The sequence below is a fragment of the Neltuma alba genome, unplaced genomic scaffold, assembly GCF_004799145.2.
Source record: "Neltuma alba isolate B1F8T4 unplaced genomic scaffold, ASM479914v2 tig00012206_pilon, whole genome shotgun sequence".
Taxonomy (NCBI): domain Eukaryota; kingdom Viridiplantae; phylum Streptophyta; class Magnoliopsida; order Fabales; family Fabaceae; genus Neltuma; species Neltuma alba.
In genome coordinates, this window is record NW_021636742.1 from 231,681 (window position 1) to 348,645 (window position 116,965).

At 32.7% G+C, this 116,965-nt stretch overlaps 11 protein-coding genes across 13 annotated transcripts; 4 read left to right on the forward strand and 7 right to left on the reverse strand.

Moving 5' to 3' along the window:
- Positions 1 to 243: 243 nt before the first annotated feature.
- Positions 244 to 3,856, forward strand: LOC114724947 (amino acid permease 6-like). Its single transcript, XM_028911415.1, has 7 exons — positions 244 to 337; positions 477 to 701; positions 1,086 to 1,179; positions 1,442 to 1,656; positions 2,722 to 2,864; positions 2,986 to 3,213; positions 3,431 to 3,856. Exons 1-7 carry the CDS (start codon positions 244 to 246, stop codon positions 3,854 to 3,856), a joined length of 1,425 nt encoding a protein of 474 aa, XP_028767248.1.
- Positions 3,857 to 4,491: 635 nt separating this feature from the next.
- LOC114724939 (uncharacterized) lies at positions 4,492 to 9,054 on the reverse strand. The gene is made up of 4 exons (XM_028911408.1): positions 8,955 to 9,054; positions 5,919 to 6,148; positions 5,693 to 5,800; positions 4,492 to 4,775 (listed from the first exon to the last, which is right to left on the reverse strand). The coding sequence occupies exons 1-4, from the start codon at positions 9,043 to 9,045 to the stop codon at positions 4,653 to 4,655; spliced, it is 552 nt and encodes a 183-aa protein (XP_028767241.1). The 5' UTR covers positions 9,046 to 9,054; the 3' UTR covers positions 4,492 to 4,652.
- A 21,581-nt stretch (positions 9,055 to 30,635) lies between these two features.
- Positions 30,636 to 37,682, forward strand: LOC114724975 (inositol-tetrakisphosphate 1-kinase 3-like). Of its 3 annotated transcripts, none has more exons than XM_028911442.1 (11): positions 31,097 to 31,177; positions 31,352 to 31,453; positions 31,899 to 31,980; positions 32,178 to 32,210; positions 34,286 to 34,406; positions 34,651 to 34,743; positions 35,103 to 35,222; positions 35,310 to 35,486; positions 35,781 to 35,836; positions 35,928 to 36,012; positions 37,349 to 37,682. In XM_028911442.1, the coding sequence occupies exons 5-11, from the start codon at positions 34,364 to 34,366 to the stop codon at positions 37,444 to 37,446; spliced, it is 672 nt and encodes a 223-aa protein (XP_028767275.1). In that variant the 5' UTR covers positions 31,097 to 31,177; positions 31,352 to 31,453; positions 31,899 to 31,980; positions 32,178 to 32,210; positions 34,286 to 34,363; the 3' UTR covers positions 37,447 to 37,682. The 3 variants fall into 3 exon arrangements, with proteins under 3 accessions (XP_028767274.1, XP_028767275.1, XP_028767276.1); XM_028911443.1 differs by having other exon boundaries at positions 31,163 to 31,177; positions 31,368 to 31,453; XM_028911441.1 differs by lacking the exon at positions 31,352 to 31,453 and having other exon boundaries at positions 30,636 to 31,177.
- Positions 37,683 to 41,277: 3,595 nt separating this feature from the next.
- LOC114724948 (agamous-like MADS-box protein AGL62) lies at positions 41,278 to 42,114 on the forward strand. Its single transcript, XM_028911416.1, has one exon. The coding sequence runs from the start codon at positions 41,278 to 41,280 to the stop codon at positions 42,112 to 42,114; it is 837 nt and encodes a 278-aa protein (XP_028767249.1).
- A 2,953-nt stretch (positions 42,115 to 45,067) lies between these two features.
- Positions 45,068 to 45,692, reverse strand: LOC114724950 (cysteine-rich repeat secretory protein 29-like). Its single transcript, XM_028911417.1, has 2 exons — positions 45,498 to 45,692; positions 45,068 to 45,412 (listed from the first exon to the last, which is right to left on the reverse strand). Exons 1-2 carry the CDS (start codon positions 45,690 to 45,692, stop codon positions 45,068 to 45,070), a joined length of 540 nt encoding a protein of 179 aa, XP_028767250.1.
- Positions 45,693 to 49,474: 3,782 nt separating this feature from the next.
- Positions 49,475 to 50,047, reverse strand: LOC114724951 (cysteine-rich receptor-like protein kinase 26). Its single transcript, XM_028911418.1, has one exon. It carries the CDS (start codon positions 50,045 to 50,047, stop codon positions 49,475 to 49,477), a length of 573 nt encoding a protein of 190 aa, XP_028767251.1.
- Positions 50,048 to 52,381: 2,334 nt separating this feature from the next.
- LOC114724952 (cysteine-rich repeat secretory protein 38-like) lies at positions 52,382 to 53,134 on the reverse strand. Its single transcript, XM_028911419.1, has one exon. It carries the CDS (start codon positions 53,132 to 53,134, stop codon positions 52,382 to 52,384), a length of 753 nt encoding a protein of 250 aa, XP_028767252.1.
- Positions 53,135 to 61,662: 8,528 nt separating this feature from the next.
- LOC114724953 (agamous-like MADS-box protein AGL62) lies at positions 61,663 to 76,217 on the forward strand. The gene is made up of 2 exons (XM_028911421.1): positions 61,663 to 61,677; positions 75,777 to 76,217. Exons 1-2 carry the CDS (start codon positions 61,663 to 61,665, stop codon positions 76,215 to 76,217), a joined length of 456 nt encoding a protein of 151 aa, XP_028767254.1.
- A 1,174-nt stretch (positions 76,218 to 77,391) lies between these two features.
- Positions 77,392 to 81,809, reverse strand: LOC114724954 (cysteine-rich repeat secretory protein 38-like). Its single transcript, XM_028911422.1, has 2 exons — positions 81,567 to 81,809; positions 77,392 to 78,021 (listed from the first exon to the last, which is right to left on the reverse strand). The coding sequence occupies exons 1-2, from the start codon at positions 81,807 to 81,809 to the stop codon at positions 77,392 to 77,394; spliced, it is 873 nt and encodes a 290-aa protein (XP_028767255.1).
- Positions 81,810 to 81,962: 153 nt separating this feature from the next.
- On the reverse strand, positions 81,963 to 82,298 carry LOC114724955 (cysteine-rich repeat secretory protein 38-like). The gene has a single exon (XM_028911423.1). It carries the CDS (start codon positions 82,296 to 82,298, stop codon positions 81,963 to 81,965), a length of 336 nt encoding a protein of 111 aa, XP_028767256.1.
- A 13,428-nt stretch (positions 82,299 to 95,726) lies between these two features.
- On the reverse strand, positions 95,727 to 96,272 carry LOC114724956 (cysteine-rich repeat secretory protein 58-like). The gene has a single exon (XM_028911424.1). It carries the CDS (start codon positions 96,270 to 96,272, stop codon positions 95,727 to 95,729), a length of 546 nt encoding a protein of 181 aa, XP_028767257.1.
- Between the last annotated feature and the right edge of the window lie 20,693 nt (positions 96,273 to 116,965).

Consider the following 116,965-nt stretch of genomic DNA (forward strand, 5'->3'; position numbering starts at 1 on the left):
AGTCCCAACGCATCATTGGTAAAATATCCATGCTTCCCATGCCAGTCATTTTGACAGCATAATTTTTATTCATAGCGTCACTAATAAATTTTGGATTTCTGGGTTTGAAATATTTCCATAACTAGACCTTCAAATTTCTCTCCTCTTTCCCTATATAAGTACTTACTGCTATACCCGCCTTGCTTCCCTAACCATCTTCACCATCTTCTTCTTCTTCTTCTTCTTCTTAGGCTTGCCTCTGAGATGGCTATGGAGTTGCAGAGAAACCTAAGCTTCTCGATACAGAATGGAGGGTTTGACTCTGAATTTGATGATGACGGTAAACTGAAACGAACAGGTATGAATCTTCTTAGTTTCTCTGAACTTGAAATATATGATCTCCATCACTCCTAAGACTCTTCTCTTTTTCTTTTTTTTTCAAGTCACTAACAAGATTTTGACTGTATTATTGGATGGTATGATGGTGGTGGGTTCAGGAACTTGGTTCACTGCAAGTGCACACATAGTGACGGCTGTGATTGGGTCGGGCGTCCTATCATTGGGTTGGGCCATGGCCCAATTGGGTTGGGTTGCTGGGCCCATTGCCCTCTCCATCTTCTCCCTTGTCACTCTCTTCACTTCCTGCTTGCTCACTGAATGCTACAGATCCCCTGATGGGACCAGAAACTACACCTACACTCAGATCGTCAAGGCCAATCTTGGTGCTCACAAATACATATAAACCTAAATTTTATGGCATGTTTTATTTATATGGTCGGTGTATATTTACTTATTATTACCTTTTATATACACACACACCCATTACCTCCCATTCTCGATATAAGCCCTTAAGGAAATTACTAAATTACTTTAAAGTATTTATATTTATCATTTTTTTTCCAACTAATTTGTCTCACTTATCAATTGATATTATATAATCTAATAATACATATAAGCATTTTAGAGAGATTATATAACAAATTATATAAATAAATAATTTGATAACTTTCTTAAGTTTTCCAAATTTGTCAACTAGGTTTTATATCAAGGACCGGAAGTAGTATATAATATAAATGATGTAATGTTCAATGTGTATTTGTTGGCAGGGGGAATGAAATACTTGCTGTGTGGGGTGGCACAGTATGTAAATCTTGTGGGGATAACAATCGGATATACTATTACTGCATCCATTAGCATGGCGTAAGATTTCTAGCCTCTTTGATTATCCCTTTTCACACATTAACTACGGGGACAGAATTGCCAAATAAGTATTAATTACTCTCTAAACGACTTATTCTGAACCAAGCTATTTTTCTAGAAGTGACTTGGATATGAAGTACTACTTCTGGTCCTAATTATAAGACATTGTTTGTAGTTTACAAACGAGATCTTATAATAAGGATCGAAGATGGTATGTGTTTTTTGTGGTTATGAGTGAATATTGATTGGGTATGTGAAACAGGGCGGTAAGAAGATCAAGTTGCTTCCATAAGGAGGGACATGAAGTGGGGTGTCATTCGTCAAACAACGGATATATGATAATATTTGGGATTGTGGAGATCATATTAAGCCAAATCCCAAATTTTCATAAACTTTCGTGGCTCTCTCTTCTCGCTGCTCTCATGTCTGTTGGTTATGCCTTCATTGCTGTTGGTCTTTCCATTGCCAAGGTTGCAGGTTAGTTTTGCATTTACTTCACTTTTAACTTAGAATTCAAATTCAGTGAGAGACTATCTAGTTTATTTATTTGGTATAGGATTGAATCGTGTAGCAGTCGGCATGATATGACTCCATGATGGGTTGGAGTATTTGGTTTGGGAATAAAGAATTTCTCCAGTCAAATGTTTCCCACTAAATCAGCATTAATTCTTAACCAAAGAATTAGAGAATTAAAAAAGTAACTAAATAGAAAAATTAGTCGACATTAATTTCCTGATTATTAATTGAAGAGCAAGCAAAGAATCCTCCTGCACTAAATGGGAAAGATAACACCTTCCTAAATGTGGTCACCTGATCTTATAATAGAAATCTCCCTCATCGCCCCAGTAGAGTTTTTCAGTTATCCCTCTCTTTTTTTTTTTTTCCTCGTTTTTCTTTTTGGGGCATCGGATTTGCCAATATCCTTTAAGCTCTTATAGTCTAAATCTAATCTTGCATATGCAATTGGTCGACCTTGATTTGACCCTGTACCTATTCTTACTCATATATTCAATTTTCCTTCACTGGCGTTAGAGGTGTGATGTTCCTGTAGCTGTAACATGTGTATTGCTCATCAAGCACATGAAGAAAAATTAAATGTAAGAGTAAGAATACGTACCATGTCAGATTAGGGCCGAAGCTCTGATTGCACACACTGGATTTAGACAACAAGTGCCTAAATGGGAGTGGCACAATAGATACATCAGGAAGAAAAATGAGAGAAAAAAAGAGTGATAATTGGAAAACTCCATGGTTTGGGTGATGAGCAAGTTATTGCAGGAGGATTTTTTGCTTGCCTGCAATGAGGATTCTTGTTCCCTAATTCTCTCATAGAAATTAATATTGATTTCATACCGTGTTTGACTGGGAAACATTTGGCAAGGAAGATTCTCTACTCCCTAATCAAATAGTCTAGCCCATCAAGAACGGATCAAAGTCCATAGTTCAACAATCTCAAATCCTTCGCTGAATATTACTGCTATTTCGAAATATAAAAAGATTATATGATTACTTAATTTACTGCTCCAATTTTGGAACTTGAAGGAGGAAAGCATGTGAAGACAGGCTTGTCTGGGACAGTAATTGGTGTGGATGTCACCAGTAGTGGGAAGATATGGAACACATTTCAAGCACTTGGAAACATTGCTTTTGCTTATGCCTTCTCCGTTGTCATTGTTGAGATACAGGCAAGCTAATTAAGTTCATTCACGCATTGCATTCTAACCCAGAAATTTCTTACATGAGAGAGAGAGAGAGACGCGCGCGAAGTTTAATTTCAGTATTTATTTTGTATTTTTGCTTGAGCAGGACACGTTAAAATCAAGCCCACCAGAAAATCAAGAGATGAAGAAGGCAGTATCAGTTGGAGTTTCAATCACCAGCCTGTTTTATCTGTCTTGTGGGATATTGGGATATGCAGCATTTGGGAACAGTGCACCTGGAAACATTCTCACTGGATTTGGCTTTTATGAGCCGTTTTGGATGGTCGACATTGGAAACATCTTTGTTGTTGTTCATCTCGTGGGTGCTTACCAGGTCACTATTACTGGATTAAATTTGATGATTGTTCGGTCAAATTGAGACTAACTCTCGAAACATAATTTTCTTATTCATTCATCAAATTCGAATCATTAACCTCACTAGAAAGAATTGCGTTCTTCCCATTGGACCCAACTACCATTAGTTCAATCATCTTGCTTTCTCCTCAGCTGCTAACAAAACAGAGAACCTTAACAGTATAATTTGTGCGCAGGTGTTCTGCCAACCTGTTTTCAGTATTGTGGAAGATTGGTGCAGCAATAGATGGCCAGAAAGCGATTTTGCCACAAAAGAATACTCAATTGGCATTCCAATGTGTGGACTTTACAGAGTGAATCAGTTTCGGGTGATATGGAGGACCCTGTACGTGATATTTACAACTGTGATCGCCATGATGCTGCCTTTCTTCAACAGCATATTGGGTCTACTTGGAGCATTTTCTTTCTGGCCCTTGACTGTGTATTTTCCTGTAGAAATGTACATTTCACAGAGAAAAATGCCCAAGTTTTCTGCACCATGGATGGTGCTTAAAGTGCTAAGTGTGGTCTGTCTTATTGTCACTATAGTTGCAGCAGCTGGATCCATTGAAGGTATTATAAAAGACCTGAAAGCTTATAAGCCTTTTCAGTCCATTTCCTAGTGCTATTGGGTTTTCATAGAGCACAGAAATGAACTAACTTCACAGTCTAAAAACACAGACAAAGGATTAGGAATTCTTCAGATAGCTTTTAAGCTGCAATGAAACCTTCGTGTGATAGTTTATTGGCCCTTTTGTAAGCAAGTGGGGTGAATCATATCCATAAACCGTCATCATCCTGAGTTAAGCTTTTTACTATGTAGATTGTTAAAGCCCCTCGTTGAGTTTGTTTTATTGTATATTATTTTTCATTTTATACCTACCAAATTTATTGGATATAATCATTTTGCCAACGCATATGATTGGAAATCAAATCAGACACCAGAAAACTTTTGAACTCGAGCTTAAATTTATGAAACGAATTTTTACTTGGGCTTGGAATTGTAAGGATGAGGGAAAACCCCCAATCTACGTGTTCAAACTGTAATTTTACAAATTCTTATACAGTTGCCGTACATCAACAATTTCTTCGGAAGGAAAAAAGGTGTTATAACAGTCAATTTCAAAAAGTTAAGTCCCTATAACCACATGGAATTACGGATTAAGCTTAGAACTTCTAGATCGATTTGCAATTATTCTGGTCATTCTTATTATGCCTTAAAGATTTAAATAAAAAAACTTTATGTAAGCCCACAAGCTTGGAGAGACAGTGAGATTTGAAGTGAATAAAAATGAGCATCAAACCAATAACTACACAAGTTCTTCCAGGGTGATATTTTACAAAGGAGACATACAGATGGAAAGAGAGCTGAAATGAGACATATGTAACTACAATCTTACGTATGTAAATTCTTGCCTTTCAATTGAGACTAGGCGCCATCTGAGATATTCTTTCATCTTCCAGAAGGGCATAAGGATCCACATATTGCGGAGGTGAGGGAGGCATCTTGGAAGCATCATGTACAAAACTCGGTCCAAAGTACTGCCACATAAAAACAATAGAATCAAATCCAGCTCTTTGAACATCAAAGGTTACAATAGTTCAAAATAAATTACACGAAGAACTGATTTAATCATTTGATCACCTCCTTTAGCATTATGATAGATACTGAAATCTAAAGAGCAATCAAATAGAAATTCAAGTGAAGAAAACAATGCCAGAATCTGGAAACATTAATTTCTTCAACAGGTTAGGGGAGAACATCCAGTACATAGATAATTCAAAATATAAGACACCAACTGCATCTTTAGTCCTTCTAATTATAATAGTAGATAGATCACTGACTCTAAAACTGCTATATAACCACTAAAAGTGAAAGGAACAGAACAGGATAAAAGCTACTCCATAACTAATCCTATCCACATGGTCATGGGCTACGAGTTGACTTCCCTACCCTGACACCTTCCCATGACCGGTTTCCCACTCTCCCACTGCTCTCCTCTATCCTTGCTCTCTTCTTTCTACTGTAGATATAGAATCGAGGGTCCCTATCAAATTGCTGGCAGGATTTTCAAAAATAAACAAATAAAAAAAAATAAAATACGTGCATGGACACATGCGTGTGTGCAGTGGGGACAAGTTTTACATCTGAGCGTTATGATAACTGCACATTTGATATATTTCTTAGATGATAGTGAAGGTTGAGGAACTAAAAGTAATGGCCAGTCTATGAACATGTCACAAAAGAAGAACATATATTTCATTAGAGGTTTCCAGTTCTCGACAAGGCTGGAGAGTGCAAAATGCTTCACACTGTCACGTCATGTTTTGTCTACAATTAAATTAATGAAACCATTGGGAGGAAGAAACAATGCAGCATGGATCACAAACTTCAGCACTTCGATAATCCAAATAATTAAATGCATATAATTTGACAAAGGGACAGAAAGAGAGCTTACAAGGTAGAGAGCAGAAAAAGCCACGATGATTATGAGAATCAGTGGCCAAAATGCCAGGAAAAATGTCCCTCCAAGAGACAACAAAAGTTTAGCCCGAGGTATCAGCCCCTGTAATGGATAAAGATGTAAGTGACACAATCTACACTACAGGCACCAAAATCTTTGAAACAATATTACTGATATTTAATAAATATATTGTTGAAAAAATGTCAGATAATGCAACAACCTCAAGACCTTCGCTGTTCAGTGCCATAGATCGCTCCCTTTGATTGTCTAGGCTCCTCTCAACATTGGTAGAGACAGCATTTCTTTTAGGAAAACCTCTATCTTCTCCATTCATATTCATCTCCTCATCCATTTCATTGTCACCTTGCTTATAATCTTCAAGCAATGAAGTAGGAGTCATTCCTCTCTTCTTTAGTTCCTTCATAAATAATGACTCTGTGGGTTCTTCACCTGAAAATACATCAGAAGATAGCCAAAAAAGTAGTTAGTGTTAATCACTTGATGTTCTCTACGACTAGCAATTTGCTGAGGGATAAAAAAGAGGGCGGCCACTGTCTCCAGAATAGTTTTTCTGAAATGATATCTCAGATAGATGACATTGATCTACGGCTCCATGATTACTTAAAGGAAAACAATCACATAACCAAACCAGACTGTTGAATGCATGCAAAATAAAAATAAAAAAAAAATAAAAATCAGTTGGATTGACATTATGTAAAATTTAACTACAGCATTGACGTCAGCCTTGTCATAAGCATGCCTCACAGCCCAAGGGTCGCCTGGAAGTTTATCAAAGAAATTCCTCCGTTAAGTAAATTTCTCTCTTAAGAATGTTTTGTCTTCTTTCTGTAAGTCCTAATGGACTGAGGAATATATCTTCTCTGCATGAATTTTTTGTTTTTGAAAAAAAAAAATCTTGAGACTATTAAGGACCAAAATGGACCCAGTAAATGGCAAACATTGCAGCAAAATTTTAAAAAAAATATATGTATATATAATAACAAACACTGCCTAAGCAGGTACGCTAAAGAAATATATCTATATGTAAAGTGACATACCAAATAAAATATCTGAAATTGGTAACGGTATAGAAGCTTCTGTTGCTGACGCTTGTAAACATTATATTTCTAAATGGCACAAACAATATTTGTTCATCATCATCTTATTCATCACAAGGCCCAAAAGGGGGGGAAAAAGATGATTCATCTTATCTTATAATGCGATTTAAGAACTAGCAGAGCCTTTTTTTTTTGTGTGAAGTAAAATGAAAAAAAGTAGAAAGTATAAAGCCTCATGTTTCCTACCTAGGTCCTAGCATGACCTCAATATCTTTCGTTCTGACATGCAACAAACACAAAACATCCATGCAAAATTATGTCAGCAAGACTGAAAATGTATAAAGTTTTCTATTATGCTTGTATCTTCACATTTGTTGATCTTTTTGCATTTATGCTAAAAAAGTGTTGCTCTGTTATTAACCCAATAGAACTGCAAAGACCCAAGCAACTGAAAAACTTATGACAAATATAAACTATTATATTTTATTTGCTAGTTGCCAACCTCTCCACCTTGACACAGAAACAAGTGATCATAATTCATATGTGCAAATATAAATTCTTTTGACTTCTTATCCTTAGGTAAAGAAAGGGGTTCATGGATAAAATTTTAGTCAGTCAAACTGTATCAATATTGATTAGTAAACAAAAACGTAACCAAGTTCAACAATTATTATAGATAAAAGCTGGATCACGTCTTTCAGATTTAACATGACAAATATCAAATCATTTAGAAGACAAAAGCAAAGTCGTCATATATTCAGTTAAAAATAATATCAGTCTGAAAATTTTGCAGGTCACTCAAGTTTGCTCTGCTACTCTCTTTGGTAAACAATATCTTCTCAAGTCTCAACCACATTTCACATTAAACTAAAATCAGATAACCTCTTGAGTCAGTGCTGCACAGCTTCCAAAGACCAATTTATCAGCAGCATCGCATTGGATTATAAATGCATATTAGAAATGGCATCGAATGTATAAGGAGCTATAGAAGAAGGAAACGGAAATCAACTAACAACAATTTCTGCTCACTGCCAGCCACCCCTATCCCCAACAAAGGTAAGGAATTTACAAACTTCCAAGTTTTAAAAACTGTAATCCTCCTCAGACAGCTCCCACACAGAATTTACATGGAAATACCTAAATAAGGGAAGGGCAAAGCTGCTACACATTTAAAAGACCTTTTCTTAGGATGCGTTTGGATTAGCATAGGGTAAAATAGAGTTTGGATAAAATTCACTTATAAGCATGATTTTGGCGGAATTGGTTTAACCAAAACGCAAAAGCATGTGAGAGCTACTTCTGAGATAACATGGTTGAGGGTCTCATAGTCAATTAATCAAAATATGATTTTAGGTTGAGGGTCCCATAATTAATTCAATCAAAATAAGGGTGTTAGAATAAATTTTCAAGAAACCACATTTTGGGCTATCCAAACAGGCACTTAATGGTTGGCATGCACAATATCATACAAAAATATACAGAGAAGAAAATGATAAGGCCGCGTCTTTCCTTCAGCTTGCAGGTTGAAGCCCTGAATGGAGCATCAGAAAGTTTCATCTCATGTTTCATGAGACAGTCAAAATGCTTTTCTTGCCTAACTTCCTTTTTAAATCTTCAAGTAGTGAAGTTTCAAAGGCTACATCTTCTCATGAAAATGCTTAAATCATGAAATGTCCTCACAATGATCTACAATATCGGTTTCTTTTACCCCATATCTGCCCATCTAACCAATAAATAATAAAGTTTTCCGTACCAAGTAATATATAAATGGCCAAACAAGGAAATATCAATAATTATCCAACAATGGCCAATATTTTTGCTTTTAAAATACAAATAATAAGAAAATTCTAACATTATTTTCAAGGAAAAAGTATAAGGCATACTGTTTAAATGCAGAATTCTAGAATAATGAGTCAGTTGAATATGCGGCAAATAAAGTCAAAGCCACAGTCATCTCTACGGATTGTTAGGTCTGAAACAGAATGAATATGACAATTACGCTCAGAAAAACAGAAGTCAGAAGGACAGTAACTTCATTGCTATTTTTAGGAACGAACATCAACAACGGATTTTACTTGTGTAAACAAGGAACCATCAATTTTGCCTTAAAAGGAAACAAAACAGAGAAGAAGAGACCATAAATAAGATGCGGCGCACTTAAAAAGTAGATAAATAAAAAGAAGAAAACAAAATCTTGCCATTGCTTTGGTTGTCGGTATCTTGAGCTTTACAGCTGATCCTAAACCTTCTGCAAGAATTCGAACCGCCGAAAGTTCGCACCTTGATCATCTTCCCCGGAAATACGGCTCCCGGGAAGTCCATGTCGATTTTCTCGGACAATTCGATTGAGAAACGAAACCGAAGAGAGTGTGAGTTTCAGGATTTGTAACGACGCCATAGCAGGAAGCTACAAAGAGGACAATTTCATGGTCAGCAAAATTAACGACGAAAGAAGCGTAATAGGTTTGGTGAGAGAGAAAAGAGGGAGAGAGTAAGGCTTCTTCTAGAGGAACAAGCAAGTGGAAACAGAGACAGCAGGAGATGGATGAGCGTAGCTTAGCAGAGAGAACGAGTGGCGGCTAATGTGCACGGGAGCGGTTTGCGTTCTGTGGCTAGAACTTGCGGATTCGCGGCTAGAGGCTGACGTCTGGCTACGGAGGAAAAAAAAAAAAAAGATATTCTTTTTACAAAAAATAAATAAATTCAATAAATACATGATACTTTTCCGGTCCTTAATATAAGACTTATTTAACTAATTTAATTAAATTAAAAAATTAGGTAAACTAGTTAATTATAAAAAATATAATTTTTTTAAATACCATAATCATCTTACTTAATATCCCATCTCCCTCTTATACTTAATTATACTTAATATAGTTAAGAAAGTATTAATAGGGATAATTTAAAAAATTGATAAATATGATAAATAAGTTTTATATTTAGAACTAAAATCAAATCAATAATTAAGTTTTATATTAAGGACCGGATAAGTATAGAAAATTTTATTATGAACAAGATAATTATATAAAATTTTAAATGTCAATATTATGAACAAGAGTTAGTTATAAAATAAATAATACTCTATACAAAAAATTTATATGTCTTATTTTTGGTATTGAATATTCTTGATTTAATTGAAGTTTTTGTCAATAAATTGGTTCAAAATATAAGTATCAATAATTAATTAGACAAATTCAAAGTAATACTCTCTCTGATTTAAAATATACGCTAAACTTTATTGGAGGGGTTTGTTTTTTTTATAAGACAATATTCATTTTTATTTAAGCATTTAATAATTTTTTTCTAATTTTACTCATATATATTCTCTTTTCTCTTTGATTAATTTATTATATCTTTACTTATTCTCTTTATTAATAAAGGTATATTTGGAAAAAAAAAATATGCCTTATATATTATTATTTTAAACTAATTTAATTAGTTTTTTACTAACATAAACAGATAAAGTTTAGTTATATTTTGAAGTCGAGAGAATATTGATTAAAAAAACTAAATTTCTTTAAAAATTTGATACTTATATTTTGTAATATGAGTTGTATCTATATATGTATATATATATATAATATTAGGAAAAATCTATTTTGCCAATGATAGGTACAGCTCATGTTCGTTCCCTCAGAACACAGGTTCCAAGTATTCGGTTCCAGAATTTCGGGGAATCTTCATTTCAAAATTTTCATAAATTGAAGCACCTTCTCTAATTCGTCTTCTTTCGCCAATTTCAAAATTGAGTTGGTAGTTGGTTCATTGGTTGTTTATTTCGGATTGGAGTAGCTAATGGTTTATCACTTTATTTATGTTTCTAAGTTTAATTTTAAATAATTCTTGGTTGCAAATTTTTAAATAAATTATTTGTTTTTATTGATGTGATATTTTAATATTAAATTAAATCATGATAAGTTAGAGGGAAAATCAGCAGAAGTCTCCCATTACAAATTTTATTAGTGAGGAGAACCTAAATCAAGATACATATGTTCTATAGTTTGTGCGTATAAATATTTGTTAGGTCTCTCTTGCAAATTAAATTTTTAGTGAACAACTTTTCTCCAATTTTTCTTAATTTATAACAAACAATATAAGAAATTCCCTTTGTAAATTAATTAGATATAGGTCTTGCACATCGTATGAAACTTTTTAAAGAAAAAGAGTCGTATTATTTATAATTTATAAATCTTATAATTTTTTAAAATTCGTATATCTATTATTTATACGTCGTACGAAGATTCTAATAAAGCCCGCACTCTAAGTAAATTAAGAGGAATTGGGTTTAGAAGAAGATGTTAATCCCTCGTAACATAGTAAATTAATGTTCAGATTTTTTTTAAAAAAAGTATAAATTTGAAGATCAAAATAAAATTAAAATCTTATATTTGAAAACAGAATTTTTTTGGGGTCCAAGTTCTATATTAAAGAAGTGGTAGCATTTTTAATAAGTAGCGGTCCATCAAAATAGAAGTTAAGAGGGTATTTATTACTCGTCATGTCCCTTATGGTTGGGTTGATAGAAATCATTGAAAAATGAGGGATTGTGATTGGGATTTTTAAAATTAAAAAAAAATTTATTAAAAGAATGTTTAATATAAAAAGATTGCTTGTTATATAGGATTAGTAAACCCATGTATGTGTAATTAGAAAATACTATGGGGAAAGTGGTATTCCTCAATTCCAATCTATGAGTTTACCTAATACTCCCTCCGTTCCTTATTATAAAAGACGAATAACCGAATTACGTTGATAAAAAAAACAGTTAAAAAATTAGTTAAGAACAATCAATGTGTAAAAAGTATAATCTTTTTCTAAAATGCCCTCATTAATAAGGAGAGAGAGCATGAGAGAGAACAATTAAATTATTAAAAGAAAAAGAAGTGGGTGGGAGAGAGAGTATGAGTTAGAGACAATAAATATGGGTAAAATAGGAAATCAACACAAAAAAGTAGAGACAACTTTTAAGTGTCTCTTATATATAGGAACATGCCATAAGCATCAAATGTCTCTTATAATAAGGAACGGAGGGAGTACTATATAACAAATAATTATTCATGCTAAATACTATTTTAATAATTTTTTTCAATTGCAATCACAATTACAATCCCTCATTTTTAATGTTTGGTACTAAATGAGACCTATATGGAATCATTTCCTTGACTCATACTGATGAGAATTTGACTTCACAAGAAATTGTACAAAAAACGGCAGAATTGGCCTATTTCTAACATGTACCAATTGACGTATTTTGGGGGGAAAAATGAACTAAAAAATGAATGGGTGAATAAACAGCTAGCAAGCTATATAAATTAAGATATCAGAAATCATGAATGGGTGAATAAAAATATGACATTTTGTATGTATTATAAAAATGTCATTTTGTTAGCAAATGATTGAAAGACAAAAAATTTGTGATTTATAATTTGCGTGTAAGCTATCAGGAGCTTGTCATTCAAGTATCCTCTTGCTGCCCAAGGCAAGCAACTCCATTATGATGTGCATCATGTGTGTGTCTATCAAATGGGTCATTATTATTTCTTGAGTTAATGAATAAATAAATTTTCAGTTTAATTTTTAGTTTTTAAATCTAACTGTTTCTGTGATAATATATAAATTCAACCCCTGGAATTTTTTATTAAAAAAAAATACTATTTTGTACATGCTATATTCTATTTTTTTAAAAAAATAATTTCATTGCGCATGCTTTGTCAGCAAGATTGTATGAGAGTTGGCCAGTTTCAGTTTTTCTTTTTTCGTTTAATCAAATCCCACCTCCATTTTCTTTCTAAAAAAAAAAAAATTCATCCAACTGATCCTCACTTCACCGGTGTTCAGCGTCGAAACCCCGCCGGTGCTGGCGGCGAATCACCTACAGCGACCAGCTACGGACAAGGTTTCTGGCGACAATATATATTAGGAAAAATTTCACAAAAAATACCACCTGAATTTAAAATTTTAAATTAAAAATCCTTACAGAAAATATGTTATTATTTGTTTACCAAGCATAATCATTGACTACTAAAGTGTAAGTTGAATCATACAAAACTCTCATAAATTTTGGGTTGATTGCACCTAACCTCCATAACATTTCAAAATTTAAATTTAATCGTTTAAGTGGCCATTATTTTTTTTGACATAAATTGTTATGTCAAATCAATAAAAGACATGTGGCATCCTACATAGTATTTTATGTAAATTTTATAAAAACCGTACCCCTTAACTTTAGATTGGTTGTATATGGCTCTTTTGACATTACAAAATTTACATTTAATATTTTAAAGTTATGTGGGATTTTATGCAATTGACTTAAAATTGACGGGGGTTTTCTAAAATTATTAACTTCCAAAAGATGTTATGAATGATATCACATGTCTTCTATTGATTTGACGGCATATTTTCCGCCAAAAACATAACGGCCACCCAATAAGACAATAACAAGGGATTCGTGACCAAAAAAAAAAAGGTTAAAGGGCTAAATTTAAACTTTAAAATACTATGAAGAAAGTTAGGAGAGTTTTGTACAATTTAGCCTAAAGTGTACGAAATAAAACTTATTTGTAATTTTAAAATTCAAGTGATATTTTTATGAGATTTTGCTAATATATTATTATGTTAAATACAAAACTAAAAATTTGTATAAAGTTAGTCTACTAAAAATACATTTTTTGTAATTTTCCTCCTCCAAATCTCTTCCTTCACTTTCAAACCAAATTGAAATTTGGCTGCTCAAGCTCACGTTCTAAACGAGCCGAAAAGAGGTAAGATTGAAGGAATGGGAGGGTCTTCCTAGAAAATCAGCACTCAACGATTGCTTCTACAAAAGTAGCAACAGAGCCACAAATGGAAGCGCCTAACTTTTATATGTCTCAAATTTATATAGATCTCACACTAGGACAATTGGAAGAATTGTTATGAAATTTTAAGTAAAAACCATAATTATTAAAAGATTTAGTGATAATGAATAATGACAGGGCAGGATGTAATAACGAGGTTTAAAGTAATAAATGACAACTGATCACTTATCATTAGATTTATTGGTAATTATTTTCTTTTCTCATAATCTCATTGTAATTCTCCCTAAACAATTTGACTTATTTTTCTTTTTTGGATTCGCGTTTTATAAATGATTTTATTGAATACGAGGTAAATATATAAGATGAGTTTTATTTTGAATTGCATGCAAGTATTTTTTTAAATTGATTTCAAGAGGTATCCAATAATTATAAAAACCACAAAATAGATCTAATTGTTATAAATAAAGAAGAAATAGAGAAGAATAAAAAAAAAAAAGAGAGGATCAACAAGAAAGAGTATTTTTCATTCCCTTCATAGAGTTGCTTAATACATTATACACAACTTTGAGGCGGGATATGTTAGATTACAAAGTGCAGGCACTTGGGTAAAATTTAAGGGGTATTTGGTAAATACAAAAAACACTCTTAAAAAGTGTTTTTACTCAAGTCGAAACAAAATTCATCTCATATATTTATTTTATACACCATAAAATTTGATGTTGACCAAGGATGCTTATCCCCTAATCCCATTAATTGGCTACAAGAATATATTTTTATAAAAGCCCTTGTTGCTTTCTTGTAAATAATACTAATATATCAATATTATATTCATGCATATGAAATTTTGGATCATGTGAAATTGTTTTTGTTGGTTGAGTGAATTGGTTTTATCTTATTTATAAGATATTTTCACCAAATTTTATCAAAAACCTAAAAAAAAAACTGTAATTTTTATTACTTTTGTATTAAAATTTAATGATAATTCTTCAATTTTATTAGTTATCAAAATTAAAATACGTATATGCATTTAATAGTAGTTAATACTATGGATTTTGTGAAATATACAGAGGAAAATAAATTTTGCTCTATTGTCATTGTATTCTAGTGATTAAGGGTAAGTATTCGGGCTTCAGTTCGATTTTTAGTGAACACTGAAAAAAATAAAAAAAATGAATTGGATTAATTTTGTAACTGAGCCAAAACCAATTAATGGAGATTAATCGAACAAAATTAATCAAAATATTTCAGTTCGGTTTTTAGTTTTTTAATGGGTTTTGAGCTTCTTCTTTTTTGAACTTTTTAATCCAATTAGAATTTCTAAATTCTCAACAAGCAAAGCTAAATGCAAAATACAAACTAAACAATCTCAACAAGATCAAAAGAAGCATAATACACAATATAAACAACTTAAAAGAGTATAAACATAAAAAATTTATATCCCTTCATAGAACTTGCCACAAAATAAGAAAAATTAAAACCAAAAATAAAGAAGGAAGGCTCTATTTTACTGAAAGGAATGGGAACTGCCAACTCAAGGTAACAAATGCACAGAATTTGGATTCTATACTTCCATCAATAGCAGCTCGTCATCATCCGTCTAATAACAAAGATGAAAATCTGAGCACTAAAGATTTCAACACATAATTAAGAATATGTTATAACAAAAGTAGCTTCAAATACCCAACAGTGGGATCAAAACTTGAAAGGTTTCAGCGCCAAAATTCAACTATAGTGTGCTTGGTTCCAAACAAATGGAGAAAAACTTGAGTGGAATAAGAGGGATGGATGAGCAGAAGGAAGGGTACCTGAAGGTTGTGAAGATAGAGCATAGAGGTGATAATAATGTCGAGTGGACACAGGAGGGGGAGGACGGTGACGGTGACTGTGTTACCTTCACTTCGATCTACCACCATCCTACCTAAAATGTTCGTTCACCTATCTGTAAGAATAAGCGTAGATAGGCAGTTTGGGTTATTGGGCTTAAGCCCACATTCGTTGTTCACTTTGTATAAATATTGGATCACTCTTTGATCCTTCTTTTGTGTATGGACTATCTTTCATGTTCAATAATAGTTTTTCAATTCTCCTCAGCCTGGGTTTAAGCTTTATGAGCTTTCATGGCATTAGAGCCATCCACGATCAAGTTGTCCATCACCCAATGGTACAGGTCCACCATCAAGAGTGCCCTCAACGAGCCATCTGTTGAACAGAGGCCTACCACAAACGAGACTGGACAAACAACTCAGTCCCTTCTGGATTGTTTAACATCATGATGTTAGAAATCTTCCCCCTTCTGCCATAGCCGAATTCTGCACCCACAAGACTCTATCTTTTTTCATGTTCCCAAGCTTTCTTGTCTATCTTTCTTGTTCTTCTTGCCAAGATTGCAAGTTTTTCTTCTGTTCACCATGGTATAATTTCTATTTTACTTGTTCGAATTGCTACTCTCCATAATGACGGAGAAGATGACCTCTAAAGATGCCACCGATGCATCCGTTAACTTTCACCATCCTTTGTTCCTCTATCCTTTTGACACACAAGGTTCTACCATTATTCCCTATGTCTTGATCGGTTGTGAGAACTACCTAATTTGGAGTCGTGTTATGAAAATAGCACGGCGAGGCAAACATAAACTCGGTTTTATCGACAGATCCTACACCAAAACATCTCAAGATGAACGCTTCTGCGGGCAGTGGGAGTGTCACAATGCGGTGGTCTACTAGTCTTATCCTGGTTGTTGAACTCCATCTCCCCAGACATAGTGAGTGATCTTATTTTCTTTCAAGAGGCTCACTTGGTGTGGGCTGATTTACAAGAAAGGTTTGACAAGGTTACTAGCTCTGGAATCTTCTCTCTTCATCGAGAACCTACTTCTTTACATCAAGGGTCATTGTTTGTCTCTGTGTATTACTCCAAATTAAAGGAACTTTTGGAAGAACAAGAGATGTTTGGTTCCTATACCCTCTTGCAAGTGTCCAACATCAAAAGCCTACTCTGAGATACTTCAATAGCACAAATTGTTATAGTTCCTTACGGGCCTAAATGACTGTTACTCGTTGGCCAGAAGTCAAATCCTACTAATGCATCCCCTTCCCATAGTTAATCAGGCTTTTGCAATGATTTCTAAGATGAAGCCCAACATGTTATTGCCAACTCTTCTAAAAATTAGCCAGTAGATTAAATGGCTATGGCAGCCAGGGGGAGAGGATGCAGGAGAGGCAGAGGCAAAGGAGGCCCCATATTTGAATGCACATATTGCCACAAGAAAGGTCATACAAAGGACATCTGTTGACAATTGGTCAGATACCCTCCTAACTTCAAAGGGAACAAAGGAAAGTAGCCTTAAGATGCCAGCGCTAACTAGACAGGAATCAAAGCAGGAAAAGATAGTGATAAACTTCCTTCAAACACAGTCTCCCCTTCATTTACCCAGGAACAATATGAAAGACTCTTGGAGTTTCTAAAAAAGGACTCAGACACAATCGTGCATGCTCTTACTAGTACTGGTATAGGTTTGCCTATATCTTCTAATCATAAATATACATATACTACTAAATGGGTTGTTGACTCAGGGGCCACTACACATATGATAGGAGATTCTTTACTGTTTGATACATATACACTGAATGATGGCCCTATTAAAAACATTAAAATTCCTAATGGTGAATGAGTAGTTGTTACTCATGTTGGCACTGTCAAACTCTCTAATGAAACATATTCTAGAAAATGTGCTATACTCTAAATTGTTGCAATTCAATCTCATCTCTATTCCTAGACTTACTAGAGAACAAAACTGCATGGTTGCTTTCTTTCCTAATTATTGTATAATGCAAGACCTTCAGGATGGGAGATTGGAGGGGATTGGTAAACTAATGGAAGGACTATAAATTTTAGAAACTAATAGACATTCTACTATAATGCATTTTGCTCACAATTGTAACCTTCAATTTTGTTGACATTTGGTTGTTACACAATAGACTAGGACATGCTCCTATTTTTGTAATGAGACATCTGAACATTGTAAGGAACAAAAATGTTTCATTGAATAAAGAATGTGAAATTTGCATTTAGTCGAAATAGACTAAACTGCCTTTTTCTACTAGCTATATTAAAACTCACTCCTGTTTTGAACTAATACATATTGATGTATGGGGCCCATATAGGACGCCTACACATCAGGGGCATCAATATTTCCTTATGGTTGTTGATGATTATTCTTGTGCCACATAGATCTTCTTAATGAAACATAAGTTTGGCACCATAAGTTGCTTTTAGAATTTTTTTGCGTACATTAATAATCAATTTTTGGTTAATATAAAAAAGGTGAGGAGTGATAATGGTACAGAGTTTGTTAACCAAGACTTTAGACTTTTCCTAAGAGAAAAGGCCATTATACATGAAACTTCTTATCCTTACACCCCAGAGCAAAATAGAATTGTAGAAAGAAAACATAGAACTTTAATGCGAATCTCTAGAACTTTGATGTTGTAGTCGAGTGTCCCTATTAAATACTGGGGTGAATGTGTGAGAATGGCTACCTGCTTAGTTAATGGAGTTCCCTCTAGAGTTCTAGGTTTTGCCACGCCTTATGAGAAAGTTTATGGAAAAGAACCTGATTATAGTAACCTAAAGGTCTTTGGATGTTTAGCCTATGCAATTGAACTAAATGTGATAGATAAGTTCAAACCAAGGTCCTTTCCGTATGTCTTTCTAGGGTATCTAAATAATCAAAAAGGCTATGTCTTTCTTAATTTGAAAACTAAATAGACCTTTGTGAGCAGACATGTGACTTTCTTAGAAAACAGTTTTCCCTTCAAGCATAAAGAAATTAACAACTCAAGGGGAGTAAACCAAGAAATAAGATAAGTTTTCTTATTTGATGAACATGATGAGGCCTCTCCTATTAATATGGATAAAAGTATGAGTCAATACAATAACCCTGATGTAGTTGACAACATTGATCTTGAAATTGAATTAGGAGATGCCTTCCAATAGGCCTCATAGAGAAAGAAAACCCCCAAGGAACAAAAAGTTGGATCGGGAACTAAACTGGTCGAAACAGTGGGTCAAGGGTCACTTGTCGAACCGGGGTTAGACTGAACATATTAAAATAATGCAATTTAATTCACAACATTAAAATAAAATAGAGTTCATAAATAATAATCACTCAAAAAAAAGATAGAAAGTTCCAAAAGTAGTTTAAATGTTTGATTTTACCAAGTAAATATTAATAAAATACACATTTTTATGACTATGCAAAATCAAAATCATCATTAAAATCATCAGCAAGAGCATGGACTGAAATGTTAACAGTTGGACGGGAAAAAGTAGGAGTAACAATATCATTGTGCAAAGGTGAAAGATCAGCAATATCCATATCTTCATCACCTATATAAGACAATAAACAATATTAATGACTATGCAAATAATTATATATTCATCTAAGAATACTAATAAAGTCTTAATTATATATATAAACTTTCATTATCTCTATCAAGAGTTGTTGAATTTGCTGTGCCTTCATTATTAATGACACTTTCAAGTATAGCCACATCTCTATCATCAAACTCTGGGGGTGGGATATTCTTCAATCACCCAAAAGTCCACTATGTTAATGTTTTCATAGTCAATTGGATCATAACTTTTCTTCTTCTTTAATGTACTCCTTTAATGACAAATAAAAATTCAATTAAATATAAATCAATTAAAATAAAAGATTAAAAATATTCAATATTTCCAAGATTACCTATGCTTCAATCGCAAGTTATAGTTTGTGAAACCAAATCATTCAGTCATTTATGTTCCCATCTATTTCTTCTTTTCATACGAATTCTTTCAAACAAGCTCCAATTCCTCTCACAACTAGAAGAAGCAGAAGTTTGACTAAGAATACGCATTGCAACATACTGCACTTCTGGAACTGAACAACCATAATATGTCTACCACTCATCTACAGAATAAAATACTTTTAGTATACAACATTATAAAGAATTAGTGAATAAACCATGTATATAATATAAAGTATTAACACCTACAAGGGTCTTATTTTTGTGTAGCTTTTTGACATGAAGGTCTACTGAAAGATTCCTTGCCTTCACGATAAGTAGTCACTTGTTTTATTACCAGGAAGCCATCAACATCTTCATCTAAGTAAGACTCCACCACATCAATCAAAGCCATCATTAATTTTGACTTGCTAGGACAGTCTGGACCATATGTGATTGTAGGGTTCAACAAGTATGATGCTGCATGAAGATTGGTTTTCAAATGCCTATCCCATCAAGCTTGAATAATGCTTGTGTAAGGCTTATACATCTCCTTGTTCTTCTTAAACATCTCCTTAATTGCCATTTTTGCTCTTCGCATGCCTTTATAAACATAAGGCAATGAAGGCTTTTCATCTGAAACCACAATACGCAATAATTTTATAAGAGAATATACAATCTTTACAACTTCATAACAATTATTCCAAAACCAGTTATCTAATATGATCGCACTAAAATTTTTTCCTGCTTTAGTATTTGATAATTTATGGTCCACAAAGTGCTTATCAACAACTAGAGCTTGCAAGTTATTTTTGTGCATATATATGCTATGCAATGTAATAAATGTATTAACAAATCTTATGGCACCAAGACACACAATTTCTTTCCAACTTGGTCTTTTTCTCAGCCAGGATAAAAAAAAACCATATGATTGTATGCAAAGATGGTTGGTTATCTTCAATGCCTTTAATGCAAGGTTTGATACATGAGACATGTTGAAAAAGTCTTTCAATACAAGATTCAAACAATGAGCAGCACAAGGTAACCAATAAATACTTTTATACTTTTCCTTAATCATCTTGCCATATGCTACATAGTTAGATGTATTGTCAATCACTACATGAACGATATTTTTAGGACCAATCCACTCAATGACTTCACAGAATAGTGTAAATAAAGTTTTAGCATTTTTGACTAGATTTGATGCATCAACAGATTTCACAAATACCATACCGTGTGTAGAATACACTAAGAAATTTATCAAAGTGCATTGTCTAACACCAGTCTATCCATCAGCTATGAGTGTGCAACCATTGTTTTTCCATTTAACTCAATGGCAATCAATAAGTAATTGACATTCTTTTCTCCAATCACTCAATAAATTGGTTTTGAAATCATAAGCACTAGGGACTTTAAACCCAGGCCTAATTGAAGCAATTCTATCCACAGCTTTTTGAAATAAAGGGCAATCAAATGCCTTAAATGGAATGTAGTTCACAATGGCCCATTCAACAATCAACATCTTCACATTTTGTTTTGCCTCTTTAGTTGCTAATACACTTTTAACAGGAGTTGTCCTAAGAGCAAAATAATTATCTATACTCCTAGTAGCTTTCCTCTTCTTTGAAGTACTCATCATAATTTGTGAATCAACATGAGTTTCTTTAACATCCTCTCCTAAGTTTTCAACAACTTTTTTCTTTCAACATTCTTTCAAAGATTCTGACATTCTATGATGTACATCATATGAAACTTTCTTACAAGAAGCTATTTGACCAGTGATGCTAGCAAGATGTTGCTATATCCTATTTATCCCACCTCCTCTATAACTATTAGTACAAAAAAGGCAAGTATGTATATTTTGTGTCCCCTCTTTTTTGTATGCAACATGTGCCCATGCAGTATCCGTTTTGGTACGTAATGAAGAGGTGGGTGTGGGAGTGGAAGTTTTAGTATTAGGAGTGGAAGATCCTGTATTAGGAGTCACATTGTCATTTCTTAAACTCGGATTACTTGAAATATCCATCACTGTTACTAAATAACAAATAAATAAAAAAATCAAAGATCAAATATCACAATTGGGGGTGTTATTGCTGTGGGGTTAGCTCGGATAACATAACATCACAGATTAAAAATAAAATTCAAGATATATAAATGGCTATTTGACTATTGTGGGCATGATATTTCTTTAGATAAATATCATGAATCAAATCGAAAAATCTGCCTTTTAGTTGATTTAAGTATTATTGACAAGGTATTTGACTACAAGGTAGTGATTCCCCTTTGTCTCTGCACTAGATTGGATTCATGACATCTATTAAATTTATTCCTATTATTAGAATAAAAGAATTGCAAGTTCACAACCTATTTGACTATTCTTCAAGCTCAAAGATCAAATTCAGATTCAGATTTCATGTAGTAGTCTCATATGACTAGAACAAGAGCACATTGTTGACAAATTCAGCTACCTATTTCAGTGTTCAGATTCATTATTTACAAAAATCAAATTCAGTTTTTCAGTCGTGCCTCAGATGTGTGAAACACAGAAAAAAAAAACTCTGATATTAGAGGAAAAGAAAACAGCAAAGATCAACAAACTTTGATTATTTGAACATATCTCAGCCTCAGTCAATCAGTCTCAAAACTAGAACAATCGCACAAAGCAGGACCAATGAAGGAAAAAGAAGAGCACATTCAACTATCTAAGTCTAACTGAATGAAAATAACTAACAAGACAACAAGAGGAAAGAGCACAGAATTGATAGAAGCCACCACTTGCGATTGCGACTCTGATTTTGCTGCCGTGAAGAAGAAACGATGACAGGATGCGACCACTTGTGACTACGATGTGCAAATCTAATAAAACCACAACGACCTCCTGCTTCAACCTGGACGACGTGATGTGAAGACCCTGGACCTCTGATGGCGAAGAAAACTTCGGCACAATGAGGGTGGATTTAGCTAGGGATTTTTGACTTGGGGTAAGGAAGAAATATGGCTAAAAGCCAAAACTGAAGCTCGGGGTTGAGTAGGGAGCCTTGCCTTCGATTTTGATCTAGCTATCTGATTTCTTATTTTTTATTTTTCAATGCTAAACGACATCGTTTTGGGGGATTGAAGGTTAAAAAAAATAAAATATTGTAAACCAAGCAACCCATCCAACCGGCGGGTTGCTCGATTTTGACTGGTTGAACCGGTTTAAAAATGATTCAATCCCTCAGTGGTTTTTTTTATCAAACCAGACCGAACCAACCACCGGTTCATCAGTTTTTTGGTTGAACTGGCTGGTCCGGTCCTTTTTTGTCCCTTGAAAACCCCTTATTTTGTCTAAGGATTACATCTGTAATATTACCATTGCTAGCAATCAAAGCAAACTTTTGTATCCCATTAAGAACTATATGACATATAATAATATATCTTCCTCTCATATGTGTTTCTTGTGTACCATTGATGTTGTCTCTAAACCTGTTTCTTATGAAGAGGTAGCAAAACACAAAGAATGGGTCCAAGCTATGAACTAGAAATTGAGGCTTTGGAAAACAATAAAACCTAGGAAGTTGTTCCCCTTCCAAAAGGTAAGAAAGCCATTGGCTATAAATGGATCTATAAAATAAAATATAAGTATGATGGTAATATAGATACATATAAAGCAAGGCTAGTTGCAAAAGGATATAATCAAAGAGAGGGCATAGATTACCATGAAACTTTCTCTCTTGTAATAAAAATGGTAACTATAAGGGTCGTTTTGAAAATGGCTGCTGTAAACAATTGGAACTTGTACCATATAGATGTGCACAATGCTTTCTTGCAGGGAGACCTTGATGAAGAAGTATATATGTCTATTCCTCAAGGATTTGAAAGAAAAGGAGGAAACATGGTTTGTAGGCTTAAAAAGTCTCTTTATGGACTAAAATAGGCTCCTAGACAATGGACCAACAAATTGTATATGGCCCTGAAACAAGGAGGTTTCACACAAAGTAAGCATGATTACTCACTTTTTTTTAGAAATTTTAGTGATGGTATAGTTATGATTCTTGTTTATGTTGATGACCTTTTAATCACTGGAAGTTCTGAGAAAAGGATAAAAGAGGTCAAAGAATTTTTGCATCACAATTTTAAAATTAAAGATTTGGGTAATATGGAGTACTTTCTTGGGTTAGAGATTGCTAGGTCTTCTAAAGGAATTGTGTTATCACAAAGAAAATATGTGTTGGATTTTACTTGCTGACTCTAGAATGAGTGGATGTAAACCTATTGGCATGCCTATGGCTCGTGATTTAAAGTTACTAGCATTTGAGAAGGGTAAGCATAAGAAATTTGATCTGCTCAAGAATCCTGAAAGGTATAGGAGGTTGGTTGGCAGGCTGATTTATTTGACAATAACTAGGGCTGATATTTGTTCTTCTGTTCAGGTACTTAGTCAATTTATGCAACAGCTAATGAAAGCTCATATGGCAGCTACATTAAATGTGATCAAATACCTGAAACAAAGTCTAGGTCATGGAGTTTTAATCAGTTTAGCAAGGGATTTTCACTTGATTGTTTTTGTGATTCTGATTGGGCTGTGTGTGGGACCACTAGGAGATCTGTAACAGGGTACTTGTTGAAACCTAGAGGTTCTCTTCTCCTATGGAAGACCAAGAAGTAACACACAGTTTCGAGGTCTTCTGCAGAAGCTGAATATAAGGCCCTTGCTTCTGATGTTTCTGAGGTAGTGTGGTTGGTAGGGCTACTTAAAGAGTTAAACATTGCTCATTCACGTCCATTAAAAGTTCATTGCAATAGTAAGGCTGCTATACATATAGCAAACAACCTTGGCTTCTATGAGAGAATGAAGCATATTGAAATCGATTGTCATTTTGTAAGAGAAAGGTTACAGGATAAACTCATTAATTTGTAGCACACAAGTTCTTCGAATCAAGAGGTTGATTGCCTAACTAAAGCTGTAGGTCGTGAAATAAATTTCTTAACAAGTTAGGTGCTTTGGATGTGTTTAGCCCCCAATTTGAGGGGGAGTGTAAGAATAAGCGTAGATAGGCAGTTTGGGTTATTGGGCTTAAGCCTACATTCGCTGTTCACTCTGTATAAATATTGGATCACTCTTTGATCCCTCTTTTGTGTATGGACTATCTTTCATGTTCAATAATAGTTTTCAATTCCCTTGAGCCTAGGTTTAAGCTTTATGAGCTTTCACTATCAGGCAATATGCACTGGTTCTACAATGCATGTAAGAATGGAGATGGTAGAGACTTGGCTAGAGATTTATGCAGTGCTGACAAAGAGATTTTGGGGAACAGAGAACTCGACTATTTTGGATCTTGGTTAGGGTAGCACCGTAGCATTTTTTTAAAAAAATAATTTTGATATATTGGGCTTGAACTTTGGATTTGGGAAGAGACAAGGAAACATATAACATGAGGCGTATTTTTTCTTTTTTAATTTCGGTTGTTCGGTTAAAATGAATTCTTTTAATGCTAACCACGCCAAAAACTGAAAACTAAAATTTGTATAAATAGAATTGAATTAACCAAACTAAAAAAAATCAAATTGAGTTCAGTTTAGTTCGTTTCCAATCTACTCACCCCTACCAGTGATCCTTTTGCTGTTAGGCGAGAGATCAAGGGTCTTCTTTCTCTTGCTAATATTGCATTGGCCAAATTGGAATAATTTAAAAAATTATAAACTTTATTCAAAATTGTCAAAATTGCAATGACGTCCCACTCAAGAGAATTAAATACAAAAAGTTTTTTTAAAATTATTAAATTATTTTGAAATCCCAAGGGATCTCATTGTGAGAGATTTTATTTATTTAATTACCAAATTGCTTTTAATTTTTTAAAATATGCATTTACAATTGAAAAAGTAGTCATTAACAATTTAAGGTGTAATAATTAACAATTATCACGACAAGTACTAATAATATATTTTTTCAATGCATCACAAAAATATAATGTATGTATTACTAATACCTACTGCGATAGTTGTTAATCGTTATACTTGAAGTTGTTAACGACTATACTTTCAATTGTCAATATTTATTTTAAAAAAAATATAAGAGTAATTTGATAATTAAACAAATAGAATCTTTTGCAGTAAGTTTTTTGGGATTGCATATTAATTTAATAATTTTAAGAGATTTTTTTTATATTTAATTTTTTTATGTGACCTTTTGACTTTTTTTTTTTTTTAAATTAAAGCAAATCTAATGGAGGGAGTGATAAGGCTGTCCCTTCTTCACTCAAGAAAGTCAATAATGCGGTCTCTGGTGTCTGGTCCATATATCATCAGCGTAAAGATCGATAGCTTTTAAGCTGCTACACTTTATCGTTGACTCCACTTACCACATGACTTAGTTCACGTGAAAAATGCGTACGCTTCTTTTATGAACAAATGTGGATCCAACACGTGGTCTTTTTTATGTGTATTTATTATTTTGACACTTTAATCTTATTTTTAATATATACACCATTGTAATCTATAAGGTGCCGCATGCTGGCTGCAAATAAAAAAACAAAACATCTAGATACTTGATATACCAAGACAATAAGATTATGGTGTTGGGTAATACTACCTTCGGTCCTAATTATAAGAGCTAGTTGACTAATTTTAAGAAATTAAAAAAGTAAGTTGAGTTAGTTATTTGTCCTAAATAGGTGTTGTTTTTCCTAAAATATCATTGCTAATCAAGTGTATCGACTAGAATTATAATTATTAGAAGGACTATCTTGAAAAAAATTGAGTAAATATGAGAGACAAAATGGATTGAGATGTTATATTTAAGATTAAAATAAAAGTCAAACAGAGTCTTATATTAACGACCGGAGGTAGTAAATACACTATATAAAAAAATTAAAATACTAAATGTACCCTGTAAGATGAGGATGATGAATATATTTTTGCCCTCCTTCTATTTGTCGGGAAGTGTTTCCCAATCTAATTTAATAAAAGACAAATAATTTTAAAATTAGAAGAAAGTAAAACCGGGCTAAATTATCACATTGAACAATCAAATTCTTGTCGTTCTCAAGTCATCATACGCCTGAATAATCGTGATTTGCAATGTTAGGTGTTCGGTGGATTTATGATTATTACTGCATCGGCGCAACGTGAACAAATCCTATCCTTTAGTTTTAATTCTTGTTGTCTTCTGATAAAAAGAAAGAACATTCGTGTTGTCTTGAAAATTTAAATGATAAATAAGCATAAATAAAAAATTCAAGAAAAAAAAAGGAGTATTCTATAACACTTTGGTAAGTAAAAATTACTGCTCTAATTCTTATTATAAACGCTAACTAGACAACTAATTTAATAATATTAAAAAAATTAATTTAGTTATTTTCTAATAAAAATGTATTATCTTTTTTAAAATATCTTTGTCAACCATATGTATTGAATCAATTCTTGCAATTATCATAAGGATTATTTAGAAATAAGATAGATAAATATGAGAGATATAGTGAATTGAAGTTTTATATTTATGATTAAATTAAATATCTAATTATAACTCTTATATTAAGAACCAAAAATAGTATTACATAATGCAAAATCAGGACATGATAAATATCTAATTATAACTCTTATATTAAGAACTAAAAATAGTATTACATAATGCAAAATCAAGGCATATAATAATGTCCATTAGACTAATAACATTTGATCTAGTTGATAAAGAATTAATTCATAACCTACAATATTATAAGTTCATGTTCACAGATAATATGAGAATTTTGTTAGAAAAGAAATTTGTAAGTATATCTGAAGACGCTCTCTAAATTTGAAAGCGTACTCTAACTTTAATGAACTTTTAAAATCCAACTTACTGAAACTTTTATGTTCACATATATTTACTAACTATAATTTTTTTGACTTTTTTTTTGTTTTTTTTGTTTTTGATAAATGCAATGATGATTGATGTTATTGTTGGGTCAAAGGTGTCCTACTCCTCCTACCAACTCAAGACAAAATGTGCAGAAAGGATTATCTCAATAATATTGATTTGTAAGATTTGCCATGTCCATACCGCTATCTTGCTTGGAAAGATCATTTATTCTCATGCATCAACTTCAATTCCAAGGAACAAACTTTGACCCTTCAGAAGAGTTGACCAATTTGATGTAACCCTACTTGCAACTTCATAACAGATTCAGTTATATCATTTTGTATTAGCGTGAATATATAGTAATTTGAACCAGTGTTTATGTCATTTATTGCTATATATTTTTATGTTCATAAAAGAATTTTATTTTTAAAAATTGTTTTGCCACGGTTAATATTAATGCTTTTATCTAATTACTCTAAATCCTAATCAGATTAACTTTTTCAAAACAGGTAAGTTTCAACGTTCAAGTTGTCCACTTTAATTAAGGAGAAGTGCGTTCCTTTTATCACTCCACCCAACCATCATTGATAACAATGTTAATGTTGTTTTAATTATCTATTTGTGAGGTATTATGACATCATATCTAAATATTGTTAGGGTAAATGCTTTCACAATGTAGTCTCCTTCCGGTTCTTTAATATAAGGGTTACTATTTAGTTAATTTAAGTAGATTAATAAAATTAGATAAATTAGTTAATTATAATGAAATTGACCTAATCTTTAAAAAAATGTTATTGTGTAATATTAGATTATATTTTCTTTGCCAAAAACATTAGATTATTTTTGTAACTGAGTTGATACAATTTTGGTTCTTGTGTTTGTCTTTATTTTAGTTTTGATTTCTTGAGTTTCTTTCTATTTAAAACATCGATCCCTATACTTTAATAAAAATTTGGATCATTTTGCCGCCTTTGATGAACCAAAACATGTTATTTGAAACTCAATAGATTAAAAGTAAAATTCGTGCAAATTTAAGAAAATAAAAATTATATTAATCCTTTATAATTTAAATAACTTAATGTCATAAAAATAATAAATACGAAAGACAAAATAAATTGAAATTATATAATTAAGAGAAAACCAAACATCCCAACTATTTCTTATATTAGGATTGAAAGGAGTAATTATTTTCATTAACAAGATTTAGTACTTATCTCGAGTTGCTTAATATAAGTTTTTTCACTTAAGTCAAAACAAAACTCTCCTCGCATACTTATCTTGTATTCCGTTAATTATGATTAAAAAGTTACTCCTCCGGTCCTAAATATAAGAACTTTATACACATTAATATAAGGGTCTCTCCGATTTGTCACCTTATACATACTAGTATAAAGGTCTTATATTTAGGATCGGAGGAGTAACTTTTTAAAGGCTCCAATCACCATTCTAAACAAGGCATTGAGCTGTCAGTTTGTCACCTTCCTTAGAAAAAATTTGAGCAGTATAGAAAAAATTGAACAGTACTGTCTCTGGTTCTTTTTATAAGAGCCAAATAACTAAATTACATTGTTTAAAAAAGGGTTAATACAAATTTTAGTCTTTCAAGTTTGTCCTTATTTTGGTTTTAGTCCCTCAAATTTCAAACCATAGGTTTTTGTCCCTCAAATTTCCTTTCATTTAAAACATTGGTTCTTATAATTTAATAAAAAACTGGATCATTTTGCCCATTGAGGGATCAAAACCTATGATTTGAAATTTGAGGGACTAAAACCAAAATGAAAACAAACTTGAGGGACTAAAGTTTGTATTAACCCTTTAAAAAAATAGTTAAAATTAGTTAAAAGTAATAAATATAAAAAATAAACTTTTTTTTTCAAGCATGCTGATATTTATGAGAGGTAAGAGGAAAAAAAGTATGAAAGAAAATATAATAAACTTTTTAATTAATGCAATATATAAAATTAATTAGGAACAAAAATAATAAAAACACGTTGCATAAAAAAAAAAAAATCAAGGCAATTCAAATTTGAGGAGTATATTCTATATGATTCAATGGCAATTGATTAACGGGTTCATTAACACCATATTTAATCCTTGGTTCTTAATATAACGGATTTATGGTCAATGCGAGTGTGTGAAACCCTTAAAGAAACATTTCAACATCTTGAAATTAATTTCAGCATAAAGAAAGAAGTGGCAAGTCATAAAGACTGGAAGTTTGATCCCCAAAATCACGCATTTACTTGGCCTAACTCCAAGCTAAGCATATTCTGAGCATACATTCCAAATATTCCCCACTCTTTTTTCCAACCTCCAGATAAATCTAAGCTGGAGGAAGCTTGATTATAATTTAAACCCATATCCTAATCCATAAATAATTGTATAAATTGCTTTCAAACTTGATTAACAGGAAATTTCATAAGCTTTTTTTTTTCTTTCCTTTTTTTTTTTAAATTTTTTTGGGAGTCACCCACAGTTTTCTTTCTTTAATTTGGCCAGCACCTAAACGTTGCTTTCAGACGGTGAAATACGTGGCATATAATTTACTGTATCTTCTTGGAGTTGACAATAGCATTATTTGAAATCCTACAGAATGACACCCTTGCCCTCAACGGGGCTCAAACATGACTGCAACTCATCATTTTTTTATTTTGTTTTTATAATCATTACTTAGTAATTTTTTTCCTTCTTGTTTTATTAAATATTTATTTTTATTATTAATACTTGATATTTTTATTATTTTTTAAAAATATGAATGAATATTATTTTTATTCTCAAAATCAATTTTTCCTCAATATATTTTTATTCATTTTCATGTATTGAATGAGTCCTTACATTATGGTCACTTAGTCATAAAAAATTGTGCTAAAAAATAATTACCATGGATATTTTTAAATTTACCATTCATGCTTTCTCAAAAGTAATTTATTTATTTTCCAGTAAAATAACATTTTAATTTTTTATCAAATATTTTGTGCTAAATAAAAATAAAAATATAATTTTATATAATAAATACCAAGTACCAACAATAATAATATATTTTAGAGAGAATCGCTGTAGAATCTAAAAAAAATATAATTATTGAAAAGTCTCAATGATAACAGAGTAGTTAGTAATGATAAGTTTCAGTGTGAGAATTTTTTTAATAATTATTTTCTTTTCATAAGGTCTTATTATAATTCTTACTACATTTTAATATTTAATTATAAAATTATTAATGTCACCATCTATATTCATTTTTTTAATTAGAAAGAAAGATGCCAACGGTTTAAAGTTATAGATAGAATTGATTTTGTTATGAGAGTTTATTCTACTAGGCTATGCATCCACATGTCTTTTTATTAAGCCCCACAAAACAAAAGGGTAAAATGGTAAAAGAAGATATAGCAGAGGAGTAAGCCAGCGCGGCTTCCCCCAGTCTCGTGAGTGACTCTCATCCCTTCCCTTCACCATTTATATTCACTATCTTCTCTGCAAACTGAATATTCCTCCCAATAATCCATCCACTCTCTCTCTTCCCCCTCGCTCTCACTTACATGTTCCCCCTTATTCACGAACCGGTGGAGCCAGATTCTCTCTGGACAGGCACCTCAATATTCCTCATCTGGTCTTTAATTTTAACTTTTAAATCCTCTTGCAGAGGAATACATAGTGCTCAAAAAGTTATAAAGATGCCCTCTGGTTCAAATTCGATAAGAATATCCGTACGAGGGATCCCATTTCTTGTGTGATTCGCGCTATTCCTCGTTTCCGTATTGGTTGATTGTTTTGTGGAGTTTTATCGCGGTAAGGCAGGGTACAAGAATATTGAAAACGTAAACGTTGCAGACGAAAGGATTTGTTCTTTCTCTAGGGTTCTTGGGAAGTGCGAACATGAGGTTTGAAGGAGAAATCCACACTGAAGTAGAGGAGGAGGCTGAAGAGAAAGAAGTGAATTCAATGGGCGGGTCTCCACAGCAACAGAAACTAGTGGTTGGGTATGCCTTGACGTCCAAGAAGAAGAAGAGCTTTTTAAAGCCGAATTTTATTACTCTTGCCTGGTATTTTCCCTGTTCATTACACCTTTTTCATCATACAAGGAAAAGTATGCTGTTGGTGCTTGGATATTAATGTAATATTTAAGTTTTCTTTGTAACTTCCAGAAATGGATTGCCAAAGGATTTTGTGTTTTCTTTTAGTTTTGATTGTTTCCTGCGCTAAAGCGGCTTTTGCAGAGGTGGGGGGACACAGGTAGTGTCTTTGTCGATGGTGGTGGAGTTATTTTGTACCTTGGCTATCACTTTCGCGAGCCGAAACCCACATTGATTCGCTTCTTGGTATCTGACATCTTGGTCTTTTCTGTGTTCTAATTTAAATGAGAATATTCCACCATATATGCCCTTTGGATTAGTCCACGACGAGAATTCAAAGTCAAATTTTGATACTTTGTTCTTTGTTCTTAGATCAAATTATTCTTATTAAAAACCATCCTCGCTTGTCAGATATGTTGATTTTCGGCATTCTAATGCACGTTTTTGTGCTCTGTTCAAGAAAACCTTGCCGCTAATTCGGGATTATGATTATTAATTACAGGAAATGGTTTCATTTCATTAATTAAATAATTGAGTCTTTTGACTTTTAATTTTTGCGTACCAGTTTACTCTGGAACATATTTGCTTAAAACAAAAATCCGTTGATGAATTGTCTTGAAGTGTCAATACTTTGTGCTCTCTTGAGACCTATAAATATTGATCCTGAAAATTTTTGTGATCCATGATGCAGGAGTAAGGGTATATCTTTTGTTTCCATTGATCTAAACAAACCATTGTCCGAACAAGGTCCCTTTGACATTGTTTTGCATAAGGTGTGGCTTCCTTCATGATTATACCAGTACTACCTTGTAATTTGTAAATGTCTTTATCCTGGGCCCTTTTGTTTACTAGCTGGATTATAAGTTTTTCTGCCTTTTCTTGCTCATGATAGTCTGTTCCATATTATAAAATCAAATATCTCTGTTTCTGTATTCTCTATATAGTCTGACAGGCTGTGTGTTCTTTTCAGCTGTCAGGGAAGGAGTGGCGTGAAGCTATTGAGGTTTGTGAACACCAAAATACTTCTCTCAACTTTCAAATTGTACTGGTAATCCTGTACTGTTGTGATCTTGCATGTGATTGTTTGAAATCATTGGCATCTGCTAAAGCTGGGAATGAAGCGTAAAATGACATTGATCTGAGGGCTAAATCCTCTGAATCCAAAAAAAAAAAAAAATTGTTTTTATCTGTTATAATTTGCAGAGTTCTTGCTCTCCTCATCAGGCATGATAATCAGATAGCAGAAATCAGTCCCTTAATAATTTAAGCAAGTGAGAATTTACATTTCATGGTCAATCTAAATATTGATAAGCCATTGGTGAACTTAGTTGCTGGAAGAAGAAATTAATTTGCCGTTTTCTTGGTCTTTGCTGCATCTTTTTGTGGTTGAAAATGCTGTTCAAAGAAGGTATCATAAAATATTTTGTTATTAGAAATAAATATTACTATAATACCCTTTCTTCCATTTATTTTTCCCCAAAATTTATAATTTTCTTCACAATTTTTTTGTTATGATTAGAATCAGCATATTTCTTGCCAAAGCTTAATATCTTATTTAATATGAAATGATCGAATAGTGCCTTTCCAAAGTGCTTTTAACCTCTATCAAGTACAAAAGGAATTTAAGGATATTCATTTTATCGTCAAATTATGGATTTTAGCAAATGTGCTATATGTTTTAATGCTTAAAATATCAAGGTTAATGCCAACTCTTGTTTGATCTGGTAATTTTAATTTTCCAATCACATGAAAATATTGTTGAATGAAGCTAGGAACTTGTGGTTCAAGAACTGGACGGTTTTCGGTTCTTTCAGAAAGTGCCATAACTAATAACCCAAACTAGCTTTTCTGCTCTTAAGAAATACCGTTAAATCTAACAAATTACCAGTGATAGGAGAAAACGTTCCCTGTTGGTCATTTGAGCAGCCCTCTCACAAGGATCCACATGATCATTTTTGGCTGGAGAGTATTCAGAATGAGTCTTATGCTGCCTGCATATTTCTGGAAGCATTACACAACTCATAAGAGAATATACACATTTCAAAATGAGAATATATAAATTTCAAAATGAGGCAGTTGTTGAGACATTCAAGGGCGTCTCTACGCATCCATGTTTCAGAAGACAAAGGAGAGAAAAAGACATTCCTTGGATCCTATATCTAAAAATTGTTAGCGAAACAACTACAAACGGGGGGTAAAATATAGCAAAACTAATGTCCAGTGATATTTTGAAAGAGGCATATGGCCAATTCTTTTGGCAGCAATAGCTCACCTTGCTTAGCTGTTATCTAGGAAAGAAAAATGCAATCTTGTGATAGTATACAATGCTCTCTCTTTTTAACAGTGCAAAGGTTTTCTTCAATTACTCGATGGTTCCCTTGGGTTCACTTCTGAAGATTAATCAGGTTCTCTTTCTCATCCTGAAATGAGGGAAGAAAGGTGCTTCTTTGGTTGGAATAGAGTTAGGGAAAGTGACAGTTGGTTAGATGTCTCTATGGAATGAAAATTCTGATTGATTGGTCAGCCCTTTACACATTCTCTTGCGTGTGATTCAGTTAAAATGCTTCTTTATCATTGTGTGTGTGTGTTTCCCCTCTGGATATGGTGCAATGTCGAGGTTCATATTCTTGGTTGGTAAGAATAACTTTTGCCATTTTCATCGATCTCAATGGATTGTTCTTTTCTTGAAAGTTTGTCTTGCATAGGCAATCTACCTTCTGTGGAGATAAAGAACAGGGTTGGATGAGATTCCAGAATTCTGGAGACATGAATTAGAACATAGAGATGGAAACTACGGAATGAAGAAGTCTTTGTGGTTTATGTATTCATAAATTGTCTGTAAATGATATGGAGAAATCTCATCTTTAAACTGTCAATGAAAGTTTGCCTTCGTGCTTCTGTAATCTGAAGGAAGTCTGCTTGATGTTCTAGTTGGCCTAGGTATCAGACCATCTTTTTGGCACATTGTTGACCAGCTTACCAAAAGCAGACCAATTAATGATTGTTAGATGATAGTCTTTGAAGCCTTTGTTGTAAATGGATGGCTAATTTTACTCTTTCATCATTTTTTTTTTGAAGGACTACAGGCAAAAACACCCTGAAGTTATCATTGTTGATCCTCCAGATGCAATTCAACACTTGCAAAATCGCCAGTCCATGCAGCAAGTTGTGGCAGATTTAAACTTATCTGACTGCAATGGTAACTTAGTTGCATTAAGGAACCAAATTATAACTTTTATCGGATTATTTACATGAATTGTTTATGAAAAGTAAAAACTACGAGAATTTTAATAGAATTTTGTCTGGGGTTAGCATATAGCTGACGTGTAAGAATAAGTTTATTGCCTTTTGTGTTGTAAGTTGAATCCATATTCTTTCTTTGTTAAACTGGACTTTCTCAGTACCGACCAATCTTTGTATTTTAATAAACTGCATATCTATAGGCAAAGTCGGCATTCCGCGACACTTGGTCATCACAAAAGACCAGTCGTCCATTCCTTACGAAGTTGCTAAAGCTGGAATGAAGTTGCCACTAGGTATATATATCTTTTGTTTCTTCCCCTTTTTGGATCCTTACCTTAGTTCTAGTAATGGAGGATGGCAATTGCTTTGACCTTGGATATGGTGTGAATTCAGCCAATATCTCCACTACTTGATCTTGAATGTTGCATGAGAATGAATTTATGCATTTGAATGAGCTTCTATGGGACTTGATTTTGCTTTGTCAGCTAATCCTTTTCTTAGATGTTGTCTAATGAATCAAAGAATATATGTAGCTAGTTGGTTTGCAGAATTTCTTGTTCTGATTATCCTGTTTGAGTATTTTCAGATTTACTGTCATCTCTTCCATAGATATAGTTTTTAAAATATTCACTTCTTCATTTGCTATTTTCAGTTGTAAAGCCTTTAGTTGTGGATGGCAGTGCAAAGTCACACGAACTATTTCTTGCTTATGATGAGTTCTCTCTTTCAACGCTTGAACCTCCATTGATTTTGCAAGAGTTTGTCAATCATGGTTTGTAAACTGATACACAAGTCTGAATGTTTTATATGGTTAATTTAATTTACGTGGTAATATACTGAGGGATGTTTGACATTGCAGGTGGTCTTCTCTTTAAGATTTATATTATTGGGGAAACCATAAAGGTTGTTAGGCGTTTCTCTCTGCCTAATATCAATAAACATGATCTGTCAAAAGTGGCTGGTGTAATCCAATTTCCAAGGGTTTCAAGTGCTGCAGCTTCTGCAGATGATGCTGATTTAGATCCCAATATTGCTGGTGAGACTTGGAAAATTTTCTTCCTCCTCCTGCCAAAAGAATAAAAAAAGGATATTTGTTTATGAACTAGTCTTTCATCTGTATGCTCCAATCAATGGCATCTGTTTAGCCTTTTACAAAGAGGTACTGTTTAGTTCAAACCTCAAATAAGATCTCTATATTGTATTCATGAGTGAATTTGAACTCTTTTATTCCCCCGTTTCATTAGGCTGTAGTTAGGTTGACATATGTATATTCGAGTAAATGTTTGGAACAAGTGGCTCCTTTGCACTTAATGGAGTATTCTTGTTGCAGAATTTCCTCCAAAACCCTTGTTGGAAAGGCTTGCAAGGGAGCTTCGTCAGAGATTGGTAATTTTGGATTGTTTTACTTCCTTTTGCTGCGACAGTCTCTTTCTTTTCTTGATGGTAAACTTAAAATTAACGGCACCACCATGTCCAGGGTCTCCGCTTGTTCAACATGGATATGATCCGGGAACATGGGACCAAGGATGTCTTTTACGTCATTGATATCAACTACTTCCCTGGCAAGTACCGTTTATTTTTTGTATTTACTATTTAAGCGATCTATGTAGTTTCTGGTTGTTATTGCGAATCTATTATGAATTATGGTGTGCAGCCTTCAACCCTGTCAGAGGGATTTCCCTTATTAATCTGTTATGAACTTCTTCCGTCTACACCCTGTATGTTTAGGTCCAAATGATAATTTAATTTGCAGTCTTGTTCATGAAAACTTGCTCTGTTTGTCAGAACTCAGAACTCAGAACTCAGAACTAAGATTATGTTAGGCAATGGTGTAAGAAATTAAGTGTTGGTGTGTGTATGCATCTTTCTCTCGGCATACGCATTAATTGGGTAATAAGTATTAATACGATTTCATCACATTCACTGAATATAGTGAGTATTCCAGATTTGGCGTACACCCTTAGGAATGGGCACGTGGTATAAATCTAGAATTTGATTTAGATGGCCCCTATCTTATTTTTGTAATTTCATATTTAGAAGATTGATATTTTGCAGCTGGTTTATTTAAAATAAAAATATTAAATCTAAATTTTTTACAAAATAGTAAGATTTTGGCTGTTCAAATCTAAGCTGAAAGGTCCAGATGTTTGAGATATGCACTGATCCATATTATGGGGCTGCTTGGGTAGCTTTTTCGAGAGGTCTAAATATGCCTCTTAATGCTGTCAAGCACCCAAATTTGGAAAATGTTTTGGTCACAAACTAGTGTAAAACTTTAGTTATACTGAGGTCGGATGTTCGGTCAGGCCTCTTGATAATGTTACATTGACAAAGCACAAGGAAGTAGGAGTCCAGGAAGCCTTTTCTTTTTTTTTTTTTTGGGGGGGGGGTAATTTTTTTCTCGAGACAATAATTACAACACTCTCACAAATACTCTGTACGTCACAGCGCACAACCTTTACAGACATCATGGAAACACCAAGTACAAATGAAATAGGAATATTACAGCTTGTAACATTTCAAGAATTTCTGTAAGCCAACACACGTTGCCTCTGGACCATAGTCACACCAATACAGCAAGAACAGACAAGACACAACGTGTATAACAAATTTTTTTTTTTTTTTTTAAAAAGACAAGACACAACAGTGGAAGCGGATCTGGTAACAGGTGTTAGACTAGGTAGGACAAGAACTTCACAATGCCTGTAACATATCTTATCAGTGGCTATATGAACAGTTTGTTTGCATGTATGTCCTTTCTAATAGTTGTGTAAGATTTCGTCTTGCATGTATGCAGTTTATTAGCTTGTTAGATATTTATTGTTTTGAGTTCCTAATAATGCGCTTGCACCGATTACTATTATTCTGGCTAAACATTATGTCAATTTGTCCCTGCAGGATATGGAAAAGTACCAGACTATGAGAATACATTTACAGAGTTTCTTCTTAGCCTAGCGCCCAGCAAGTGTAAGAGGAGACCGCCTACTCTCGGATGAAGGAACTGTACATAGATCCGTTAAAGGTTTCTTGAGTGAGAAGTGGGAAACACTAGGCTTAACATCATCTAAGTGCAGCTTTGATGTCCGAAAGTTCCTTTTAAGAAGGGCTATCATTTTATTTTTCTGGTGATATATTTTAGGATTTAAGACGCTTTTGGTTTATCTAGTTTTTGCAAAACTCAATTTTGCCCTCTTAGAGCAATCTAATTCTGATTCTTAGTCACATATTCGCCCGAAGTTTTAACCGATCAAATTTAATACTCCTCTGATCCTTAATATAAGATCTATTTAACTAAGTTGATTAGATTAAGGAAGTTAAATAAGTTAGTTAATTATGAGAAATATGATATGTTTTTTTTGTAAAACACCATAATTATCTTCCTTAATGTCTTCTCTCTCTTTTATTTGATTATAGTTGAAGGAGTATTTATAAGTGTAATTTAGAAAAAAATAATAAATATAAAAAACAGATTGTATATTTAGGATCGGAGGAATAATATCAACTAACTTGTTGATATGAATGATAAGGTTTTGAGAACTCATATTTTGGTAACCATGGCATCCATTCGGGGAAAAAATACTACTTCCGGTTCTTAATATAAAATCCTGTTTGACTTTTATTTTGGTTTTAAATATAAGATCTCAATCAACTTTGTCTCTTATAGTTATACTTTTTTTTCAAATTAGCTCTTCTAATAATGATAGTTCTAGTCAATATACTTGATTATTAAGGATATTTTAAGAAAGACAACACCTATTTAGGACAAATAACTAACTCAACTTATTTTCTTAATCTCCTCAAATTAATTAATTGACTCTTATAATTAGGACCGAAGGTAGTATTGTATAGTGGAGGATAGGAATGTCCTTTCTGAAATCAATTGAAAAGTAAAATTGTCTTCTACTTTCTTACTATTTCTGACTGTGCTAGACTGCATGATAATGAAAAATCAGTGCATATTTTTTTATTAATAATTAATTTAACTATTTTTTAAATTTATTTAAATTAGTTAAATAGGTCATATATTAAGGATGGATGTATTATCGTTTTTATTTTGTCAACTAGTAAGATTTAGTTTGATTTAGCAACAAGTTACATGGCTAGTGCCTTCTTCAACAAGCTCACACATGCATGGTGCATATATATGGTTCATGAAATGGATTTAGTTAACGTAATTCTAGCTAATTTTATCAATTAATCGCTTTATAACTCTTTTCATGGGTCCTGTAAGAGAGAAATAAGGAGTCAACGGTGGAAATTCACATGTCAAGATACTTCCATTACTTTATCTCTTTCTTGACTAACCCAGACAATTGTAGCACAAAAACTAATTGGTTGTAGCAGAATTAACTGTTCTGTGTCAATTAGATTAACGGTGGTCTCTGTACACTCTAGATTTTCATAATTATCATCAAGCAAAGTCAACTTTCAGCTGCAAATCAGTGTTCAAAGAATATGTCAAGAGATAGGAGTAACGGGGCTATTTATTTGATTTTATTTCTCCCAAGAGACAGAGTAATTCATAATAACTTTAGGGCATGAACCAAACCAAAGTTTTTAATATAAATAATTAATAAACAACTATATATTTAATTGATTAATTCAATTTATCTTATTACACGTTTAAAATATTTTCAACTTAGTTTTCAATAAAACATATAGAATTATCCAATATGAATATAAAATACTACCTCTAGTTTTAAATGTAGAAATTTGATAACTAATTTTTAAAGATTAAGAAAATTAGTTAAGAAAGTTATTTATAAAATATGGGGATTAGTTTTGCTACAACACTTCTTGATGGAAATTTAAAAATCTCTTAATATATATAAGCAATAGGGCAAGTTTAAGGGAAAAATTATAAAATAGATTAAGATATTATATTTAAAATTAAAACGACATTATTCGCCCCTTCTTAAATTGAGAACCGGAGTGAATATTTGATATGAAAACAATCTTTTAATTGACATAGCTGGTCTCCATTTCAATCTAACCACTTCTTTTGTGGAGTTCAAAGAAGACACGAAGTCACCTTTCCTTCAACTTTTCAAATAAGCAGGACCTCTAACCTCTCAGAGATTTATAACAATACGTACTTACAAACCTTAACTTAGACCATATAGATCTTATTATTCATGAAATTAAGGGCAAATAATATATCATAATAAATTATACTACATTCGGTCCTTAATATAAAAATTAGTTGAGAGTTGAATTTAGTCCTAAATATAAGATTGTAATTCACTTTGTCTCACATCTCTTCCCAAAATATTCCTATTAATTGTAAGAGTTTTCCATAAAGGAATAATTCTAATAATCCAATTAGGATGTATAGTTTAGAGAGATTAATATACATTTGTGATAGAAAAATAATTAACTTAATCAATTTTCTTAATATCTCCAAGTTAGTTATCTAATTCTTATATTAAGGAGTAAAGGTAGCATATCTAAGCAGCTTGTCTAAAACTCTTCCTTGAAAATGCACAACCATGAGTTGTAAAGTGGGTTTAAATCTGTAAGATAAAAGACTCATTGCATAGTTTCCTCTTTTTCTTTTAAACGTATCTAGATGTATCAATGGATTGTGTGTGAAAACTAGATAGATAGCAGCATAAAAAAGTCATATTACAAATGCTTTCATAATCTCTTTCTAATTTTTGCAACTGAAAAAGGTCATTATGTGCAGAAATGGAATATTTGTGTGTCTTTGTCATCAATCCCATTCTAAAAAGAGATGCCATGTTTCCATCTTTCCAGATTTAGCTTCTGATACAAAAGCAAGTGTTAAACCTGTATATCCGCCATATTATCCCATTTTTAGTTAACCAAATTAAAGTATTTAATAAATAAAGAGCCGCAAAATGTTTTATTTGAAAATTGAAAATGGGAAAACGCAGTTTCAGTAAATTACGGTGTAGTAAAAATTTCACAAAAGAAATATTACAAAGATTAATTTTATAGGATTTGGTATCGATGCATAAAGTAAATTAGGATAAAAAGCTCCGCGTTTGTTTGTTGAAGAGAACATCTTGGATTACTCCAGTGTATCACTTATTAGTAAAAAAATATAGACTCATAATTTCACAGTTAACCATTAAACTTTTTTTTTTCCCATGGGAAAAAAGACCAGGTCAATATATTTCAGTGAATTCAGTGGAATTTTCATAGTTTTTTTTTCAAAGATAAGATTGAGTTATATAATATAACATACTTCTCTAGTCTTACTACAAAAAAGATTTTTTGTCCTATTTGTAACTTTATTGAATTTTTTAAATATAAATGTATTATTTTATTTGCTTATGTATTATTATATAGATTGTTATCTTCTTGAAAAGTGTCGGTATTAAATAGGAAAAAAAACCAAAAAATTAAATTTTAAAGAAGAATTAATGGAGTTTAAATTTTTTATTGGTTCTGATAAAATATATTAGAAGTGACTAATAAATAAAATCAGATGAGTAACTAAACAGGCTAATTATGGTCACCATTTCCAAACATTAAAGTTCCTACCATATTTAACATAAAATCACCCCCTAATTATAACATTGAATCCAATGCCATTATAGTCATTATCAGAGAGATTTTTTAAAAAATCTCAAACCCTGAAAAAATATGAATGTAACCAATATTTGTAATAATTATTCTGACACCTAATTAAGACAAATGGTTTGTCCCACAAAACCACTGTGTTGAACCCTTCCCAGAAGCCCTATAAATTGACCCCAGCTCCATCCCTTTCTGTGTACCATTCAAACACTGATTTTTCTCTTCAATTCCTTTATTCTATCTTTCTGTGTCACTTGTGAATTTGCAGTTTAATCTCGGCCATGTCGTCGTCGAGCTCAAATGCAGGTGGAAGGAGGAGTAAGGGTCGCCAGAAGATTGAGATAAAGAAGATGGAGAATGAAAGCAACCTGCAAGTGACCTTCTCGAAGCGACGAGCCGGCCTCTTCAAGAAGGCCAGTGAGCTTTGCACTCTCTGTGGGGTTGAGGTTGCCCTAATCGTCTTCTCTCCCGGCGACAAGGCTTTCTCGTTCGGCCATCCAAGTGTCGATGCTGTTTTGGACCGTTTCCTGAATGGTGGTGTGCCACCACAGCCTCCGTCAGCTTCCATGCAGATGATGGAGGCTCACCGGAGCGCTGCCGTCCAGGAACTTAACGATCAGCTCACTCGCCTCATGGAAGAGCTAGAGGTGGAGAAGAAGCACGGAGAAGAACTCAACAGGAAGTTGAAGGAGATGGAGACCAAGTTCTGGTATGCTCAACCGATTAATAGTCTCACCATGGATCAGCTAGGGAGCTACAAGGCGCGTCTGGAGGAGATGAAGAAGACAATGTGGGGCCGAGCTGATCGGGCTATGCTCCATGTTGCTTCAAATGCCAACAAACCTTCTCAGTTCTATGTGGGTAGCAGCTCTTCCGCGGGCTGCCGGCTGCCGCCGCCACCACCGCCAACGCAGAATATGGCAGCTCCACCTCCACCAGCCCAGGTGTTTCCTCCCCCTCTCGCGCAGCCATTCCTGCAGCAATCTCCGATAATGTTCGAAGGAAACATGATGATGTCGCCACCCCCGCCTTTGCCTCCGCCTCCTCCACCACCTGCTCCTCAAGGATTCCAGCAGTATCAGAACCTGGAAGAGAACAGCGGAGCAGGATACTGTTGATCTGTTGAGGTTGTCTCTCGCAGGAGAATGCCCTGTTTATGTCCAAACTTCAGTTGTTGGACTCTTTTCAGCCTTTGGGATTGGGTTATGTTTCATTGTCATGTCGTTTTTCTCGGTGTCTGCGTAGGTGCCGAACGTGGGTTCTAATGTTTCTTGTTTTCATGTGTCATTTCCTGTTTGTTTTGTGATAGTGCTTTTTAATAATTATAATAACAATGATAAAGGGCTTTCTCTTATTCCTGTGTGAGCATACCTCTTCAAAATTCGGATGGTAAAGTTCAACTAATGAATATAATGAAGGTATTGATTCAATTGATCTTCGAGAAAAACTGTTAATTAGATGAACAATAATTCAGACACTAGAGAATATAATCTTACGAACTCAGCATCGATCGATATGCGTACTGGAACAAGCTTTCTTCATAGTTAATCACATCAAGAGTTGGAATTTTCCAATTTTTTTCTCAGAAATGATAAATTAAGCTTTATAATAAGTAGATTTCACATATTGAGGAACGAGAATAGTGTCAGTATCCAGAGAAGAAGATGGAATTGTACTATGGAATGAATGTGATTTTTCATTATATTCATGGTTTGGTCAACACCAAGACTAAACTAGACCACACTCTTCTGATTGTACCAATGAAAAGGAGCAAAGCAAAGAGAACAAACGAGTCCTGAGAGAATCTCATGTTCGTTGCAATGGAGAAATTTACTAAGAGCAATGATATAATAACAGTTCTTATGAGTGTGACAGAGCTTATAATGAATTAATTAGGTTCAGATCCCACGTAACATATAATTTACTGAATCTACATGCAAATAAATGAAATGTGGGCCCATGTACAGCCTTTCATTTTCCTGAATATTACAATACTGTCACAGAGAATCCAAGTTAATGAGAGACATAATTATGCCTGAAAGTCAAAATTGAAAAGTCTAATTTCACATTTAACATGCTTCATTTTTCTCAACAATCCCTATGTTTGTTGCAATTCAAAATTGAAGTCAAACTTGTAACCGGCATTGATTTTTGTGGATGTAATATGCAGAATCATGATTTTTCAAATTTTAGAGAGAATGAATCCTGAATGATTTGTTCTTACAAAAATGCAGGTATTTTTGACACCCCATTGTTGTATTTAATTTGCTGATAAATCCATGGACAAGGAAATTTTGCGCACCAAATTTTGTTTTTTTGGAAGAATGATTACAACTAAATTATGAATCTTCATTTTTCAACCAAGTAGAATTAAGCATCGTATATATATAATCTAATTGAGGGGTTGTTTTGCTATGTGTAGAATGTGGCAGAATATTAATAAAATTTAGACGTGTCGTCTTTTCTTAAGGGAGGCACCTTTAATTTTCGTATCCACCGAGAGGTTCAAATGAGAAGGTAAAAGATAGGAACATACAAATAGTTAACACATTAAAATAGGTGTGTAATCATCAACATATTAATTTATAAGGAAAATATGTGTAAAAGTCAAATTATGTACAGAAGAAAAGGAAGATAAAATCACTTAAAAGATAGAAAGGAAATTGAGAGACAATTCGTATATATTATATTGAAATTTATTATGAGACTGGACACATACTATTCTCATTTCAGTTATATAACTTGATATTTTGAGTTGAGTGTATATATGTTATTGTGTCTGCTCATAAATAACAGGAATGGCATTTCATCTTTATTGTGATAATAAGAATCATGCTCAAATTGATTTTAGATTGTTCAAAGTAAATTTATTTTAAATTTTATATCTAAAATATTTTTTTATTTTGTATAAGCATAAAATTAAAATAAAATTATAATTTTTAAAAATTACATAATATAAATTTTAAATATGGACTATCCAATTTTTATTTGACTGTGCACATGTCATCATAATAACGAGCACATAGGAGGCTATGCTAATTTAATCAATAAATTTGAGCCTTAAGATATATTGCTACATTAAATATTCGTCTGGAAAACTTTATCGTCATTGTGGTTCTTCCTACTACAGCTTAGGTTGGTCGAAGGTTAATGTGACTAACAGATACCGGGTGGCTCTATAAAAAGGAAAAAGAGAAACACTTGATAGTTATAATCAGTTTAATAGAAGAAAAAATTAGTATAAAATATTTCACATATTCTGCTTTTCACTGTAAATATATGTTTATTTGAAGCTACTACGTCCGGTCTTTAATATAAGAGCTAATTGACTAATTTGAGTAGATTAAAAAAACTAGTTAAGTTAGTAATTTGTAATAAATAAGTGTTGTTTTTCTTAAAATATTCTTACTAATTAAGTGTATTGGCTAGAACTACCATTATTACAAGAACTCTCTTAGAAAAAAAAAGGATAAATATGAGAGACAAGGTGGATTAGCATCTTTTATTTATGATGAAAATAAAAGTTAAATGAGCTCTTATATGAAGGATCGGAGGTAGTATTTATTTCTGTCGAAAATCATAAATTTAATGCCGTATATAATTCCATATGTTTGTTCTTTGCATGGCGTTGTCTAATGTGAATCTACCGGTTTAATGTGTAACCGTGCTTTTTAACAAAAATAAGTAACATTTTTCTTCAAAATTTGAATGTTGAAGTTCAATAATACATGAATCTAGCGTGTCGGTTCGATAATCTTTGTAGAGATTATCGAATCCTAAGAATTATCAACCACAAAAATGCATAAATTTAAGAGATGACATATATGTAGTCGAAAAATTAAGCCATGAACAATTCAGGAAATTCCAACTCGGGATATATATATATATATATATATATATATATTTATATAGGTTAATACAATGTTTATCATCATTTGGTCTGTCTTCACGTAATTTCAAATGATAATTTTTAGTTGCTCGAAGAGTAAAATAATTCAGATTTTATTAGAACATATATAGGACCTACGTTTAGATGAAAAGAAAGTTCATGTATTAAAATATTTGATTAGTTCATATGTCGTCATAGAATTGGATCTTCTCAAATCGAAGATTACAGCTCAATTCGATAACCCTACCACCAACCTTGTTCAGACAACAAGCTCGGATTCGCAAGACAGCGTTCTGTAAGCAATCGTTGCAATCTTTCTGAGACAAATCAGGCATGCATTGAGCAAGACCATAAACAGTTTCGGACTTATCAGATGTTTCACTTCCCACAGCAACCTTATAATCATCCCTACCACCAGAAGCTTGGTTTCTTAACTTTTCCATTAGAACTTGTAGCGCTCTTGTGTAGCTCGCCGCGTCTTTTGCATCTTCTGGATTGTTAAAACTGTAGGAAAATGAAGGATCCAGCTATACTTGCTTTGCATTGGAATATCAGAATAGTGAAAGTGCACAAGTCATAGTATCCACATGCGTCCTTCTGAATTTTACATGCCTTTGGGAGATCGGTTGTGGCATTGTTGAAGCAACTCCAGCAAGTATCCGGCTCCACGTCAGCTTGGCACAGCCCTTGTAAGTAAACTGTATCAGGGCCTTCGCCGGCGGAGGAAGTATGATAGCCAAAGTCAAATTCTGTCTCGGAAGTGAAATTAGAAAGAAGGACATTGCGGTTGGTTTCATAGGCACTCATCTGCAAGGCTAGGGTTCCTACATATTTCTTCTATAAGTATAATGGCCATTGGGAGGAAGCGGACCGGAGAGAATAAGGTGAGGAAGCAAAGAAAGCAAAAGAAACGAAGAAATATCAGAGGTACTCATCGTGCATTAATGGAATAATGGAATGAAATGTGATCCATGAGACAACATATTTATACTACAGAATCAACAAGAAGTCTAAGAAAAGATGCGAATAATTAGTATAGGATTACCAGTCCTGCACATACCTAAATTATGATCAGCTTATTAATTATTAACTCTAGCATTTTGTTCCAATCATGTTCTCGATTAGATGTGGCACTTCTCATATTATAAATAATTAATGTCCATTCCGTACATTCCACAATGTCCATTCACTAAATTCTTTTAGGGGGTGTTTGGCAAAACCAAAACCTAGGTTTCAGAATCACTTTTCCGCAAAACGAGGTAACCTCCTCCACATATTTACTTCGTAATTCGTAAAAGTACTTCTGAAACCATGGTTTGGTTTCTATCCAAACACCCCCTTATACTCATAGCATATTCCATCACGAATTAATTTCAGAGCTCATCGCAATAACTACCATAATACTCATCACTGTGACGACATTTTTGGTTGCGTCCAGTCATTAATAACTTGATTATTTTTAGATAATAGTAGATAGAAACAATGCTTGTAAGGAGTCCTATTGAAACCAAGAAACATAGACCTACCTGCCTCCACACCCTCAAATACAATTTTAACAGTTTCGATTTAAATTTTTTAAATGAAAATCATCATTTTTAAAAACTTATAATTAAGAAACAATTTTTATTTCTGATTCTGAACATATCAAAATATCAGACTATTAAAAATGTAATATATATGTATAATATCTGGTTTTTTCAATTTTTATATGGAAATCTAAATTCCATTCTGTTCTATTTATTTTATGTCCATTTCTTTTGAATTTTACATATGAATGGGGTATTGAAAGAGTGTTTATATTTAGGAAGATTTGATGCTCATCACTCAAACTGAATCACATCCATTAATTAATGTCCTTCGTTCACTACATTCCAGAATGGAACTCAAGTGCCCCCATACGTTGTGGTGGGGTTCTCTGTTCTCATATTACACACAGGCACTCAATAAACACAATTTATTAGACTTGACCTTAGCTAGCTTATTCTTCCTGCTTAGTTTTTGGGTCAATAAGGACATTATATTTCAGGTTTTCAGAAAACAAGATTGGTATATTTTATGCAAAATTTAGAAGTTTAAATGTTAAAGTCAGACATCAAGTAAATGAAGATCTTAGGGAGACACAAGTCTTGCAAGCCACACGTGAGCAAAACTTCAAGGACTTGAACATAATATAGCACCGTTTGGGTGACACCCCAAACCATGGTTTGGGGACCCAAACCATGGTTTGGGTGATAAGTCACCCAAACACCACCCCATTTTGCCCAAACCATGGTTTTGGGCCCAAACCATGGTTTTGGCTCCAAAACCATGGTTTTGGAAAAAGCAAAATTTTTTTACTTTTGGAGAAAAAAGGGAGAGTGTGAGAGTCTATAGGATATGTATCTTGTTATTTTTTTTATAAACATATTTTTTTATAAACATATTTAATCTTATATTTTATAAATATATATACATATTAATTATTTATTAATTATATTATCTTATGTATTATTAATTATGTTAATAAAAAATATATTATTAACAATTTTATTCCTTCAAATTAAAATATATCATAAAATCTATTTTCTCTGTAATTATCATATTAACTTATGTCTTTTTTTTAGTAATTTGTATATATAAAAAGTGCTTCTGATAGCAACTATCCAAACACTCTCACTTCTCAAAATCACTTTTTCATAAAATTTATTCTTTCCAGAATCTATTTTTCTTAGAATCTATTCTCCAGAATCACTTTTTCAAACCACGGTTTGGTTTCATCCAAACACACCCTATTGAAATCGGAAGTAGTATTACACATCAATTCTTGCATTTTCTTTCAATAATTTTTGTTCATTCGATTGCAGGACTTGTCAATTATAACCCAACAATCGATGTCAATTCACAAAATTGTAGTACCTCCGCTTTTCAATATAAGAGCTAGTTTATGAATTTGAGTAGATTAAGAAAATTATTTAAGTTAGTTATTTATAATAAATAAGTGTTGTTTTTTCTAGGATATATTACTATTCAAATTTATTAGCTAAAACTACTATTATTATGAGGACTATCGTGAAAAAAAATAAATATGAAGGCAAAATAAATTAAGCTCTAATATTTAGGATTAAAATAAAAAACAAATGAGCTTTTATCAATAACAGTAGGTAATATTACACAATATCCATTAACTACATCCCATATTGGAATTTAAATGCCAACTAAGTTGCCGAGTCTCCATTATTCTCATATATTCCGAGCACTGTTTCTATTTATTTATTTTTTATTTGAACAAATTTATTATTGAGAGACATCTGAGAAAAATGGCCTCAGATAACTAAAGATGCGTAATCTACGCACAGAAAAAAATTGGATTTGAGCCTTTTCTTTACATTTTTTCTAATCCTAAAATGTAAGACCCATTTTATACAAAATGGGTCTTACATTTAGAATATTTTAGAAAATTAATTTGGCATATTTTAATTTCTAACAGATTTAGCAGTTTTACATAGATAAAAGTCAGACGTTAAGTAGATGAAGCCGCAATGGGGACTTGTTCAATTCCTACGTAATATATCGTACAGTACAAGTATTATTTGTTTATTTAATGAAAAAAGTATTTGTGTTTATTTCCCGCGTTTACTTCGCAATTATTACCCGGCAGATCATTGATGCCACAGAAAATAACATCCATTCATGGCTTAGCAGGTCTTTTTCTTTTTTGAGTGCTCTTGTTACGTTTTATTTCTTCAAACAAAAGTTAATTCTATAGTTTTTTCAATGTCGTTACGTATGTATTTTTTAAATTAAGTCCTGTGTTCATCATGAAGCTTGAATTATGATATATAGATGCATTGTAATTTCTCTACTTTTGGATAAAAATGGAATGGTATTCTAAAGGACATTATAACATCGAATGAGAAAATATTTATAATATTGATTTTTTACACACATTAAAATATCCTAATACTTATTGTCAATCACCAATTTTGTATTTTTCAAACAAAAATATTAATTTTAATAATATGTGTATAGACAAATTCACGCATACTCCTCTGTTCCAATATATTATATAAGCAACTTCTTTTTGCATATAGCGGATCCTAAATATAAGCAGCAGATTTTTTGTCTGAAATTTTACATATTCTTTACATTTTTCTCCATTAAATATATGTCTTTACACTACCTGTTACACATTCTCTCTTACTTACTGTCTTCATGAGTAAGAGTATATTTGAAAAATAAATTATATTTCTAACACATTAATCGTTTTTAACTAATTTTAATCAATATTTCGATTTATGTAATTTGGTTAGTTGTTGCTTATGAGAAAGTATTAGTTAGGAAGAGAGAGAAAGAGCGATAAATCTAAAGCATTCATATGTATTATTCAGACTTGCCATACACAAGTACTCTTTTTCAAACACACAAACCACTCTACTTATTTATACAGACTTCCACGACACTCCAAGCAACCTTACGTTTAGCATAATTTACTCCTAGTCCTTGATGGGTCACTTATTCCTAAACACATAAATAAGCCAAGTTCGTATAGAGATGCACCCATAAAAGGTAACTAATATATATTTTGACTCACATTTCCAAGAGATCAGAGTTTAAATATCATAATAGAATTGAACCGTCTCAAATCGAAGATTGCAGTCGAGTTTAATAACCCTACCACCAATCTTGTTCCTACAACAGACTGGGATCTCTGACATCGCGTCATCCAAGCAATCATTACACTCTTTCGTAGACAAATCTGGCGAGCACTGAACAAGACCATAAACATTTTCAGACTCATCAGCCACTTTGCCTCCCACAGCTACCTTAAAATCAGAGTCCCCAGAAGCTTGGCTTTTCAGTGTCTGCATTAGATCAGTAAGCGCACTTGTGAACTTTTCCTTGTCTTTTGCTTCTGCTGGGTTGTTGTAACTATGGCGAGGTTGTTTACCGTTCTTTATGACTCTTCGATTGCTGGCATAGTATAAAGTGCAGAAGTCATAGTATCCAAATGCTTCTTTCTGAATTGGACATAACGTTGGGAGACGAGTTTTGGCATCGTTGAGGCAATTCTGACAAGTTGTCTGATTCACATCTCCCCTGCACAGACCTCGTACTTGAACTATGTCGGGCTCTTGACCGTGCTGCAAATCGTAGAAGCCATCGTCAGCTGTGTTGGAAAGCATTGTCGAAAGAAGAGTATTGAGGTTGATTTGATAGGGACTGTTGTTTTGGTAGGTTCCTTCTCTGAAACACTTGTGATAAGGGAAGTCAGGCAGGCCGGAGAGAAACGTAAGGTGAACTAAGAACAAAACCAGAGCTAAAGAAATTACAGACGTTGTCATCATTGGAAGATAATGAAATGTGATGAGATGAGATGAGATGCCAGTAAACTACAGGTATTAGTTAAAAAAAAAAAAAAATCCTCAACTTGCTTATATAAGCCAACAAACTAATGAAAAATATTAGTTTAAGTGCTCATTGCATCACTGCAATAAAATCTAAAACATTCAAAATTAAACAATTCAAAATTAGTTTTGATGGTCTAGATTTAAAATTTTTAACTAGTAAATTTTAAATAAACAAATTATTTTTTTAAAAAAACTTACAGTTAAGATATTATATTTATTTTGGATTATACACCTATTAAAAGGAAAATATTTTTAAAAAAACAAAAATATCAAGTGTTAAATCTTGACTGTTCATATTAAATTTAAATGGTTGAGATTTGGTAAGTATTGGTACTAAAATAATTGTTGTGTGTGGTCCAGGTTTCTAGAAATACAAGTCATGCGCATTCTTATTATCAGTTGAGTACTCATTACCTCTTGCATTATTTTATTCGATACTGTAGTTAAATTGATGTACAGTTACTTATAGTGCGTATCATTATAAGCCAACTATATGTCCACTCACATTTCTACATTATTGGAATATAAATGGCCACTTCATTTGCGGGGCCTCCCTTATATTCCCATTATAGATGGAAACGTTTTACGTACGTCATCCGTGATGAGCAATGGAAAGGGCCTCTTCTTATTTTCATTTTTAACGTTGTTCTGTGAATATTATGAAAATTCCAGGAGTTACAAGTTGAAAGAAGAGTAAGTTGGACGGGCAAAGTATTGTTCGTCTGTGTGTAACATAGTAATACAGACAATACCTTTATATCCTAGAAGGGGAACGAAGTGCGCGACAAATGGAAGACAAGGTTAAATGTAAAAATTAAAAATTATTTAGCTATTTGTAAAAAAAATTGTATGGGTATACATGAAAACTTCCACTATTAACCAAATCTCTCAACTAAATCTTATATCTAAGATAGAACAGTGTACATGACACAAGTCAAGGAAAACATGGGATTAGATCTCGAAAAACAAGTATCAATTGCACGTGGTCAACTATATGTGTATGTGTGTGTGCCGCTCATTATGGTAAACCATACATTGCGTCTTTAATTTCTTCCACTAATTAATGTGTATCTTTTTTTTTTTTTGGGCCAATTCCACAAATATACACTATCATCCATGTTTGTTGTGACAAAATGCATGCGTGGAACAAAGTAGTGGAATATCACAGCCGTCTAGTGAATTAAACCAATAAGATACATCAATATCTTTTTACTCTGTGTTCAAGAAAATGTACCAAACAAGCTAGCCATGGCTTCAGAGATCCATTATGGGGAAGGTATCTCAGAAGTAACAAGATATATATCCAGTGAACGAGATATATACTACTAGCTCTATCCAAGCATCATCATGTGAACGAGAATATACTGTTTCAAGCATAAACAAATGTGGCCTCAGTTAATTACTCCTTAATATTATGCTGGCTAACTAGGTGTTGGCCTTGAAGTTGATATTCAAATGCTCAGAAGTTGTGCAACTTCTTACTATATAGGATGTCGAGTTTCTCTCAACATATCTCAATTTTTGCCGCCAGGTCACTATGATTAAAGGTTTATACTTCACAAGTTCCCTGGTTCATCTTCGTTGCATTTTGTAATTAGAATTATGTTGTATTAAATCTTGTTATATATTATTTTTTGTTGGCCACCAAAAAGAACTATTTCAATCAGAATTTCGCTCCTGTTATATGCTCTGCCAGGCTACCATTTGAAAAACATGCTTAGACTTCTCATATTCTCAGATGTATTAAGCTTGAAAGGCGAGTTTTTATTTGGTTTTCATCAAGAAAAATGCATATTATTTACCATATGCACCTTCTGCAAGTTATTATTTATTATTTTTCAGACCAACAACTGATGCAATTTCAGAAGTTGGAACAGTTAAGGGGAAATGCTGAGAGAATTATTAAACTTGACTTCTTTTGTGTGGTGAAAACTTCTGGAGTATAAACTTTGAGACACAGAGTTGAAGCTTTCTGATATTCATGCTTAAACAACTTTGCGACCAAGTCTATATACTTCTGACTATCACATGTTGGACCAAAAATCTAGCGAGGACAAAAGTCACACAAAACTAACACCTGAAAGCTCAAAAACTTACTGAAAAGGGTGATTAATCATCATAGAAGTGGACCCTCTCAAATCGAAGATTGCAACTGAATTTTATAACCCTACCACCAATCTTGTTCTCACAACAATCTGGGATTTTTGAGATAGCGTTCCCTAAGCAAGCGTCACAATCTCTCCTAGACAAATCCGGCGAACACTGAGCAAGACCATACACAGTAGTCTCAGACTCATCACCTATTATTTTGTATCCCGCATGGAACTTAAAAGTAGAGTCTCCAGAAGCAGCTTTGCTTTTCAGACTTCGCATCAGATCATTAAGCGCAATTGTGTAATGTTCTGCATCTTCTGCATCTTGTGGGTTGTTAAAATTGTGCGAAAAATCAGGAAACCGATATATCCCCAACAAGGAACGACTTGAGTATTGAAAAGTGCAGATGTCATAGTATCCAAAAGCATCCTTCTGATATGGACACAGCTTTGGAAGAAGGGTTTTGGCATCGTTGAGGCATTTCCGGCAAGAAAATGGCTCCTCATCACCTCGGCAAAGCCCTTGTGCGTGAACTTTATCAGGGCTTTGGCCGAAGGAAGAACTGTAGAAGCCATAGTCAATTACTGTGTCGAGAGTGAAATTAGAAAGAAGAGCATTGAGGTTGGCGTAATAGGCACTTGGCTTTATGTAGGTTTCTTTGCCAAGTGAACAATTGTAATAAACGAAGCTGGGCTGGGCAGTGGAGAGAATGATAAGATGATGAAAGAAGAAAACTAGAGCCAAAGAAATGATACAAGAGGTTGCCATGATTGGAATGGAATGTGATGAGGGATATGACTGTGTACTTAATTTAGCAACGATAATAACATCAACTTGTTTATGTAGTAGACAAGTCAACAAGTCAATGGAAAAGATACAAATTTTAAGGTCAGATCAATAGTCACTAACTCTTGCATTATTTTTTTTTTTTCAATAATGTTGTTGATTTGACGTACAGCACATATCATTATGAGCCACTCAACTCAAGAATTTCCATGGTGGGATTTATAAAGGGAGCACATTCCACATATTGATTGCTGATTTTAATATAGACTATCTAGACTAATTTTGAATGGTCCAAATCAAACAAGTTTTTGTTTTAATAGATATATAATTTAAAATAAAGGTTAATGTTATTTTTAGTTCTTGAAATTTAACCTCATTTTAGTTTTGATTCCTAAAATTCAAAACAATTTAGTTTTGGCTGTTGAAACCTTGTTACGAAAGCCAAATCATTAAGTGGACCAAACTGAAGTCAAATCTCAAGGACCACGATTATTAATTTTAAATTTGGGAAACCAGATCAAATTTCTAATACTAAAAATGGTATTAATACTTTAAAATAAATATAATGTTATATCTGACACTTTTTAAAAAAACTATGTTATTAAAAAATGACAGATTAGATTTTTAAATTTAAATTATTTAGATTAAATTTTAAATAATTTAGATTTCATTATAACAATGACCACCCGCACTAATTGTCATTGTAATGGGAGGCCATCAGAAACCATTAATTAAAGCCCACTAGCAGGGTTTCCATATACCCATTATAGACTGCGACATTTTTCGTCATCCGTGATGCACAACGCAAAAAAAAGACCCAAGGGTTCCATTTTTGACGTCTGATATCCGATCATAAGTAGCACTGAAGCCCCCCCCCCCCCCAAAAAAAAAAATTTAAAAGCAACTAATAATATTATGAAATTTTTTAATAGTTACATAACTTTTCCTTACATTTGGTCACCCACTCGGACCATTCCCCCTTTTGAGCAAGAGGAAGCTGTGGATGATGAAAGGAGATAATTTTTCTTTTGATTTCCTCTTTGTACATAGATTTTCTGGTAGCAATATATTGATACAGTTTTCATTAAAAAATGATCTTTTTAATAAACTCATCGAACTTTGTGTTCTCTATCTAAATTATTTAAGTTAGGGATAAACTCAAAAAATATTATCAGTTTAAGATAGATTTAATGTTTTAACAGTCATTCCTTAGTAGTATTGAGAATTAGTTAAAAATGCCATATAATAAATACTAGAGGGAGTATAAAATAATATATCTTGGACTTAATTTTTTAAGTTGTGCACATGCTGCTCATTATTTACCATATTTGCATAACTTTCTTCCATTAATTAATTAATCTATACCTTTCGTGGCTAGTTTGTGACCGTGTGGTTTTTTTAATAATAATAATAATAATAATAATAATAATAATAATAATAATAATATATTATTATTATTATTATTATTATTATATTATTATTATTATTATTATTATATTTCCCCTCCCCCTCAATTTATTGTTGCACATTTTCTTTATTCCTTTTGTGTATATTCGTCAAGATTCGAATGGTATTGTTCAATTAATGAATCGTGCTAATGTGTCGCCAACAAATTAATGAATATAATGCATTGGTTCAATTGATCTTTTTCATATAGATCATTGAAAAAGCTTACATAAAATATTTGAATAGGGTTTCTTTATACATTTATGGTAGGCTTCAAATACATTAAAAAAAGGGGAAGGGGAAATAAGTATTGTACACACAGATACACACACACACGTATTATTTTTTAGCCATTAAGCTCTTTACAATTTACAAAATAAAGGGAAACTAGGGGGGCGGAAATTTTCTTCATGGCGAATGCCCTTACACGGAAAATTATTTTGTTGAGTTTCTCTCCAAGAGAAAAGTTGATATTGGAATTTAATGAATTTAATGGTAACTTTTTTGAAAATTTTCAGAACAAAAAATTATCCTTAATAAATTCTTTTAATCAATGTAAAGTAGTCAGGTTGGAGTTATAATAAAGGGAAAGGGGGTATTAATATACTGTATAAAAACTTAATATCCCAAGCTATGAGTGGGGTGTTAAAGCCATTTATTGCTTTATGAGAGAAATACCTAAACTTATTTAGTTAAAGGATCTTAGGAATTAATTATAGCTTAAAGTCAACATTGTTATTTAATTTTCCATTCAATTCAAGATTTTTTTTATCCATATCACATTATTTTTTGGAATCAAATCAAACCACACGGCTAAACTATCACCCGAAGAGACAAGCAGCCCATTCCAACAATCGTTTTGAGTTTAATGAGGTTGAGACGCTTTGAAGTGACTGTTGAGTTGAAAATCGATCAGAGTGATTTTTAAAGAAGTTTTAAACATCTGGTCCAATTTTAATATATTATTGTACGGAGAATCCTTTTGTACAATTCAATTCAAGTGATGAAAAATTTAACTGAAATAGCAATATTGATCAAAACCAAGAAAGTATAAGTGGTTTACTGGTTTTATTTTAAGTTTTCCGAAATGTTTGTCAGTTTGAAACCTGGGTTTGTCACGCTTATTGAGAAGTTTATTACAAAATATCATGAGAGACATTGAATTAATGTACTACCTCTGATGTTGATATAAAAGTTTGTTTATTAATTTGAGTAAATTAAAAAAACTAGTTAAATTAGTTATTTGTAACAAATAGATATTATATTTCCTAAAATATCCTTGCTAATCAAGTATATTGGCTATAACTACAATTATTACAAGAACTGTCTTAGAAAAAAAATGGATAAATATGAGAGACAAAGTGGATTAGGTCTTATGTTTATAACTAAAATAAAAATCAAATGAGCTCTTATATTAAAAACCAGAGGTAATATAATATTATTTTTTATTATTATAAGAAATATATTATTTTATTTTCTCATAAAATATATGGATATATGGAGTCAAGCGAAGCATCCAGTAGGATAAAATAGAAAGATAGAGATGAATTATTCTGACAAGCCGTTGGAATTTCTGGGGAAAAATGTGACACTGTTTTGACGTAGAAATGGCAAAAAGCTCTGAGAGAATCTTCAAAGAGAACAGGTCCTGAATCACTTTATCCTTGTTTTTATCTGTTTTCTTTTTTATTCAATTTTTAAAATAGTTTTATAAAAAATTTTTTTGAATGCATTTGAAAAAGAATATGTTTCAATAATTGTTCTAAAATATTTACATTTAAACAAATAAAAACTTGTTTGGAATAATTGTTTCAAAATCAACTTGCAGAACTCACTACAAGAAAACAGTTAATTAGCGACGAAATTTGCGATGGAAACAAATTATGTATATCATTAATGATGACATGATTTCCAATGGAATTTTCAACAGAATAACAAATTGGTGTTAATAATGATATCATCATCATTCATGTCATCATTATGTATATACTGAAAATAGAAAGACAATTTCTTATAAAACTTATTTGTATTTTGTTAAAATAAATTCCTCTTGATTATTAATAATAATTAAAAAATATAATAAGAATATTAATAACTTTCTTATACAAACTGATATAAGAAAGAAATAATTTTATTATATGTAAAATATATTGAAATATATAATATATGATAGAAATTCAAAACGATTTAATAAATTTATATGAATGCAAATTAATATTGAAATGAATTTTGAATTTCAATCATTAAACAATAAAATTTAATCACGATATAATTAATACCCATGATATGGATTGATTTTGATCTTCAATCAAAAACAAATGATATATACAAAGAATTTTAAGAAAATAAATTACATAGGATATATATATATATATATATATAAGTAAGAGAATACTGTTTATCATAATCTATTCAAATTATTTAATTTTTTTATATAGAATAATTTATTAGATTTTATTATAGTAGTTATTTTTTGAATAACAAGATCTTTGGACTAATTGTGAATGATTTTCTTGAAATATAGTATAAAACAAATATAGATAATATGATATAATATAATATAATACATATATCATTAAAGTGTATATCTTATCAATGTTAATTAAAAAATAAATTTAAAAAATATTTATAAAAAAATTATTTATGATTTAAAATTCAAAATTAGTGTAGTTAGAAATTAAAAGTATATTAAAAATATTTTTTTTAAAAAATAAAACATTATAAAACAAATATTTACAAATTATTTTTTCATTAAAATAGTTATGATTAAAATTATCATATAGTATAGTTTTAGTTTTTAATAATATATATGTATATATAATTGTTTGTGTAAAATAATATTATATATATATATATTGAATTTTACATAATAAGTTAACAAGCTTATTGCAGTTCAACTGGTAAAGCCGTATGCGTGTATGGAGTAGGTCTTAGGTTCGAGCCATGGAGAAATCACTTTGAGGAGGGAATTATGTGGTGTCGACACGTGGCAAGCAAAAGTGACATGTGACATGGCAGTAGGGGCAAGGTGGCAGCACACATGGCAGGTGGAGGTAAGGTGACAACACACATGGCAGGTAGAGGTGAGGTGCAACACACGTAACAGGTAGAAATGAGGTGGCAGTGACACATGGAGGTGATCCCTAGTGCTGTCAAGAATTAGCAACGAGAAATTTCTGTTACTAATCCATCACTAATTAGCAACGAAATTTCAATTCCGTCGTTAATCAATTAGCGATAAAGGAATTAGTGATGGAACAAATTCCATCGCTAATCCGTCGATAAATTCCATCATTTTTTTTTTTCGTAGTGACTGATAGCAGGTAGGGGACAGAGTAAAGACTATAACAATAATGGATGAATGGAGAGTTGGATAATTGAGAAACAGTATAAATAAATATGAAAAACAAAGTAAGAAACATAACTCCAAATGGGAAAAAAAGTAGAAAAAGATAAAAAAAATAGAAAATAATAAAATATGTAAAAATTGCTTCGAGTTTTTTTATAAACACTTAATTAAAAATTAATAACTAAACAATTTTTTTATTTTTTGTTTTTAAAAACTTAAAGTTGGTCCCAAAACAAGAAAATAAACAGGCCTTTGTTTTTTTTTTTTTTTATCAAAAGGCCTTACACACACTATGATTTTCATACAGCTTCGCAACCGATTTAGATCTTGTTTGGCATAACATTTAAAATCACTTATAAAAACATTTTATGTAAATTGAGATAAAACTCCTTCTATATACTTATCTCATATTCTGTAAATGGATATAGATGACCTAGAGCTTATATATAGCTTGTCTTCTTTTGAAACGGATATATATGAAGCCAAAAGCAAATACTCATAAAGGTAAAGATGAATGAAAAAAATTAAAATACAATATCGTATATTTTTAGAAGTCTTCAAGTTGATTTAAGGGGAAAAAATTATGATATATGGTGCATTAATGTAGAAATGGAAAGTGGTAGGTGAACTAATTCGAATTTATGGGGTAAAGAGGATGAATCACGGTAATTCGTTTGATGAAATTAAAAGCTAAGGATTTTCTTACCAAGCTTGTCTCTTGCTTTTATAGGTTGCTAATTAATACAAAGGAAATGATCCTTTATCCTTGTCATTTATTTGTTGGAATTAAAATATGCATATATTTTTCACTAATGTAGCCCGCACTTGCATTGGCTGCCAATTAACTTGGTGGAATCATCAGAAATCAAAGGAACACACGGAGCAACATCTATCCACCTTTATCAAACTCCACCACCTCATTCCCAACAGATAGAAGTTAATCATAAATGCCCAGATTAAATCCTTATTCATACTATGAGAATGTTTTACTTATTTAATATGTATTATACCTTATGTAAATAAAGTCAACACAATAATAAATGAAGGATAAAATTGTATATCCATAGAAATTTTTTTAATATTTTATAAATAGGATTAAAAAATATCTTTTCTCTGCCTTATAAATTTGACTAGAGGAGTAGAAATTAATCAAGGATACCAAAATTCTCATCCATTCTATGAGAGTGTTTTACTAGGTAATTATCATGACTATTATCTATGTTTCAATAAGACCTATCAATCCCTATAAACAATTAGTCTGTTGGATTTGTAAAGTAAGTCAAATTAAATATCCTCATTAAGGATTTTCCATATACGCACACTATAATTTTCATGCCTTCGCAATCAATTTACGTCCTCGTCATAGAATTCGAGCCGTTGGATGCAATCAACGGCTCGGAACAGGGGCATTAGAGGTTGCAGTAGACACCCCTCGCCTTGCTTTTAATATCTAGCTAGAAACAACTCACTGCAATGTAAAAACTCCTAGAAAACAAAACAACTTACAACAGTAAGCAAAACAGTGTGCATACACAGCAGAAATATTAATAAAAGTAACTAACTAAAAAATCGGGCACAAATACCACAATCAAGGCATTAACAATGGATTAATGCTCTGCTTTTCTGCATGGCGAACACGTTTACACGAAGAATCCTTTGCCATTATGTCACTCTGAAAAAGTACCTTTGTAACCGTATAACATGTTATTTCTATGGCTCCTTGTATTCTTTATAAGCCATCCCATCATCCCAATCTTCTATGTGCCTTCTCAAAATAGCTCTTCAATTAATCATATCTGAGTTTTCTTCTTTTTATGGTTCAATCTTAACAATGGCAGACCCAATTCCACCGAAGAAGACGAAGGGGCAGCAAAAGATCGAAGTCAAAGCGATGGAAGACGCTAAAAAGCGCAGTGTCACCTTCACAAAACGTAGAGCTGGCCTTTTTAAGAAGGCAGACCAGCTCTGTGCTCTCATCGGAGCCTGGCTCTCATGGTGATCTCTCCGGGAGGCAAGCCGTTCACGTTCGGCAGCCCCGACGTCGACGTCGTGATAGCGAGGTACAAGAGCCAAGTGCCACAGTCGCCGACGGTGGATCAACAGAAAGCTGAGCTTAAGGAAATCATGGAACAGTTGGCGTACGAGGATAAGCGAGCAGAGGAACTGAAGCAAAGAAGCAGAGAAATGCACAACAAAACGTGGATGGCTGCGCCATGTCAAACTCATTCTAAGGCTCAGCAAAAGATCATGAAGGAGCGACTAACGCAGTTGTGTAAAATATTCTCTCAACCTCCAGGCTTCCATAACTTTCTTGGGCTGTTCTCCGAATCGCCTCCGGATTCGACCTTTGAGTTCCCAACTTGTTCTCTTACTGCGTTATTGACTCAGAATCCGGAGCTCCAAGAAAGTCTGAGGCTTTCATTTCGGCTCAGTGGAAATCAGAATTTTGGAGGTAACGTGATACCTACACCGCCTCGTAACTTCTACACCGGTGAATCGTCATCGTCTGCGATGGCGGCAGTGACTCAGAATCATATCTTTGAGAATAATATGATGATGAACAATCATGACAACTTCTCCACGGAAGAATCGTCGCCAATGGTGCCGGCGGGGACTCAGAATCATATGTTTGATAATAGCATGCTACTTACACCCCCTGGTAACTTTTACCCAGGCAAATCGTCATCGTCGGCGCCGGCGGGCGCTCAAAATCATATGCTTAACGACAACATGATGCTGAACAATGATGACAACTTCTACACAGGCGAATCATCGTTAGTGGTGCCGGCAGGGACTCAGAATCATATGGCTGATTACAACATGATACTGAGCAGCCATGCCAACTTCTTCACAGGTGAATCGTCATCAATGGTGCCGGCGGAGACTCAGAGTCATATGTTTGAGGGTAGCATGATACTGAACAGCCACGGCAACTTCTCCACAGGCGAATCGTCGTCAATGGTGCTGGCAGAGACTCAGAATGATATGTTTGAGGGTAGCAAGATACAGAACAGCCATGACAACTTCTTCGCAGATGAATCTTCGTCAATGCTGCCGGCGGGGACTCAACAGAGTCATATGTTCGGGGATAATATGATGCTGAACAACAGTGACAACTTCAACACATGCGTATCCTCGTCAATGGCATCAGAAAATCAGAGCATAATGTTTGATGATGACATGATGTTGGCAGTTTATGGTAACTTCTTTACAAGTGGATCCTTGACAGAAGAACTGGCTTTGAATCAATTTATTGATGAAAACATTATGAATCCTCCACTGGATAACTCCAATACATATCAGTCCTCGACAGCCTTGCCACCGGCTGGTGGGAATCAAACATCTGATGAAAACATTATGGTTCCTCCGCATGATAATTACCACACGTATGAATCTACGGTGGTGCCGGCGGCATCTGATGATGAGAGTCTGCTTTTCGACGAAAAGTCCAGTTCAAAAAGTTAGAGGGAGTATACATAGCCTCGGGCCTTGCATAGTAGTTTGTCTTCTTCTGAAAGGGACATAGATATATATATACACACACATATATATATTTATGGAGCCAAGAGCAAATACCATAAAGGTGAAGATGAATAAAAAATACAATATCCTATATTTTTACAAGTCTTCAAGTTGATTTAAGAAAAAAGGATACTGTGTTCTGGCTAAAAGAAAAGGAAAAAGAAAAAAGATACAGTGGTCCATTAACGTAGAAATGGATCAGTGGGAGGTTAACTGATTAGGGGTTGAAGAGGATGAATCTCGGTAATTTGTGTGGTGAAATTAAAAGGTAAGGATATTTTACCAAGCTGTGCTCTGCTTATATAGGTTGCTAAACAAGAGAAAGGGAATGAATCCTTGTCATTTATTTGTTGAAATTTAAAGATACTTTCTTTCTTTTGTTTTTATGAATATAGCCCCTGATTGCTTTGGCTGCTAATTAACTTGTTGGATTTTTTTAATTTGAATAAGTACTGAAATCGTTCCAAATGATTTGTTAGATAATCAGCATAAGAGGTGGAGGTGGAGATGGAGGTTAATAATGATATAAACAACAAGCTTGTTGGATTTGTAAATTAAATGTCATTATTGAAGAGTAAACAATAAAGAGAAACAAATTTTGAGGAGCCGTCCAATACATTATTGTTTAATGTTTTTTGGTGAACATTATTGTTTAATTAAAACCAGCATTTTATGGTATCTTTGAATGTGAATTGGAATTAGTTTGATGTAGGATACAAGAGTATCTATAAATGATTTTGAAAGATCCTATCATTTGAAATAAACTCCAATGTCCAATGCTTAATAATTTTCTCAGAAAAACTAACATTTAAATATCTAAGCTATTAGTTTACCTTGTAGAACATTAATAATGATGATGGAGAAGTAGACACTGCTCATATATGAAAATCTAGCTTACACAGTTAACAATCTGAGAACTATTAATATAGTCCACATATCCTTAATATCAGATATATTTAATTAATTTGATTAGGTTAAGTAAGTTAGACAAGTCAATTAACTATAAAAAAAATGACATTTTTTCTAAAACACTATAATCATATTTCTTAATATTACATCCCCTCTCTTATTTACTTATGGTTGAAGGAGTATCAATAAGAGATAATTTAGAAAAAATTAATAAATATAAGAACTGGGTATTACATTTAGCATCAAAATCAACTCAATAATCCCAACATTAAGGACCAGAGGAGTACATTATAATATCTCATAAGAGTTGTCATCATTAAACATATTAACTTGTTAAGTTCTTTCTTTGGTTTTTTTTTTTTGGCCACTTGTTAAGATCTTTCATTTCTACAAAATTATGCTTATTACTTGACACTTCATCAAGCTGGGGATGCTTTGATCCAGCATGAATGCTGAGTTGGACTTCATTATCGCAATAACTAACAAGCATTAAGCTTATGTTGATCTCCAATTCCACTGTTGAAGATAGAATCAAGTTATGTTTCACTCCAAACAGAAACCGAGCTTCTATATTCAGCCTGCCTTGTTAACACAACAGTTCAGCATTAATTTCTTGATCCATAGAATGCTAAGATTCTTTCCTATAAAAGTGAAAACCGTCACTACTGCATACAAAATTTTTTACGTTCGTTGGTCGGGAAGAGCTTTTCATCATATTGGTCTGGGAGGGGTAACATATGAGTGTACGTAATAGTATGTTCTAAACTTACGTCGGTAAAACAAAATCAATTCCTACGTCCAACTGATGTAGACACACTTTAAAAATCTAGTTTAAAATGCTAACTCATTTAAAAATATTAAGAAAATTAATTAATTTAGTTATTTACTGCAAATATATGTTGGTCTCCCTAAATATTATATTTAGTCATACGCATTTGATAATTGGAAGTATCCCTTACTATAACCACCTACAATCAATAAGAATATTTTGAAAAAAAATAGGAGATAAAATAGATTAAAATTTTATATTTAGAATTAAACCCAACCTCTTAACTAATTCTTATATTAAAAATTGGAGTTGAGGTAGTATTACATAGTAACGAGAGTTTTTATGCTGGATAGATGAGTTAAAAGGTTTTTAACGTGTCACTGTCTTTTTTTTTTTTCTTTTTTAACCGAGGTAGAAAACTTTTTTATGTGGTAGTGAGTTTGTGTACAATTTTTGATAGTCCAAGTTCAATGCCCAATGAGCATCATATATGTCCCGCCCCTCAGCTGCAAATCTTTCCTTTTTTAATCTTTTTCTTTGCCCGCTCAGCTGCAAATCTTTTAAACATAATGATAAAACTCAATTTTTATATATTTTATTTTATATTAATTTAGGATTTAAATAATAATTTTGAACTTAAATGGATTCTTATTCATTATTAAATTGATTGGTTGATTTTTTAATTTTTCATTAAAAATTAAAATTTTGGATTAAAACTATCAATATTTTGTGATTTTCTATTTTCAGTTTGTAATTAATATTTTCTCTTTCTTTGGAAACAAGTCTCATATTTTTACAAAGATTAAATTTTAAAAAATTTTGCAATTTCTTGCCTAATTTTTGTGCATATCTAATATTTATTTTTGATATAAATTATATTATATTTAGATATAATCTACATTAATGGATGCAATTAAATTTTTGTAGGTCAAGAAAGAGCATATAAGAAATTTAATGGTGTAAGATTATTTTTTGAAATTTAAGCACAATCTAACGGCTAATATCAAATGGGTTAATAGAGCTGGGAATTCGGGCCGGTCCTGCAGGGATGCCGGATTTAAAAGAGCCAGTCCTACAAGGCCAAAATTTCAGAAATATTCCAATTTACTAAGCCCGGCTCTTATGTTGATTGGGTCGGGTCGGCCCGCAGACTTTTGGCCCTTTTAAGAAAAAATTATTTTTTTTATATTTCTCATATTTTTTATACAAAATAAAAACAAACCAATAAAATAATTAATAAAAGACATAACTATAAATAAAATAAGTTACAAATACAAAATATTATGGTATCTAAATATCCATCAACATCTAAAATATTTATCAACAAAACAACAATATCCAAAAATTTCATTAATAGTACAAATGTGTAATAGGAAAACACTATAATTAATTTTTTGAAACTTTATTATCATTATAATCAAGTGTTCTTTTTTTCATAGCAAAAATATGAATTTTTTATAGGAATTTCACTTTTAAATTTTATAATCTGACTATTATTTTATTTTAATTTGAAAAGTATTATTATTGAAACTCATAAATTTCTAATTTAAAATATAGAATCACATCACAAGTTACATAAGTATAAAAATACTCTCTTATCAAATATATATATAGCTTTAAAAATATCAACACATATAATATAAATCAAATCATTATTAAAATTGAAATTAACTTATTTTTAAAAATTTAATTAGATAAATAATTGTCTAAAACCAAATAAATTAAACCATTATGTGAAATTTAATTTCAAAATAATAATAATAACTAAATATTTGAAATATCATTAATAATGTAAAAAAATTAATAATATGATAATTATATAAAAAATTTAAAAAAATTAAGAGGACCTAAATGGACTGGTCCTAGGTCCTACAGGACCAGTCCGTTTAAACCCTCAATCCTACAGGGCTAGTCCTTTTAAGCCCGTTTCTCATTTGAAGGAAAAATTTTCAAACCCAGTATTTACAATTTTTGGGTATAAACAGGCCAGCCTGATGAGTTTGGCCTGTTTTTCCAACTCTCTGAGTTAATTAATTACTAATATATTTGAGTTTTGGATTAAAAAAATTTCTTTTCTCCAATTAAAATACTCCCTTCATTCCATAGTCATGCTCTCACGCTCACTCTCTACGCAATCAAAAAAAGCTCTCTCTCAGCGGTTTTCATCTTCAACGCCTACTCCATCACTTACTCATCAAATATCTATTATTCCCATCCCCCCAGTCACGTCGATTGTTTTCAATCGTCCACCCAACGTCATTTTTATTACTCATTACGTCACATGTCCATGAATTGCACTAAGGAGCTTAGGGAAGGAGACATGTTGATGGAAGCTTGAGCTTGCTAGGGAGACAATTTGGGAGGAGTGCGGATGAGGCTTAAACCTTAGGCTAATATTTGAAGACCACTAGAGAGTGATATTTTATTTATCTTTTTTTAGTTCAAAGACTTGAGATTATTTAGTTTTAAATAATTTTGAGTTGCATTTTTATGAGACAATCTAAAACCTTTATGCTTGGATTGGATTGATATTTGGATTTTATTTGTGATGAAACACTTACTGAAATTTATGTTTGTGAGCCTTTGTATTGTTAACTAAATTTATAATTGAGTTTTCGTTATAGATTTAATTATCAATGTAGTTTGAATTACAAATTTGGGTTCTTTTGTCTCTTGATTATATTGTTTAATTTAGTCGGTAAACTTCTAGTTGTTTGATTGGATAATTTTAAGCATAATTTTTAAAATTAATTTGAATTATTTTTATTGGTTTTAATATGTAACAACCCCCGTAATTCATAGTAAATAATCATTTTCAAAACGATAATTGCTTTACAAGGCTAACCATGGTAGGAAGGACAAACCTAATCAAATAGAAATCTACCATAGTCAATAACAATTCAAATCTGTAACGAGGTAGTAGCTACTGTTCTAGAATAATAAAAATATTTAAACAAATCAGACAGGATCAACATTTGATTTTTCATGTATGTATCAAATCCATGAGCAATACTCTGGAATCTCAACTACAATTAAGACCAATTTTAAATGGGCTAGGACATTTGAAGTCCACCAAAAAAAACTACCACTACTGCCCATTATCAATTGCAATCAAAATAACAATCACATATGACCAAAAAGGGCTCCGCCCAATAGTACAAGTCTAGAATGCAGCGGAAAGGCTATGATAATGTTAACTAAAACAAAAAGGCCCTAAAGTTTGGCAATATACATCAGTCAAATCATGTATAACAAAATGGAGGCTATACAGAGTGGAAAGGAAAACTCAAGCCTCGGACACCTTCCCCTTGGGACCAACACCTGAACCCTCGCCTGAAAAATGTTAAATAACCACGGGGTGAGTCAAATTGACCCAGTAACCACAATTCCAATTCAACAAGTATCCAGGGAGTGATTACAAGATAGCTAAGCGGGCAAAGTACAACTTCAAATAATATATAAGTTAAACATCTTTACAGAAAACAATATATAATAATTCAAAAAGTAACTTGTATGCATAGAACTTCATCAACCATCCTTATAACCTCCTTGTAACCTCTGACAGAACCCATGAGCTATTCACACATAACAGGATTCATCTCTTTTACAAGACTGCACCAAGCCTTCCAATAATGAGGTGTAACTCGGCCAAAAGTTACAGAGCTCATATCGGACCATGGGTTCCCTTTCCTTGGAATATGGAAAGGTGTCATGTCCCTTGGGCTGACCCTTGACCCGGCCAAAGGAAAGGTGATACCGAGGGCCCTAAGAATGTTAATGCCAACCACTGGGCGCCAAGTGGCGGCTATACCACGTGGTATAAATAATCAGACCTCCCACAACTATATCTCAGCACAACCAACACAGCACAATCCAACCATCCAATTCCACACAATTTCATATCCATAAAGTATTCTCAGCTTCAATAATCAAATTTGTTCAACATCAATAAGATATTCATAAGATGAAATAATTCATGCCCACTTAACTAATAAATTTAACGAAACATAAATCTTGATATAGATACATAAATTACTTTTCATACAAAAATCACCATAACACATATTGACAACATTTATAACATCAAAACATGCTTATAATCACATCAACAAGCATACAAGGTAAATTAAAAAGTGGTTACCTTAAGTTCTTGACACAAGAACTAAGAGTAGGAGGATTCAAACCCAAGAGCCCAAATCAAGCTCACTCTACAATAATAAATTGATAAACATACATTAATATAAAAAAGACTAATTAATATAGCATTAGAATAGTTTATTAACTAAATCCCCATAATTGGCTTGCTTAAAAAATATCTTTAGAAAAATAATAATTCATCTATTCCTCCAAGTGACAATTCCTAATACTTCCCAACTCTATTTCTCTCCTTCACATCATTAATAAGAATATTTCCTTCAAATCATCCAAAAATCTCCAAAAAGTGTTTACTTTAACTCTTAGAAAATTAATCATGTACCATCTATGCCTCCAATTATTATTAAAATCCTATTCCCTTCTTCCATTAATCATTTTCCATTCATTAGAATCAATAACTTATAATATTTTCCTCAATTTACTCCAAACACCCAACTTCCACTACTTAAAGTCTCTCCAAGAATCATCAATATTACTATTTCAACAACAATCCTCAAAGTTTAAGCAGTGGATCCTCAATATAACCTCAAATGAACTCAACTAAGAGATAAATTTCGAAATTAATATCATCATTAACACTAATCACCATTTCCCAACCAATCCCTAGTTTACATTGCCTCAAATCAACCATCCAACTAAAAATCTAAGTCATAAGGCTTCTATTCTAACCCCATAAGCTCCAATAATATCATCAAAATAAGTTAGAAGCCTCAAATCATTAAAAATCTATCAAGCCCTAACACATCTTATTTTCTGCCATAAACTTAAAAATAAATAGAAAAAGTAGGAAGAAAATAGCTTACCTAAATAATTTAGAGGAGACCAAAGAATCTCTCCTTGCTCACACCCTCAACCTCTCCCTCTCACTCTCTCTCGCGACGGGATGGCGGACCAGAGGAACACGAACGCGAAGCAGCAATGAGACGTTACAGGATGGGAGGCGGAAGAAGGAGATGAATGATTCAATTGTAATGGGTCACGTGACCCCCCTACTCAAACCCTTAGTTTGTTTGTTTGTTTTTTTTTTTAAAGGTGGGTCATGGCCCACCGGGGATTAACTCCCCTCCCCCAAAACAAACAGTGGGTAGCCGTGTGCCACCCACTATTAATATATATATATAGAAATATATATATTTTTATATATTATATTATCTCTATATATATTTTAAATATATATTAATTATTATTTAACTATTATTTATTAATTAGTAGTCTACCCGTAATTAAGATTAGCTTCAATGATAATTAATTAATCTCATTTTAATAAACTAAAATCTAAATATATATTTTTGGATGTTACATAATAAGTTTAATTAACCAACCTTATACCATTATGGGTACTCTAATTTAAGGGTTTTTGAAATTGAGAGTTTCCTTTGTTTCAAGCAGGTGATTTAAATTTATTAATTTTACTCTCTTATCACTTTCCTTTGATCTAATTAATTGATTTAAGTTATAAAAATTAAATCCATGCGAATTCTAGGTTGTTCCCTTCACTGTACCTGAAAAGAAACTTCTTAATTTTACTTATTAATTTTCTTTGCTTTCTGGTTAATTTTTTTATTTATCATTTTAAGTTTTCTTCTAAAAAATCCCTCTAAAAATTGCATTTGCAATCAATTTAGTTTAATTTAATTTTCATATAGATTTTAGGACATTTGCATATTGCATTTATAATTACAATTTTGCATTTTAGTTTAGATCCATTTTATTGTATTTTTCATCACTTAAATTCTTACCTTGAGAAACACATAACTTGCTTCTTGAAAACAATAATCTAGGTTGATCCTAAACTACAAATTAATTGGAACCTAATTTAATTGACTGCTTTAACAACAGGGACATCATCAATTTTGACACCGTTGCTGGGAAGCAATAGTTAGACTTTAGGTTTGAGTTCTAGATGATCTTGCATATTTTATCTGCATAATTTTTTTTCTCCTGCATTTTTCTCTGCATTTTCTTTGCTTTTTATTTATTGTATTTTCTCTTTTTGATTGATTTTGCTAATTCATCCTATTCTGAAAATTAAATTTTCATTACCCAGATTTTTGTGAGATTCGAGTTCTTAATATTTTTAGGTGTGCTAATCATTTTTTATACCTTTTGACATCAAGTGTGGGCTATTTTGGCCAAAATAGCTCACACCTGATACCAAAAAAAATTAAAGAACTCAATAAAAATGGTTGAATTTGGTCAAAATAGCCCACACATGATACCAAAAGGTATAAAAAATTATCAGCACACCCAAAAACATTAAGAACTCAAATCTCACAAAAATCCAGGCAATGAAAATTTAATTTCCAGAGTAGGATGAATTTAGCAAAATCAATCGAAAAGAGAAAATACAATCAATAAAAAGCAAAGAAAATGCAGAGAAAAAAATTATGCAGATAAAATATGCAAGATCACATGGAACTTAAACCTAAAGTATAACCATTGCTCCTCGATAATGGCATCAAAATTAATGATGCCTCTGTTGTTAAAGCACTTAATTAAACTAGGTTCCAATAATTGTAGTTTAGGATCAACCTAAGTCATTACTTCCAAGGAGCAAATTGTGAGTTTCTCCAGGTAAAAATTTAGGTGATGAAAAATGCAATAAAATGGACCTTAACTAAAATACAAAATTCTAATTATAAATGCAAAATGCAAATATCCTAAAATCTATATAAAAAATAAATTAAACTAAATTGAATGCAAATGCAATTTTTGGGAGGATTTTTTAGAAGAAAAATTAAAATGATAAATAAAAAAATTAACTAGAAATTAAAAAAAATTAACAAGTAAAATTGAGAAGTTTCTCTTCAGATACAATAAAGGAAACAACTTAAGATTCGTATGAATTTAATTAATTAAACCAAAAGAAAGTGATAAGAAAGAGAGGAATTAATAAATTTAATCACCTACTTGAAACAAAGAAAACACTTAATTTCAAAAACCTGTATACCATTTGAGTACTTATAACAATATAAGATTGATGAACCAAGCTTATTAAAACCAATGAAAAGAATTTAAATTAATTCTGAAAATTATGCTTAAAATTATCCAATCAAACAACTAGATAATTTACCAACTAAATTAAACAATCAAGAGGCAAAAAAATCCAAATTTGCAATTCAAACCATATTGATAATTAAATCCATAACAAAAACTTAATTATAAATTCAATTAACAATGCAAAGATTCATAAACATAAATTTCAGCAAATGTTTCAGTACAAATAAAATCCAAATACTAATCTAATCTAAGCATAAAGATGACAATCTAGAATTAAATTGTTTCACAAAATACAACTCAAAATTATTTAAAACTAAATAATCCCAAGTCCTTGAATTAAAAAAGATAAATGGAATATCACTTTCTTATGGCCTTCATGTGTTACCTCAAGGTTTAAGCCTCATCCATAATCTTCCTAAATTATCTCCCTAGGAAGCTCAAGCTTCCATCAACATATTTCCTTCTCCAAGCTCTTTAGTGCAATTCATGGACATATGATGTAATGAGTTAAAAAATATGATGCTGGGTGGACGATTGAGAACAATTGGCGTGATTGGAGGGATGGTAATAACGGATATTTGATGAGTTATAAGTGATGGAGTAGGCACTGAAGATGAAAATTGTTAAGAGAGAGCTTTTCTTGATTGCGTCGAGAGTGAGCGTGAGAGCATGACTACGGAATGAAGGAGGGATGGGAATAACGGATATTTGATGAGTTATAAGTGATGGAGTAGGCATTGAAGATGAAAACCATTAAAAGAGAGCTTTTCTTGATTGTGTCGAGAGTGAGCGTGAGAGCATGACTACGGAATGAAGGAAGTATTTTAATTGGAGAAAAGAAATTTTTTTTATTTGAAACTCAAGCCCATTAATAATTAATTAACTCATTTAATATTAGCCATTAGATCTTGCTTAAATTTCAAGAAATAATCTTGCACCATTAGGTTTTCTGTATGCTCTTTCTTGACATACAAAAATTTAAGTGTATCTATTAATGTAGATTATATTCAAATATAATATAATCTATATCAAAATTAAATATTAGATATGCACAAAAAATAGGCAAAAAAATTGCAAAACTTTCCAAAAATCAATCTTTCTAAAAATATGAGACTTGTTTTCAAAAAAAGAAGAGGAAAATATTAATTCCAGATTGAAAATAGGAAATCATAAAATATTGATATTTTTAATCCAAAATCTTAATTTTTATAAAAAATTCAAAAATCAACCATTCAATCCAATAATGTATAAAAATTCATTTACGCTCAAAACTATCATTTAAATATTAAATTAATAGAAGATAAAATATATAAAAATTGACTTTATCACATAGATAAATGCAAAGTAGAATACCAAGTTTCCTTTCAAGAACCTTAATCAGTATTTTTCTAGTCCTAAATATAAAACTCTTTTTGTAGTGTAAATTATACTACGAAAAGAGTTTTATATTTAGAACCGGAAAAGTAGTACATATGTTTCAAAGCTTTCAACAAATCAAAGACATTTGGGTGCAGATAAGGGTGGAAACAGGCCAGGTCTTGCTCTTAACAGGACAGGCTTGTTTTGGAGCCTATTGGCCTGAGCCTGGCCTCTGGCCTATTATAGGCTTATTTTTCAGCCTGAGCCTGACTTGTATAAAGGCCTGACCTGGCTTGGCCTGGAGCATGTTAAAAAACCTGCATTTTTTAAAAATTCAAATTACAATTATATGTTTTTTTTTAAAAAAGCTAAGATTAAAAAAGGCTACATAATAATTAATTTTTTAGTCTTGTCTTTTATTTAAATTTTAGTATCATAATTACTATTTTAAATTTTAATTATAATTTACAAGGATATTATTGAAAACTAATTGTAATTATATGTTAAAATTTAGACCAATACACAAAAAAATTAAAATTAAGACAAATAAATAAAGAGAAAAAAACTACAAATTTTATAATGAATAAAGAGAGTATCATACTTTAATTAACATAATACATAAGTTAATTAATTTATCATTCTTTGAACAAAATTTTTCTTTCCTATTTTCTTTATATTTTTAAGATTTAGAGATCACATTATTTTTTAATATTATTATTTTAAATCATATTTTTATCTTTACTTGTCAGCTAAATTTCAAAAGTTAAGAAAAGATTAAACTATTAACTATATATTAAAATTAAAAAATAAATTAAAAGATTACATTAACAATAATACCATTAACTATTTTTTTTATATATTATAATTATAAATTTTTAACAGGTCCAGACCACCCTAACAGGCTTAACAGGCTTTTTTGAAGGCCTAAACCTGGCCTGTTTAGTTAAACAAGCCTGAGCTGTTTTTTTTTAAGAAAACAGACCAGGCCAGATTAGGCCAAATGCAGGCCAGGCCAGGCTAAATACAGGTTAGGCTGTAGGTTCCTGACAAACCACCTGCTCTGTTTCCATCCCCAGGTGCAGGTACAGATACCTATCTGAATCTGTTCAGTGTCTTGAAGAACGGGAATGGTCTCAATCTAGTTAGTATAAAACAAAAGCCCCTATCGCTTGTTCCAGTCTTAAGTCATAAACATGACTAAAAGTAAAAATGAATACAAAGCTACGCACTCCTTTTAATAGTAGCACCTTTTTTGTATTTGTTTTTCAAGGGAAAAACAATTACAACTCAAAAGCCCAAGATGCAAAATTACCTGAATGAGAAACAAAACGTGTCCGTATAGAGCCCAGTAGTGTGTGGCCCAAAGAAAGATAAGGCCGTTTGAAAGGTTCATTTGAATAACATTGAGGGATTTTTTTTGGTTGAATAAGAACTTACTTTGATGGAAAATACAAGTCAAAAGAAAAGCCTGGAAGCTAACCAGCAGAGTACCCTAGAAAAAGTCTATCCTATCCTTCCTCACCACGACCGACCCTTGCAGAAGAGCTGGTGGTTAAGAATATAAAAATTTCCTACAAGATCATGAGCAAATTTCGCCGAGCCATACATTGAGGGCTTTCATTGAATCAATGAAAACATTTGTACGCAAAAAAAAAAATTCAATAAAAACATTGATTTTTCTACATTTCTTGTCCCAACAAAATTTAAGACCTTCTAAAATACCAAACTCAACAATAGTGTTGCCACCAAATATTACTTGACAATTCATAAGGTTGTGAATACAAATCCTATTATTTGATATAAGGACCATATTAGTAAGTAATATATAAGTATTTTGCACGCACTCTTTGAATTTGAAGGCATATTTTGATTTCGATAAGCTTTTGATATCTAACTTATCTAAATTTTTTTATATAAAGGAAACAGTAATGTTACATAGGGTCATATGGAAGCTTTTATGGTTTTTTTTTTCGTTTTAATAAAATCTCTTTATCCAGCTGCCAATTTTGTCTCGAATAATGTAACCATAGGTGGCAGATCCTCTATGATTAATAGGGCCATCAACATCTAATCAAACGAACCAAATTAATGTGGTATCCTCTAAGGTGATGCCCGCTTTATTTTTTGCATTTCATACAATCCAACCTTGTAAGAGTTAAAAGCAAACTATTCTTCCAGTTTTAAATATAAAGCTTATTTTGTAGTATAATTTATACTATAAAGAATATCTTATATTTAGGATCGGTAGTTTGAACTTTGAAGGGCTTGACCAACCTTTTGTGTTTTTTTTTTTTGGATACAAACGTTAGTGAACATTGTTATGTTGGATCTGATCCTTGATGATCCGGGGATAGGAGGCTTTGTACGGAATAAAGTTTGGGCTTGAGCCATTCTGTAATGACGTTGACCCATGGTGACAAAATTGGGCTCAAGCCCTAAGTGTCTCAGCATATTAGCAAATAACGATACTTCATCTTTGTTGAAGACTTTGATTTAATTCTTAGTATAAGATCTTATTTATTTTTTTTATATTACATCAATTATCTTGTTTCAAAGTATTCCTATTTTTTAGGTGTAACATTGTATTCCTACTTAATACGATTTTTTTTTTGAAAATTTATATGAATGAATGTCAATAGCCCAACAAATAAGGGGGTGTTTCAGCATACAATTTAAAATATGAAAAGTAAAAAATTACATTTTTTTTGCCAGAACAAACAATTACAATTAATTATTAACCAATATATATTTAATTTTTCATAAATTGCACAAAAATGAGATAACATTTAAGGTTTTTATTTGCAAAAAATTGTTAATACTGAATTACTAGCAAGAAGAAAATCTCTAATATCATATCCAACAATATACACACGTGTGGCACAGGCATAAGATAATCAAGAAGTGAAGTAGCAAATGAATTTATTCCATACATATCGGATTCTCGAGCTCTCAAGTCTCACCTCAACTTTAATATTTATTTTATTTTTTTTAGTTGAGTATCTATATGTGAATTTATTCTAAATTTAAATAATCCTGGACAGCTTACCTTGTTTCCTTGATATTTGTATATCTGAAAATCTTCTTAAAGTGTGAAAACTCGTATGTCATTTATTGAGTTCATTATGGCTTTCCCACATATCTAGTCTGTCTTGGCTCTATTAAAAATCACTACCATAAATGATATTCATCTCATTAGTGTTTATAATATTTGAAATATTTTTACGTATTCAATTGATATAACAAGATTTTGATGAGAAAATAATTAGGAAAGATATAAGAAATTTACATATATTTAATTTTTTGGAAAAATTAATCTTCCTGTCCTTACGGTTTCACCTGAATTTTAATAAGATCCTTATTTTTTTCCTTTTTGTCAAGTCCGTGTAATTTTATTTGTTTTTAATCAAGTTCATGTAATTCTTTTATTAGGTCTTTACAGTTACAACTAATTTTTAATCTGCTTCCATCTAGTGCTTTTTTATTAATCATCTGAAACTATAGTACCTGATAAAAAATAAGGTAAAACTATAAAGGCCTTATAAAAAGAAAAAAGCTATAGGACCTGATTAAAAATCAGGTGAAATTACAGAGACCTACAACCTAATTTTCTCTATATATCCCCCTCCCCATCTTAGTTCTTTTTTCTATCTGGAGAAGTCTACTGTACACTAATTCTTTTTTGGGAATATATGATAATCCTTAATTGGTGTCCTATCGTTTGAGTGCGGTTTTACCCTGCGATTAATAACCTTATATTATTAAATCGAATTTAATTATTGCACAATAATATTCACCAGAGTCAATATCTCTGACAAACATAAAAGTGCTCTTAATTCTATTAAGATTTTGCTAAAGTCAAAATCTGAATTATAATGCCTAGCAGTATAAACCGAGGAGGTACATATTTCACTCATAAATGGAGATTGAGATTTTATAACTTCCTAATCTTGGACTATATAATAAAAAAGTAACAAATCATTAAAAAGGGACAGTAAATTAATCGGATTTATTGCAATAAACCTAATATTTAGCAGTATAAATACCAAAATGTTGATCACCAATTCCAACATCGGTAAAATATTTTGCTTTTTTTTTTTCCTCCTTCAAACACGAAGAGAAAGTCCAGTTCAGGTCGCCAAAAGATCCCAATTGAGAAAATACCAAAGAAAAGGCATCTTCAAGTCACCTTCTCAAAGCGTCATTCTGGACTCTTCAAGAAAGCCAGTGAGCTTTGCACGCTCTGTGGTGTTGAAATCGCCATCATCGTTTTCTCTCCGGCCGACAAGGCCTTCTTCGGCCATCCGGAAGTGGAATCCATCGTCGATCGTTGTATCAGTCCAAACCCCACGTCGGAATCCGGCCCTCACCCTCTAGTGGAGGCTCGCCGGAATGCAAACGTCCGGGAGCTCAACATGCAGCTTACACAGCTTCTAGGGCAACTGGAAATGGAGAGGAAGCGAGGAGAAGAACTGGACCAGGTGAGGAAGGCGAGGCAGAGACAGTTCTGGTGGGAAAACCCTATTCAAGAATTAGGGTTTAATGAGTCCCCGTTTTGATGGGTATTAGTTTTGGTGCCAACTTGGGGTCGTTACTTTTTAGAAAATTAATTTGGTATATTTTAATTTTTAACAGATTTAGCAGTTTTACAGAGATAAAAGTCAGACGTTAAGGAGATGAAGCCACAATGGGGACTTGTTCAATTCCTACATAATATATCGTATAGTAAAAGTATTTGTTTATTTAATGAAAAAAATATTTGTATTTATTTCCCGCATTTACTTCGCAATTATTACCCGGCAGATCATTGATGCCACAAAAAAATAACATCCACTTCATGGCTTAGCAGGTCTTTTTTCTTTTTTAAGTGCTCTTGTGACGTTTTATTTCTTCAAACAAAAAATAATTCTATAGTTTTTTCAATGTTGTGGTGTATATATTTTTTAAATTAAGTTATGTGTTCATCATGAAGCTTGAATTATGATATATAGATGCATTGTCATTTCTCTACTTTTGGATAAAAATGTAAAGGTGTTTTAAAGGACATTATACCATCAAATAAGAAAATATTTATAATATTGATTTTTTACACACATTAAGATATGATAATAGATATTGTCAATTATCAATTTTTTATTTTTCAAACAAAAATATTAATTTTATTATTCCTAGAGATAAATTCACGCATACTCCTCCGTTCCAATATATACTACATTATATAAACAACTTCTTTTTATATAGAGCTGATCCTAAATATAAGCAATATATTTTTTTGTCTGAAATTTTAAATATTCTTTACACTTTTTTCCATTAAATATGTCTTTACACTACTTATTACACATTCTCTCTCACTTAGTCTCTTCATGAGTAAGAGTATATTTAAAAAATAAATTATATTTCTAACACGTTCATTGTTTTTAACTAATTTTAATCAATATTTTGATTTATGTAATTTGGTTAGTTGTTGCTTATGAGGAAGTATTAGTCACGAAGAGAGAGAGATATATCTAAAGCATTCATTTGTATTGTTAATACTTGCCATACACAAGTACTCTTTTTTAAGAACACAAACCAATGTACCTATTTATACAGATTTCCATGACACTTCAAACAACCTTACATTTAGCATAATTTACTCCTAGTCCCAGATGGGTCACTTATTCCTAAACACACAAGGGTAACTGATATTTATTTTGACTCACATTTCCAAGAGATCAGAGTTTAATCATGATACTAGAAACGACCCCTCTCAAATCGAAGATTGCAGCTGAGTTTAATAACCCTACCAGCAATCTTGTTCTTACAACAGAGTGGGATATCTGAGATCACCTTCTCCAAGCAAGCATTACAGTCTGGCCTAGACAAATCCGGCAAGCACTGAACAAGACCATAAACAGTTTCAGACTCGTCAGCTATTTTGCTTCCCACAGATAGCTTAAAGTTAGAGTCCGCAGAAGCAGCTTCGCTTTTCAGTCTCTGCATTAGATCATTAAGCGCACTTGTGAACTCTTTTTTGTCTGTTGCATTTTGTGGGTTGTTGAAACTATAGGCAAATTCAGGATCCAGGTATCCCAACAATGGACGACTTGCGTATTGAAAAGTGCAGAAGTCATAGTACCCAAATGCTTCTTTCTGATTTGGACATACCTTAGGGAGAAGGGTTTTGGCATAGTTGAGGCAATTCCAACAAGTTATCGGATTCACGTCTCCCCGGCACAGACCTCGTACGTGGACTATGTTGGGGGCTTGACCATACTCGGAACTGTAGAAGCCATTGTCAACAATGGTTTTGGGAGTGATTTTAGAAAGAAGAGTATTGAGGTTGGTTTCATAGGGACTTCGGTTTGGGTAGGCTTCTTTTTCCTGTGAAACACTTGTAAAAAGTGAAGTTAGGCTGGCCGGAGAGAACCGTAAGGTAAACTAAGAACAAAACCAGAGCTAAAGAAATGACAGACGTTGTCATCATTGGAAGATAATGAAATGTGATGAGATGAGATGCGAGTAAACTACAGGTATTAGTAAAAAAAAATCCTCAAGTTGCTTCTATAAGTCAACAAACTAATGAAAAATATTAGTTTAAGTGCTCATCGCAGCACTGATGTAAAATCTAGATCATTCAAAATTAGTTTTGATGGTTTAGATTTAAAATTTTTAACTAGTAAATTTTAAATAAATAAATTATTTTTTTATAAAAACTTACTGTTAAAGATATTATATTTATTTTGGATTATATACTTATTAAAAGGGAGATATTTTTTAAAAAAATAAAAATATCACGTATTATATCTTGACTGTTCATATTAAATTTAAATGGTTGAGATTCGATAAGTATTTGAACTAAAAAAATTGGTGTATGTGGTTCAGGTTTCTAGAAATACTAGTCATGCGCATTCTTATTGTCAGCTCAGTACTCATTACCTTTTGCATTATTTTATACGATACTGTAGTTAAATTGATGTACAGTTACTTACAGCACATATCATTATAAGCCAGCTATATGTCCACTCACATTTCTACATTATTGGAATATAAATGGCCACTATGTCTGCAGGGTCTCCATTATATTCCCATTATAGATGGGAATGTTTTATGCACGTCATTCGTGATGCACAATGGATAAAGGCCTCTTCTTATTTTCATTTTTAACATTGTTCTATGAATATTATGAAAATTTTAGGAGTTACAAATTGAAAGAGGAGTAAGTTGGACGAGCAAAGTATTGTTCGTCTGTATGTAACATAGTAATACAGATAGTACCTTTATATCTTAGGAGGGAACGAAATGCGCCACAAATGAAAGAAAAAATTAAAAATTATTTAGTTATTTGTAAAAAAATGGTGTTGGTATCATCTACATGAAAACTTTCACTATTAAACAAATCTCTCAACTAAATCTTATATTTAAGATAGAGCAGTATACATGACACAAGTCAAGGAAAACATGGGATTAGATCTCGGAAAACAATTATCAATTGCATGTGGTCAACGGTGTGCGCGCGCGCGCGCGTGCCGCTCATTATGGTAAACCATACATTGCGTCTTTAATTTCTTCCACTAATTAATCTGTATCATTTTTTTGGGCCAATTCCACAAATATACACTATCATCCATGTTCGTTTTGGCAAAATGCGTGCGTGGAACAAAGTAGTGGAATATCACAGCCGTCCAGTGAATTAAACCAATAAGATGCATCAATATCTTGTCACTCTGTATTTAAGAAAATGTACCAAACAAGCCAGCCATGGCTTCAGAGATCCATTATGGGGAAGGTATCTCAGAAGTAACAAGATATATATCCTGTGAACGAGATACTGCTAGCTCTATCCAAGCATCATCATGTGAACGAGAATATACTGTTTCAAGCATAAACAAATATGGCCTCAGTTGATTACTCCTTAATATTATGCTGGCTAACTAGGTGTTGGCCTTGAAGGTGATATTCAAATGCTCAGAAGTTGTGCAACTTCTATATTTGCTATACAGGATGTCGAGTTTCACTCAACATATCTCAATTTTTGCTGCATGGGTCACTATGATCACTACAAAATAATAGACTTTAGGCGACGACTTTCGGCGGTGACACCAAAAAGTCGCCGCTGAAACCAAGACTTTCAGCGGCGACAAAAGTGTCGCCGCCGAAAGTCGACTTTCAGCGGCGACTTTTCTAGTCGCCGCTGAAAGTTCGCCATTGAAACCAAGACTTTCAGCGGCGACTTTTTTTGTCGCCGCTGAAAGTATAATATAATAATATATATTCTATTTTACAATATTAATAAACAAATTGCCGAAAATGGACCTTCAGCGGTGACTTTTTTTGTCGCCGCCGAAAGTGGACCTTCAGCGGCGACTTTTTTGTCGCCTCCAAAAGTGGACTTTCAGCGGCGACTTTTTTTGTCGCCGCTGAAAGTATAATATAATAATATATATTTTATTTTACAATATTAATAAACAAATTGCTGAAAATAGACCTTCAGCGGCGACTTTTTTTGTCGCCGCTGAAAGTATAATATAATAATATATATTTTATTTTACAATATTAATAAACAAATTGCCGAAAATAGACCTTTAGCGGCGACTTTTTTTGTCGCCGCGGAAAGTGGACCTTCAGCGGTGACTTTTTTGTCGCCGCCAAAAGTGGACGTTCAGCGGCGACTTTTTTTGTCGCCGCTGAAAGTATAATATAATAATATATATTTTATTTTACAATATTAATAAACTGCCGAAAATGGACCTTTAGCGGCGACTTTTTTTGTCGCCGCCGAAAGTGGACCTTCAGCGGCGACTTTTTTTGTCGCCGCTGAAAGTATAATATAATAATATATATTTTATTTTACAATATTAATGAACAAATTGCCGAAAATGGACCTTCAGCGGTGACTTTTTTTGTCGCCGCCGAAAGTGGACCTTCAGCGGCGACTTTTTTTGTCGCCGCTGAAAGTATAATATAATAATATATATTTTATTTTATAATATTAATAAACAAATTCAATCTGGCTCAGCGGCAAGAAGGTTGGACACGAAGGGAGGCGGTCACGAGTTCGAACCTGGAAGAAGACACATTTAAGGTGAAAATATTTAGACGATGACGTGGCGAGGAGGAGTGACGTGGCAATGACGTGGAGGTGGCTAGTGATGATGTGGCAGTCGGCGGTGATGACGTGGCCGCCGATGGCGATGACGTGGAGGTCGACGGTGCTGACGTGGCGGCCGGAGACGATGACGTGGCACCGGCGGTGATGACGTGGCATTGGTAAAGCCAATTCTTCTTAGGCATTACTTTCAGCGGCGACTTTTGTCGCCGCTGAAAGTCAATTTTTTTGTAGTGGATTAAAGGTTTATATATACTTTGCAAGTTCCCCGGTTCATCTTCGTTATTTGCTGTAATTTAGAATTATGTTGTATTAAATCTTGTTATATATTGTTTTTCGTTGGCCACCAAAAAGACCTAATTGAATTAGAATTTCACTCCTGTTATATGCTCTGCCAGGCTACCATTTCAAAAACATGCTTATATTTTAGGCTTTTCATATTCTCAGATGTATTAAGCTTGAAAGGCGAGTTTTTATTTGGTTTTCATCAAGACAAATGCAATTATTTACTATATGCACCTTCTGCAAGTTATTATTTATTATTTTTCAGACCAACAACCTATGCATGTTCAAAAGTTCGAACAGTTAAGGGGAAATACTGAGAGAAACTTGACTTCTTTTGTGTGATGAAAACCTCTGGAGTATAACCGTTGAGACACATAGTTGAAGCTTTCTGATATTCATGCTTATACAACTTTGCGACCAAACCTATATACTTCTGATTGTCACATATTGGACCAAGGACAAAAGTCACACAAAACTAACACCTGAAAGCTCAAAAACTTACTGAAAAGGGTGATTAATCATCATAGAAGTGGACCCTCTCAAATCGAAGAGTGCAGCTGAATTTTATAACCCTACCACCAATCTTGTTCTCACAACAATCTGGGATTTTTGAGATAGCGTTCCCTAAGCAAGCGTCACAATCTCTCCTAGACAAATCCGGCGAACACTGGGCAAGACCATACACAATAGTTTCAGACTCATCACCTATTATTTTGTATCCCGCATGGAACTTAAAAGTAGAGTCTCCAGAAGCAGCTTTGCTTTTCAGACTTCGCATCAGATCATTAAGCGCAATTGTGTAATGTTCTGCGTCTTCTGCATCTTGTGGATTGTTAAAATTGTGCGAAAAATCAGGAAACCGATATATCCCCAACAAGGAACGACTTGAGTATTGAAAAGTGCAGATGTCATAGTATCCAAAAGCATCCTTCTAATATGGACACAGCTTTGGAAGAAGGGTTTTGGCATCGTTGAGGCATTTCCGGCAAGAAAATGGCTCCTCATCACCTCGGCAAAGCCCTTGTGCGTGAACTTTATCAGGGCTTTGGCCGAAGGAAGAACTGTAGAAGCCATAGTCAATTACTGTGTCGCGAGTGAAATTAGAAAGAAGAGCATTGAGGTTGGCGTAATAGGCACTTGGCTTTATGTAGGTTTCTTTGCCAAGTGAACAATTGTAATAAACGAAGCTGGGCTGGGCAGTGGAGAGAATGATAAGATGATGAAAGAAGAAAACTAGAGCCAAAGAAATGATACAAGAGGTTGCCATGATTGGAATGGAATGTGATGAGGGATATGACTGTGTACTTAATTTAGCAACGATAATAACATCCTCAACTTGTTTATGTAGTAGACAAGTCAACAAGTCAACAAGTCAATGGAAAAGATACAAATTTTAAGGTCAGATCAATAGTCACTAACTCTTGCATTATTATTATTTTTTTTCAATAATGTTGTTGATTTGACGTACAGCACATATCATTATGAGCCACTCAACTCAAGAATTTCCACGTTGGGTTTTATAAAGGGATCACATTCCGCATATTGATTGCTGATTTTAATATAGACTAGCTAGACTAATTTTGAACGGTCCAAATCAAACACTTTTTTTGTTTTAATAGTTATAGAATTTAAAATAAAGGTTAATGTTATTTTTAGTTCTTGAAATTTAACCTCATTTTAGTTTTGATTCCTAAAATTCGAAACAATTTAGTTTTGGTTCTTGAAACCTTGTTATGAAAGCCAAATATCATTAAGTGGACCAAACTGAAGTCAAATCTCAAGGACCGCGATTATTATTATTTTTATATCAAAAAGTTTAGATAAGTTGGGTCCCGAGAGCTCACCAGGGGGCCAGGCAGGCTTTCAGGTTCAGAGAGTGCTTACAGAGGTATTCACAGATTGCCCACCAACAAAGTTCTCATATCGGTAGCAAAATTTGAACTCATGATTTTGTGAGTTATGAGCCGACTCCTTGCCGATTAGACTAACTCAAGAACCAAAATTATTAATTTTAAATTTGAGAAACCAGATCAAATTTCCAAGACTAAAAATGGTATTAACACTTTAAAATAAATATAATGTTATATCTGACACTTTTTAAAAAAACTATGTTATTAAAAAATGACAGATTAGATTTTTAAATTCAAATTATTTAGATTAAATTTTAAATAATTTAGATTTCATTATAACAATGACCACCCGCACTAATTGTCATTGTAATGGGCGGCTATCAGAAACCATTAATTAAAGCCCACTAACAGGTTTCCTTCCGTATACCCATTATAGACGGCGACACTTTCGTCATCCGTGATGCACAACGCAAAAAAAAGACCCAAGGGTTCCGTTTTTGACGCCTGATATCTGATCATAAATAGCACTGAAGTCCCCCCCCCCCCCCCCAAAAAAAATTGTAAAAGCAACTAATAATATTATGAAATTTTTTAATAGTTACATAACTTTTCCTTACATTTGGTCACCCACTCGGACCACTCCCCCTTTTGAGCAAGAGGAAGCAGTGGATGATGAAAGGAGATAATTTTTCTTTTGATTTCCTCTTTGTACATAGATTTTCTGGTAGCAATATATTGATACAGTTTTCATTAAAAATGATCTTTTTAATAAACTCATCGAACTTTTTGTTTCTCTATCTAAATTATTTAAGTTAGGGATAAACTCAAAAAATATTATCAGTTTAAGATAGATTTAATGTTTTAACAGTCATTCCTTAGTAGTATTGAGAATTAGTTAAAAATGCCATATAATAAATACTAGAGGGAGTATAAAATGTTATGAATATAATAATATCTTTGTGGATGTCCATATATCTCCCATTATCTCCTATATCTCCTATAATCTCTAATATCTCTCATTATCTTTATATCCCACAATTATCTCATATTATTATGTAATTTGTAGATTCTATCAAAGAGTGTAAAGCTGTGTCTATAAATAGAAGCCATGTATAATATATTGAGCACTCTTAAATAGAATGAGAAATACTCCCTCTTGTTGATCCTCTCTTCCTCTGTATGAATCTTCTATATTTCTTCTTTATTTATAACACGTTATCAGCACGAGGCTCTAACCAAGGTGCGTATGATATACCTTTCTATCCTAGCATAATTTTAGAGCATCATCTCTATTATTTTTCTAAATATCCTTTACTCTGTTCAAATAAAAATATCTTGAGCATCATATGTATGGTGTTTCAGAGTATCCGCATTCCTATTTAATTTATCTAGGATAATCTAAGCCATTATATGGAATTAAAAGGATTATCTACTGTTGTTTTAAATATCGGGTTTCATGGCTATGATTGGAGATTTTTTTCCCCTCTATTTCTTATTGACTTAATGTCACTATTTCGATGGAACCCGAAGTTTCAATAGATACCAACAATATTCGTAAAGAGTTACCATCTAAAGTTAAATGGCCAGAAGCTATATAATTCTAAGTTTTCATCTCATTGTAATTAAATGGCCAAAAGTCATATAACTCTGATTTTCCATTCTTTTCAAATTAAATGGCTAAAAGCCATATGATTTTTATTTTTTATACTATAGTCAGAAGCTATACAACTTTGAGTTTTTATCTTATGGCTAGAAGCCATATATATATGGTTATTTCTCTATTTTTTTAAATGACTTGAAGTCATATATATTTGATATTTTATCTTATTAAATAACTAGAAGTATTTAGGTATAAATTTTCCATCTTATGGCTAGAAGCCGTATATATTTGATTACTGTTATCTTATTAAATGGATAGAAGCCATGTAATTTGAATTTTCTATTTTATGGCTAGAAGCCATATATATAATTTTGTTTTATCTTATTAAATGGCTAATTGCCATATAAATTTGATTTTCTATCTTACAGCCAGAAGCCATAGATATTTGAATTTTTTTATCTCATTAAAAGGCTAGAAGGCATATGATTTGTATTTTCTATTTTATGACCAGAAGCCATATATATTTAATTTTTCTTTATTTATATATATCATGTTGAACTTTCTATTTTATAGCCAGAAGCCATTTATATATATTTAATTTTCTATATCTTATTAAATAGTTCGCATTCATGTAATTTTGATTTTCTATCTTATGACTAGAAGTCATACATATTTAATTTTTTTATTTTATTAATTGGCTTGAAGCCATATAACATCAAAGTTTTATCTTATGGTCAGAAACCATCTTTATTTTTTTTTTTATTTTGAAATTAAATAGCTAGATGCCATGTATCTTTATTTTCTTTATTAAATGGTCTGAAGCCATATAGTTTTGATTATGAGAAGGATCATTATATGGTTTGTTTATAAAAAAAAATTATGACAATTAGAATTATAAATAATGTAACCTCGAAAACTAATGATTATATAGTGAAGGATGTATTGGTAAAAGAGTTTATCTTTTCTCTTTATTTCATGTTACATTTAATTAATTTAAAATTCAAGTTTTATTCTTATCTTATTCTCATATATTTTTGACATTCAATTTGATATTTATTAATATTATAATTTTCTATTACTAAATGGCCAGCAGCCATTACACTCATGTTATTGAATGGCATGAAAATAATAACTTATGATATTTATGGTTCAAATATCAAGGGATACAAATTATTTTTAAAATATATATATTTACTATATAGAGTCTTGAAGACTAATGACTTATAAATAGTCCTAAAAGCTTATGATTTAAATTTTCGTAACTATATAGTTTGCTTTTAGCTCTTGTAGATCTTTTCAAATTTTTGTTGAATTTATAAATTTATGAATAAGTTTTGAAGCATTACATAATATATATAAAGAAATAAAGTTTTTGAATAACGAAATATCGAGAAAATATATATATTTTGTCCCAAAAAAATACTTCATATTTTGAAAAAAGTATAACAAAAAGTGAAGTATATCATATAGTGAAATAATAACATATTTTAGTTCCTGAAGAACTATATATACCATTTTCTTTTTGAAGAACTATATGTAGTCAAAAAATTGATATAGTTCCAGAAGAACTATATATAGCTTTTTCTTTTTGACGAACTATATGTAGTCAAAAAATTGATATAGTTCCAGAAGAACTAATAACAAAATATTGATCTAGTTCCAGAAAAACTAATAGCAATATTGGTATAGTTCCTGAAGAACTAGTAACAAAATCGATATAGTTCTTGAATAACTAATGTAGCTCCCCCCATTATTTTTGTGGGCAGAAAAGAAATTGATAATAAAAAAATTATAACCCACAAACATTTATATTAGAATATTTGCTTATCAAAGGATCTTAAGGTGAGAGCTCAATTTGATTGAAATCTATTATTATATATGAATCAGAAAGTATTTGGATTTCCAAGTTAAAGATATGTTATTAGCTTACTATATATTACTCACTGTATTTGAAATACAGAAATAAGAAAAATATATTTATATGACTCATACTTGAGAGGGAGATTGTTAAAATACAAGTGTGAATCATGTTGGATAGAATTTGTTATTATTAATATTAATGTCATTCCTTATATCTCATGTTCCTTTTGAAAAAAAAAGCTCCAGAAGAGCTAGTAGCGCTCAACCTTCCATGAGTGCACAGGTTTTTACCATTTGGGTAAAAGATAAAAACTAATGCTCTAGAAGAGCTATGTCATAATTTATTATCCTGAAGATAAAATCCATAATTGATAACATATTTCTTATGGAATATTAAGGAGAAAAATAAATAGTATAACATGGTAACAAGAAGTTTACCAATAATTGAGAATAATTTTACAATAAACCAGAAGTTTATACATTCATAGTTTGGTCATGACCGGTTAGATCATCTCGGATCATAATGATACAAAATATCATAAAAAATGTGCATTGTCATTTGTTAAAGAACCAGAAGATTCTTTAAAAATGATATATGACTCAAGAATTTGTATATGTTGCTTGTTCTCAAAGAGAACATCACTAGCTGTGTTCAAAGTCAGATCCGTACAGATTTATAATGTATCAACTTTATATATGAGCCCATTTAGACACCATGTAGATCAAAGTAATACTATATAAGTGAAAGATGCATCTATAAAATGGTCACAAGTGTTTATAATCAACTTGCAACCTGAAGTTTGCAAATATGTTTAGATGATTATATGGAGTACATAAGTTCTTGATTATGAAATCAATATGATTCTCGTTGAGATTGCTAGTGATTGTTCCTCTTGTTGCTGATGATTATATACTTAGCAAAAGCCTCCATAAGTAGTTAGATCAGAGTTTATGAGAACAAAATTTCCATTTGAGTATTGGGATGATTGATTTTATATATTTTACACATAAATGCATCAAGCCAACAATGTATTATGAATTCTCCTATTATAATTGGCTTTTGGTCAGGAGACAGACATCTTTCATCTTAGAATGTACAATATCTATTATTCTACTGCAATAATGCACATAGATGGATATTAAAAGTAAGTTGGGATCACTGTTGAATAAGAATCTCTTTATTCTTGTTTGTCTCTAAATGAAACAAAATAATGTTTCTAAAGGAGATTTATGGATTTGGAAGACCTACATCACATGTTCCCAATATGAGGGGGAGAAAATATGTAGCTGGAAAAGAAAACACATGGAATGTATTTTCACTACCAAATATAGATCCTCAAATATAGTAGTATGAACTAGAAGTTCATAAAGTATTGCATTTGTAAAACATTACTAATGTCTGCCAGATGTAATTATTGACCCAAATGAGAATTCTTAATTCTTATATTCTAGCTAAAAATGCTCATATTCTTGAAGACATGTTAAAAGCATGAGATTATGATCGGTTCCAAAAGAAAAGAAAAAGGAGCAAATGATCATGATGATCATACTAAGGAGGCATGAATTGCGAAAGAGGTTAAGACATAACTCTTTGACCCCTGAAGAGGTTTAAGTGTCTGAAAGCAATAAAGAGATCTCGATATATTATGTCGTAAAAGAGAATGGGACCGATAAAGGAATAAAATTGTCGACAATAATTTGATTGATGATATCACATGATCAAGTGAGGATCTTATATATAAACCTGTTATGAGATAGAGACAGAAAAATGGTTGGCCAACAAAAAAGAAAAGACGCAACATTATAACAGGAGATTTGTGTATCTCTAACCCAAGCACCTGAAGTGTAATGGGCATTTGTACAAGAAAAGAGAAATACAATCTTGTGGTGAATTAAAATTTTTATGTATCTTATCGATCTGGCAGTTTGATAATATATGAAAATATCTCATACGCGTCTAGAAAATACAGTGACTCACTATGTAGTGAAATTATATGTGAATCCCAGAAGGATTCAAATCCTTGTATAAATATAAACGATCCAATACATAAATAGATATGGATCATAATGTATGAAAATCTTTGAAGGATTTAAGTTTCTAGAAGCATACAATTATGTTCTCAAGAACATCATTGAAGTAAATCTCTATATGAGACATATGTGGTTAATATCAACTGAAGGAATGATGCAAATTTATTATTGCTTGTCTGGTTATGAAAACATTCAAAATGAGTCTGTTATCAGTACTATTTATAATGATAGTATCAGAACTCTTGATGAGTTTTCAACAGTTATGAATTACTTGAAGAAAAGGTTTGAAATGAAAGCTTTCAGAAGAATACATATAAATAAGTCACATCCATTATGTGGATAAGCAACATCTATTATATGTTTCATTAGTTGCAAGATCTTTAGATATGGACTAAAGATCGATTTAGACCTTCAGAACATAATGAATAAACACTTGGTCCATAAGTACCATATCTTAGTATCACCAAAGCATTTATATATTTAGCCATAGAGAATATGATATATCGTTTGCTGATTAGCATGATATAGTTCTTTATCAACTTGAAGATGTTGGAATGGAATTAAAAATATTTTTGGTTACTTTAAGGGTGCCATGGAGGTAATATTATTTTATTTGAAGGTACCCAAAACTAATCTTAATGGCTATATAGATAAAGTATTTTTGTTTGATCCTCATGTCAAGAGATCATAGTATGATCTATGTGTGGGTAAACCATAAAAGGACTATTCATCTCAATTTTTAGAAGATTATAAAATTCATATTCAACATTTTTATCTCATTACAATATTCGGAAGGGTTGTTCATTATATTAGATTTTGCAGGCTCAAAGATGTCAACTAATGTTGCCAAAAGGGGGAGTCGATACACACTGTACTCTTTTTTTCTTGTCTATGATTTTGTCTCATTGGGTTTTACTAGCAAGGTTTTTAATGAGGCAGCATTACATAATGTATCAATGAATAATGTATTCTTTTTCTTTCGCTAAGTTTTTATCCCACAGGGTTTCTCCTAGTTGAAGTTTTTTTAACGAGGCACATTCATATATATATTGGACATCCAAGAGGGAGTGTTATGAATATAATAATATTTTTGTGGATGTCCATATATCTCCCATTATCTCCTATAATCTCTAATATCTCCCATTATGTCTGTATCCCACAATTATCTCATATTATTATGTAATTTGTAGATTCTATCAAAAAGTATAAAACTGTGTTTATAAATAGAGGCCATGTATAATGTATTGAGCACTCTTGAACAGAATGAGAAATACTCCCTCTTGTTGATCCTCTCTTCCTCTGTATGATTCTTCTATATTTCTTCTTTATTTATAACATAAAATAATATATCTTGGACTTAATTTTTTAAGTTGTGCACATGCTGCTCAGTATTTACCATATTTGCAAAACTTTCTTCCATTAATTAATTAATCTGTACCTTTCGTGGCTAGTTTGTGACCGTGTGGTTCTACTACTACTACTAATAATAATAATAATAATAATAATAATTAATAATAATAATAATAATAATAATTATTGTTATTATTATTATTATTATTATTATTATAATATTTGCTTTTTTCCTCCCTCAATTTGTTGTTGCACATTTTCTATTATTCCTTTTGTGTATATTCGTCAAGATTCGAATGGTATTGTTCAATTAATGAATCGTGCTAATGTGTCGCCAACAAATTAATGAATATAATGCATTGGTTCAATTGATCTTTTTCATATAGATCATTGAAAAAGCTTACATAAAATATTTGAATAGGGTTTCTTTATACATTTATGGTAGGCTTCAAATACATTAAAAAAACGGGAAGGGGAAACAAGTATTGTACACACAGATACACACACACAAACATATATATATATATATATGTATTATTTTTTAGCCATTAAGCTCTTTACAATTTACAAAATAAAGGGAAACTAGGAAAAAAAATTTCATCATGGCGAATGCCCTTACACGGAAAATTATTTTGTTGACTTTCTCTCCAAGAGAAAAGTTGATATTGGAATTTAATGAATTTAATGGTAACTTTTTTGAAAATTTTCAGAACAAAAAATTATCCTTAATAAATTCTTTTAATCAATGTAAAGTAGTCAGGTTGGAGTTACAATAAAGAGAAAGGGGTTATTAATATACTGTATAAAAACTTAGTATCCCAAGCTATGAATGGGGTGTTAAAGCCATTTATTGCTTTATGAGAGAAATACCTAAACTTATTTAGTTAAAGGATCTTAGGAATTAATTATAGCTTAAAGTCAACATTGTTGTTTAATTTTCCATTCAATTCAAGATTTTTTTTTATCCATATCACATTATTTTTTGGAATCAAATCAAACCACACGGCTAAACTATCACCCGAAGAGACAAGTAGCCCATTCCAACAATCGTTTTGAGTTTAATGAGGTTGAGACACTTTGAAGTGACTGTTGAGTTGAAAATCGATCAGAGTGATTTTTAAAGACGGGGCAAGTTTTAAACATGTGGTCCAATTTTTAATATATTATTGTAGGGAGAATCCTTTCGTGCAATTCAATTCAAGTGATGAAAAATTTAACTGAAATAGCAATATTGATCAAAACCAAGAAAGTATAAGTGGTTTACTGGTTTTATTTTAAGTTTTTCGAAATGTTTGTCAGTTTGAAACCTGGGTTTGTCACGCTTATTGAGAAGTTTATTATAAAATATCATGATAGACTTTGAATTAATGTACTACCTCTAGTCGTTAATATAAAAGTTTATTGGCTAATTTGAATAAATTAAAGAAACTAGTTAAGTTAGTAATTTGTAATAAATAGATACTCCTCTGGTCCTTAATATAGGACCCAATTGTTGAGTTGGTTTTGGTCCTAAATATAAGACCCATCTATCATATTTATCAATTTTCTCTAAATTACCCCTATAGATACTTCTTCAACCATAATCAAGTAAAAGAAGAAGAGGAGGTATTAAAAAAGATGATTATGGTGTTTTAGGAAAAATGTGTCACATTTTTTATAATTAACTAACTTACCTAATTTCCTTAATCTAATCAAATTAGTTAAATGGGTCTTATATTAAGGACCGGAGGAGTATTATGTTTCTTAAAATATCTTTGTTAATCAAGGGTATTGGCTAGAACTACCATTATTACAAAAACTGTCTTTAAAAAAAATAAATAAACATGAGAAACAAAGTGAACTGGGTCTTATATTTAAAATTTAAATAAAAGTCAAATGAGTTCTTAGATTAAAGACTAGAGGTAATATCATCATATTTTCTATCATTATAAAAAATATATTATTTTATTTTCTCATAAAATATATGGATATATAGAGTCAAGCGAAGCATCCAGTAGGTTAAAATAGAAAGACAGAGATGAATTATTCTGACAAGCCGTTGGAATTTCAGGAGAGAACTGTTTTGACGTGGAAATGGCAAAAAGCTCTGAGAAAAATATTTTCTATCATTATAAAAAATATATTATTTTATTTTCTCATAAAATATATGGATATATAGAGTCAAGCGAAGCATCCAGTAGGTTAAAATAGAAAGACAGAGATGAATTATTCTGACAAGCCGTTGGAATTTCAGGAGAAAAATGTTTTGACGTGGAAATGGCAAAAAGCTCTGAGAGAATCTTCAAAGAGAATGGGTCCTGAATCACTTTATTCTTGTTTGTTTCTGTTTTCTTTTTTTCTTTTCAAATTTTAAAATAGTTTTATATATAAAATTATTTTTTTAAAATTCATTTGAAAAAGAATATGTTTCAATAATTGTTCTAAAATATTTACATTTAAACAAATAAAAACTTGTTTGGAATAATTGTTTCAAAATCAACTTGCAGAACTGATAGAAGGTAAGAGACAAAATAAAGACTATGGCCCCGTTTGCAGAGCAGTGAAAATTTCCCATAAGCACGTTTTACAAGAACTGAGACAATTTTTCTCACGTATTTGCCTCATATTCTATAAATTATCATTAAAAAGCTATTTATAAGCTATTCTAAATGAATCCTATAATAATGATGGATGAATGGAGAGTTGGATAACTAAAAAACAATATAAAAAAAAAATGAGACTCCAAATGGAAAAGAAAAGTAGAGAAAGACCAAAAAAAAGAAAATAATAAAATATGTAAAAATTGCTTTGAGTTTCTTTTATAAACACTTAATTAAAAATTAATAACTAAACAATTTTTTATTTTTTGTTTTTAAAAACAAAAGGTTGGTTTCAAAACAAGAAAATAAATAGGCCTTCGTTTTTTTTTTATTTTTATCAAAAGGCCTCACACACACTAAGATTTTGACATACCTTCACAACCAATTGAGATCTTGTGTGGCATACCATTTAAAATCACTTATAAGAATGTTTTACGTAAGTTAAGACAAACTCTTTTCATATAGTTATGTCATATCACGTAAATGGGCATATATGGCCTGGGGCTTACATATAGCTTGTCTTCTTTTGAAATGGATATATATATATATATATATATATATATATATGGAGCCAAAAGCAAATACTCATAAAGGTAAAGATGAATGAAAAAAATTAAAAGACAATATCGTATATTTTTAGAAGTCTTCAAGTTGATTTAAGGGGAAAAAAATATGATACATGGTGCATTAATGTAAAAATGGAAAGTGGTAGATGAATTAATTTGAATTTATGGGGTAAAGAGGATGAATCTCGATAATTCATTTGGTGAAATTAAAGGCTAAGGATTTTCTTACAAAGCTCGTCTCTTGCTTTTATAGGTTGCTAATTAATACACAGGAAATGAATCCTTTATCCTTGTCATTTATTTGTTGAAATTAAAATATGCATATATTTTTCACTAATGTAGCCCCCACTTGCATTGGCTGCCAATTAAGTTGTTGGAATATTCATTACAAATCGAAGGAACACATGGAGCAACGTCTATCCACCTTTATCAAATTCCACCACCTCCTTCCCAGCAGATAGAAGTTAATCGAAGATGCCCAAATTCTCATTCATGCGATGAGAATGTTTTACTTATTTAATATGTATTATACGTTATCTGAACAAAATAAACACAATAATAAATGAAGAATAAAATTATATATCCATATAAAAATTTTCTTAGTATCTTATAAATAAGATTAAAAAATATATTCTCTCCCTGCTCTATAAATAGGATTAAAGGAGTAGAAGTTAATCAAGGATATCAAAATTCTCATATCCATACTATGAGAATGTTTTACTAGGTATTACCATGACTATTATCTATGTTTCAATAAGACCTATCAATCCCTATATTATCCTATAAAGTAAGTTGTTAACGGATACTGCTTAGATTGTTAATGCCTTTTGATTCGGTTGTTAATAGTCGCTGCTGAGGTTGTAAATGGATCTTCGCATTAAAATATTACTATAATCCTATTGGGTTTAGTTAAAATTCTTAATGATATCAAAAAGCTTCCCATTTTAGTGTTAAAGTTGTTGTATTATATTATTTGGTTATAATTTACACTTATATAGAGGTTATATGATTCTATAAAGTAAGTTGTTAACGGATACTGCTTAGGTTGTTAATGCCCTCTCATTCAGTTGTTAATAGTCGCTGCTGAGGTTGTAAATCGCAATGACAGAGCAAATATGAATCTGGAATATGAGGGGTAGTAATGTCATTTTACAAATCAAAAATATTACTTTGAGGTCCCTTGGGATGGATCTGTCAGTGATTTTAACATTTCGTGGGACTTTAGATGAATAAATTGTCTTCTGTGGGACTTGTACGTAATTTTCCCAAAAAAGAACACCAAGGAGACAGACAAAAACGAAACAAATAAAAACAAAACAACAGAGAAAACAGCAAAGCGAAAACCAGCAACAAAGCTAACCAACACCACATCTATGCGGCCTCTGGACAGCTGAAGGAAAAACAGGCCTTGCAGACTTCCTTTTCACGCCTGCATCCATATCCAAAATCTTCCTTAAAGAAGGTGTTGGATCAAAGATCCACCCAACAGGGCACACCCCCTTCCTACAGTTCACAGCAACCCAATTGGCTGCCTCATTGCTCTTCCTTGGCACTAGAGCAATATCAAAGTCCCTGTGATCCTCCAAACTAGCGAGAATAGTCTGCAATTCCCATTTTGATCTCCAATCTGCATTATCTGATAGTCTTTTCCTGCAGCACCAATACAACTCTGAGCAATCTGTCTCAAAAACCACATTGCACAGATCAAACTCACACACCACACTAGAGCTCTTTGTAACGCCATCACTTCAGTAGCAAAGGCAGAACTCGCCTTAATATTATCAGCAAAACCCCATTGCAATTCTCCTTCATTATTCCTACAGATCTTCAGAGAGCCGTTCATAGGTGCTTCCCACTTAACTTGAGCAATCTGTTTCCCATCATGGACCTCCACTCTCTTGCTCCACTCTTTAGCATCCCACAGTTCCCTCACAGCTCTACCAGCCTCAAGGATTACTTTACTAGGCTCGACTTTCTTTGCTTCAAAAATTGCCTTATTTCTTTCCTTCCAGATCAGCCACATTAACCAAGCAACATAGGCTATTTGGAAATCATCAAGAAACTTCTCTTCTACCAGAGCCTTCAAGCACCATTCCCCAAAGCTTCTCATCTTGTCTCCTTCAAATCTTAAGGACAGTTCACTTCCAAACCAAACGCTTTTCGCCCAAGGACAAGTAAATAGAGCATGCTCTATTGATTCTACCTCTTCCTCACAAATAGGACATACTGCAGGTCTACCACACTTCCTCTTCACAAGCTCTTCCTTAACCGGTACTGCTCTTACCAAACATCTCCACACAAAATGAACAATTTTTGGCAAGGCTTTAATTTTCTAGATCTTCTTCCAAAATTCTACTGTTAAGACAGTAGAAGCACCTGCTCTATTCGGAGAGGCGTCTCTCTTGCATTTTATCATATAATACCCTCTTTTTACTTCATATTTTCCATTTCTAGCTGCCTTCCACACTGGTTCATCGCTTCTGCTGATGTAATTTAGAGGCACCTTCACAATTTTCTCCAGGACCTCCTCTGCCACCAAACCCCTCATTCCATCTAAGTTCCAACAACCATTTTGAATCATCTTAGCTACTTCCAATTTTTGCGGTAATCAGGCACTGTCATAGAGTCAGCAAGACAACCATTAAGAACTGGTATCCAATTATCATTCCACACATTAATTTCTTCTCCATTCCCCACCCACCAAAACACCTCCTTTTTCAACATATCCCTTCCAATTAGAATACTATACCAGATCCAAGAAGCCTTTCCACCCTTTTTTGCATCAAGAAAATTCGAATCAGGGAAATAAATCCCCTTCAAAACTCTTACCCACAGATCATTTGGGTTATTAATAATTCTCTAGGCAGTCTTAGCTGGAAGAGCATCATTCATTATTTCAAAGTCTCTAAACCCCATCCCTCCTTCAGACTTTGATTTTGTTAAACTGCCCCAGCTTTTCCAGTGAATCTTCTTTCCTTCCTTCCCTCCATTCCACGAAAAGCGAGCAACAATACTATCCAATTCTTTGCAAGTCTTTCTTGGAAATTTAAAGCAGTACATCCCAAAAGCTTGCTTCTGATCTGGACAAAGCTGTGGCAGCAGGAATGATGAAATTTTGAGGCAGCTACGGCAAAAGTCTGGCATAACATCTCCCCTGCATAACCCAACTGCATAGACTGTGTTTGGGTAATTACCATAAGATAGATTGTAAAAGCCATAATCTATTTGTTTGTTGGAAGTGAGATTTGATAAAAGGGTATTGCGGTTGGTCTGGTAGGTGCTATTTGCTGTTCTGCTGCTGTTGTAGCAATAATATTTTTGTAGTTCTGGCTGGCTGGTGGCTACATGTAATTGAGTTATAAGAACACAGAGAAATTGAAGCAATGCTAAATAAGCTCTAACCATTGAAATTTGTCAGAGTATTGTAGCATTCTGGGAAGGTTTAAAGTTTAAACTCTTCAGCTCTGTTCCAGAGATTTGTTAGCTCGTTTCGCTGTGTGACATTTTCTGATGGCAAAACACAGTTTTCTTTTCTATGACTGTCTTACTGCATAAAATGTCCCAGTCAAGCAAGAAGCGGCATGTGCGCGTCTAATCATCTCAAGCTTTACACTGCAACACGCTATTTAACAAAAATAATTTTTTTTTTCCTGGATGAAATTAAGGTTGTTTTTGGATTGTGGAAGGGGGTGGAGAAAGATATTTAACGATGCTTTGTTTGGTTTCTCCGTTTCTTAGAGGTGGTGAACTTACCATCAAACCCTTAAATATTTTATTTTACACTTCTATGCCATATAAATTAATCTACCGCTTAATTCAAAGTGTGTAATTTTTAAAAATTCACTCTTATTTTAACATGTTAATATATGCATAAAAAACTGGTATAATAAAATTTTTAATCTCTAATTGATATAATAATATATTTAAAAAAGTCAAATTAACAAATTTCGTTCATCTTTACCAAGTGCTTTGTTAATAATCAAATTAAAAAATCAACTAATTTATCATCTTTAACACTTTTTACCATAAAAGCATATGAAGTGAAGCATTTGAGTATTTATTTATTTTTTTCTCCGATGACATTTATAGAATATCATAAAGTCCATTTAGTAAATTAGTCAATACATTTGGCTTCTCTCTAAAAACTCTCAATTTGATAGGAACTAAAATAAGGTGAGAGGAGCAGAGGAGAGGAGAAATCCTGGCTCCCATTCGTTCCAAAGTTTCTAAACAAACAAGGGGAGGAGATACTTTCCTGAGAAAAATGACACTGAAATCCCATTGAACACAAAATACTGTAAAAAAGTTCCAAAAAATTTGGTAATGAATTTGAAGTCCCAAAAAGGCTTAAGTGCAATTTAATGAATTGTGAAAAGTTGTTTCTTTCCCTAGTGAGATGCACCCAAAGTTACTAAAAGTGGCCTTGTTTTTTAATCTGAAAATCAATGTTCTATGTGAGACATCGAATTTTCTGATTTAGTAAAGGTAGAAAGAAAATTTATTTAAATTATTTAAGCTATTTTTGAGAAAATATACTTTTCCATAAAATTTTTAAGCCCTCAAAATTCATATTCCATAATTTTCCTCAAAATAAATTTTTTCTACTTTTTTTGAATAAAAAAAGTTGGGTGTTACACTCTATACGCAGAAAGCAAAAGGAAAAAAAAAATCCAAATTTCATTATGTTTCTTCTCTATTCCCATTTGAAAATCTCATCGACTCTATTCATATCAATCATTGGCAAAAATCGCTTGTGTTTTTTATTTGATATATGTTTGGTCATTTAAGTTGGGGTTATATTATAGATAGGTAGGTTGATGATAGATATTCTGTTTTTAGGTATATTGTGGGTGGCTTGAAGGTAGGCTTGCAGAAACCTTTACCACAAAATAAGAAAATATATTGTCAATACGGGTTGCGATAATTGTCAATATAACTCTTTGAGTTATCAATGATTACTGTATTGTGCAGGTGTACATTAACTAGTTTTGTTAAATTTTTGACACAAAGGCTATGACCTTTTATGCCTTTGACTCATTGGTGGAGCTTATAAAAGGAGAAAAAAGAGGCGATCAAGAAGGGTGAATAGCCACAAGAAGCAAAAGAAGAAAAGTGACAAAAAAAAAGGCCACTTTGAACCTACAAAAATGATTACAAAAGAATTTTTTTTTTGTGTAAATAGAAGTGACATAATTTTTTTTATGAATGTCACATTACACACAAACAGTTAGTTTGATATTAGATACATGCAATTATATTTTTTTAATAGGTTATGAAATTATTATAATTACATGTATATAAAGTTGTAAATGAAAGTTAACTGTATATTATATTCTGATATATAATCTATTGTCATTATTCATACCTTTCATTGTCAATATACTATTTGTCACTTGTCATTCGATGCATTATTAGTTGTTAATTAATGTGTTGATATAAACTTGAAAAAAATGTGATTTTACATTACATAATGCCATACAATGCCATATAATATCATCAATTCTTCAAAATTAATTCCTTATTTTTTACAATATGATATAGAATCGTTATTAAAAGTGAATCATCACTAATATTAAATTATGAAATTACTTGTCATTAATGACACCTTTACTTGTTAATGATGATATTATGACTTATCAAAGACATCATTGTGAATCTGCTTAAATTTTGAAAAAAAAGTCATTTAATTAAGATAAATTTTAGTAATACATTTTGATCATAAAGTGATATAAAATGATATAATAATTCTATTTTAAGTGAAATATAATAAAATTGCAAATTTGAATCAATATTCCTTGCATCAATTATTAATGTATCAATTATTAATGTCTGCATCTTGATTTGTTGACAGTGACACTATAACTTAGCAATTTTTCTACTCATATATGTGATTTTGAGAATTGGTTTGCTTTTTGTTTTTTTTAAAAAATAAACAATAACCTTAAGGGGACATGGACATCATGAAAATTATTATAAAAAAAATTCAATATGTAAGGATCAAGTTGTCTTTATTATAAACCACAGCAAACAAAGTAACTTAAACCAACAAAAAAAAACTCATGTATCAGTATAGATATTATATAACTTGAAATCATTTTTTAAAAAAAAAAATTGTATCAGTAGATAAATTAAGAAATGATATTGCAATCATTAACAAGTCACATTAAACCATTACCAAATGAATGTGTTATTCATGACAAGTGATTTTATAATTTTATATAAGTGATGATTGATTTTTAATAACAATGTTATATCACATTATGACCAAAGTGTATTAGTTTAGAGGAATTGACTATATTATAGGATGTCGTACAATATTATATAACTTGAAATCACATTTTTTTTCAAATTTATATTAGCACTAAATTGATAATTGATAGTGCAACAAGTGACGAGTGATGAATGGTGTATTAATAATGAAGGATGTAGATAATGACAACTGATTATGCATTAAAATATAATATATTCTCAGCTTTTATTTATAACTTCATACACATATAATTACACTAATTTTACAACCTACTAAAAAAATACAATTGCATGTATCTAATATCAAACTAATTGTTTGTGTGTATTGTGACATTTACCAAAAAAATCATGCCACTTCTATTTACCAAAAAATTCTTTTGTCATCATATGTCTAGTTTTAGAGTGGCTTTTCTTTTTGTCATTTTCCTTCTTTTGCTTCTTGTGGCTGCTCACCTTTCTTCATTACCTCTCCCTCCTCCTTTTGTAACCTTTACCAATTAGTGAAGGGCGTAGAGGTCATGACCTTTGCGTTAAAAATTTAACAAAGCCAGTTAATATAAATTTGTACAACACATTTATTATTAATATATAAGTCAATGAGTTATATTGATAATTATCACCTCTCATATTGACAACTTATTTTTCTATTTTGCACTAGGATTTCTAGTCACACCAACTTTAATCTTTCTCATCAATTCCCATTGAACCATGTTCAAATTGAGCAAACCCACCTTTAATCCACCTACAATATGCTCAAAAACAAAACACCTATCACCATCCTAACTACCTATCCATAATAAAATCCCAACTTAAATGACCAAATACACACTAAACAAAAATACAAGCGATTTTTGCCAATAGTTGACGTGAATGGAGTGGATGAGATTTTTAGATAGGAACGGAAAAGAAATAAAATGAAGTTTGTACTTTTTTCCTCTTGCTTTCTGCGTATAGTGTCAATTTTCAGATTTAAAAATAAGGCAACTTTAATAACTCTGGGTGCATCTCACTAGGGGTAGAGACATCTTTCCACACTTCACTAAATTGCTCAAGTTCTTTTAGGCTTCAGATTCATTACCAAAATTTCTGAAACTTTTTTATAATATTTTGCGTTTAAGAAGACCTCACTGTCATTTTTCCTAATTTTCCTCTCGTACCCTCTCCTCAAACCAAAGACAACTAACGGAGACTAACGAGTAATGAGACATCTGCTGGTAAATTTTCTGCATTAGCGAAGGTTGAATGCGACGGAACTGGTTGAAGACCGACCCCAATGTTCAAGACCCTGAGTTACGGTACGTCCGACGTACGTACCAATTTGTTCTTTTATTAATTACTTTGACCCATAAATAATAAAAAATTAATATAATTTTTAGTTCTTTAAATTTGTCTTTATTTTAATTTTAGTTCCTTAAATTTTAAATGATAGATTTTGATAATTTTAGAGGCAAAATAATGCAGGTTTGTATTAAAGGGACTAATATTTTAAATGAAAAAAAATTAAGAGAATAGATTGAGAGTTTAAAACTCAAGAGATCATAATCAAAATGATGATAAATTTAAAGAGTCAAAAATTATATTAACCCATAATAAAATATAATGATTCCTTCTTTTCTTTTTTCCTTTATTAAATATCAGATCGCTTTTCGTCAACCGTTTCATACTGCATATTGCATAAGTACCTGCGTCCTAGTCAAGCAACAATACGCGTGCCAAGATTACAAGAGGAAGAGAAAATGTCTTGTAGACCTTTCTGGCATTATGTACGACAGTCATCTTGCCAGAAGCTGCATGAATTTTCATGGAAAATTTCGTTACAGGACAATTTATGTGATTTTATTTCAATTCAATTCAGCTCGAAAAGATTATGAGGTTTCATTGCAGTATTAGGACGAATGTGAAATGATGTTTCGATGCTAAATGATCAAAATATCATTTATTCATACAGACTTGGTAAATTTTATTATTTTTAATCGTTACAAATGCGAAAAATTTACTTATCACTTGTAATTTATTTTTGTAAATTTACACATATATTGAATAAAAATACTGAATTGATGAAAAAGAAATATTGAATGTCAAACCAATTCATCTGTCTAGAAAAAAAAAACTATGAACAATTTAATATATATCAAACGAGAGGCTTTTTGTTGATTCATAAGAGAAGCACTAAATTAATAAAAGATATCGAGAAAAAAGCTACATCGATGAGAAAAATTTTGATAAATCTATTAAGAAATCCATTATACTTGCAAATTTTGTTATTCTTAGTTACTAAAATGTTTATGTGCATTTGAAAACTTGCATATGAAGACATGTAAATTTTTGACAGAACATATGATTCAGTAAATTGGGAGTTGTAAGTTTTATATGTATATTTGTTAAAATTTTAGTAAAAAATATGTATAAAAAAATTAATTAAGTGAAAAGGTAGAGAAGATAATTAAAAAAATTCCATTGGTTGAATTAATTAATTAATTAATTAATACGGCTTTTGTTTTTTTCCCCTACCACTTTGATATTTAACGTCTCGTCAATGGACTTTAGTCCATGAATCAAAAATCAGAAAGTGGTCAAGATCATGAATATAATGTAAATTTATATCAAGGTTTCTCTAACAAACTACCGATAGTAGTAGTGCATTCAAGCACTAGTGTATTCAAGCTGATACACTGGGCAAGAGAAGCCAGACGTTCATGACATATAAATATTAATTCCTATCCTTAGTATATGTAGATAATTAATTTGTAACAAATGTGTGTTGAGATTTTCCTAAACTACCATATTTAGTCATGTACATTAGAACTATTTCTTCGTAATAACTCCCTTGATATGTGCAATCAATACGGATACTTTGAGAGGAAAAAATTTAAAATTTAAAAAATAAAGTAGGTTAAGATCTTATATTTAAAATCAAATATAATCTCAACTAGCTCTTATATTAAATACTGGAGGTAATTATTCAAATCTCTATAAACTTCACACGTTATGCCAATATATATAGATAAACTGCAAGCTTTCATTTGGTTTTCTTCCTGCGAAGGCCAAATTTAGCGAAGATAAAGCTCAGCTACGGAGGCTTCATTTCACTACAAAAAAACAGACTTTAGGCGGCGACAAAAAAAGTCGTCGCTAAAGGTCCACTTTCGGCGGCGACACCAAAAAGTCACCGCTAAAACCAAGACTTTCAGCGGCGACAAAAGTGTCACCGCTGAAAGTGGACCTTCAGCGGTGACTTTTTTTGTCGCCGCCGAAAGTGGACCTTCAACGACGACTTTTTTAGTTGCCGCTTAAAGTTCGCCATTGAAACCAAGACTTTCAGCGGTGACAAAAGTGTCGCCGCCGAAAGTGGACCTTCCGCGGTGACTTTTTTTGTCGCCGCCGAAAGTGGACTTTCAGCGGCAACTTTTTTAGTCGCCGCTGAAAGTTCGCCATTGAAACCAAGACTTTCAGCGGCGACTTTTTTTGTCGCCGCTGAAAGTTCGCCATTGAAACCAAACTTTCAGCGGTGACTTTTTTTGTCGCCGCTGAAAGTATAATATAATAATATATATTTTATTTTACAATATTAATAAACAAATTCAATCTGGCTCAGCGGTAAGAAGGTTGGACACGAAAGGAGGCGGTCACGAGTTCGAACCTGGAAGAAGACACATTTAAGGTGAAAATATTTAGACGATGACGTGGCGAGGAGGAGTGACGTGGCAATGACGTCACTACAAGAAAATGTTGAATCAGCAGTGGAACATTTCTAGCGGTTCAACAAAACCGCTGCAAATTACCGACGGTTTGACCATTGCCCGCACATTTCTAGCGGTTACCACCTAACCGCTAGAAATTTAGAGCTAGAAAATTTCCCGGGTTTTGGCGGGAACTTGGCACCAAATTTGTAGCGTTTATTTTCTAGTGGTTCAGGCCAATAAATCGATAGATACTGAAAATTTCTAGCGGTTGATGCATGAACCGCTAGAAATATTTTAATTTCCCGAGGAGTTTAGCAATTTCTAGCGGTTTCCCTATAAACCGCTAGAAATTTCTAGCGGTTCGGGTAAAAACCGCTAGAAATTAGTAGCGGTTTTTACTCGAACCGCTAGAAATATCTGTCAATTCCCGAGGCACTTGTGACCGTTATGATGTTCTAGCGGTTTTGTCCAGAACCGCTAGAAATTTCTAGCGGTTTTGGCAAAAACCGCTAGAAATTCTCGACCTATATAACCCCCCACTTTCACTTCTTCAATCGTTCTGGAAGCGAAGCTCTGCTGAATTTTCTCCACAAAACATATTCGAGTTTTGATTCAATTGCAGATCCTTATTTTCAGGTAAAAATAGTAATTTATTGATAAATAATTTTTATTTTATGTTTTATTTTATTTAATTTATTATGTTGTGGCTTATAAATAATTTTTCTTTTTATTTTATTTATAAATAATTACTATTTGTTGTTATTAGGATGAGTCGTCGGCACGGGAAGGACCCAGTTGATCCTAAGAGAGCTGGACCCAGTGAGGTTCATCATGATGCTGGTGAGCCATTCCCCAGCATTCATGACTACGATCTCAGCGAGGAGGATATCCTCAGTTTTATGGAGCAGGATGATATTGAGCGAACTGAGGAGGCTCATTTTACTGGGGATGAGCAACCCCATGCTGATGCTGATGCTGCTGACGAGGAGGAGGAGGAGCAGGATCAGGGGAATGAGAATCCCCAGGCTGCGCAGCGTCCTGCTCCGAGACGTCAGGCTGGTTATGAGGTGGAATTTGTCGGTAAGTATTTATTTAACTTTTTAAAATTTTGATCAATATTTAATTTATATAGAAATTGTATTAATTTATTGATATATAATTTATTTCTTAATTAAATTTTGCAGACACTGAGGGGAACAGGTCATATCGGAGGCTGACAGCCAGAGAGCTGTCTATGATGACGAGCGGACGAGTGGTTGTGCCGCTCAATGAGTTGGGCCAACCGACGAAGAAAGTTGGCCAGTTGTACAACAAGTACGTGCGCCTCCTTGGTCAGCAGTGGACGCTGTTCCCCATCTACGTGCAGGACTGGAAGAAGATCACCTCAGACAAGAAGCAGCAAGGTTGGGAAATGATGAAGGTAATATAAAATTGTTATTTATAATTTTTTTTAATTTAAATAAATGATTATATATTTTGTTTTCAAATTTAATTGTTTGATTATAATTTTTTATTTTTGATTATAATTTGTTTGTTATTTATAATATTTTTAAAAGTAGTTAAATGAATATATATTTTTTATTTAAATTATTTAAAAGTAGTTAAATGAAAATAATTTGTTATTGATTTCATTAATTTATTACTTATAATAATTTTAAATTTAGTTGAGTAAAAATATTTTTTCATTTCAATTACTTAATTGTTTAATTATTATTTTTTTTTATTAATTTATATTTTATTTATAATATTCTTAAATTAGTTAAAAACTAAATATTTTTATTGAAATTGCTTAATTATTTGTTTATAATTTGTTATTTAGTTAATTTATTATTTTAATCATAGAGTAAATTTATTTTGGGGGAGGAGTTGAGGGCTGACACGATCAAGAGGCTTGGATGGCATGGAAGAACAGGAGGGCCGACCTGTGGAGGGAGAAGAAAGGTGACGGGACGAGGCCCCTCCAGGAGATACTGGCAGATGTACCTGGTGGAGTCCCGGAGCAAGACTCGTCCAGTTACATCTATTTTAGGATGACGGCTGACCAGATGGTATGATAATATTGTATTAATTATAATTTCTTTATTTTTTATCCGACTTGACTCATTTAATTTAATTTTTTTACATTTTGCTTCAGGCTCTTTCTAGGAGAAATGCTGGGAGCGTCAGGCATCAGACGATACGTCATAGGGCTGGATCCAGGAGCTTTGCGATCACTTATGATGAGATTGTGAGTACTTGAAATAAATTTATTAAATATGTATATGTATGTAATTTGTAACTAATTATTTCTTTGATTTCATTTACAGAGGGAAAAGATACGGCAGGAGCGGGGATACACGCCACTTATGGCGAGATGTGGCCGATGGTGTATAGACCTCGAGACGGTCGTGCGTCGGATGAGGTTGAGGAGATAGCGGTAAGTAATAAATTAAATATTAATATAATATCACAGTGTAGATATCATTATATTATAATTAACTTCTTTATATTAATTTTGGTAGGCACGGATGACTCAGGTCGATTCCGAGTTGCGTGAGTCTCAGGGGTCTGCCTTGGATCCCACCGCCTCACTTTTAGCGGGTCGTGGCCGGCCGCAGCACCCTGGTCGAGTTAGCGGGCTTGGACTTGGACCTACACCGACTAGGTTGCCCCGCTCAAGTGGCGCTGGCCCTTCATATACTGCCGGGAGCTCTCAGGCGAGTGCGAAGCGGCCGGGTTCCTCATCCTCAGAGGAATTGCGAGAGGAGCTCAGACAAGAGTTCGAGGCCAGGATGGAGGCCAGGATCGTGGAGCGTGATCGTCAGCTACAGGAGCGTGATCGTCAGCTACAGGAGCGTGATCGTCAGCTCCAGACGCAGCTTGACTAGCTCTTGGCAGCTGCTACGGCTCTGCGTCATGTGGTGGTCAGTATAGCTCCAAACATCTCGATTCCTGAGATCCCCGACCTACACCTGCCACCAGTCCCGCCCCTACCCCCCCATCCGCTAGTCCAGTCCCAGCAGGTTGAGCGGCCTGCCCACCCCCAGTCGGAGGATCCAGTAGAGGATGATCACGATGATGCTGCTTCTACCCCTCACCCATGATTTATCTTGCTTTCATTGTATGGGATTTTATTAGAATTTTGATTTTATGGTTTTATATACTATTTAGATATTTATTTAAATTTTATATTTATTTGTTTACTTTATTTATTTATTTCTATAATTTTATTTATGTCAAGTATTAATTAATATTGAAATATTTATTTATTTATTACAACATCAACATTACAATTTATTAAACACGTTAAACATGTTAATTAATCAAAATAATTCTATAATCATTTATTAATTTAATAAATATTTATTTTTGTAATGTTATTAATTTATTGCGCAGTATTTATATTTAATATTTAAAAATAATATCATTTATAGCGGTTCTAAAACTGTTAGAAAATTCAACCGAATTTCATTACAACGCGAACCTTTCTAGCGGTTTTATAACCGCTAGAAATTTCAAAACCTTTGGAGACAAAATTCCTGTTAAAACCGCTAGAAATTTCTATCGGTTTGTAACCGATATTTTGAATTTCTAGCGGTTAATAACCGCTGGAAAATGAAACTTACCGTTAAAACCGCTACAAATTTGTAGCGGTTTTGTAACCGCTACAAAAAAATGACCGTTCCACTACATTGACAGCCTCCTTTATAAGCTGAAGCACTCCAACTGAATTCCATTTTAACTTCTCTTTGAGCTTCCTGTGTCATATTTTCACGAAATTTGAGCATTATTATGATGGATAGGTCGTGGATCAACTTGCACCGGTCGACTCCGCAATACTTGGCTGGTCTAAACTATTTCTTGGATTTTGCTTTCGCCAATGCTGCCGTAAATGGTAAGATTCAGTGTCCTGTCCTAAATGTAATTTCAAAAAGTGGCATCCCAAAGATATTGTTAGGGAACATTTAATCTTTAAGCCTTTTCCGCGAGAGTACGTATTTTGGCAACTACATGGGGAACGGCTAGATATGGGTGCTGAGTCAGTTCCAGTAGTTTCACGGATGGGAGTTCGAGTGGATGAAGCCGATGCCGTGAATGATGCTGTGCGTGATGCTTTTGGTGTTCACGAAAGCCCGAATCCCAACGAAGATGAAGTAGAGGGACCTCAACCGGAGTTTCTAAGAAACGAAACTGCTCGGGAATTTTTTGACCTCATGACCGAAGCTGACAAGCCTCTTTATTCTGGGTGCACAAAGTATTCGAAGTTGTCATTCTTGGTGAGGCTGTACCACATCAAATGCTTGTGTGGTATGACTGACAAGGCGATGTCCATGTTGCTGGAATTACTGGGAGATGCTTTCCCTCAAGCTGAATTCCCTCCATCTTTTTACGAAGCAAAAAAGATTATTAACAAGCTTGGCTTGAACTATAAGAAGATAGATGCATGCCCAAACGACTGTATGCTATACTGGGGAGATGATGCCAACAAAGAGATTTGTACGAGATGCAAGACGTCACGCTATAAGTCGGTACGGAAGGGCAAGAAGCAAAAGAAGAAACCGGCCAAAATTCTCAGGTACAAATTATTACAGTGTGTTACTTGTTCCGTCTCTAAATATTCGATATTTGAAATTCTTAAAACAATTGATTATGTCATCAATTTTTTTAAATTGAGTCGATATTTAGTATTTAAATATTCGGTATTTTAAATTTTTAATATATTATTTTCTTAGATACTTTCCTTTGAAACCACGGTTGCAAAGAATGTATATGTCATCAAAAATGGCTCAGCATATGAGGTGGCACGCGACTGAGGAAAATCTAGATGGTAGGTTAAGGCACCCACGAGACTCGGAGGCGTGGAAAGCATTTGATGCGAAATTTCCAGACTTTGCCAATGATCCTAGAAATGTACGTCTTGCATTGGCAACCGATGGTTTCAATCCCTTCGGAAACATGAGCACAAGTTACAGTATCTGGCCGGTGGTGTTAATTCCATACAATCTACCACCTTGGATGTGCATGAAGCAGAGCTCCTTTTTGCTTTCCATGATCATTCCTGGCAAGAAAGCACCAGGAAATGATATTGACGTATACCTGCAACCGTTGATACACGAATTGATCGACCTATGGACGAATGGTGTTGAGGCATATGACTCACATGACAAGCAACTATTCAATCTCCGTGCAGCCTTGATGTGGACAATAAGTGATTTTCCCGGTTTGGGAACTTTGTCTGGCTGGAATGTGCATACTGGGTTGGCTTGTCCTGAGTGCAATTTTGATTTTGTGCCATGTCGCCTTCCACACAGTCGCAAGTGGTGCTTCATAGGACATCGACGGTTCCTTGATTCCAAGCACAGACTTAGATTGCAACGGATTCGCTTTGATGGGAAACAGGAGAAGAGAGATCCTCCTGTTACTTTGTCTGGTATGGATATTTTGCGGCGGTTAAAAGATGTTAATGTCGAGTTTGGTAAGAGTGTGGATCCCGAACGATTGGGACGACGATCTCGTGGGACATCTGATACGCAACCTATGCAATGGCGGAAGAGAAGCATATTTTTCACTCTTTCTTATTGGGAATCTAATTTGCTACGACACAGTTTGGATGTTATGCACATTGAAAAAAATGTGTGCGATAATGTGCTATATACGTTGCTCAATGAAGCTGGAAAGTCCAAAGACCATCTCGCAGCTAGAAAAGATTTACGGGCCTGGGGAATTCGTGAAGAGGCTTGGCCTGATGAAAACGACAAGTTTCAGCCAGCTAAATTCACCTTGACAAAGCATAACAAGGATATCTTCCTCTCGACATTGAAGAACATAAAAGTACCAGATGGATATTCTAGCAACATCTCAAGGTGTATCGATCTGCAGGCTCGAAAGGTTACTGGGTTGAAAAGTCATGACTCTCATGTTCTTATGCAACAGTTACTTCCATTGGCCTTGAAAAACACACTTCCTTCTGATGTATCGGTGGTTTTGGTAGAATTATGTTCATTTTTCAAGAAGTTGTGTGCGAAGGTCTTGGCAGCGGAAGAGCTTGATCAGCTGCAAAATAAAATTATTCTTACACTTTGTCACTTGGAGATGATATTTCCTCCATCATTCTTTACTGTTATGGTTCACTTGACTGTCCACCTTGTTCGAGAAGCAAAGGTTGCTGGCCCAGTTCACTATCGATGGATGTACCCTATAGAGAGGTACTAGATTATCTTTTATTCCCGCCTCTTTAAATTTCACATTGTTCTTTCATTTACTTGTAATTATTAATGCAATTTTAACTTACAGGTACTTGGGAAAATTAAAATCATATGTTAGGAATAAGACATGGCCTGAGGGGTCAATAGCAGAAGGTTATTCCGGAGATGAGGTCCTAACTTTCTGTTCGAGGTACTTTGATGACATGGAGACATCTTTTAACCGCCCGCGTCGCGTAGATGATTCTCCTCCTGGTCCTTCCACGTCAACTTTATTTCCTCCTGTTGGGAAACCAGTTGGAGGATATGAATTCTTCAGACTCACTCCTACAGAGAAACTCCAGGCACACAGACACGTTTTGATAAATTGTAGCCAAGTTGAACCCTTCATGCAGTAAGTATATATATCATATAAGCTCACTAGCTTTTACACTTTATATTTGTTTCTTACTGACTCTTCTAATAAATTACACTTTACTATAGTGAGTTTAGGAGTTATCTCAGGCGTCAGCTACGGGGCCGTACGCGTTCTGCTGACATTGATAAAAGAGTCCACAAAGAGTTTCCCAGTTGGTTTACACGTCGAATACGTAATGACAACAGCCCATACACAGATGAATTCAAAGCTCTTTGTCTCGGTCCGTTAGACCATGCACGAAGGTTTACCACGTACAATGTCAACGGCTTCAAGTTCTGTACGGTTGGACGTGATCAGGGATTGCTCACACAAAACTCTGGAGTTTGCGAGACATTCAGAACGAGATGTTATGCTAGCAGTAGTGATGGCGATATGCGCTTTGGAGGCGTCACTTACTATGGAAAGCTAATTGACATTATTGAGTTGAGTTACCAGCTTTTCACCGTGACACTGTTCAAGTGCTCCTGGGCAAATACGACAACTTCACGGGGACTTGCTACTGACCATTTGGGCATCACCTCAGTTAATTTCTCTAGACTTATTCATACGGGGGCATTTGAAGATGATGAGCCATATATCCTTGCTTCTGAGGCACACCAAATTTACTATGTCGAGGACGAGAAACATAAAGACTGGAATATGGTCGTTCACCTCAAGCCACGGGATCTTTATGATATGGGTGATGGTGACATTATTTACGACAGTGAACCCTTCCAACCCTCGAATTTTGAAGACTTCTTTCCTCAAGGAGATGATAATTTGCCAATTATCAGGTACATGTCTTTTCTTAAATTATTTAAATAATTAACTACTAATTACTAATTTTTTCCAAATACATTATAAATTTAACAAATTTTTTTAAAATGTGTCCTTTCAGGCCGGATGATGATGGAGAATAGCAGCATCCAAAATAAATTATTAAAAAAATTTTCCGTCCATAAATACATATGTATAAATTAAAATTCGTACAGTTTTTTTAAAAATAAAAAAAATTTAATTTGTAGCGGTTACATAACTGCTACAAATTTATTATACAAAATTATAATTTGTATAACCGCTACAAATACATATCTATAAATTAAAATTCGTGCATATTTTTAAAAAATAAAAAAATTAAATTTGTAGCGGTTAATAACCGCTACAAATATAACCGCTACAAAATACTAGCGGTTATGTATACGCTAGAAAATGAATAACAGCTACAAAATGCAATAAAACGCTACAAAAACACCGCTACAAATGTGTCGCTGATCTCTATAAATACCATATCTTCTCTACATTCATTTACTCCATCTCTTTTCTTTCCTCTCCTATTCTTCTTCATAATTCTCTCTTTTTTTCTTACTATCTCATATGGTGGTTTCTTTCTCTTTATTGTATGGTAAGTGAATTTTATTTTATAATTCATTGTATCTTTTATTTGTTTTTATTTAAAATTTACTAACATATTTATTTCTCCTTTTCTTTTAGATTTTTCTTCTCCACACTTATCATGCCCTCCTCAGCTGATTCAAATACTCCTCAACCTAACACTATAGGTTCAATATTACAAAATATATCATCTTCAATTCAACTATCTTATTAAATATTCAATTAAATTATCTTATTAAATTAAATTCACTTCTTTTGACACATTCATAATTTAATTACATATTGTTTATTACAAAATTTAAATATATAAAATGTAACATATAACTAATTATACAAATTAACAAAAATTCTTCAACATAATTTATTTAATGGTTTTTAAAATTATAATATGAAAAACCATAAATTTTTTTTTCTGGCACGGTAAACATTTCTAGCGGTTCCAAACCGCTAGAAATATTTTGTCAAATTTAAATTTTGCGCCAAAATTTCTAGCGGTTCAAATCGCTAGAAAATTTTTTTGCCACCATTCCAAAAATTTAATTGGCGGGAAAATTTAATTTCCCAAACATTTCTAGCGGTTCTCTAACCGCTAGAAATTTCGACGCGCTACTGAAATTATTTAATTCCCAGCAAAATAGATTTGGTTTAGCATGTTTCTAGCGGTTATAAAACCGCTATAAATTTTATTCCGTGGAACATTTTCTAGTGGTTTTATAACCGCTAGAAATTTTTTTCCTTTAGACATTTTCTAGCGGTTAAAAACCGCTAGAAAGTTTCTAGCGTTTTGACCATGATGTGTAGCGGTTGCCATAACCGCTAGAAATTTTTTCTTGCGCCTGGTTTTCTAGCGGTTTTGTTAACCGCTACAAATGTTATTTGTTGCGGTTAAAACCGCTAGAAATGTGTCACTCTAACCGCTACAATTGACATATTTTTTTGTAGTGCGTGGAGGTGGCTAGTGATGATGTGGCGGTTGGCGGTGATGACGTGGCCACCGATGGCAATGACGCGGAGCTCGACGGTGATGACGTGGCAGCCGGAGACGATGATGTGGCACCGACGGTGATGACATGGCATTGGTAAAGCCAATTATTCTTAGGCATTACTTTCAGTGGCGACAAAAAAGTCACCGCAGAAAACACTTTCGGCGGCGACATTTGTTGCCGCTGAAACTTCTAAAATTCACCGCTGAAAGTATCTTTTAATGGCGACCTTTTTAGTCGCCACTGAAAGTTTTCAGCCATGGCTGCTACGGCAACGACTTTTCAGCGGCGACTTGTCGCCGCAAAAGACTTTCGGCAGCGACTTTTGTCGCCGCTGAAAGTCAATTTTTTTGTAGTGTTTATTGAGGCTTCAACATATTTTCTACCTCTTTCAGCTGATCTTGTCGCCTCTGATGAACTATACTCCAACGTGTTCATCTCTGTTAAGCCTCTGTTAATCATAAATGGAGGTTCTGACGGTATTGGGAGAGTTAAAGAGTGGCACCTAAGCATTAGCTACATTTTCTTGAACACACAGTAATCCAATGTGGATGCATCTCATTATTTCACTGCTTGATGTGGTTTAACACAGGATCTATTATATTTGAGGCTGTCCCTTCCCTCCAATTTTTCCATGCCTGCAAGAATTCCATCATCATCAAAAGTAAGTAATTTTAGTACGCAATTTTGCTATTGATGTGTGTGTGTACATATGTGTGCGCCCGGCAGTGCATGTGTGTCTAAAAGAGGGGGGAAACTGACAAAGCCTAACAGATTTTGTACATTTTCTCCATCAAAGATGCTGTTGTTATTCTTCCCACTTACAATCTCTAGTGTTAGCACATGAAAGCTAAAGACATCTGATTTAATTGAGAATTGGTTGTGCATTGCATACTCTCAGTTATATACCCATCGCATGTCATCAATATCAACAACTTTAATTAAAAATGAGCTGTTCTTCTTATCTTATTAATGATCTCCAGGTTTCTTTCTTATTGATAACTTGTTTGCCATCTAGCTATTATACTTAGTAGGTTTCAACAATTCTACTAATGTTATTTTGAGTTTGATCCACAACAAATAATTTTGCCATATCGGATATTTTGATATTCAACTCTTCATCTAAAAGAATATTATTTGCTTTGAGAATTTTCATGAAGATAAAGAAGGTCACGATCCACATCTTCGATAATTTTGTGACGCATCATCCAATTTAGTTGAGCACCGTGATATGGATTTACAATTTCATGTTGACATGATCTTAGAAATTGGTAAAGTACAAATTTTGCTTTGAAATCAAAATCAACATGATATCTTGCCCTATGACAAACAACTTAAAAGTTCTTATCTTTACTGTCTCTTGTCCTTTAAATCAATTAAAATTAAATTTCATGATAAATGTATAGGCGCATACGTATATATATTTTTACACCTCAAACTCAGGACTAACTTTTGATCTTTTATAGATTATTCACCTAAACTTTAATGAGAGATCATATAGAGCACAAATTAAATAAGCTAAAGCACTTATAACTCACCAAATAACTTGTAGTCAAGACTTTTATTGGAAAGAAATTCATATATGAGTAGTCTTTCTCCTCTTTCCAAATAGAAGCCAAGGAGTCTAACCAAATTGCGGTGTTGTAGCTAGGCCACCAACATTATTTCATTTTTAAATTCTATGTCTGCTTGGGCAGAATTTATGGATAACCTCATCACAGCAACTTCTTCTCCATTATAGAGCTTACCCTGCAATTATCAAGGTTGGAGATTCACTTTGTAAATTTGCTGCAGCAAATGAATCTGTTGCAAACTTCCAAACTGTGTTTGGTGCAGCTCAGTGCACTCCTGATTTGTCTCAGCAAGATTGCTCAAACTGCTTGACGTTGGCTATTTCAAAAGTTCCAAGTTGTTATTCGTCGAAGATAGGTGGTAGGATTATCAAACCCAGCTGCAACGTTAGGTATGAGAATTATCGGTTCTACGATCTCATTGCTGAGGATTCACAATCACAAGCATCTCCTCCTAAAGGTAATTAATTAGTCTTAAATGAGATGCTTCCCTTAGTACGTTCTTGCTTTTCAATTTGCAGTAGTCTCATAGCAGTAACTAGTCATTTCATACTATAGACTTTTTGAATGTGTTCAACATATTGTCAGGGATCGAACTCTTAGCTAGACATTTAAGCAACCCAACTAAGTGCTAAATGTACTCGGCCTTGTTGTTTTGATTCACTTTTTTTTGGTTGCTCCCCTCTTAAAAGAAACGCTATTACACGCAATAAAAACAATTTTTGACAGTAAAATTTTAAAATGTGACGATTAATTAGACGTGTAAATTAAGCTTTGACCTCGTAGATTAAATATGGAGAACTTATATTTTTATAATGTTATAGCAAGCACAGTAGTGCGACTGAAGCAGTAATAGAGAATGAAGTAAAGGTGATAATTTTGAAGTCGCGTCTATAAATTTCTCCACTCACATAAATAACACAGCTTTTAAATAGGAAAAATTGCAAAAAAAGATCATGAAATTTGAAAAACGTAGATAGAGACTCTTGACAACTTCACTATAGTTTTTGATAATAATAATATGTCATGAAATTGTTAAAATCCAAAATGAAGTTGTTAAGGGTTCTTATCTACGTTTTTTAAATTCTAGGGTCTTTTTTTGTGATTTTCTCTTTTAAATATCTCTATGACAAAGTGTATTTCCTTATATTAAAAATAATATATAAATTTTCTATGTATCATAGGGGTTTCTGATTCACCAAATTAAAAGCTTCACCTTCCTCAGAAGGTACTATCTCCAAGACTTATGCTTCGATATGTCTTTTCTACTATAAACATCAAAATTCGTTGAAAAAATTGATTTTATACAATTTAACTGATAACTCATTATTTTGAATATCTTGAAAGAATATTTTGAGTAATTTTTGAAGAGTTATTAACAGGATTTTTGCTGATTTCAAAAAGTTCTGAAAAGAAATTAGTTATGAGCATTATTTGGGGATTACCTTGTAAATATTTTGGTTTGAAATAAATTAAAATAATTAATATTAAGTTTAACATTTGGTTGATTTTATCTTATCCTATTTCAATTTCTTATAGTTTATTTCTTTTCATTTTATTTTCTTTTCCTTTTCATGTTAGGTTTTCCTTTTATTTATTTTATTTTCTTCTCCTTCTTTCAGCAAGCAACGCACCGTATAGCAAATTCTTGAATGGGATCATGAGAAGCTTGGAACAATGAGGACCGCGTACCGATTATGGAAAAACAAGACGCAGCGTTTTGAGAGACCACGGGTGTGTTTGGATTAGCGGTAGGAGAAGTAACTTTTTTTCAATCTGACTTTTACAAAAGTCAGATTAGGTAAAAGTCAGATAGGATAATGTGATTTATATTTGTACAAAAGTCAGTTTGAGAAATGTAAACTTATTTGGATGACTAATAAAAAAGTTAGTTTATATGTAAAATGAACAAAAAGGATATGAATTTTATTAAGTAATACTACCTCCAGTCCTTAGTATAAGAGTTAGTTTGATATTAAATTTGATTCTAAATATAAAACAATAACTATTTATAGTAAATAACTAATTTAACTAACTTTCTTAGTCTCCCCAGATTAATTAACTAGCCCTTATATTAAGGACTAGAGGTAATACATATTTAATATTAAATGTATACAATGTGACAATTGTAAGAAAATATTCAAAATAAAATCATTTAAAATAAAAAATTAATTTATTATTAGAAAGAAATTAAAAAATGCTACCTTTCCACGGTACTGTTACTTTCCACCGGTAAAAGCAGGATTGAATAGCTTCTTCCATAAGTCCATTTGAGATCTAAAAGTTAGATTATATAAACGTTGTGCCAAACACTACGCGTATGTTTGGATCTCCGTTTTGAGATCCAAACGTGCCTTGAAAAATGTAATAAGTCAGTTGGGGGCGTTTTGAGGGTAAACTGATTGTTTGGATAGGTAGCTTTTCAACCTAACTTCTGAAAAAAAGCTCCTTATTTCTCAACGCTCCCAGAAGCAACTTTTCCACCGTTTCAAAATGCATTATACCGTTAAATTAATGAATATTAATTTCTCTCACCTATTCTACCGGACCCAGCTGCCTCTCTTCAAAGCTTCACCTATCTCTACCGACCTAGCTGCCTCTCTTCAAAGCTTCACCATTCCAACCTCAGCTCTACTGGACCCAAGGCAAAACACTCTGATCCCTCACTCTCGGCACTCGCCTATCTCTACCCGACGGAGCTGAGAAGTAACTTCTGAGAAGGGCGTGTGTAGCATTCGGCCGTGTTTCAACTCCCTCACTCTCGGCACTCTCTCTTCATTGCTCTTGCTGGCGTCTTCGTCCATTGGTCTCGGCTGCGTCTCCATCCGTCGGTCTCTCTAGCGCCTCTGTCTGTGGGTGTCGACGGCTCTGCTCCCCCTCCATCAAAACAGATCTGGGTGTGGCTGCATCTCCATCCGTCGCTCTCTCTGCCGTCTCTATCCGTGGGTGTCGACGGCTTTGCTCCCTCCACCGCTGAAGGTTGTTCGTGCCATCGCTGGTGTGTTTTTCTTCTCTTCCCTGTTCGACTCTCAGCTCCCTCCACCGCTGAAGGCTTCATTTTTTTCTTCCTTCTCTGATTGTAGATGCTGTTTGACAGACAATAATATGTGCACTCCCTTAAGCTGTTACTCCTTCTTCGTGTTGAATCGGTTTGTGTGTGCATATGTGTGAATGTGAACTAAATGGCTGTAATTAATGGTGTATGGTGTTGGTTTATGGTGCAAGATTTATGGACGTGTGAATGCTGTTTTGATCGAAGCATATGGGTTTTTTCGCTCCTCTTTTTGTTGATCGGAGAATTTTATTTATGGGGATTCTGTCTGTCGAAGGTTCGAGAATCTATGATAGGAGATCTAAGGCTAAGGAAGAATTAATGGAAGTCCATTACTGAGAGAAGTGGTGTTGACCGAGGCATATCAGAGTTAATGAATGAATGAATTAAGGTGATGGGAAGATGGGGACGAATGAATGTGTGAAGCAAGGGGGGAAAAGAAATTATATATTTGTTGAAATTGCCTTGGTTGTCTACATTGAACAATAGTTTGGCCTTAATTTTGTTAGATATTATGTTATATTGCGTGGTTGGAATTTTTGAGTTAAAGGAAAAGAGTATTTTTGGTGCTATGAGCTTCATGTATCAT

Coding starts and splice junctions, on each gene's coding strand:
- LOC114724948 (XM_028911416.1), top strand. CDS start 41,278: ATGTCGTCGTCGAGCTCAAATGCAGGTGGAAGGAGGAGTAAGGGTCGC.
- LOC114724975 (XM_028911441.1), top strand. CDS start 31,011: ATGAGGTTTGAAGGAGAAATCCACACTGAAGTAGAGGAGGAGGCTGAA. Junction 35,223..35,309: donor GCAAGAGTTTGTCAATCATG/GTTTGTAAACTG, acceptor TTGACATTGCAG/GTGGTCTTCTCTTTAAGATT. Junction 35,487..35,780: donor TTTAGATCCCAATATTGCTG/GTGAGACTTGGA, acceptor TTCTTGTTGCAG/AATTTCCTCCAAAACCCTTG.
- LOC114724956 (XM_028911424.1), bottom strand. CDS start 96,272: ATGGTTAGAGCTTATTTAGCATTGCTTCAATTTCTCTGTGTTCTTATA.
- LOC114724952 (XM_028911419.1), bottom strand. CDS start 53,134: ATGGCAACCTCTTGTATCATTTCTTTGGCTCTAGTTTTCTTCTTTCAT.
- LOC114724947 (XM_028911415.1), top strand. CDS start 244: ATGGCTATGGAGTTGCAGAGAAACCTAAGCTTCTCGATACAGAATGGA. Junction 338..476: donor CGGTAAACTGAAACGAACAG/GTATGAATCTTC, acceptor TGGTGGGTTCAG/GAACTTGGTTCACTGCAAGT. Junction 3,214..3,430: donor ATCTCGTGGGTGCTTACCAG/GTCACTATTACT, acceptor ATTTGTGCGCAG/GTGTTCTGCCAACCTGTTTT.
- LOC114724951 (XM_028911418.1), bottom strand. CDS start 50,047: ATGCTTTCCAACACAGCTGACGATGGCTTCTACGATTTGCAGCACGGT.
- LOC114724950 (XM_028911417.1), bottom strand. CDS start 45,692: ATGAGTGCCTATGAAACCAACCGCAATGTCCTTCTTTCTAATTTCACT. Junction 45,413..45,497: donor CCACAACCGATCTCCCAAAG/GCATGTAAAATT, acceptor AAGCAAGTATAG/CTGGATCCTTCATTTTCCTA.
- LOC114724955 (XM_028911423.1), bottom strand. CDS start 82,298: ATGGCAACCTCTTGTATCATTTCTTTGGCTCTAGTTTTCTTCTTTCAT.
- LOC114724954 (XM_028911422.1), bottom strand. CDS start 81,809: ATGCGAAGTCTGAAAAGCAAAGCTGCTTCTGGAGACTCTACTTTTAAG. Junction 78,022..81,566: donor GCACTCTTCGATTTGAGAGG/GTCCACTTCTAT, acceptor AGTGTTTCACAG/GAAAAAGAAGCCTACCCAAA.
- LOC114724939 (XM_028911408.1), bottom strand. CDS start 9,045: ATGATCAAGGTGCGAACTTTCGGCGGTTCGAATTCTTGCAGAAGGTTT. Junction 5,801..5,918: donor TGAACAGCGAAGGTCTTGAG/GTTGTTGCATTA, acceptor TATCCATTACAG/GGGCTGATACCTCGGGCTAA. Junction 4,776..5,692: donor CTTTTTCTGCTCTCTACCTT/GTAAGCTCTCTT, acceptor TTTATGTGGCAG/TACTTTGGACCGAGTTTTGT.